The following is a 140,853-nucleotide window of genomic DNA, read 5'->3' on the forward strand; positions in this document are numbered from 1 at the left end:
TAAGTGAAATTACACAGTATTTGTGTTTCTCTGTTTGACTTACTTAACATAAACCCTCCAGGTCCATTCCTGTTGTTGCAAATGGCAAGATTTCATTCTTTCTTTATGGCTGAGTTATATTCCAGTGTGTGTGTGTGTGTGTGTGTGTGTGTGTGTGTGTGTGTGTGTGTGTGTGTATAAGCCTTAGCAGACTAATACAGCTGGGCTTTCCCATGCATCTGCAGGCAGCTGGTGGATTGGCCAGGCCAGCTGATTGTGATGGCTTCTGCTGAAGTGTCTGAAAGAACTGGGGTCTCTCTCACTGTGTTCTCACCCTCCAGCAGGCTAGCCAAGTTTGTTCACATGGCATTTGCAAGTTTCTCAGAGAGTAAGAATGAAGCTATAAGGTCTTTTGAAATGGAGACTTAGAACTGGCACACTATCACTCTTGCTGTATTCTACTGAGCAAAATAAGTTCCAGGGCCAGCACAGATTCAACAGTTAGGAAATGGACTCCACTTCTTGGTGGAAGGAGGTACAGGGTCTCGTGGACATTTTTGCCATTTACCACAATAGCCATTTGACATTATGGCACAAAAGCTTTCCCACAGATCAGAAGTGTAGGCCAACATTATGCTCCAATATCAATTCTGGAAACCTCTTGAACAGAACTTTCCATCAAGATTATATTGAGGCCAATATCCAAAAAAATAAGGACTAGGTTGTTAAACATCATAGATGTTTTTAAGTACATTCTATCCCCATAAACCAAGTTCGTTTCAAGTAAATGCTAACATACAAGACTGGATCCCTGATTTAAAAAAAAAAAAGAAAATTAATTCTCTATCCAACAGGCTGGTTATTAGATCTTAATTTTTATAGATAGAATTAAGCAATTAAAGGGATTATAGGAAGTCATTACCTGCTGAAACCTGCCTTTCCCCAGTTTAGGTTTTTGAAAGCAGAGTTCATCTGCTTTGTTTTATAACTCAATGGCCTATCTGGACTCTTTAGTATTACCTTTGTAAGTGTCTTCCATTGATTGATAATTATTTAATGCATTTACTTATGAAATAAATAACGGCAAGGGCCTTATTACTTGCAAGGTCCCAGTAACACATCAGTGAACAAAGTAGACTTGATCTTTGCTCTTGTAGAACTTTAGTAAAGTAGAAGAAGACATTAAGTAAATAAAAGAACACATACAAACATAATTAAGATTGTAAAATTTCATATAAATATACATAAAGTGTGTAATAAAGGATTACTTATTCAATAAATATGTATTGAGTGGCTTATTATGAGCCAGTTAATGTGCTAGACAACGGAAATACCAATGTGAAAGAGTCAGAGACACCTCTTTTTTTTAATGGAGCTCACTTTCAGCCCCAAAGACCAATAAGTTAATTAATTACAAATAAAGACGTAACAATAATTTGTGATAAACGTTACGGGAAAACAAACAAACAAAGAAAGGGACAAAAGTGAGGCCATCTTTAGAGGCTGTGAGCTGATAAGATTTCCATAGAGAAGGTGATATTTCAGCTGAGATCTGAAGATGAAAGAAGTTGTCATTTTAGGAAGAGGTAGAAAATTTCCAGTCAGAGGAAACAGGAAGTGCAAAGTCTTGAGGGTGAATGATCACGACCGGATGGAGAAGGAACCTTAATGGAAATCCAATGACCAGAGCTGTTGGGGGCTGGGGGTGGGTGGGTGGCAGGAGCCAGGTCATAGGGCTTTCGTGGGACAGCGAGAGAAGTGGGGATTTTATTCTAATGAAGTGGGAAGCCCCTGAAGGATTTTAAGCAGAGAGTGATCTGACCTATTCTAAGAGTCTGCTGCTGTGTGGAGAATGGATTGAAAGGATTAGAATTAAGAGTAGTGAGACCAGTGACGCAGCTGCTACAGTAGTCTAGGTCAAGGATGATGGCAGCCCAGACCGGGGCCATGGAAGGGAGGAATAGAGGAGCAAGTGGCATTTTAACAGGAGTGAGGTAGAGCAGGAGGGTCAAGAAGGCTTCCCTAAGTAAGGTTAATGGAAGGTGAGACCCACGGCTGGAAGGTAAGGAGACGCCTTCATTCACACAGTGAAAGCAGGATTAAATTAAGACCTAAAGAAGACTTAAATTCTGAAAAGACTATTGTTTTCCTCTTCCCCAAGACACATGTAATAGCGATGTAATTTAAAAGTGAAACAGGACTAAACCACAAAATAGATGGAAGCAAGTTCCACCAGATTCACAGTTTTTCCACCACGACTAGGTTAGTGTTTTCACTTTTGAAATTTCGAATATTGAATAATTTCAAGATAGTTTTGCTGATCTAGATCTGCTGAGCTTTTTTGTTTAATCTAGCCTTTAACAAAGGCCCTGAGAAGGGAAAGTGTTTGGAGTGTTTTTGACTGAAAGTAGACTGCCTCCTATTGATGGATCTGCAGACCATGCAGTGACCTGCAAGCTAAACTGGGGACTGGAACTTCAGAACAAAGAAGGAGAAGGTGACACACCTTGGGGTCCTGCCCGGGGGGCGGACAGCGGGATGGAGGTGACCTTGGAGCAGCACTTGAAGGACACAGTGAAGAATCCATCCATTGTTGGAGTCCTGTGCACAGGTTCACAAGGACTCGATCTGGGCTGCTGCAGAACCCTGTCAGCTGAGCATGCTGGGGCGATATTTGTTCTAGCCCAGCAAGCAGCTAGGCTGACCTTGGCCCCCACTGATATTCCTATGGTGTGTCTAGAATCAGGGAACATTATCATGATCTAGAAATGCGATGGCATTACAACGGCGGTGCACAAAACGGCCTCTTGACATTTCGTATCCGTTCCCCAGCAGCCTGTCACAGGGACTCAATCATACCTTGTGTTAATTATCTTATAGAACTGTGAGAGTTCCAGTAGTTAGGCCAGTCATGGAATGTGCATTGGACACTTTTCCATTAATTTTAGAGTAAGCTGCTTTTGGACATTCTATGGATTGACTTATCAAAATACTAGTTAAGAAAATAGCTTTCTTTTTTTTTTTTTTTTTTGGTCCAATGAGCTGGAGATCACAGATTCTTGGCTCTTATCCCACACGGCTACCAATAAGCCATGTATGACTTGGTTATGTCTCTTCATTTCTCCAACCAATGCATGAGAGTTTGGAAATTTCTTTCTAAATCGAAAACCCTCTCTTTGTTCTTTTCTTTTTAACATCTTTATTGGAGTATAATTGCTTTACAATGGTGTATTAGTTTCTGCTTTATAACAAAGTGAATCAGCTATACATATACATATATCCCCATATCTCTTCCCTCTTGCGTCTCCCTCCCTCCCACCCTCCCTATCCCACCCCTCCAGGTGGTCACAAAGCACCGAGCTGATCTCCCTGTGCTACGTGGCTGCTTCCCACTAGCTATCGATTTGGTAGTGTATATACGTTTGGTAGTGTATATATGTCCATGCCACTCTCTCACTTTGTCACAGCTTACCCTTCCCCCTCCCTGTGTCCTCAAGTCCATTCTCTAGTAGGTCTGTGTCTTTATTCCGTCCTGCCCCTAGGTTCTTCAGGACCTTTTTTTTTTTTTTTTTTTGGTTCCATATATATGTGTTAGCGTACGGTATTAGCATGTTTTGAAGGTATAGGTCGCTTTGTAGAGAGACTTTTGTTATGTTTAATAAATCTGGTTAGAAGGCGGGAAAAAGATCAAAGAAGGCTATTAGAGAGCAAGAGAGGAGCAGGGAAGTTCCGACTGGACCTGACTGCACTGACTCCAGGGAGAAATGGGTGTGGCTAGATTACAGGTGCTGACGGCAGTGGTGGAAAAGTTTTCTGTCAGTCAAAAGTCAGGTCAGATGATTCCGGAGGCCAGTTCTGATCAGAAAATGAATACCTTAGCTACTCTACTATTTTTTAAAATACACTTATTTGTATACCATTTCTCTATTTTGAGTGGAGAAAAGCAGAGTTGAGAGTTACTTTAGCTGGTGTGAATAAAATGTCAGAGGCAATGTATCGGTCTAGTGACTTCTTCAAAAGAATTGAAAAATGTCATCATTTTTATATTTGGAAATTCACTCTCATTTTGTTCTGTTTTGATCTATATGGTTTGCCTTAAAGATAATACTGTAGCTACCCTGGCCTGTATGTCTTGCAGTGGCTTTTAACCAAACCCATTAAAATTCTGACCTGTAATAATTCACTTTTGACTGTACCAACTTATTTTTTCTTTCTACATTTTTATTTTCCTTGACTCTCCTATTAGGCGATAAGCTCCTTTTCAATGTTTGAATTATCCAATCCTTTGGTCCACAGGTTTCAGAAACTTGAAGCGAGGAACCCATTCATCTTTGTATCTTGAGCAGAAAGACAGTGCATGAAACAAAACAGTTGCCCAGTCTGCTTGTGGAATGGAATCTGGACAGCCCTGCCCTCAGGGAGATTGTGGGTGACCTGCGGAGTCAGCTGCATCAAAAATGACACAGTGCTGTTGTAAGTGGAACAGGGGAAGCATGTCATGATACAGAAGTAGAAGAGGGAAAGAGAGTAAGATGAGTTATGCATGAAAGTGTCAGGGAGAGCATGAAAGGGGAGGGGATTCTAGGGGAGCAGCAGGGCAAGGACACCCAGGTGGAGGAAACACCGTGCAAAGCAGAAGCAAGAAATATTCAGAGATTATAAAGTTCCACAATTCTTAAATGGGCTAAAATGTGCTGAAGGTAACACATATAGAAGGAGACAAAGTCTAGAGATAAGCAGGAGTAAACACATCCAAGGCTTTGTAGGTCATGTTATGGAGTTGGGACCTTGTTTGGCAGGCTGTGAGGCAGGGGGCAGGGAAAGGTTTTAGTGTGGATAAGCTGAGTCTCAGTAATATGAGATTGCTAAGTCTCACAGCAATAGGATCAGACTTGCATTCTGCAAAGAGCACTCCGGCTGTGTCATTGGAGTGAGTTCAAGTGCACCGGGGGATTGACTTGGTAAAAGGTGCTGCGACAATGACGCAGATGGGAGTGAACTAGAACCTTCAGTAAAGCAGACACCATGGAAATGAAGAGGCCAGGTCAATTCAAGAGATGTATAAGATGATGCAAGACTTGATGACTAGATATGAGGATCTGGGGAGAGGGAGGTAACAGATTCATGGCTTAAGAGACAGGTAAATGATGGTGCTACCTACCAAGGTAGGGAATACAGGACTGTTTGTGGGGGAATGGGGCAAGTTGATAGTAAAGGGGACAAATCAATCCTTTGGGTCATTTTGAGTGTGGGGTAACTGCGGACCTTTAGAGTAGAGGACACTGCACCTCAGTGTCCTTGCATAACTGCCCAGGCAAAGGCAGTTTTTCACAAATATTTTAAATAAAATTCATGCCTTTGTTATCCCTGTATAGCACCCTCTATATTGCATTGTTATTCACTTCACTTTTTAGAAAATCTGCATTTTCTCCTGTGCTTTCCATCCCCATTAATGGTGACATATTCTCCCCACTTAGCCAAGCTCATCACCTCAGAGTCGATCTCAATTCTTCTGTCTTTCTTACTAGTCACATCCAACATGCCACTCAGAATGTTCCTAATCACTCCCCTCCTCTCCTCTTTCTGGTCACTGTTTGGTCCAGCATACCTGTCCACTGCCATATACACCTATATCCCCAGCCCTCCCCAGTCAGTTTCTTTCTCCAGACTCTGGCAGTGATTTTCTAATTGCTATTTCTGCCTCTAAGATTTGCCCTGGAAAATTACTCATTACACACTATTGCCAGAGCAACCTTTCTGTAACCAAGTCTACTCATATCACTTTGTTACTTAGAAACATCAATGGCTCCTCAATCCCTAAATGGTTATGTACAAATACCTTGTTATCTCATAATTGGCCCAAACTTATTTTCTAGACATAGCAAATTATTCCTCACTTCACAAATGATACCTAAATTGACTTTAAACATTGTGAGTCAAAGGCACTCTGATATATTAGTTTTATGACTCTGTATTATTTCAGGTAGGTGTTGGACAGGTGAAAGAGGGACTCTGTCTCACTCCACCACCACTGACACAGACACACACACACACACACACACGCGCGTGCACACACACACACTGTTAGATTCAGTTCCAAAATTAATTCACCAAGGATACTGTTATGGGTTGAATTATATTACACTGAAAATGGATGTTTGAAATCTTAACCCCTGGTACCTAGGAATGTGACCCTATGTGGAAACTGGTCTTTGCAGATGGGATCAAGTTAAGATGAGGCCATTAGGGTGGGCTCTAATCCAATATAACTGATGTCCGTATGAAAAGGGGAAATTTGGACAACAGTCGCAAAGGGAGAGTGCTACATGATGATGGAGGTCCTGTAGCTACAAGACGAGGAATGCCAAGGATTGATGACCACCAAAGAAGGATTCTCCCCTTCCAGTTTCAGAGCGAGCATGGGACTGCCAACATCTTGGTGTTAGACTTCTAGTCTCCAAAACTGTGGGACGATATATTTCTGTTGTTTGTGGGACCTGGTTTGTGGTAGTTTTTGAAGGCAGCCCTGGGGAGCTAATACAGATTCGAGATTTCACAGGATGCAGAGTGGCCACAAAGCCTAGCTTCTCCCAGCCTCTAGCATTTCTGGTGGGCACAGCTGCTCTGGCGGCACTGTCCCTGCATGGCAGAGGTGCCTTGGATCTGGAAAAAGTGCCACCACTGCACTTTTATGTGTAAACTTACAGCACCATCCCTGAAGAATTTACAAACTCTGGCCTTCTGTTCAAGAGAATGTTTACAAACGTGGCATTCTACTGGTTCTTGATCCAGATTCAACGTTGACAAAGCCACAACTTCATCCAAGGGGAGAAATGACAGTGAGTGTCAGGAATCTCTTAATCATATCTTTGCCTCTAGCTCCCTGGAAAGCCCATTTCCGTGCAGACTCACTTTTTGATAAAAACTGTAAAATGTTACCTAGGCTTATACTCAGAAAGCTACTCCTATTTGTCTTTTTTCAGCATTGTGATTTACTGTATCAAAGGCTTTTATATCTTATTTTTCTTTGTAGGTGGTGTAGGGAGTGATTTTTGAGCAAAAGCAATGAAATCCTGACCTTACCTCAATAAGGACCTTGTGGCATTTTACTTGACCAACTTTATCAATTTTGTTCTATTTCATTCGTTTCCAGGATACGCTATGCTTTTTTTTACATCTCCTGGCTTTTGCATGTGTCATTTTCCTCACCTAGAACATATGCCTGATTCGTTTCCAACTAAAGAATGCCATCACTTCGCTAATTATGATAATCAACACTGTCCTGGGTACTACACAGACATGATCCCATTCGTATTCACAACCTTGTGATTTAGACTGAGAGAGGTTAGAGTGACAAGGAGGTGGCATTGGAACCTGTCTCTTTCAGATCACAGAATCAATGTTCCTGTTTCTTAACCTCTTGCCAAGCCAGAAATCTTCCTTAACTTTCCTAGCCAAATATTCACTTTCTCCTCCAAGTTCCTGGAGAGTTTTGTACTTACTTTTATTGTGATAAGTCACAATAATTTACATTTTAATTACTTATTTGGGTTTGTAGCCCCAGTTGGTTGAATTCCACAAGACAAGAAATGGCTTTTTGCCCACCTGCTTTAATCATGGCTCATAACAGATGCCCTCCAAATATTTGCCGAATGGATTAGAGCATGCTGAATAAATGCACGCATGGATTATAAGGCCACAGCATCTTCTATTTGGCTGTGAATTTCTAGAAGACAGAGACCTTGCCTTTGTAAATTTTGAATCCCCAAAGTTGAATAAAAGTCTGTTGGCAGAATGAATGATTTAGTCAATGAATGATTTGGCTGAATGAATGATTATAGGTGACTAGAAGCCCAGCATGTGGCAGTTTTCCCTCCGTGCTTTATAAGATTCAGGAGCAGGACTTCCCTGGTGGTGCAGTGGTTAAGAATCCGCCTGTCAATTCAGGGGACACGGGTTCGTGCCCCGGTCCGGGAAGATCCCACATGCCACGGAGCAACTAAGCCCCTGTGCCACAACTACTGAGCCTGCACTCTAGAGCCTGCGAGCACAACTACTGAGCCCGTGCGCCACAACTACTGAAGCCCGCATGCCTAGAAGCACGTGCTCCACAACAAGAGAAGCCACCACAACCAAGAGTAGCCCTTGCTTGCCGCAACTAGAGAAAGCCCACGCACAGCAATGAAGACCCAAAACAGCCAAAAATAAATAAATATATAAAAATTAAAGATTTAGGAGCAAGTGATGTAAGATCATACAAAAAGGCAAAAATTTGTCTAATCTCTGTTAATCTCAGATTGAATGCAGCTAATCCAGCTTCATGATGGGGACTATAATCTGATTTTAAGATCAAGAAAATGAAAGTACTAAAAATGAGGAACAGTTTCATTATTTCATTCATTTATTCATTCATTCACTTACTCACTTACACTTGGGAATTGAAAAAGCACCCGAGAGCTGAGTAATTCACATCCTTCTTTGGAAGCCTGAGCTTGGGAAGCCAATTGGGCTGAATCCCAAAGACAGCCACTGTGGTAAGATGCCTTTGGGACCATCCATGACATATAAAGGAGTATGGGGCTTATAAATTAGAACAGTGGTTCTCAAAGTGTGGCCTGGCAACCCATGGGAGTCCCCAAGAGCTTTTCAGGGAGTTACAGATCAGAATCATTAGGACAATACTGAGCTCTTATCTGCCTTTTTAATTCCCATTCAGTGGACTTTCCCAGGCACTACATGGTATGTGGTATAACACCAGACTGAATGTAGAGGTCAGTATGCAAATCTAGCTATCTTCTATTAAGTCAAACATTAAAAAGATTTGCAAAACCATAAGACAATGCTTCTCTTCACTGTGTTTTGGAAACAGCTGTTTCTCATAAAATGATGTCATTTATGTTAATATTTAATGATGTATACCAGTTATTTTAAGATAAATACTTACAAACATTTTCTCAGTTTTACTTTTGAACATGATGAATGTTGATAGCTATAACCCACATAAACAAAAGTATGTTGGGGTCCTTTAAGACTGTAAAACTCATCTGAGACCAAAAATGTGAGAACCACTGGCTTAGACAAACGCGGGCTCATAAGAAGTTTCAGACCTACTGCCCTCTCAGGAAGCATTGCCTAGAGTGTGCTTCCTTCTAGCTGGTGTGTAGGTGGAGTGTGAAGGCAGAAGGTGAATCATTTACAAGGATCTGGACACCCACCCCCTTCACAACTTCATTCCTCTGAACCTACTCTCTCCACAAGGGCAATGTTATTTCTGCTTCATCAGGGATCTGCAACTGGAACCAGATATTTACTCTCTGGTCTGAGGCCAAACTCTGACGTCCATTCTCCCTACTGCAAGTCCCTCAAAGCCATCTTCTTCCAGCACCAGGGAGCCTCAACTCCTACAGAAAATCTGTTCAAGGGCGAGTCATTACAATCAGCTCCTGGAGAGTGGGCTAATTATGTACTTTCTGAAATGTTCTCTCAATAAAGGAGCCATTCAGTGATGGGGCAAAATAAAATAACTCTTAATCACAGTTGCAGAATTTCTAATAAAAATCTATAATTAAAAAAGAAATTGATCCTCAAGCATTGTTACTTTTATTAAATTGCCGGAAAACAAAGTCGTGTTCACCTCTGGTCTTACAGGAAGGAGCCTAGCAACATGTATACATCCACTCAAGAAATAATGATGGACCACCCATTCTGTGTTAGGGATACTGGGAATGTTTGCAAATACCTGGCTGAGAAGATACTGTGTATCCTATGGCCAGCCCCTGATAAATAGTTACGGAACCTTGGCCTTTATAAAATGAAATAGAGATCAGAACAAACGTAGGAACCTGTTTTAAATGGACCACACCGACAATTAAATTGGTGGTTTACTCCCAATTCGGGTCTCCAAAGGGAAGCTGGACATGTAAATTGCCAAGTCGGTAACAAAGAATAGCATGGTCAGAGAAAAGGAGAGGGTCACGTAGCTTAGGTTAATCTGTGGTGATCCCGATTGGCCAGATCATGAAATAAACAGTAACAGCTGACAGTATGCTAAGACAGAAGACTACGTAGTCTTGTTTTACCGGCTTCTTCATGCAACATGCCGGCTTGATACAGGCCTGGAGACGATTTATTATTTGCTTTCCTTGAGCAGCTGATTCTGCCTGGCATTATGGCATCCAATAAGCTCACTTAGCGGCACACTGTTTACACACACTGAGCAAAATCTGAAAAACAACTTGACCCTCTGAAGTACTGAAACTAAACAGGGATCTCAGTTACGCTTCTTTCAGGGAAGTGTTATTGCTGGCTGATTAAAAGAAACCTTCTGTGTCTGGAGGACTTTCTGAGAGGAAGCAGCAGTTACAGACAGTCTGGGTTTGGGAAATAGGACAACTTTATATCTCCACTGAGGTCCTAATGGCTTTAGTTCCTCTTGAATGGTTACATGGAAAGATAAATATAGTTCAAGCCAGGTTTTTGCTGTTTAAATGACAGGGTGAGCAAATAATAGCCCATATCCACATGGCACAATACTCTAAAAGAGCCAAATGAAAAACAATAACACTCAAGTTGTCTTTATCTATCTTTCATTACTTTGGAAGTTGTCACTATGTCTAATACAATTAACGTATTATATCTTTTTTTTTTTGCGGTATGCGGGCCTCTCACTGTTGTGGCCTCTCCCGTTGCGGAGCACAGGCTCCAGACGCGCAGGCTCAACGACCATGGCTCATGGGCCCAGCCGCTCCGCGGCATGTGGGATCCTCCCGGACCGGGGCACGAACCCGTGTCCCCTGCATCGGCAGGCGGACTCTCAACCACTGCGCCACCAGGGAAGTCCCAATTAACGTATTAATGACAACGACATAAACAACAAATGGAACAAACCAATAACAAAACTCAGCTACTATTAAGAAACAGTTTATGATATCCCAGTGTAACTGAAAGTGCAGTCTGGCTGCTTGTTACTCAAAAGCCAATAGAGAGGCAAGGTTGGTGGAAAGGAAAGTTTGCTTTATTTTGGATGCTGGCAGCCAGGGAGGGGGGAGGGTGGACGCCTGTCCAAAGGCCAACTCCCCACTTCCTACAACCAGTGGGCAAGAGCTTTTATAGACGGAGGGAGGGGGCTACATGCAGAAACAGTACAGTTGGCTCTGACAGTCATCTTGAAATTGGTCACTGGTGGTCTGACCAGCATCATCTTGATTGCTTCAGGTACGGTTAATCTTCAGGTAGGTTTGTTTCCATTTCTTTGAGGCCAGTTCTCGTAATTGTGGCAGCTTATGTCATGGCTACAGCCTGCTCATGTAGTTAACTTCTTCCACCTGGTGCGGGCTTCAGTATCTTTAAGACAGCTCACAGGACATGGCTCAGAATATTACCTGTATCCCTTAAGGAGGAACTAAAGGTCCTTGACTATGTTTAATGACTAAACTATTATTATTTGGTCTCCTTTGACCGTTTTCCTTTGTTTCTCTACTATTTCACTTCTCTGATTAAACTTATTCTTTGGCTAAAGTTTTTCCACAGACAAAAGGCAGGCTGAGGACATGGGGTGCATAGACCACAGGGTCCTGCTCCATTTCACTAGATATTACTAGGTAGGCATGGGTGTTCTTTTTAAGTTTATAGCAAGGGCTGCCATTTATAGAGCTGTTGCTATTTCCATTTGTTGGGCATTTGGCAACTGAACGTCAAAACAGCCAACACATCTCTAGTTACTGTACCCAAGGTTGTCCTGTGAGATGGAATTATTTCCCAGCATTCCAGAACAATGTTGTCTTCTGGCTGGAAGTTATACTTGAGTGGGGATTTAACGTCCTTCTTTTATTAATGGACTTCTACTGAATGATTACCTCGAAGAAGAACTCATCTGGGCTGCATAGGAGTTTACAGTTTAATCCTAAAACAGGTACATAAACATAGGATTATAAAACTGTTTGATAAAAGCTGTGGCACAGGCAAAGCCTCAGTCAGATCCTAGCATTAGGGAAACAGGCTTAGGGGCAGACCCAGGGCTGTGTGAATGTCCACAGCACAAGCACACACAAAGGTAAGTGTATTTGCTTCTCCTGCTATCTCTCCCCTCACATTCAGCTCCAGTATTGCATACAGGAAAGTGTCGTGGTCTCTCAGCTTCTAATCCTTAAAATCACCTTCTTCTTCCACAAAACTTTTCCATCAGGTTACAAGCGTGTCCCAGCCCTTGAACCTCCAAACCAGTTGAGACGCTATGGAGCTCTTAGCATTACTGGAGTGGCCAGCAGAAGGAGGCAAGGCTGCCCTCGGGGGTCTTTCCACTCTAAGTGTGATTCGTGGACCAGCAGCAGTGGTGTCACCTGGGAGCTTATGAAAAATGCAATGCAGCATCTCAGCCTCCTCCCAGATCTACCGAGTCAGAACCTGCATTTGAACAAGCTCCTCGGGTGATCAGATGCACTGGTCTAGGGATGCCTAGGAGGCCAGTGTATTCCTTCAATATGGACACCTCCCAAGGCAAGCTACATAATTCAGCCTGACGTGCTGGAAAGCCACATTTGAGACTTTATAGTAAGCGCAGTGGGAAGGCCTTGGAGGTAGAAATGTTTGGGGATTTTTATAGGCCCTATGCACTCTGACTTTTGGAGGCTCCACTTCCACAGCATATTAAGCAAATATATTGGCATCACGAAAATGCAGACATATTTTTTTTTTAAAAATAAAAAAATTTAATAATTTTTAAAGTTGTGTTTTTATATGGCTAAATTATTCCTTTTGTTTTCTGCTTTAAAATTGATAATATATATGCATATACTCACACGTACACTTGAATTGCTAGTTAGCATAATGTCATCCTTTGTAGATATTTAACTCAACACTTTGTATTTTTCTCTTTTGTAGCACGGGGGGCAATGATTTCTTTCCAGGTCCCATATAATTCCACAGGTCCTTGCTAACATATGGCTCTAAGCACTGTGGCTATATGCCTATTAGATTAATGGGCTTTGAGCAGAGAAGTGGCAAAGTCTGCTTTATGGTCTAAAAAGATCACTTGGACAACAGAGAGGGAATGGGCTAGGGCTTGGTGTGGGAACAGGAGTAGCCGCTGAGGAACGATGAGGTGACTCTCTCGGCAGCTCAGGCAAGAGAAGATGTTGATGGTGGTGACAGAGGGAATCTCCTGAATATTAGAGAGATGCGTGTGGCAGAATTTTCAGGACCTTGGGACACATTTCTTATGGGGAGTGAGGGAAAGGAGGAGACAGGGATGACTCTCTAAATTCCAAACTAAGAAATCTAACTGGAAAACAGCTTATTCGTATAAGAGACACTGAAGGAGTCATTAGTTCTTGGGGACAAGTTGTTCCTTTACTTTTGGACATGTTGATATCGAGTGACTTGTATCTTGGTCCCTGAGTGGAAATATCACAAAGGTAGCTGAACAATCTGCTCTGGATCATGGAAGAGAAGTGCCACGTGGAAATGTTGATTCGGGAGTCACCAGCACGCAAATAGGGAGGGAAACGAGGTGTTCTCTATGCTTCTCTGTCTTTACTGCAGAACTGAAAGGGGGCGCTACTTTTAAGAGGTCGGTCACTGACAAAGAGGAAAGACAACCTTGCTTAGGGGAGCAAGGACTTTCAACATTTACGGTTAGAGACAGAGTCATTGGCAAAGGGAGACTGGGAAGGCAAGTCTACTGTTGTGAAGAAGGAAAGAAACTTGGGAGAATACATGGTCACTGAGGCCACTCCTGTGAGAAGTACCTGCATTCAATGCTGCTGAGAGGTCAACTAAGACACACGTATTTCTAAGGAAACTAGAAATTGGTGACCTCTGGGAAAGTATCTTCGGTAGGGTGGTGGGAAGCCAGATTACTGAGTGCAGTAGGCAAAAGGACACCTCCCCCAAAGTACACGCCCTAATCTCTAGAACCTGTGAAGATATTACACTTGCAAAAAAGGACTCTGCAGATGTGATTAAGGTAGGGACCTTGAGATGACGAGATTATCCTGGATTATCTGGGTGGGCCGAATGTAATGACAAGGGTCCTTATAAGTGAAAGAGGGAGCCAGGAAGGTCAGAGTCAGAGAGAGCTTTGAAGATGCTAACATGCCAGCCTTGATGATGGAGGGGACCACGAGCCAAGGAACATAAACTTCCAGAAGCCACAAGAGGCCACAGGCAACAGATTCTCTTCCACGGCCTCCAGAAGGAACACGGCCCTGACGACACCTTGATTTTAGCCCAGTGAGACCCATTTCAGAGTTCTGACCTCAAGAACTGTAAGGAAATAAGTGTGTGTTGTTGCTTGGTTTAAGCCACTAAGTTTGTGGTAATTTGTTACAGCAGCATTAAGAAACTGATACACTGAAGGTCAAAGGAAAAACAGAGGAAATGAAGACAGTGAGTGTGGATGCTGGGAAACTTGAGGAGGAGCTGTATAAGATATAACAACAGAAGGAGCCTTTGCTTAAGGTGGGAGAAACTTATAAGCCATAAGCTGAGAGAGACTTAAATTCCTAATGTATATAAATTAGCATATATATATATACACTAATGGAAAGATATCAGTAAGAACAGGAAGATGAAAGATTCAGAAGTAGAATCACGAGGTTGAGGAACAAGGAGGGGCAGGGAGGGATAAAGAGCACAGGTGGGAGCACAGACGGGATGAAGGATACATCATCCCAAGAGGAAGTGAGGGAGGAAAGGACACATCCTGGTGCAGATGGGTTTCTAAATCTGATGTGGGAATACTGAGGTAGCGCCTAACTAATGAGTTATACTTATTCTCTCTGTGCCTCAGTTTCCTTATTTCAAATAATAATAATAAGTAATAATGATAATAATAGTATCTCATAGGGTCTTCATGAGGATTAACTGCCTTAGCACATGTCAAGTGCAGTGCTCATATGCATTGTATGGGTTCCACACCTGTTACTTATTATTATTATATTCGTTTTTCTAGGGCTGATGTAACAAAGCACCACAAACCGGGTAGCTTAACAACCACCCAGGAGCTTTACTGTCTCCCAGTTCTGGAGGCTGGAAATTTGAAACCAAGGTGTTGGCAGGGTTCGTTCCTCCTGAGGACTGTGAGGGAAGGGTCTGTTCCAGGCTTCTGTCTTTGGTTTGTAGATGGCCATCTCCCTGGGTCACTTTACATCATCTTCCCTGTATGTGTGTCTGTCTCTGTGTCCAAATTTCCCCTTTTTATAAAGACATCAGTCGTATTACATTAGGGCCCACACTGTAGACCTCATCTTAATTAACCACATCTACAATGACCCTATTTCCAAATAAGGTCATGTTCTGAGGTACTGGGAGTTAGGACTTCAACATACGAATTTGGAGCGGGGGGTGCGGGGCGCACGATTCATTTCATGACAATTATTATTACTCTTTTCTGTGCGAAGAGTCAGTGAGGCTACCTGCCATGAGTAAGAGTGGTGAGAAGAAGGTTTAAAGAAAGAGGAAAAAGTTGGCCATTTTTATTATAATAGAAAGAGCTGACCAAGTAAATTTAGCAGGATTGCTAGGGAGTCTTTAGCAACCAGAAGTGGTTGGTATCAAGAATTTACAGTGGCCAAAAACCCTAACTTTTTATTAGTGCCTCCAGGGCCCTGTGCAATCTGACTCCAAGCTTTGCCCCACTGACTTATCCTGCATCACACTCCTCCAAGCTCACATGTTCCAGCCACCATGGCCTTCTTCCTGCCCCTGCACCTCACCAAGCTCCTTCTGGCCTCCTGGCCTTTGCTCTTCCCTCTGCTCTGCATGCACTTCCCCTGGAGCATCCTATGGTAGGTTTTATCTCATCACTTAGGCTTCACTCAAATGCTCCCTCTTCAGGGAGGTCTCCTCTGACCACCTCTTGGAAGTCGTCTTCCAAATCCAACCTATGTTCTGTTTTATGGTCTTTATAACACTTGTCAATATTGGAAAATATGTCTCTTAATTCTTTTTTTCTATTCTATCTCTCCTTCTCCAGAGTTTTTTTCTTTTTGCCTTATTCTTTCCTTTGTTCAAATATTCTACTCCCATTCCCCTTCTCCCACAGAAGCAAACATTCCAATGTGCTAATTTTATATCTTTTTATTTGTATGTGTTTTTGCAAATTATTTTGTGCATATCTTTGATCTATGCAAAGAGTATCGTGTTATATATATATACATATCTCAATTTCTTTCATTTTTCTATTAGATACTATATATTTAAGGTATATCATTTTTCCTTGTGAATATCAAATCTGTTGTTTTAAGTACTGTATAATATTCTACGGCATATCTCCATGAACAATTTACATATCCATTCTCTTGGAGATGGATACCTAAGTACCTTCCCTAACCACAATAACACAAAAGAAGCTTCAATAAATGTCCTTGTACGTGTCCCCATAGGGACCTGTGTGAGAATTTTTCTGGGCTATATAGTATACTCAGAAGCAGAATTGCAAGTCAGCTGTACTTAAGCTTAATTTGAGTAAAGATGGCTCTCCAGAATGGCTTGACCAGTCTAATATACTACCATTGACCCAGAACTTCAGTTCCATGAGGACAGGGCTTATACTTACCTTGTTCCACTAGCACTCACTGTCCAAGTATAAGAAAACGAAGATTAAAAAAGAAAAAAAAAAGAAAAAGAAGGTGAGAAGTGGGATTCCTCCAGGATGGGGGCTTCATCTGGCTGTTGCAGAATACATCGTTGGGGAGAAATACCAAGAGTGTGACATAATGGACTGCACACTAAACTGAGTAAGAAGCAGCGTAAAGACAGGGAGGAAGAAAACAGAGGGTCAAAGAACTAGAGGTCACTTTAAGGTCAAACACACATGAAGAGAAAATAACTGAGCAAATAAGCTTGAAGGAAGGAAAGTTGTGGTCACAGAGTATAAGGGCTTATCTTAGCCTGGGTTCTCTAGGAAACAGAGCCTGAGGCAAAGCTCACATGCTAATTCTTAATGGGGGGGTGTTATCCTAAGGAAACAGGAGTGAGGGAGAAAGAGAAAATGATGGAGAGGAGAGAAAGCAGATTCAAGGTGAGGCATTACCAATCTGTCACAGCTTCTCTAGAAAATAAAGCTGGTTGCTGAGTCATGCCTGATTAGCCAGAAGTACAGAACCATTGCATCTCTGAACAGCTCCTGGATGGGCAGGAAGGGTGAGCAATTACCTGCTGGCTTCTTCCTTGCTGTTGTCTCTCAATGGTCAGAGTCAGCTCCACAGCACATTAATTCCACTATATCTCTAGGGTGAGTTTTGGGCCCCTCCAGGCAGCAGCTAGGGAAGCCAGAACGTCTGTGGGTCCAGCCAGGTCAGACCTGGGAGCTGGAACCACTGAGGCTCCCTCTCCGGTGGGTGTTATGGAGGCCATGCTGGTCTGGTCCTGACTCCAGAGGAGGCTGAGGTCGGTGACAGGATTCACCGGGGCTTTACAACCCCGGGAAAGGCATGAGCCCCTGCTGAGACGACTGTGTCTAAGAAGAAAAGCAAAGGGCTAAAGCCTTGGGGGCAGGCAGGGCCAAGATGTTCTGGGGTGCACAAGCCTCCATGATTTTCGAGAAGATTCCAGGTCTAACTGTGGCAGTGAATGCCTGAAGCTGAGTGGACACGAAGATTATTGGATACGAGGTCTAAGGAGTTGAGAGGCCAAAGTGCTGGATGGATGGTCCACATGGATTTTGAAATAGTACAGGATATGGGATGCCAAACACTGTGAGCCTAGTGCATAGTTAGTGCACATTGGCTACACCCATAACTAGAAAAAAAAAATCACTATTTAGGAACGTCAGTGCACTAGGGACTAAAACTCAGTATGTGCAGGTAGAAACAGAACATAAAATGTATTTGTATATTGGTCTTTTGTAGTAAAATTTACTATTAACTGCTTGCTAATTGGGCAGATTATTAATTTCTAAATTGTGTCATTATTCCAAACAATTGTCTTTATTCCAGAAGGAAAATCAAGAACACATTTCAAATTCTTTCTACAGAATTTCAGAAACTTAAATACAATTCTTCTAGGTAGTAAGTCATAACTCTCTCTATCCCTAGGATTTGGACCTTCAGTGGGTGCTGTGAGAGACACAGGGGAGATGAATCAGATGTGAACCATGCCCTCCAGGTATTTACGGTCAAGTAGAGGAGATAAGCAATGTAGATAGATAACAATAATACAAAGTAGAATGTGATAAATACCACCAGAAGGGCTGAGATAAAGTGCAGCTCTGAAAAAAGGAAGTAACACTGAGAAGTGATAATTGAAGCTATGAGGAGAGGGGGGTGGTGGGTGGGGGGAGAGAGAGAGAGAGAGAGAGAGAGAGGGAGGAAAGGAAGGGAGGGAGGAAAGGAGGAAGGAAGGGGCTAAGGACAGAATCCTGGGAAAATTTAGAACGAGTAGGAGTGGGGTAGAGGAGGAAGGTCTTTCAAGGAGAACGTGGGCAAGAGACTGGTCAATTTAAAATGGGAGGCACTTGTAGGCTCCGGCTGCTGCCTGGAAGGGCCAGGAGACTACCCTAATGCGCTGTGAGTTAATGCGCACAGGGCTCACCCTTCTCCCCATCAGGGATCAGCAGGGAGGGATTTGGCAAATGAGAAGCCATTGTCCCCTTGGAGACACAAAAGTGGGATGGAGAACTCAGCACTAGGCCCAGAAGATTGTGTGATGTGTGTAATGGGCTCCCATAGGTTTCTTTCTCAAGTCTCTAGTATCCTGGCAAATAGTTTTTGTGCTTTTTGTTTGTTTTTTAAGAAAACAGAGACAGTAGATTAAAGAGTGGAATTGGGGGGGGGGTTGTTTTTCGCATTATGAAAAGACTTCAGCTATGTATGTTCTGAAGATATAAGAGTTAAAACAACAACGTCCCTGATCTGATGTCCAGTAAAAGATGGAGACAAGCTGACGAGCCTTTGAGACTTGGGGCAGCACGCTCCTGTGGGGTCACAGAACCACCACTCTGCAGAATCAGGGAGACTTCATGGAAGGAATAAATGGTTCTGAAGTGAAGAAAGGGATGGTGGGCTGCAGGGAGGTTAGACAGCAGGAACACGGTGGTGGAATCAATTGGTCCTGTTTCATAAGCATATTGAGGATGCCGGCCCCTGGACAGCAGGAATGCCAACAGCAAATGGTAGTATTTCTCCTGGGTTAAGGTTTGGCAAAGCTGAAGTGAAAGAAGGGCACAGTGACCTAAGGTTCTGGCTTTAGAAATTGAAATGGCTTCTCACGAGGTCAGTCTGGTGAGATAAATAAGCATGCAGACAAATGAAAGAAGACAAGAGAGAAGGGAGCAGAACCAGAGAGACAGGGAGAAAAAACTGGGAACCAGGATGGTGGATGTGCCCCTCTCGTGTCCTTAGAAGAGCTTCTTCTGGTGACACAACAGAGAGAGCTCAGCTTGCACCCCGGGGTGCTCTGAGCTGGGCTCAAACGTTGTGAGCACAAAGGCTGATCTAATGGGGCAGCCAAGTGCAAAGGCAACTACAGAGTCTTCTGTGAGGGCATTTATCCCCAAAGAATAGTATTCCATGTAGATGAACGTGAACCAGAACTCAGTTAGGCAGGGCCTTGGGAGTCTGAGCTCAGGGAAAGCAACCTGTTCCCAGCTTAGTCCCTCAGATGCATGTCCATGTGAGAAAGAAAGTACGAGAAACAGATTTCTCTAAAACACCAAGGCTGCTTAAGGGTTTCTTAACACAAAGATGGGCATTTTACTCTCCACATCTCCACAAGCCATCTCTGAGCTTTGACACCATGAGAGCGCTAGCGCTCTGGTGACAGTGCTTGGTGGGGACCATGACACCCAGTGGAGCAGAGGTACACCCAGTACTAGAGGATTTATTCATGAACACGGGTCCTGCACTACCAGTGGGCCCAGAGAAACCTTGCAGAGGGGGCCTGGAGGCGGCGCTCTGTTCCTCAGTCAGTGGCCGGGAAAGGCCAGTGAATTCTGGCTTCTCACCATCTCCGTAGAGGCAGAAGCCAAGATTTTAGGCTCTGGAATTAGATTGATTGGCTCTGTGACTTATAAGCTCTGTAAACTGGATCACGTTATTTAACCCTTTGAGCTTGCTTCCTCAGGTACACTTACCTTTATGGGTCGACGTAGTAAATGAGGAATTTCATGTACACCTTTAACAGGTGGCGCGGTCAGACCACACACGCGACTCCCTCTGCCTGAAGGTGCGTCCTCCTTACTTCTTGCTGTTACTCATCTTAAGTTTAAATGTCATTTATTTCAGAGGCGTCATCCCTGAGCTCCTGTAGCAGACTCTGGATTGGCTACCCAGCATCCACTGCCGCCTTCTCCTTTTTTGTTTAAGTATAGACTCCTCAAAGAATGCAATCCTGAAAAATTCAAGGGCAAATCCTGAAGAGCCTTGACCAATTACGGTAATCCTCAACTCCCCGCCTCCGCGGCCCTCCTTCCCAGCATTTAGACATGCGTGGGTATGTGACTTAGTTTGGACTGATGACGGGTGAGAAGTCTGCTAGAAGCTTCTGAGAAAGATTTCCCCACTCTGGAAAAAGGACATACTCTGCTACCATGGGGCATTGTCAGGATTGTCTGTCCTATAGGGAGCTGCTCTGCCTTCCTGGGACCGTGGGTGGGGCAGACCCAGTACTATGCTGGCATGCTGGAGATGGCAGGGGGAATAACGGAACTGGCCCTGGGCCTTCCCTGACAGCACTGAGCTGCTCAATTCACTAGATAGAGCCTCTTGACCTTGGGACTTCTTGCCATATGCAACAATAAATTTCCTTATCATTGAAGACATTTTAAATTGGGTTACTTATTAATTGTAGCCTCCCTCATCTAAATTATGACACCATCATTTTTGCTCTCATATCATATTTTCCTTCATAGCATTTATCACATATATAGTTACTTTTGTGTTTAGTTGATTGATGTCTGTTTCCCCCAACGGATTCTAAAGTGCCGAGATCACATGTTGACTTTGTTCACCATTAAATTCCCAGATTTTAGCACCGGGCCTAAGGCATAGAAGCTCCTCAAGCACATTTGTGGGAAGAATGAATAAAGAGCTCAAACATGGTCCCTTTTCTTCTCCTCTTTCTCACCCTCCTCCTTGTTCTCTATAACTCTGCCCTGTTGACAGAGCACAGGATCCCTAGGAAGGAACCTAAGTTCTCCCTCAAACTCTGACTCTGGGCAGCAGCCTGCACTACATCCGTGCCTTTCGAGTTTTACCTCAAGGAACAGTAAGAAAATACATATTACACGGTTGACCCAGTACACACACATTTACCTATTTAACCGAAGAGAAAGGTTTATAGAGCATATTTACTTGTACTATGTGTAAATGTCTCTGACATTTTTATCCTATTCTATTTCATTAAAAAAATGCAAGTTCTGGCCCAATACATCAATTTTTGGACCCATTAATTAGTTACCCACAGCACCACCCCCATGTACTAAATTAAATGTAAGGACTTTGAAAATCTCTGATTTTCTCTTTTTTTTGTTGCTTAACTGTCCATAAGGCCATTGACTTAAATGTACATTATTACAGTGACTTAACAATGACTTAATTATTTTCCCTTTTCCTGTGGAATTCTTCTCCATCCCCATCTCCTCTAGTTGGGCTATTTCGAAGGCCTGCGTAAAACGGAAAGACTCTCTCATGTGTTCATGAAAAAGTACTTTGTACTTTTGCCGATGTTTTTCCAGTTAGCACACACACACAAAAACCAGGACTACATTTTCCCTTCTTTGAAATTTAATGGCCCTATTCAACATATTTTACGTGGGCCTAACTTCTATGTAAGTTTATATATGTACTAGTGCAGACCGGCGTTACATGAGTCCCACTGCCACCCTGTGGTTTAAAACCCAAGGGAGCTGGGTTCTAACATTCTCTAGAGGCACAGTGAATAGACCCTCACTGTAGTTCCCATTCCTCCGCACAGAAACTGCCCTTGTCTTCCGAGGATTTACCAGTGAAATTCCTCTGGAGGCAGGAGAAAAGGGGACAAGCCACACGGAGATCTCACAACTCCAGGGCACAGCAAATAATGCGGTGGGGTATATATATATTTAGAAAACCATAATGCGAGCCTCAGGAAAAAACATATAATCAGAAGGCGACGGGGAGAGGATTACCAGCTTGGGTGATCAAGAAAGCTCCCTGCCAGAGGACCTACAGATTCCGAAGGTCCCTTGAAACTCGGTTCAAACCACTGCCCCCAGCATCATGTGAACTGGCAAACTCGATGCAAGTTATGGCTCCAGAGTCCGGGAAGAGCGCGTCGCCAAGCTACTCCAGGGTCACATGTCTTCTAGAAGGGGACCGGTGTGACAGAGGAGAGCACGTCCGGGGTACGTGCGCCTGTTTGCGCTCTGGGAGTGAAGGCGAGGTGGGAGAGAGCCTGCAGTGAAAACGGACCTGGGGGCGGGGGCGGGGGGAGAGAAGGAGGGGAAGGAAAAGACGAACACCTCCCTGAACTTTCCTCTAGCCTCGTCCCACACACTTGAAATAGAAACAATAACATGAAAAAAAAAATGCTTACAACCACGACGCTATCTCCCTACTTAAGTTGTCTCACTCTGGGCGATGCTGTTGCCGCTAGCGTGTCTCGGGAGTAAAGGCTGGGGCCGGTGTGGGTGCGCGGGCGGGTGACCCCACCTTTAGGGAAGCCGGCTCCCAGTTCTTCCACGCCATCGCCCCGACTGACCCCCGCCCCCTCCCTTTCGTCCTCGCCTCTCCTCCCTCCTTCCCCCCTCCCTCCCTGCCTCTCTCCCTCTCTCCCAGCGCGTCTCCTCTGCACCGGCCCCCGCGGAGAAGCCAGGCGGCAGCACCGGAGTCGCCGCAGCCTCTGCGCGCAACGCCCTCGCCCGTGCCCCCCGGTCCCACGTAGCCCGAGCGGCGGCGCCGGCAGCCCCGGGCCCGCGCTACGCGCCCCGCGCCCGGCCTGGCTAAACTGACCTGCGCCCGGCTGGGGCGCCGTGGGAGGCTGGGGAGGGAGGGAGGCGAGAAAGCGGACACGGACACGCAGGGGCGGCGGTGCCGAGGGGACGAGCTGCGCACCTGGAAAGTTACCGGCTGTCTGGTGAGGCTCGCGGGCTGGGGGCTCGGGCACCGAGGGGCGCCGGGGGTCCGCAGCCGGGGTCCGCGCGGGTGTCGGCTGGGCGTGCAGTGCGTGCGGTGCGCCTCCGTTCCACACCCAGCCGCTCTCGTGCCTGTGCTGCTGGCGTGTGGACGTGTGCACGCGGTGCGTTCGCTCGGGGTGGCAGCCAGCAGGGAGCTCCGGGAGGCAGGGGGAGGCTACTGGATTTCCAGAAGCTCGGCTCGGGGCGGGAGGGGCGAGCTCAGCCCGGGTGGGGAGACGTCAGGTTCTCGTTCCTTTAGCCCCGGCGGCCGGGGAGACTGCTGCTCCGGGCTAGGGACTTGGCAGTGCTCTCAGGGCGTGCGCTCCCGGCTTCGCTTCGCCGAGCTACGGGGAGCTGCTAGGAGACGAGGACTTGGGCGAGGACTTGTAAACTTGTGTGGGTGTCCTGTGTCACTCTCGGCACCGTGAGGCGCTTTCACATTTCTCGCTCTGTTTTTCTTGGTGAAGAAGCAAGAGTAAACAAACAAACAAAAACCAATCCGTCACTTAGGGGATGAGAGAAAAAGCAAGGGGTTCAAGTTTGAGAAGAACTAGGGTACGGATGCATAGCAGTTGAGACCCTGCAAAGGTACAACGCAGGCAGAATGAACAGGTAGAAAGGATGAAGCTCTGGTCTTCATCTCGTCGCTGCAGTTCCCAGGGGCTTCTCTATAAAGGAAGAGAGCAACAGACACCTGCCTGCGCTCCCCACCCCGAACAGTGCCTTAGAAATTGTTGTCTCTTTTCTTTGCAAGTTTCCATTTAACTCTTGGAGAAGACGATTACCTACATAACACACAGTAGGTGTTGCCAGTACTACTGTTCAGTTTTACACAGGAGGATAGGCGCTAATATGGTGGAGAATTATCTTTGGAGAATTAGAGGCCATCGTCTCCATTGGAACATTGTGTAACTAAGAATAAATGACATAAAAAGATGGTACATAGAGATCTTTCTCTTTTACCTGAAATGTTCCATTTCAGTCCTCTGAAATCCTTACAAGTGAGGGCTAATTCACCTCACAGTGAAGGCGTATGTTGCCTGGATGCTGCCCAAGTCTTTTGAGCCCATATTGTCTTGCTTCCTCTAGGCTATTTTCCTATCAATTATCCCCTCTTCTCCTATGTTTTCATTTTCTCTATATTCACTGATTCATTATTTGGGGCTTACAAATACTCTCAAGTTTTCACTATTCTAAAAATCCACTGCATGAACCATGGTACCATGTTGAAGTCTCCGCTCTCAGTGTCAGCTCTTCTCACCGTCCTTTGTAATCCGGTTTCTATCCCAACTCTTCTGTGAAAGGCTAAATTCAGTATATTTCCCTCATGTGCTTTGATATGTCTCTGGGATGTGAACTGCAGCTTGCTCACCTCTTGAAAATCTTATCTTTATGGTTTCCAATGTACTTCTAGATCTCTTATTGTACAACTGTTCCTTCACTGCTTTTATTTGCATCTCCTCCCCCTCTTCTCCTATAAATAATATCCACAGGTACCATCTAAATGTACATACGTAACCATAGAGGCATTCCTTTCTTTTTTTCCCTCAGTGATCTCATCTACTAGTGGGACTTCAGTTCTTACCTATGAAGTGTTCACTTGCCTTGACCTTTCTTCTTTGCTGCCATGTGTTAGACATTTCCACCTTGATGACTCATAGGCACCTCAAACTCAACAAATATAAATCCAGATTCATGACTTTTTCCATAAAGCTTGCTTATTCTCTTGACTGTGGTCAGTGTCACAGTGCCTAACCCAACGATGGTGCTCTATTCATTTTTAATGAATGAATGAGTTCATAGTACTGCCTTCCTTCCTCCCCGCCTGCCAAGATCAAAACATTGGAATCTTTTTTGACTCCCCTTTTGTGTGCACCCACTTAATTACCACATTTAGAGATTCTGCCTCTGCAGTATTACTCCCACCATCTTGTCTTATACAGTTAATCCCTCCACATCCTTTCTCTAACACGATAGCTTCTTCTATAGAAACGATAGTTTTTCTCTCAAACTTCATATAGACCTAAACACTTTTCTTCTCTTCATTACCAATCTAATGGGCACTTTTATCTACTTCTTCAGCTTCAACCTTTACTTATGATTGCTAGGTATTTTCAGCTCCCCCTTTTTGATTTTCTAGTCCCTTGTTTCTTACTGCCTACTGAACTTCTTGACCTTAAACTTTCCACAGTTTCCTCAAACTGTCCAAAATTAAACTCACTGTCATATCCCTCAAACCTGCTCCTCAGTTTGGTTAATGACATCTTCTCTTACCCAGTTGCCACAGTAGAAACTTCCAGATCTTTATCTTTCTTCTTAACATCACTCAAATTCCATCAGCTACCATCTCTGGACCTACACCTATATAATTACATTTCTGTGTGTTTGCCTCCTTATCTGCTACTATGGCACCCCAAAATAGCTGAATGGAATGCCACTACATTTGGCAGTGAACATATGGGATATGTGGCATTTATAAGACTCACTGTAAACATTCTGCGGGGTGTGTGTGTTAGGGCGCTGTTACAAGGAGATAGCCTCGGGAGTAGCTGAAACTTTGGTACAATAAAAGCTCATATGACTGCCTGACAAGAGAGAATTACTCCACAAATTAAAATGCCATAGACAGAGAAAACAAGCAGTAGATTCAAAACTGAGCCCGAGGTCAACAGTCACAAGGTCAGATGGACAGACGCTTTCAATTGTAGAATCAATATGAAATTGAGCTGTTTCTCACAAGGACAACTCTTTGTGGTTGCTTCAGGGAGGAGCAGCAGGGGTTTATATACTCAATGATGGTTAATTATTTTCTAAAAGACATTTGGTGAGACAAAGTTAAGAGTAACACCAGATGCATCGGTTTCATATGTACTTAGAAAACTATCTTGAGAAGGCTGTGTCATTCATTTGACTTCAAGCTAACCTGCCCATATCATGAAAAAGAATCTATTCTACTTTTCATGATTTATTGAAGGGAAGGAAATTGCAGAGTTGCCTGTAGCCATAGCTTTTGCCAGATGCCTTATGATATTGTTTTTTTCTTTTGGCTACCATGGAAATGGTTCATTTTTTCTTGAGTTCAAGATATTAGAATAGGGTTGGGACGCTTTCTGATGTTAACCCTGTTCTCATCCTCTCTTACTCTTACTGGGATTGGTGCAGTAGCCTCTTATTTTGTCTTTCTTCCTCTAAGCTCTTTTCACTCCATTCCATATTTATTGCCAAAAAAAGTTGTTTTTTTTTCCAAAGGACAGATCTGACCATATAACTTGAAAACAACTTGACCTACACTAAAATCCAGATACCGTAAATGGCAAATGAAATTTTTCAGTATCTCATTCTATTATCTTACTTTTTTAGCTTCACTTCTCATCACTCTCCTTCACCCATCATACATTTCAGCCTGTTCCTTAAATATGGCATCAGCTTTCTTGTGTTCGCTCCTAGTACATGTTTTGTTTTGTTTTTAATTAATAGAATTTCTTTTTTCGAGCAGTTTTAGGTTTACAGAAAAATAAGGTGAAAACTATGGAGAGGTTCCATAGTCTCCCCTTCCCTTCCCTATTCTTAACATCTTGCATCAATGTGATACATTGATGGGCCAATATGGAAAAATTATTAACTGAAGTCCATAGCTTACATTAGAGATCACTTTTTTTGTTGTTCAGTTCTATGGGCTTGGACAAATATATAATGACATGTATCCACCATAACAGTATCATACAACATAGCTTCACTGCCCCCAAATTCCCCTGTACTCCACCTATTCATTCCTTTCTCCCTCTCCCCAATCTCCTGGAAACCACTAACCTTTTTACTGTCTCCAAGTTTTGTTTTTTCCAGAATGTCATATAGTTGGAATCACAAAGGATGTAGGTTTTACAGATTGGCTTCTTTCACTTTGCAATATACGTTTAAAGTCCCTCCATGTCTTTTCAGGGCTTGATAGTTATTGCTTCTCATCACCAAATAATATTCCATTGCCTGGATGTGTCACAGTTTGTTTATCCAGCCGTCCACTGAAGGATGTCTTAGTTGCTTCCAAGTTTTGGCAATTATGAGTAAAACTGCTGTAAACCTCTGTGTGGGCCTGTGTTTTCATATCAGTTGGATAAATACCAAGGAGCATGGTATCTCATTGTTTTAATTTGAGATTCTCTAATGACATAGGATATTAAGCATCATTTCATATCCTTGTATGTCATGTGTGTATCTTTTCGGTGAGGTGCTTGTTTAGATCTTTTGCCCATTTTGCAGCTGGATTGTTCTTTTTCTTGTTGTTGAATATTAAAGAGTTCCTTGTATATTTTGGATAGTAGTCCTTTATTAGATATGTGTTTTGCAAATTCTTTCTTCCAGTCTGTGTCTTCTTGTTTCATTTTCTTAACAGTGCCTTTTACAGAGCAGAAGTTTTTAGTTTTACTGAAGTCCGACTTATCGATTTTTCCCTTCATGGATTGTGCTTTCAGTGTTTTATCTCAAAAGTCATCACCAAACTCAAGATCACTTCCATTTTTTCCTGTATTGTCTACTAGCAGTTTTATAGTTTGTGTTTTACATTTAGGACCTTGATTCATTTTGAACTAATTTTTGTGAAAGATGTAAAGTCTGTTTCTAGATTCTTTTTTTTGCATATGGATTCCCAGTTGTTCCAATACAATTTGTTCAAAAGGCTATCTTTTCCCCATTGAATTGTATTTGCTCCTTTGTAAAAGAACAGTTGACTAAATTTTTGTGGGTCTCTTTTTGGTCTCTCTATTCTGTACCATTGATCTATTTGTCTATTCTTTCACCAGTACCACGTTTTCTTGATTGTTGAAGCTTTATGGTAAGTCTTGAAGTCTGGTAGTATCAGCACTCTAACTTTGTTTTCCTATAATGTCCTGTTACTTTAGTACATATTTTTTGATCAATAAGTTTTTCCACTAAAATGAGTTGTTTTATTGGCTAAATAATGTTAACAGTAATAACAATAATATTTAATATATATTGAACACATACTATACGTCAAGCCCTGTGCTAAATGCTTATCATGGTTTATCTCATTTAACCCTTTAACAATTCTAAATTATATGCAACATTATTTTATCTATCTGTCAATCTATCTATGTGTCTATCCACCTCTTCTGTTATTCACATTCACGCCCAATGTCAAGGCCTAGGGCTTATAAATACTAAGTGAAAGTGCTTGGATTGGGACTCTGGCTCTATAACATTAGCCAGCACTATACCATCTCCTGTATTTATAGATATATATATATCAGAATCCAGACGGGTAGAGAGAAAAATAGATACTATCTAGATCAGAGCCAAGATTTTGGTTTCAAACTACTTTAGAGCTGGAGGAAAAACAGACAACAAAGGCTAATTCCTCCCACATTGGCTGCCAGGCGTTAGTCTGCCTGCAAGAGCGTCCACAGTCAGTTTTGCTTTTCCTGTGTCTTTTCTAGTTACCTCTTGTATATGACATTTCCTAAATTGTGATTAAATTAATGTAACTTTATACAATTTTCCTCTCTTTTGCTAGATGCCACTGCTCATTGTATTCCTCGCTCCTGTCCCTGGCTGCAGAAGACTATCCCCTTCAAAGTGAACCATGTTTTTTGTTGCCTTTGAAGATAATTAGGTGGGCCCTTTTGGTTTAAGGATTTCAGTGTAATATGTGTAAATAGATAGAGGCTACATGAGGGAATGACAAAGGAGGAGTCCTTGCAGTCCTGGAACCTGGGCTGCGTTGCTTATGAAACTTTCTGGTCTTTATCTATTGGTGGGGCTTCGCTTAACTGGGAGGGTTTCCCAGGTTGTTAGTCCCAGAATGACTTTTTGTCTTAATGAAGACAGAGTTAAGGATACCCCTGTCCCCTGCCCCCAATAATTTTCATCTTTAAAGACCTCTTGTCCGGAAGACATCCAGTCTACTAGACTTCTTCCCCACCCAGTAATGATGCCCTTTGGGCATTTCCTCATACCAAGTCATTTAGTGCCTTGTTAGTCACACACTATAAACGCTACTTGGTGTGTACTACATGCCTGACAATGCACAGGATACCTTACAAACATGATCTTCATAATAAATCTATGAGATGGGCATAATTATATCCACTTTCTAGATTAGAAAACCGAGGATTCTAAGTAATTTATAGAAGGTAACACAGCTGGGAAAAGGCAGATTGTTTTTCTACCCTGGCTGGCTTGACTCCATTGCTTATGTCAAATCCTGATCTTCGTCTCCATGCTCATTTCTTATTACTTCACTATACTTTGAAAACAAACAAACAAACTCATAGAAAAAGAGGTCAGATTTGTGGTTACCAGAGGTGGTGGTGGTAGGGGGGATTGGATACAGGCAGCCAAAAGGTACAGATGTCCAGTTATAAGATAAATATTAGGGATGTCAAGTATAGTATGATACATATAATTAACACTGCTGTGTGTTATATACGAAAGCTGTTAAGAGAGTAAATCCTGAGCTCTCATCACAAGGAACAATTTTTTTTCTATTTCTTAAATTTTGTATCTATATGAGATGATGAACGTTCACTAAACTTATGGTAATCGTTTCATGATGTGTATACATCAAATTATTTTGCTGTACACCTTAAACTTATACAGTGCTATATGTCAATTATATTTCAATAAAACTGGAAGGAAAAATATCCTGACCTTTATCTCCAAGCTCATTTCTTATTACTTTGCATGCTGTTCTCTGATTACAAGAATGATTCTAAGAACCTATAGTTGCTAGATTGATGGAACAAAATCCTGTGGTTCAGTTGTGACTGGCAATACATATTTGAGAAATAGCTTGTCTCTCTTAGTGACTGATGCAGACAGGAAACAGAGGGAGTCTAATTAGGTTTTATGAAGCCAGACACTCGAAGCCTTGGCTTGAGGGACACCAGAATTGAAAGGGGTGAACTAAGTAAGAAATCAGACTTAGTATTGAGTCATTCAGTAGTCCTTACATATCTTAAATTAGTGACTTGAAAGATGGGTTAGTTAGTCTCATTTCATCCCTCTTTAGAATTCTAAATAGCTCGAAAGATGTATTCAGCTTCCAAACTGACTTCATTAAAGCCAGAGAATAGCTGTTGTTTTGGGAGAATTTAACCACCTCTGCCTAATTGTGTTTCAGGTTTGTAAAATTATTGGATTGGTACAGAATGTTTTGACTACCATACATAGAGCAAAAATGATTCTAAGCCTTTTCATATTTAGAATGCTAGAACTCTTCTCTGTGTCGAATTTGACTGCAAATTCATGGAGCTATGCCCCTGGTATAGTACGTGACACTTAGTTTAGTCTTAGTAAACAATTGTTCTATGAATAAAGAATGAGTTGTTAGTTTAATATTAGATTTTAAAATGTTTGTGCTTACTTTTGTTCTTTATAAGGCAATTTCTTTTCTTCCACCCATTCCCCTCCCTCTATCCTGCCTTGGATTAGGAATGCTTGTCCATGAACCAAAAAAGCACATCTAGGAGATGTCTCATTGCTGCATGTTAAAACTTGTGCGCACATGAATTTAAGATCCCATTGGGGGTACCCTTCTCATGCCTGTCATTCAGAATCTCATTCAAGTTTATTCTCAGGTCCCAATCTAACATCTTCTGAATTGCTTATTCAGGTTGCCACAGTGTCCTGGGCCACTTCTTTGAATTCTAGTCTCCTTAACCTTTTTATATATTCCTAATATATAAGAATAGTAAATGCTGCCGAGTCAACAGAAACTTAAAGGTTAAACCTGCCACATCTCTGCAACATATTACGGCAGTTCCCTGGAGGCTAATGTTTATTAACGACTACTTTGAACCTGAATTCTATGAAGAATGTCTGGGTATTGCAAGATTACTTTTATAAGTGCATTTATTTTCTGTTTCTACCATCCATCTTAGGTGACTTGCATTGACTATTTGGTTGCATCAGTTTGAAACTTAGAGGCTGTTTATGTCTCTGTCTTGGTTGTAAAGGTTCATGATGATTCCGGTAGAGCTAGTGAAATCAGTCTAAGCTTTTATTTGTCTCAGAGTTTGAAATTTGGGAAGAGAGAGAGGGCCAAGAATGTGTGAGATTTATAACTTCAAACTTCCATCTATCTCTTATTAGATAATAAGTGGTCATTCAAACTTAGTTTACAAGTTTCTTGGGTTATGGCTGTCAAAAATTACACGTGCAAAGGTGTGAAATTTAAGTAGCTAGCTTAAAAAGGCTTAAACCTTATGATAATTAATCAAAACGGTATTTTCCAAACTTCAGCCTTTCAAGTTCTTTTGGATTTTGCTCGTATGTGCTTATTAACTGCAGATGGTTTCTTCTCTATTTTCACTGAATTGACTCAGTAAATCTAACTATCTTACTGAACCTCAAAATTTTGTGGTGCCAATTATTTATATTTCTAATGAATGTTAAAATAAATACATAGCTATAGAACTAAAAAACATTTTTAAAAAAATAAATTTTATTTATTTATTTATTTATTTTTGGCTGCGTGGGGTCTTTGTTGCTGCGTGCGGCTTTCTCTAGTTGCAGCGAGCAGGGGCCACTCTTCATTGCGGTGCGCGGGCTTCTCATTGCGGCGGCTTCTCTTGTTGCGGAGCACCGGCTTTAGGCGCGTGGGCTTCAGTAGTTGTGGCTCGCGGGCTCTAGAGCACAGGCTCAGTAGCTGTGGCGCACAGGCTTAGTTGCTCCGCAGCATGTGGGATCGTCCTGGACCAGGGCTCGAACCCGTGTCCCCTGCATTGGCAAGCAGATTCTTTTTTTTTTTTTCTTGCGGTACGCGGGCCTCTCACTGTTGTGGCCTCTCCCATTGCGGAGCACAGGCTCCGGACGCTCAGGCTCAGCAGCCATGGCTCACGGGCCCAGCCACTCCGTGGCATGTGGGATCTTCCCGGACCGGGGCACGAACCCGTGTCCCCTGCATCGTCAGGCGGACTCTCAACCACTGTGCCACCAGGGAAGCCCTGGCAGGCAGATTCTTAACCACTGCACCAGGGAAATCCCTAAAAAACATTTTTGAATCAACTAAAATCATGCCTCATATTCCCCAGGCTGCCTGTTACATCCTGAGACTCACTGGATTAGTAACTACTTTGGGGCCTACACTGAGGATATTCTTTACAGGAAAATAATAGAGTATTGTACCATAGGTTGTCATTTTTTGGACAATCTTGGCTTTAGGATATAAAGTAAAGGATGTAGAAGGACCCCCATGCCTCTGTTTTACCTTCTGGTAACTGCCATCCAGAAGTTTGCAACAGCGAGCGTTGTCAGAAAAGCCAAACTTAATAGGCACACACGGCTGGAGAAAAGTGCTAATACAGCAACACCAACTGTGCCTCCTCCGCCCGAAGTGCAGATGTGTTATTTTCTAAACCAGGGGGAGGTTTCTTAGTGTAGCCACTCAGGGAGCTGTGAGAGTTGTGACATTAACAAGCCTCTGCTGCGGTAGCTGCAGCTGCTCGTTGGTGTTTTATCTTTGCCATGCTGACATCCGAATCGCAGTTGTGTTGTGATGCTTTTGACAGCTGTCCGGAGAGAACGACCAAAGAGAAGAGCAGGTAACGCAGGCCGTTTGTGCAAAATGCTTTTTAGGTGGGATGCTTGGGCCAGCAAAGGGATGGGGAAGAACGAAACCAAGTGCCAGCTCCTCCTCATTGAGGGACAAAGGGAATCAATCCGTTGCTTTTCTTCTGGAAGCATGGGGGAATTTATTGTTTACCCAACAGCGATGAGCGCTGTGTTTCTCTTTATGAAACAGAGCGGATCGAGAGGGGTGGCGGTGGCGGTTGGGAAGTGAAACTCCGCTAGGGAATCCCCAATTCTCTGCCCTCTCTCAGGTCCTTGAGCAAAATGGGAAATGGTTCCGTGAAACCCAAACATTCCAAGAATCCAGATGGCCACTCCGGGAATCTCACTACCAGTGCCCTCCGGAGCAAGGTGACAGAGCTGGAGAGAGAGCTGAGGAGGAAGGATGCCGAGATCCAGGAGCGGGAGTACCATTTGAAGGAGCTACGGGAGCAGCTGTCCAAGCAGACTGTGGCCATTGCAGAGCTCACGGAGGAGCTCCAGAACAAGTGCATCCAGCTGAACAAGCTTCAGGATGTGGTACACGTGCAGGGAGGAAGCCCGCGTCAGGCGTCTCCGGATAAAGTGCCTCTTGAGGTCCACCGCAAGACCTCGGGATTGGTCTCCCTCCATAGCAGGAGGGGAGCGAAGGCTGGTGTGTCTGCTGAGCCCACCACCCGAACCTATGACCGCAACAAACCCCCTGAATTTTCCTTTGAGAAAGCGAGAGTCAGAAAGGACTCCAGGTAAGTTCCCACCCGCTTTTGGACTCAGGTGGCCTTAAATATTATGAAACATTAGAACGCTATTTATTGAGTCTCCTCAATGGAGAAGCGCATATTAACCCTTTCAGATTTTGGGATAGAGGGGCTTCTGAAAGGGTTTTGTTTTGCAACAGGGTCTCCCTTTAAGTACAACTTCTCTTTAAAGCAGGACTCCTGCTTTACCTGGACTTTGATTTGTGATTTGCATAACTGAGGAACCGAGTTTACAAAAGTCATTTCTGTTATCTTGAAAACCCTAGGGGAGTGCAGAGGTGGTTGTAGGGAGTCTGCCCATCTCTCTTCCAAAGAAGTAGACTTAATGGGTGTACACAAATCACGCTGAATTATGAATATGTATAGCAAAAGCCGCTTCTTAGCACTTAGTCTGCAAGTGTCATGAAAAAGGGATAAGCTGATGCCTCTGAGGGGGGTGCATTCATTCGTTCATCCCACAGTTTTAGTTAAGCACTGCCTTCTCCCAGCCACTGTGTTAGATGCTAAGTATATATCAGTGAATAAATAGACACAGAGCATTTCCTGTGGGAAGATAGTATACACGGAAACAAGTAAACATTGTGTAATTATTAATTAAGATAAATGATATGATGAAACTGACAGTAGAGTGGGTGGTGTCTGGGATTAAGGGGGAGAGAAGGTCAAGGAGGGGACAGAATTGGGATTGTCATGGAGACCTGGTTGAGGAGGTGACCTTTAACTGAGACCCAAAGGAGAAAAAGGAGGATAGACCAGGTAGAAAGGGCACTTACTTCAGGCAGAGGGAACAATTAAAAGCTAGAATTAATTTTAAAAATAAGGATTTTTAAAAGAACATGTACATATTTCCCACAGTATTCTTGTGTGTGTGTGTGTGTGTGTGTATGGGTACATTTCTTTTCTGGCTCAAGTTTGAATTTCCTAACCAGGAAAGATCGATTAGAAACATTATGAGTTAGAGTCTCTTTTCTGCAGTATTTTTAAATGAGTAAATATTTATTAGTTGAAATTAGATCTTTTGCCTTGATAATGTCTTGACTGAGCCTGGGTCCTTCTTGCAAAATCCAAGATTTGTGAAATTAAAACAACTTTAATTTATTCACACACATAAATAATATAAATCAAGATAAAACATCTGACTTAAACAAATAAATGATTAATTTTGGTAGCAGGATTATAAAGGGAAGTTTAATTCATCAATTTGTTGACAGTGCTTGGCACATAGTGAATGAGCAATAAATGTTTGTTAAGGAAACAAGTCATGCCGGATTATAAACGTATAATACTCTGTGGCTGAAAGAATCTGATTGACGTTAGAGTTCAGAAGACTTTTTTTAAGCCAAGAGTTTATTTATTAGTTGGCTTAGAAAGGTCTTCTGTATTCCCATTGCAAAAATAATAATTATTTATTTTTAATGGTGTGAATTCAGAAATTATAAATGTTGCTTACAAACTTACGCTTGTTTTTCAAAAATTGAACATCATAGTGTTCTCTTTTGATGTATAAGAGATATATGCACATATAATAATTGTATTATGCATTCTCTCTATATACGTACTATACACATACATATGTTATACATACTATATGTGTATACATAAGACAATATATTATTTACCCACAAAAATTCTTTCAATAACAATGTGCTTATATATCTAGGAGAAGTGCGAGAGAATTTAATAGTAATTCATCTTCTTTGACCTTCTTCCTACATATTCCACCAGATTTCTCCTCTTGAATGAAGATTATTTTCAATTATTTTTTCCAAAGACTTATGCCCGTCTTGAGGCAAAACACTATTCTCCTGGTGTTAGGTAACAGAACAATCCAAGATAAGTACATTCTACTGTATTTTTTATTAGCTCTATTATAACGAGGTAAAGGAAATCAATAGCTAAGCACAGTTAGTTTTTGGGCCAAACCATCTGTCTGTAGTGAGTGGGACACAGGAGAGGAAAGACATTACAGCCCTTAGAAGGATGGATGAATAAGGATGAGCAATGATTCCCCTCATCCATCATAAAGGCAGGCCCAGTGGGTACAAGTTTGTGTTGGGGATACGATGAAGAAATGGGATAACTGATTCCTTAATGATTAAATCCTAAAGAGACCAAATTAGATTATTTATGCCTTCATAATCCCTTTATGCTTTCATAGAGCCTTTTAGTTCTAAATTGAAAAATTAATTAGAATATGGGAACCACTCTTTTGTCATTGACTGGTTTATATCTTATTTCCCCTTGCAGACATTTGTACCTGAATTTTCCCTGCAATTTCCCTTACAAAATGTCTTTCCCCTTAAGTCTGGAATAAGTGGCTAAACGCAGATAGCTAACATCAATTCAGAGATTTAAAAATGTCCAGTTCTTTGAAAGTGCTCAATATTACAATTCATTTTCCATTTTCAAATAGTTCCAGTTTTAGAGAAAGTCTATAAGTAAAGTTTGGATAATTTATCCAAATATAAATTTTATACAGTCTTTATACAGTCTATCAAAAATTTTGGAAGAAAAAACTTTCTGGAAGTTAGAACATTAGAAAAGATGAGAGCACCATTCACTGATAAAAGGATAATGGACAGTGTCCATTGGATTGGCTACTTTTCCAAGCAGTTCCTGTTAGATAGATATTAGAGAATTTAAGGTAACAGTCAAAATGGAGCCTTCATTTAGTTTTAGGTTCTCATGATTTACTTGTTGAACTTTATAAAGTTTCCTGGCTGACTTTATGAATAAATTTGTTTTTACTAATACGTGTCAACTACATTTTGGATCAGGGTCCCCCTCCACACTGGATCAGAAAGTCATTGAATGGTTTTTTAGTCTTTTTGTCAAACAGTATGTCTCTGATGAGTACTTACCAATGAGAAAGAAAGTGGGGGGAGATTCCAGCCCTCCTGCAATCAACAGCGTGGGGGAGATATGAAGTACTGAGATAAACCAGAGAATAACATTTGGGGGGATGATAGATTTCGAATTTGAGGATTCAGATTCGGTAATTCATGAGAGACTCCCAAGCCCATGCCACCGCAGTCTGTGAGTTTGCTGAGGCCCCTGTGCTCAAATGTATTGTAAATGGCAAGTGAACCTCAGCAACTGCCAGGAAGCCCACTCATGCCATCTTTGTTGTCTTGTACCCAGCAAGTGTACTTGTAAGGTAGGAAGGGGGAGCTTAAATAGTATAGTTGCACCTCCCTGCTTTATTTGGAGGAACTTGTATGCTCTAATGGCATTGGAGAACTCTTTTAATTTGTCTCTTGCAAAATTCAAGGGGCTACTTTTTAAGATCAGGTTCTAGAATAACTCAGTGCTGTTCAAGAGAATTTTCTGCAATGATGGAAATATTCTATAATCTGTGTTGTCTGGTATGGTAGCCAACAGCAGAATGTAGCTGTTGAGCACTGGAAATGTGACTAGTGCCACTGAGGAATTGAATTTTTAATTTCAAGTTATTTTAAAATTAAATAGCCACATGTGTCTAATGGCCACTGTATTGGATACTGCAGTTCTAGATTATGTGGTTTTGACTGTAACCGCTATCTTTTGAGGTGGGAATTGTGACTGTAGTGAAGTTTGAGAGAACTTACAGACAAAATAAGACCTGTGTTCGGTATTAGGACAATGTCACAGAAAATGAAAATGAGCCTGTCAGATTGAGGTGGGCGCAATGTGGAATCCCTCTTCAGCTGAATGGAACCTGCAGTCTATCATAGCCTTTTGTAGGGACTTGGCTTTGTGCCCACTGACCATTTTAGATCTTCAGAAGCATACAACCATGTGGGCATGTAGCCCGTTTTATTATAGGTACTCAGCCTTTCTGAAGTATCATAAATCATGATTAGTCAGAGCATTCCAGGATATCAAATACTCTGATCCCTGATTTAATCTATTATAGTAACGATCAGAAGACTTTACGCCTGGAAGAACCTTAGAGATTGTTTCACGCTTCTCCCCTATTGGAGGAGTGAGGAAGCAGGTGCAGGGGAGTTGCAGAATAGGCCATGGTAAGTGGCAGAGCTAAGATTAGAACCCAAGATTGACTTTGAAACCAGTTCTTTCCCTCTACAATCCCAAAAACAGTTGCGCAAAGACTGGATTTGCCTCTGGGTAGGTGTCAAGCCAAAAGACACTACCCAACCAAAGAGCAGGAGAGGGAAGGATTTATTACCTGCAGCAAGTAAAGAGAACACCGAAGATATTTCCCAAAGTAGTATGTCCCTGAACAGCAAAATTGGGAAAGTTTTAAGCTAAGGGTACATGCATATTTATGAAGGGGCTTGGGCATTGTATGCATATTCATGGAGGAGAATTCAGTGTAGAAGTGGGGCAAAGACTGACAGAGTCCTGGCTCTCGTTGACTGAAATCAATAAAGGTCAGCATGATCATTCCTTAGGTTCCAGTTAGTCGGGTGGTTGAGTGCTTGAGGGAGTTTTGGATCCTGCAGAATAGCTCAAGAATATGCTTCAGACTGATCTTTATCTTTGAAATAGAACTGGGAGTCTTTACAACTGACTTATTGTCTCCAATATGGTTATTTTCTGGCCTGATCAAGAGCAAGCATTGTGGCCAGACTTAGATCACAAAATGGCTTAGGCCTAAAATGGCTTCTCTTATGTCAAGAAAGATATGTCTGGTTCTCTTCCTCTGGGGGTCCCCCACCCTATCTACCTATACCAGTGTTCTTAACCCACAAAGATCAAAGGGCTCAAGTCAGGTTAGTTTGGGCACCAGTCTGCTTTATTTTGATACACTGTATTGGTTGGTAGGAAGAACAATGCTGCTTCCCCACTTCTTCCAAGCAGAGTTGAGCAGAGCTTACCCATTTCATTAATATTCACTAAGTGCTACACCCTCAGAGCTCAGGCCTGTGTGAAAAGGACACAGAAAATGGATTTGATCCATCTGATGGTACAGACTGATATATATGGAGGGGCACGAATGGGTTCTGAAACAAGTACAGAGCTTCTCAGGGCCGAGAACTGAATATCAGTGGCAAAGGTGGGTGAGAAAGAGCTCAGATCGCATTTCTGTCCATGTCTGACCTGCCTTGAGCACCAAGACAACCATGCCTGCAGAGGTCAGACCTTTTACTGAAATTAAATTTTCTGTTGATGTAGACATTGTTTAACAAACTTCAGCACCAGCAGAACAAAATTATGAGCTTGTGCAGAATGTCTGGTGGAACACAGGCAAATTAATCAGAGACATCTGGCAAGTCGCTGGTATGACTTCCTTTCACGGAGAACGCTTTAATTATCATCTGAAAGTATTGTTCTTCTTTGAAAAGGAGGAGGTAAAACAAAGACTTGCCATCAGACTTCAGATGTTGACTCTAGTTTTAGGAAGGACAATGAGTCTCATTTGTCACTCCCACCCAGACTAGGAGCAGAACAGGTAAAAGTGGAAAATGCTAGTGAGTAACGCATTTAAACAAGATGTGGAAAAACAGCCCGGAAGAAAGAGTATGTTTGTTATTATTTGTTCTTCCTTTCGAAAGCAGTGCCGAGCATTTGAATGTGCGTTACAGAAATACAACTCTTTTACTGAGCAGAAGTGTTTTCATGGAATGATAATGATAATAGTAATAACAACGTTTATACATCGCTAATGATATGCCAGGCACCACTCTGAGTGCTTCACAAATATTGGATTATTTAATCCTCACAACAAACGCATGAAATAGATATTATTATCACCATCATAATAGATGTGATTATGTATCATTTTATATATGAAGAAACTGAGGCTTACAGAATTAAATAACTTGCCTAAGGTTACGCAGCTTTTAATATTGGAACTGGGATTCAAAACCAAGAAATCTGCCATCTAAAGTCTGTTCTAAATAAGGACTGACTGTCTAGCACAGGGAACTGTATTCATTATCTTGTAATAACCTATAATGGAAAATAATCTGAAAAAGAATACATATATATAACTGAATCACTTTGCTGTATACCTGAAACTAACACAATGTTTAAACCAAGTATATGTCAGTAAAAAGTCTGTTGTAACAACTGCAATGTCCCACTATACCAAAATGAAAATTAGAGGAGGATTCTTCATATTTTAGTTGGGAAGCCTCATAAAAAATTAAATAAATAATTAGAAATAGATACGTTTCTAATTTTTTTTTCATATGGTTACAAACAGCTCCCTGCTGTTGCTGTTAGGATGTTTGAAATCAGAATGTTTTATAGTAATAACGTGCATTTAGACATCCAGATCAGAGCTGGCTACTCAGGGATGGGGTGAGAAAACCAAGCGTTTGGGCAATTGCTAGACGTCTGTTGTTTTCTGTGTATTATCTCATGGAGACTTGCCTGGTGAGGTAGGTGTTACTTTAACCTTGGACCAAAGGTGAAACGAAAGCTCAGAGGCGTTCAACAGCTTGCTCAAGGTCCTCTGCTGAACCAGGTTTCCAGTGTGAGTCTGCCTGATGTGAGAAGTGTGTTCTCTACCGTTGTGTGCACGACTCTTAGAGCCAGAGCAGCCTGCAAAGTGAATGGCTCCCCCTTGGGGTTGGTGAGGGGTGTAGAGGGGATAGGCAGTGCTGTTAAACTTCAGAAAAAGGAGAGGTTAGGAGCACGGAGGAATTGAAGAACCTGCCTAGAATTCATTGGCAGCTGCCTTGACACCTCAGAGAAGTGAGATAGATTTTGGCAGATTTTCCAGAGTCTTGGCACCCAGCGCCCGGGACTTCCTGCCCCTGCCTTTTCTTCTTTCTCTCTAGAAGCCAAAGGGCCTGGGCTCTCCTCACTCTGCACCCCACCTAAGCCCTCTCTCAACCTCTCAAATTACCCTCTGCTTGGTTTATAGCCGCCCTCTGTTCCTTCTCACTTTATCCTCACATCTTCCAGTCTGTCAGTTGCTAGGTGTTAGGAAAAATGTGTAATTAAGCCTCAGGAAACACTCAGGACTCAAGGACTAATCGTTGTGAAAATCAAAAATCGAAGTGCTGACTTGGAACCACCTTTCCCTTGCCTGGTGGTCGGCGTTCCTGAGTTACAGCATGTTCTGTGATGTGTTTATACTACTGCACAATAACCACAGCCATTTTTGACCCCATAGGCTTGGCTAGAAACATTCCCTTTATGCCTTCAGATGAACACATTCAGTTCAACAAATGTTTATCGAATATTGAATTCTTTAGTTTTGTTTTCTTTCCTTTCTTTTCTGTAGTTCTTTCTGCCTCCTCTCCCCCATTTCTTTCACTTATATGTTTATTTTGTTTGCTCCTAATTTTCCTCCTCTCTCAGCATCAGACTAGTCAAGGGCCATCAGTACCAATTTCTAGTACCTAGTATAGGCCAGACACTGAGTTATCTCATTTATTTTCATAACAAACCTACCGGGTGAATATTATTGTATGAGGCTTACCAAGAGTAAGTAACTAGCCCATGGTGGTCCTCAGTAGTGCCTAAAGCTGGGCAACCTCACCTAGATCCCGAGACAGCTACCACTTAACTGGAACAACTCTGAAACCTACACTTATTATATTTTGCCTGCTCTCTTACTACTTTATGGGATATTTATAGCAGTTTGTGGATCTGCTTGCCTCTAAGTAAGTTACTCCAGGTGAATATAGCAGGGCTGGCTTTGAACAGCTGTCCTGAGAACTTGGGCAGAGCCTCCAGCTCTTCTTACTTATGGCTTTTAAGTGTCCCCTGAAATGGGTTACTCTTTCCTGACCCATTTTTTCCCTCACACACATTTCATGCCATTCTGGACACTGCCCATTTCCTTGCTAGATTCCCAGGAAACAGTGTAGTAGAAATAGTATGGCTGAGAAGACAGTGACCTTTTCTCCTTGCTTGTCCATTCAGAGGGAAGCATCATCACTGACCTCTGCCAGTGCAGTCAGTTTCCAGGGAGCCTCCCCTTTCTTTGCAAAGCCTGAGCAGCTCAGCTCATCACCTGACTTTTTCTGGGGTTTAAACTGCTTCTCAAGAAGGGGGAAAAAAATCTAAAGCCAAGGAAAAGCTTTTCAGTTTTTAGACTCTGGAAGTACCTTCTGTGTGAAAGATATATTTGTTGTAATGATCCTTTAACTAAACCTGATTTCGTTCTTTAAAATCTCATTTTAAAATAATTTGCTCTCCTCCATGCAGACTTTCCTTAGACACATTGGTGAGTTGTAGATTTTTCAGTGCAGTCTTGTTTGACAGGTTTTTGGTTTTGTTTTTGAGATCTATGGCCAAGAATCCCTAATTTCCTTTGAATCGTTCCAGGAGTGTTTGTTTGTCATGACAAATTAATTTGAATTAGTAAATTTTAAGCATCAACTTTCGTAGTCTTTTTGGGGTTTACAAATCAAGCTCTGAGAAATATGAAGGAAAGAAAGATCTGTAGCTTCCAGTCTCTTCTCTCCAGGTAAGGTGAGAAAAAGGGAGGTAAAAAGGGATAGCCCTTGGAACCAGAAACTCAGGGAAGCCCAGGTGTGTTTGTTTTCTATTGTTGGATAACAAGTTACCACAAACTTAGCAGCTTGAAACAATGCATATTTGTTATCTCGGCATTTCTGTGGGTCAGGAGTATGGGTGAGGCTATTTAGGTCATCTGCTCAGGGTTTCAGCAGGTTGCAGTCAAGGTGTCAACCGGCTGTGTTCCTTTCTAGAGCTTTCTAGTGGAAGAGGTCCTCCTCTAATCTCAAGTGATTGTTGGCAGAATTCAGTTCCTTGTGGTGGTAGGACTGAGGTCCCCATTTTCTTGCTGGTTGTCAGCCAGGGGCTGCTGTCAGCTCCTAGAAGTCTGCCCAGAGTTCCCTGTCATATGTCCCCCTCATATGACAGGGGCCCTCTCACAACATGGCTGCTTACTGCTTCAGGGCCAGCTGGAGAATCTCTTTAGTGTTGACTAAGATGAAGTCTTATATAACATACGCTGGGTGACCCTCCCATCACAGTTGCTATATTGTGTTGTCAAGGAGCAAGTCCCAGGTTCCATCTCCACTCAGGGGGAGGGGATTATATAAGAGCCTGACACCAGGTGGGTAGAGACAGTGGGGCCATCTTAGACTTCTGCACACCATACCGGCCCCTTTGCATCTCTGGTATGAGATTCTCTGACTAAGAATCTGGCCATGCTAGATATGTAAAGCCATATATAAAAAGCCCAGAGTCTTGTACATGCATATTCATAGCATATTCACAAGATGCAAACACTCACTGATGGATGAAAGGGTAAATAAAATGCAGTATATACATACAATGAGATACTATTCAGACTTAAAAAGGAGGGAAAGCCCTTCCTTTTTCATGCTACAATATGAATGAATCTTGATGACTTTATACTAAGTGAAATAAGTCAGACTCAAATTATTCCACTTTATATTAGGTACCTAGAGCAATCAAATTTCTAGACACATCAAGTAGAATGGAAGTTTCCAGGGGCTGGGAGGAGCAGGGAATGGGGAATTATTGTTTAATGGGTACAGAGTTTTAGTTTGGGAAGATTAGAAAAGTTCTGGAGATGGGTGGTGGCGATAGGTGCAAAATAATGGGAATATACTTAATGCCACTGAGCTGTGCACTTAACAGTAGTTAAGATGGTACAGTTTGTGTTGTGCATTTTACCACAATTGAAAAATAAAGTCCTGGGGCTGAGTTGACAGCATACCTCTAAGTGCCAGGCTGTTTCAAGTTCCATACAGGATGCTGGAAGGAGGTAGAGTGATGATTTTCTCTTTTCTTATTTTTTTTTTTCTCTTATTGGTTATCTTGTAAAGGAGAATAAGATACAGCAAAGTCATGTGACAAACGAACATCAATTGATTATTGTTAATTAATCAGCCATTAATTACTTAATAGTAATTAATTGATTGCTTGTTGAGCCTTCAATGGAGGCTTGTTCCCAGTGCTGTGGGAAAATAGAGGGAATGAACAACTTCAAACTCCCTTGTGTTTTCTTGTTTACAGCTGTAATTCTTAAGCTTAAGTGCACATTGTAATCACCAGGGAAGTATTAAAAAATATTGATGTCCTGGTACGACTCCGAGGGAGTCTGATTAAATTGGTTTGAGGTAAAGGCCCTGGGTATCAGGATTTACAGAAGGTCCCTTGATGATTCTAATGTGCAGTGACAATTGAGAACCATTTTTTTTATAGGAACAGGCTTCCCTGCAGCTGACTCTAGAAATATGCAGTTTGACTCTCTAAGAGTAATGCTCATTACAGGCATCTAAGAGAACTATTTACCATTTCTACCTAATTACCATGCAGCGCAACGATGATTATGCATATCACTGAGTGTGTCAGAGTAACTTCCTTATATGTTTTGGTTTTCAACATTTCATTATTAAGCTCTGTTCTTTGATGCTCCCGGAAATTGGATCATCTGCACACATTTAAGAAAGGGAGAGAGAAATGTTTGCTGTAAGCATGAAGTAACAGTAAACATGATTCAATTACAACTGTACTTAATTATGTGGGCAATAGGGTAAGAGAGTTGACAGGACAAAGTCATGCTCATTTTCTGATTATTCATGGAATGACCTCATCTTTTCATGCTGGTTTCTCAAATTATAAACGTGTGCGTTTATTAGCTATTTTTTTCTTGCTGGTTTATTACTCAAGAAATTTGGGGGAAAAGTAAATAGATGTTTATCGTGCTTATTTTCTGTGCCTGTTTAGTGGATGATGGACATTTCCCACCTCCACTCTTGTCTCTGTACCCAGGATTTTTAAACTAGGAGAAAGAACTTGAATGTCCTTTAGTATTAATTTTGTTGAGTCCCTATTTTGTGCCAGGTGCAATTCTGATTTTAGGTAAGAGGATGAAGAAAGTGTTGTCACCCTTGAAGATCTCAGTCTCTTTGGGGAAATTAAAATGTATTGCAGTCTTGTGTGATTGATATTCTAAGAGATGGGTGTACAGAGGACGGAGGGAGCATCCTGTGCTTGGTGGGATCAGGGACACCTCCATAGATGAGCCGACGTTGAGCTGGGTTTTGAGGAGATATGGATGGCTGGGAGACCAAGCGGCCTGACACATTTGGGGACCTGCAAGCAGTTCAGTGGGCCTGGGGTACCCCGAGCACAGGGAGGCTGGCCAGGCGGGGGACCTGGATTGTCAGGAGTTTTACTCACATTGTGAAGGAGTCTCCCTTAATAAATAGTGGCAGTTCACAAGTATAGAGTTTTTAGAACTATTTTAACTTGAAGATTTTAAAGTTGCTAGTAATTTGCTGACATATAATAGTACAGCTGTTCCTTCTGTAATATATTTTATGTGCCAGGCCATGTTCTTAGTGCTCAGTATTGTTAACCAACTTAATTCTCATAGAAATCCTGTGACCTGTGGACTGTGTTTATTGTCATTTTATAGCTGAGAAAACTTGAGATTAAGTGACTTGCCCAGAGTTCCACCGTTCGTAAGTGGCAGAATTAGGAATCAGACCCTGGCATTCCAGCTTTAGATCTTGGGCCCTCGACAAATATGCCTTCTAATATACTTCCTATTTGTATATATAATTAAGTTATGATATGCCACACAAGTAAAGTTGCCTCGGCCTTTGTGCTCACAAGAAATTCTTGACAGATAAGAAAGTAGGTGGAGGCCCCTGGTCCCTACTTGGCACTGAACCTTGTGCAAAGAAGTTTGCAAGACACATGCTTTGTCTGACCTGACAAAAAACAGTGAGAACACAGGCTTCTAGTAAACAGTTCCAGAGAAGGAAGATTGAGGGCCCAGCTTAACAAGAACCGTCAGTGGACTTTGACAAATTAAACTTCCTGAAGCAACTGAGAGGACAGGAATTTATTGCTTCAAAGAATATTGATTATGTAAGTAGGGGGTGTAAAAGGATTATGGCACACTGCCACTGATGTACATACATTCGAGATCCAACCCTATTGGAGGAACTTTGAACTAAGCAGAGAGTCTTGGCAGTGCCTCTTTCTTTCTTCGTGGTTTCTAGAACTTTTCATACCCTTCCCCACAAAAAGCATACCATAACCACTACTATTGCCAACTACTACTATCACTGCCATTTATTAGGCATATATTAGCACCTTATCTGAGTTAATGTGCATAGTATCCTTATGATGCAGGTATGATTACTCAGCTCTATTCACAAAGAAGAAATCTGAGGTTCAGAAAGGTTAAGATCACACAGCTAGGAAGTGGCAGAGCTGGGATTTGAACCTAGGATCTTCTGCCTCCAAAGCTATGTACACATTTTATTTATTAAATGAATTTTTTATTGACGTGAACAAATCATAAAGTGAACACGCCCATGTAACCACCAAACAGATCAGGAAATCAGAAGCCCCTTCTGCTCCCTTCCAATCCCTATCCCTTATCTACTTCTAAGGTAGCCACTATTTGCACTAGTATTATCATAGATTACTATGCCCATTTTTGAACTTTATGTTAGTGGAATTATAGAGTATGGACTCTACAGACTCTGGCTCCTTTAGTTTATATAGTGAGAGTCATTTATGATATCGTGTGTAGCGATGGTTCATGAATTATCGTTGCTCTATAGTGTTTGTTGTGACTATGCTACAACTTATCAGTTCTACTGTTGATGGACATTTGGTTGATTCTGGTGTTTAGCAATTTTGAATAATGCTGCCATGAATATTTTTGCACTTTTGATTTATATATCATTTATGATAGGTATATAACTAGGAATGGAATGGCTGGGTGGTACATTTTGTCTAAGTTCACGTTTTTGTTTTATAAATTTATTTGTTTTTTACTTATTTATTTTTGGCTGCATGGGGTCTTCGTTGCTGAGCACGGGCTTTCTCTAGTTGAGGCGAGTGGGGGCTACTCTTTGTTGCGGTGAGCGGGCTTCTCATTGCGGTGGCTTCTCTTGTTGTGGAGCACGGCCTCTATGCACGTGGGCCTCAGTAGTTGCGGCACGTGACCTCAGTAGTTGTGGCTCGTGGGCTCTAGAGCACAGTCTCAATAGTTGGGGCACATGGGCTTAGTTGCTCCACGGCATGTGGGATCTTCCCAGACCAGGAATTGAACCCATGTCCCCTGCATTGGCAGGCGGATTCCCAACCACTGTGCCACCAGGGAAGTCCCTAAGTTCACATTTAATATAGATTGCCAAATAGTTTTCCAAAATGGCTGGACAAATATATACCCCCCACCAACAGTGTATGAGTATTGCTACTCTCCATCCTCACCAGCATTTAGCACTGTCAGTCTTTTTCATTTTAGCCATTCTGGTGGGTATGTTTATGTTGTGGTATCTCATGGTGGTTTTGACTTTCTTTTCCTTGATAATTAACAGGGGGAACACTTTTTAATTTATGTGTTTTCCATTGATGTCTGCTTTCCCTCTGTAGCTCTGTAGTACAACCGTTGTCATAAGTCAAGTATCTATATATGTTTAGGTGGGTTTTAGTTCTTTCTATTCAGGTCCAAAGGTCTTTTTTGTGCCTCCTTGTGCCAAGAGTATAGTCTCTCAATTATTTTGATTAATAATAATTTTTTTTTTGGCCATGCCGTGCAGCTTGTGGGATCTTAGTTCCCCAACCAGGGATTGAACCCAGGCTCTCGGCAGTGAAAGCGCAGAGTCCTAACCACTGGACCGCCGGGGAATTCCCAATAATAATCTTGATATCCATTACCTTAAGTCTTCTAGTTTTGTTATTGTTCTTCAATGTTGTGATGGCTATTCTTGGGCCTTCTTATGATTGTAAGAATTTTAGAATTAGCTTGTCAATTTTCATAAAAAATTTTTTAGAATGTCGATTGAGATTTCATTGAACCTGATCAATTTGAATAGAATTGACATCATTAAAAAACTGTCTTCTCATTCATGACTCTGCTATATGCCTCCATTTATTTAGCTATTCTTTCATTTCTCTTAATATTTTGTAATATTGTTTGTAGAGGTTTTACACATTTTTGTTATATATAATCTTATATAGTTGATATTTTTGATCTTTTTAAAATGATGTCATTTAAAAATTAGCATTTTCACTTTGATACTGAGATATAGAAATACGATTGAGTTTGTTTACTGACCTTGAATCCAGTGAGATTATTGAAATCACCTATTAATTTTGATGGTTTTACCCTGTCCATTCTTTTGAGTTTTCAATTTACATAACCATGTCTTTTGGAAAGAATGACAATTTTATTTCTTCTTTTACTGTGTTTATATCTTTGATATATTTTTTCCCTTTTGTTTCTTTTTTTCTCAATTTATTAAGTTTGCTCAGACTTTTTATTCAGGGTGGAATTGAAGTGTCCCATTTCTGATATCTGGAGGAAAGCTTTCAATATTTCACATGTGATATGATACTTTCTGTTTTTGTTTTGTTTTATAGATTTTTTTATCAGATTAAGGAAATTCCCTTCTATTTCTAATTTACTAAGTGTTTTTTTTAAAATTTAAAACTCATATACAGGTGTTTAATTTTATCAAATACTTTTTCCTCATACAATAAGATTTTGCTATGTATTTTTCTCCCTTATTCTTTTCATGTGGTTAATTACATTAATTTTCAATCTGGTCTAGACTTGTTTGTTTTTGACTTTTGTACCTATCTTCATTAGGAATATTAACCTTTAGTTTGTCTTTGTTGTAATATGGGTTTTTGTTATTAGGCTATTCTGACACTCTAAAATAGGTTGGGAAAAATTTCTTTTTTCTATTTTCTGGAAAAGATTATGTAAAATTAATAATTTTTATCCTTGGGCTTCCCTGGTGGCACAGTGGTTGAGAGTCCGCCTGCTGATGCAGGGGACATGGGTTCATGCCCCATTCCGGGAGGATCCCACATGCCGCAGAGCGGCTGGGCCCGTGAGCCATGGCCGCTGAGCCTGCGTGTCCGGAGCCTGTGCTCTGCAACGGGAGAGGCCACAGCAGTGAGAGGCCCACGTACCTCAAGGAGAAAAGAAAAAATAATAATAATTTTTATCCTTAAATGTCTGGAAAACTTAATGGTAATGTCACCTGGGTCTAGAATTTTCTTTGTGGGATAGTTTTTATTTCTTTATTGCTAATCCAATTTTCTATTTTTTTCTTATATAAGATTTGATATGCATATTTTTCTAGGAAATTTTCATTTAATCTAAATTTTTAAAATAGTTATTCATACTGTCCACTCATTTTTCCTATCTGTAATATCTATAGTGATATCCCTTTTCTCATTTCCAACACTGTTAATTATCCTTTCTCCTCAACCCCCCATTTGCCATGAATTTTTTGGTTCTATTTGACTCTTCAAATAACCTATTTAGGGCTCTCTTGATCTTCTTCATTGCACTTTTTTCTTTCTGTGTTATCTGTTTCTATTTTGTTATTTCCTTTTCCCTTTTTTGAGCTCAATTGCTTTTCTTTTTCTAGCTCTTTGAGATAGACACTTAGTTATTCATTTTTAATCTGTTTTCTTTTGTGATGTATCTATTTAATACTGTAAGTTTTCCTCTTAGTATTGATTTAACTGCATCCCACAAGTTTTGATAATCACATTTTTATCATTTATTTCAAAATATTATCTGACTTCCCTATGATTTAATCTTCCTTTGATCAATGAGCTGTTCAGAAATATATTACTCAGTTCTCAAACATTTGAGGATTTTCTGATTATTTTTGTTACTGATTTTGTTATTGATTTCTAGCTTAAATTTTTAGCTTCTATTGTTTGCAAAGAATATACTCTGTATTATGCAATCCTGTGAAATTTGTTAGGCTTGATTTACAGTCCCCATAAGGTCAGTTTTCGTGACGGTTCCACGTGTACTTGAAAAGAATGTGTATTCTGAATTGGTTGAATACAACCTTTAAAATAGCTATTAGGTTAAGAGATTAAGTAAAGTTTGATAATCAAGAGTTTAGATCTTCTATCTTCTAACTAATTTTTGTCTGCTTATTCTATTATTTCTTAGAGAGATATTTTAAATCTCTCAAAGTGATTGTGGATTTGTCTATTTCTTCTTTTAATTTTGTCAGTTGTTTTTTTGTCAAGTTGATGGTATCTAACTAGATGGATACACATTTAGAATATATGTATTTTCCTGAACATATCAATATAAAATATTCCTCTTCATTTCTAGAAATAACGTCTTTCTTTAAAGCCTACTTTCCTGTATCAAGGAAAATTTTCTTTATACAGGCATACCTTGTTTTGTTGTGCTTCACTTTACTGCACTTTTTTTTTTTTTTTTGTGGTACGCGGCCCTCTCACTGTTGTGGCCTCTCCCGTTGCGGAGCACAGGCTCCGGACGCGTAGGCTCAGCGGCCGTGGCTCACGGGCCCAGCCGCTCCGTGGCATGTGGGATCTTCCCGGACTGGGGCACGAACCCGTGTCCCCTGCATCGGCAGGCGGACTCTCAACCGCTGCGCCACCAGGGAAGCCCTACTGCACTTTAAGATATTGCATTTTTTACAAATTGAAGGTTTGTGGCAACCCTATGTCCAGCAGATCTATAGGCACCCCATTTTTCTGACAGCATTTGCTCACTTCATGTCTTTGTGTCATGTTTTTGTAATTCTCACAATATTTTAAACATTTTCCATTTTTACTGTATTTGTTATGGTGATCTGTGATCAGTGATCTTTGATGTTACTACTATGACTTGCTGAAGACTCAGATGATGGTTAGCATTTTTTAGCAAAAAAGTATTTTTTAATTAAGGAGTGTACATTGCGTTTTAGACATAATGCTATTTCACACTTAATAGTCTACAGTATAGTGTAAACATAACTTTTATATGCATCTGAGAAACCAAAAACTTTGTGTGACTCACTTTATTATAATATTTGCTGTATTGTTGGGATCTGGAACTGAACCCAAAATATCTCTGAGGTATGCCTGTAATTGGTGTTTACATAGTATATCTTTTTCTGCCTTTTTACTTTGAACTTTTCTATATCATTATCTTTAAGGCATACCTCCTATAAGCAACATATACTTGGTATTTTCTTTTTTATTTATTTATTTTATCAGTCTGACAATCTGGTCTTTTAATTGGGGTATTTATTACATTTATATTTAATGTAAATACAAAATATTTGGGTTTAACATTAACATCTTACTATTTGTTTCTTATTTGTTTCATTTCTTTGGTTTCTTTTTCTCTATTTTCTTTCCATTTTCTTGAATTAATTAAGTACATACTATTATTCCATTTTCTCTTCTAGTTAAACATTCTATGTCTAATCTTGTAGGGGTTACCCTAAATTGTAACATGCATCCTTAACTTGTTCAATTTCCAATATAGATTAGTGCTTTTACATTATGTTAACTAACTCCATTTACTGACCATGCAATTTTGGCTGTTTGTTTTCATACATTTTGTTTATCACATATTTCAAACTGTACAAGGTATTATTATTACACTTTTATAAAGATGAGCTTCCTTTAGTCACCCAGATATTTACTTTTCCCATTCTTTCTTTCTTCTAACATCTACTAGTTTCCATCCAGGATCATTTTCCTTCTCTGTTAAGTCTGTTGCCAACGGAATAACATTTTGAAAATATATTCATTTTGCTCTCATTTTTGAAGGCTGTTTTCACTGGGTAAAGATATTGGAATAGGCACTCTGAAGCACTTTGAAGATATTCCACTGCCTTCTGGTTTCCATTATTTCTGTTGAAGAGTAAGTCAGTCCTGTTGTTGGTTGTTTGAAGGTAATATGTCTGTTTTCTCCAGCTGCTTCATAGATTTTTCTTTTTGTATTTCAATAATTTGACTATGATGGGACTAAATAATTTTTAATGTATATATTTTGTTTGGAGTTTATTGTCTATGGCTTGATACATTTTCATTGATTTAAGAAAATTCTTGAATATGTTACCTTCATGTATTGTTTCAGGCCAATTCTTTCCCTTTCTTTGGTGGTCCAGATTACATATATGCTCAACTTCTCTATCATGCCATATGTGTCTCCTGTGTTTTGTTTTGTTTTTGTTTTTATTGTTCTATTTTCTGTCCTAGATTTTCTCCAGTCTTCTATCTGGATATATTCTACCTGCCCATATTCAGTTTGTAATCATTTTCAGCTGTGTCTTATCAGATTTTAAACCCATCTATTGAGGTCCAAGCTTCAGATATTGTATGGTTCAATTCTAGAATATCTACTTGATTTTTAAAGAGGTTCATGTTCTCTGTTGACATTTTCTATTTTATCCTTGATTTTCTTAAACCTATTATAGTTGTACTAAAGTTTGTGCTTGATACGTACAATTTTTTTAATCTACTGTGGGTCTGTTTCTATTGTTTTTTTTCCTCTTGGTCTTCAGTCATTTGATCTTTTCTCCTGGTATGCCTGGTAGTTTTTGATATCATGCCAGATACTCTTTATGGAAAAATTATAGAGAAAATTTGAGTCCTAGATTTTGTGAACATCCTACAGAAAATATTCACCTTTGCTTCTCACAGGCAGTTAAGCAGGGGCAAATAATTTTAGCCAAAATAGGAATAGTTTCAAAGTTGGTTTGGGACTCTTTTTGCCTGTTTTTTGTTAGTCTTTACTTCTAGTTTACAGCCCTTTAGATGTCCCATCTGAAATTCTGAGTGTTTACCAGGATCCTCTTTCATGGTGTGTCTTGAACACTGACCTGTGTCTTCCCAATCCTTTGAGACTGCCAAAACTCTGCTTCATGCTGCCTACAAATCAATAAATGCCTTGAAGGAAAAAGCAGAGGTGAATGTCAAATCATGTTCTCTTGTTGATCATCATTCATCAAGCTGTTACTAAGTTGATAGGCCTCCAATGCCATCAAACAGATTTGTAAATATATATTTTAATCAACTTTTATACTTGTTTTGTGTAAGCAGGGAGAGTTGTGCTTATAGTAGCTGACCTATATCATAGTTATAGGAGAAGTTGCAAACTTCATACTCTTAATCACTGCTGTATGCGGCTTTGTAAACAGAAAATTCCAGACAACACCCACTCCTCTAAGTATTTATGATTTAGTTTGGAGAAAACCTCATAGAGAGAACTCTTTTCTTTCTTTATTTTTTAAAATATATTTATTTATTTATTTATTTGGCTGAGTTGGGTCTTCATTGCTGCACACGGGCTTTTCTCTAGTTGTGGCGAGTGTTGTTGTGGTGTGTGGGCTTCTCATTGTCATGGCTTCTCTTGTTGCAGAGAGACTCTAGGCATGCAGGCTTCAGTAGTTGTGGCACGTGGGCTCAGTAGTTGTGGCTCATGGGCTCAGTAGTTGTGGCTCGTGGGCTCTAGAGTGCAGACTCAGTAGTTGTGGTGCATGAGCTTAGTTGTTCCACGGCATGTGGGATCTTCCCAGACCATGGCTCAAACCCGTGTCCCCTGCACTGGCAGGTGGATTCTTAACCACCATGCCACCAGGGAAGTACCAAGCACTCTTTTCTAATAGAATATTACAATGTGTTTATGGACTAAACTAAATTAAGAGGATCTGGGAACTCTTTGAGGCTATGGGCCATGCTTTACTAATTTTTAAGTCTTAAGTATTTGCTAGATAGATTTGGTGAGTTGGATGGACATGAAAACGAGTACTCTAGGAGTTTAGGGTAGAACAGAAGGATTGTGTGAGCTACAGTATCCAGGTAGGGTTGAGTAGGTCATAAGGGGTTTCTTGGTAGATGTCTAATGTTTGGGTAGGTTGAGGGGAAAAGAAGCTAAATTCAAGGAGAAAACATGTGCCAAGCCTGAAGGTAAAGCTGGCAAGCATAGGAGACAATGCGGAGACCAGTCTATCTGTAACAAAGGATTTGTGTTAAGGAGTAAGTGCTAGATGGATAGAGTGGAGGCATATGGTGGGAAATGGGGAATCCAGATTGTGGGAAGTTGATTGTCTTCCATGGCAAAAGGGTTTTCATAATACTTCCATGGAATGTTAATAGAAGTTAAGCCAAAAAAAAGAAATAAATAAAGAAGACACTGAGGTTTGGGAAACATTAGTTTAAACAGATTTGTTTACTGCAAGATTTCTTTGAACCGTTAAGCTGTGCATGCTGAATTTCCAAAATTGTTTAAACTCTGCAAACTTTTGATTATAAAGGAACAGTGATTCTTGGAACATATTTTGGGAAATTGGGATATGTGGGCATTGAGGAAACTCTTGCTGGAATGTTACACTCGCATGAAAGACTCGTGAAATCTGGAACTTTTATGATATTGTTCACGGTTCTACCCTTGAGAAGAATATCTTGCAAAAGTATTTTTTCGGTATATCTTAATTGAATGAATTGTTGGTTTTAGTGGATGAAGGAAGAATGAGATCAGGGTGAAGTCAAGATGAATTTACCAATGTGAATCTGATAGTGTGGTATAGGATGGACTGCAGGGGGAAGAGACTAGAAGCTGAAAAACCAAAAAGGAAGCTGTTAAAATTATCCAGACCTAAGATTTTTTTCTTGGATGTGGTGACCCTTGAAAATAGAAACTAAAATGGATAACAGTGATACTTTGCAAAGAGAATTGACAAGACATAGTGATAGATTAGATGAAGGAGGAAGGAAGTTCTCAAGGAACACAGAGAGTTCAGATGGCTCTGAGGTTGATGGAGTAGGGAAGAAGGAATTTCTGTACAAGACTTTGCTCTGTTTCCTTCATGAAGCCTAATGATTTGATAGATAGGATCATAAAGTATCTAATTCCATGAACTTTTACCTTGTGTTTGAGAACTTTCTTTTTTTTTTTTTAATTTAGCCACGCCACCTGGCTTAGTTCCCCAACCAGAGGTCGAACCCAGACCCCAACAGTGAAAGCGCTGAGTTCTGAGTCCTAACCACTGGACCACCAGGGAATTCCCTTGAACACTTTCTGTGTAGAAAAGATCACAAGTTTTTAAACAGCAAAGCTATGTATGGGAGAGTTTGAATGAAAATTACAGGAAAATACCCATATTTTAAAAGAATCACACCGAATTTGAGTGAAAGCAAATATATTGTGCAAAGATTCTGACTTAGGCAACTTTTCTTCCAGCTCGTAATTCTATGATATCTACACATAAAGTATGCTAATTAGAACGTTAGAAATTTAAGATGATGCAGATTAGGCAATTATTTTGAGCTACTTCTTTTCCAAAAGAAACTGGAGTGTTCTAGGATTACCAACAAGTGGGCTTCTGATTTGGGGAGTTAATAGGCTGGGAGGTTGGAAATGTAGGTTCTGTCTAGTCTAGACGTACTAAGAGTCAAAACACAGGCAAACCTGAACTATCACCATCACCCGCTATGTCTGATCAAACCTTATGAGTCCCAAGGGAGCTGACTTCTCCACCTCAGAAGGAGCAACAGATGGAATGGAAGCAGCACAGACTTCAGACTCACAGACTTAGATTTAAATCCTAGCGGAGGATAAGTTGCTTCTTAGCTTTTACTCTACTTATCTATAAAGTCGGAATAGTCATCTCACAGGATAGTAGTGAGGATTAAATAAGATATAAAAGGACTAGCACCGTAGGAATTAGGCACGCGTGTATACATCAGTGAATGAATACTGTGTTATAGTCCCTTAGATACACCTTCTACCTACCAACCAGACCTGCTTCCCATCTAAAAACCATATGTCCATTAGTATTGCATCTAGGGACCTTGAAGGATGCTACCTTTGTGATGATGACAATTAGGAGTGATGATAAAATTGGTTTAATAATGATTTTACTAGAAAAAAATATTCAAAACTGTTTTCAAAGGATTTCCAAGTAAAGTATGGTAGTTCTAAGGGCCAGATGTTGGTGGGGCTAGAAAAATAATTTTTCCTTGCTGGGAAAGTTGTAAATACATAGGTAGTAATATCAAGAATAAAAATGAAGTGACTCTAAACAGCAAATCATGGTTTTCACTAATTGTAACTAACATCTTCTTTCCATTATACCAGTGAGAAGAAGCTCATTACAGATGCCCTTAATAAAAATCAATTTCTGAAGAGACTGGATCCTCAGCAGATCAAAGACATGGTGGAATGCATGTATGGGAGAAACTACCAGCAAGGGAGTTACATTATTAAGCAAGGAGAACCAGGAAACCATATCTTTGTACTGGCAGGTGGGCTTCACAGATTTTTCCAGTCACCATGTAATAAATATTTGCCTATAGTTTAATGATTTTTTGCAAACATTTACAAAAATGCAAAATTGGTTGCTCTATTTGTAGAAAACATAACAGATTGAGCTCATGGAATAGTAACCTTGTTGATCATGTTGCTAATACTCAATATTTACAGAATGCTTTCTCTATGTCCAGCATCCTACTGAGAACTTAATAGAAAGATCTCATTTCAACTCACCGACTCTGTTAGGCAAGTGCTACTATCTTCATGTTACTATGTGGACTGTGTCACAGAGAGGTTAAGTAACTTACCCAAGGCCACACAGCCCATTAGTGGTGGAGGTAGAATGCAAATTTAAACAATCTGATTAGAGAGTCCATACTTTTAATCACAGTGCCACTCACTCAACATATACAAGAAGGTGTTTCAGAGTATTCAAAACACTGCTGCTTGTGTTGACCTTTTTCCCTTGTTGTACCATGGAAAAGAAAATAATTATTTTTGTGACTTTGTAAAATATTTTCGTTATATACCAATGATTTCAAAAGACAATTCAGGTACATTTAACCAACAGATAAGTCAAATGGAATGCCTTAAGGTTAAAGCTGGTGTTTTTAGAACCATTTAAATGGCTTCCTCCATACATGATCCCTTGAACATGCTTCCATGCTGGGTAGATTATAATGGTTAGATAGGAAAAGGATTTATTTCTCAAATGCTTATCAAACACATAAATCTTATACTGGAATTCAACAATTTTTTTTTAGATATAGAAGCAAGAAATCATCTGAACAAGGCTTACGGTTATTGAATGCCCTGTCAAATTCTGAATTGCCCCCAATTTTTGAGTTTTAGGGAAAAACGTTAACTGGCTTGCTCAGAGGTAGTGGTAACCTGGGATGTGCTGTGGCCTTTTATTTTGCACTGTAGGTCCTGACGATCTAAGCAATGCTTTATAAACTTTATAATTTTTTTTCTTTTTTTTTTTTTGTGGTACACGGGCCTCTCACTGTTGTGGCCTCTCCCGTTGCGGAGCACAGGCTCCGGACGCACAGGCTCAGCGGCCATGGCTCACGGGCCTAGCGGCTCCGCGGCATGTGGGATCCTCCCAGACCAGGGCACGAACCCACGTCCCCTGCATCGGCAGGCGGACTCTCAACCACTGTGCCACCAGGGAAGCCCATAAACTTTATAATTTTTTATTGATGGCCAACTATGGTCAAAGCCCAGTGCTGAGTTCTGAGAGAGACACAGGTGAGTAAGACAAATCCTTGTATAGCAAGGAGGGGTAAAAAGAATCACAGAAACTAAGAAACAAATTTAAGCAATGCTTAACTTTGTTTCCTTGAGACCTTAGGTGTGGAGCAGAAGTTGCCTATCCAAACAAATTAATACACATCTATTGACAGCGTATAAAAGATTGTTTTCTCTATTTTGATTCATTAAACATGGCAGTTGCATAATTATTAGTGTATTATTTGCCACATACGTCTTTGTAGACGGCCTTAAAACTATAGTCATACCCAAGTAATTATTCTCCCCAAGAAGTGAATTACAGTCTTAATTTAGCCAGCCTTCAAGTTTTAGGGACAGGTGACCCAGAGCAATTTCCCCCTCTTTCAACTTTTCTCTTGGCTCTTTCACTTCTACTTTAGCAACACTAGAACATTCTGGCAAGAGAAGATAGGGCATTAAGTCAACCAATATTTAGGAAACCTGCAAGGAAGGATGAGAAACTCATGTCAGCTCATCTTGTTCTTTGCCAGCAACTCTGATGAAAGGCTTGGGGAGAGAAGGGTTTGAACAGAAGTCAGTATCAATATAGTTATGGAAGTCAGGGCTATAGCACACATGGAAATGAAAATTGGATGCTTTCTTATTTGAATTATGATGTTATCTAAGAATTGAATTGTGTGATTTAATTGATCGAGCAAATTAGTTTGTTAATTCAAAATCTCTCCTTTATAAAATAGAGCAAGAATAGCAAATAGTAAAAGCATATTTAGCTTAAACTTTTGGTATTCCATATAATTGTTCAGTGCTGCTCAAGTCCCATGTGCCATAACGAATTAGAAAAAAACTTGAAATGCATAAAGTTCCATGGTACTAACTCAATAGTGAAGCTAAGTAGTTTTGATGGAATAGAATTTAGTTATAATGAGAAATTATTAAATTGCATAGCTAATATATAAGATTTGGAGCCAAAACAGAATTTATTTCTTACTAGAATATAAGTTCTAACAGGATAAATATCTTTTCTGTTTTGTCTACCCTGTCTTTCTTTCACCTGGGCTAGTTCCTGGCACAGCATAGGTATTCATATCAGATGCACTGAATGAGTGGTTGGATGGAGATGACCCAGAGCTACTTAGTGGTGAATTAGGAGAAGGAAAGACCAGTTCTTCAAGGGAAAGAGAAATAACCCCACCATTTTCTTCCTCTAAGAATATAGGTCTTTTTTGCAAAGCTTTTGATTAGCTAAGCTTTTATTTGCATTTGTTTGAAGGGAAAAGAGAAGAGAATTGCCAGGGCAGAAGCATGGTGAGGAAGTTGCCTCTCCCTTCCCCCAAACTCTGCTTAGCCAAAGATTGCTGTCAAGCACTCTTCTTTTTCTTTTTTATGAATTTAATTTTTAGAGCAGTTTTAGGTTTACAGCAAAATTGATAGGGTGGAACAGAGATTTCCCATATACCCCTGCCTCCCCACATCCACAGCCTCTCCTGTTATCAGCATCACTCACCAACAAGCTACAGTTTTTTTGTTTTTGTTTTTGTTTTTTGCGGTACGTGGGCCTCTCACTGCTGTGGCCTCTCCCGTTGCGGAGCACAGGCTCCGGACGCGCAGGCTCAGCGGCCATGGCTCACGGGCGCAGCCGCTTCGCGGCATGTGGGATCTTCCCGGACCGGGGCACGAACCCGTGTCCCCTGCATCGACAGGCGGACTCTCAACCACTGCGCCACCAGGGGAGCCCTGTGGCTTGTCTTTTAATTCTCTTCTTAATGACTTCATTTATTAATGCATTTCAATGAATGAGGGGTTAGGCAACAAGCAAGGCATGGTGAAGTAACGTACCCAAGGTCACATGGCCAAAGACTAGTCAGAGCCAGGCGGCCTGACTCCAGGGCCAGCATACTTCTCAGTTATGACAAGTTAGTCCTTCCGCCAGTGTGAACACCTGTGCTGTGTTTTCAAGACGTACAGTGATTGTTGTGTTCCTTGTGCAAGAGAAGTAGTTTCATGTGCTACATTTTTCATGGGGTAGAATGAATTTTAAACGAACCACTTGCCATCCACTGCTTCAGGAAAGAGCTTTGTAACAATCACAATAATAATAATATGGGATTTCGTTTGTTTGTTTTTGTTTTTTGTGGGTTTTTTTTGGCTGCACTGCACAGCACGCGGGATGTTAGTTCCCCGACCAGGGATAGAACCTGTGCCCGCCTGCAGTGGAAGTGCAGAATCTTAGTCACTGGACCGCTAGGGAATTCCCAATAGCTAACACTTACATGGCATCTACTATGTGCTAGCCATGATCTGTGATCTTACCTGTAGTAACTTATTTACTTCTCACAACTATATGAAGTAAATATTGTTAATATTATCCCCATTGTTGATGAGGAACCCAGGCAGAGTGGGTAAGTCTTCAGGCTAATCAGCTAATAGAGAGTGGGCTTCAGTCTGCATTCTTAACCACTTTATTATAATGAGAATCATAATATATCTTACCTGTATGCTTTGTATACCTTCTGATTGTTTTTTTTTTAACTTATGGAATCCAGGTGGATTTTGATTACTTGTGTTTTCTTACATTCTACTTGATAGAGGGTCGACTAGAGGTGTTCCAAGGGGAGAAATGGCTATCATCCATTCCTATATGGACAACGTTTGGGGAACTAGCCATTTTATACAACTGTACAAGAACTGCCTCTGTGAAAGGTAACAGGAGATGAAATGCTGTATTTTTAAAATTGTTACACAACGTTAAAGATAACCTAAGACACTGTTGCATCCTGAGTCTTTTTGTCTCCCATTGTGCCCCATATGCTCTTATTAATAGAAAGGCTATGCTTATAAAAGGATTTATATTGAAGCCCTTGTCTAAATGATTCAAGCTTAAAAAGATCTTTCCGTCAGATACCTGTATATAAAATATGAGTATGGATTTAAACAGAATTGATTCCAGTATTTGCTATCGTTGCCACTTCAATTTTGTATTATGTAGACATTTGCCTTTGGCTCATCCAGCATGTTTGCTTTCTATTCTCCATAAGGTTCTGACCATATTACAAACCAGAAAATTTAATTAAACCAATAAATGTGTATAAATATCAAAAAGGACATGAATTAATTAATGAGAGTTTTCATGAGTGACTTTTGGGATTAGTTCAGTTGCTTCTCCTTAGGGTTCTTGTTTTTATCGACTTTATTCATGGTAATATCAGGTTTTCTTCTGAATTACTTAGATGTGGTGTTTCTCAGAGTTTGGGACGAGGTTATGTGTGTCAGCATTGTTGCAGTATTTGATAAAAATGCGGATTCTGAGGCTCCACTCCAAATAATCTCTGACAATGGGGCCCAGGGATCTCTATTTTTAACAAGAATGTCACAATAATTCTAATTCACTCTAAAGTTTAGTAAACCAGAGATTTTGATTTTGATCTCTTCTGTAGGCTCTCATCACTCCTTTAAAAAATATCTTACTACCATAATTTCATACAGATTTTTTAGAGCTGCTACTTCTGTTCTTCTTCCTTTTTAGATTTTATTCTTGATTTTAATGTCTTTCCTATGAAAACGTTGTCCCAAAAACTGTCTTGCATAATTTCTTTGAAAATGATTTTATATATTTTATGTAAAAGTAACCATAGAGATTCTTAAAATATATTGGCTCCCGTTAGCAACAGTGTCTAAACAACATAAAAAGACATAAAAACAGACTCACACGCAGAGATCTTTAACTCTCAGTTCTCTGCTTGTGAATTCTTCACTCTCTGGATTAGCTACAGGCTGGCTGGCTTTCTTTTGTATCACAGCACAAATCTAAAATACCTCCTGATGATGTAGTGTGTAATTAGGGATTGCAAACTAATTTTAATATCATCCTAGGCAAAACATAATTAGAATGGAAATCTTTTGCTGCTCACTTTCAAATCATCATTTATTTCAAAGCCAAAAATGATTTTATAAAATTACACTCTTTACATCACTACTTCCTTCCATTTGCATGCTTAAATAATGCATTGTCCAAGAAATATCATTTTATGAGAGTACATGAAAAATTTATTGATTAACATGTTGGAATGTTTTCTTAATCTAAGAGCTAAACAATATTTTATTATTTTCTTGATTTTCTAAAGCTATTACCAATGTTAAAACATGGGCACTAGATCGAGAGGTATTCCAGAATATAATGAGAAGGACAGCTCAAGCCAGAGATGAACAGTACAGAAACTTCCTCAGAAGGTAAGAATAACACGTTGGTGGCAGAAAGAGCAGAAGGTGGTGTAGCCATATTGTGGATGTGTTGGTTTTATCAGAGTAATTATTTTACTACAATCTTTCTTATTTAAACATTTTCCATATGATTAAGCCAAAGGAACAAAAGAATTCTCTTGCAGTAAATGACACTATATATATGAAGAATTATGTTTCATTCCCATTAGCCTTGTTCACTGATTTATTTCTCTTGCTAATTTTGCCCTTGTGTTGATGGAGTCATTGCACATAGTATAGAATAATGTGCATAAAATCCTAAAATATTCACTTGGGTTGCTCAGTTGACTTTGAAAGATGTCCTATAATTTGGAAGTAGATAACAAAAGATAATAATGCTTTGCTTAGAATAATATTAAAATAAATGATTTTACTATCCTTACTTGCTTTACCTGAGACATTTTTTCTCATTGGCATAGCCACGCCATCTTCCAAATTACTATTATTTGCAGCAAATTAACTTGCCAAAAATGTTATTATGCTTGCTATCACGACATGGATCCTTGGAACATACACATTTTTCAACTGTTCTGAACCCCCAACAACTTGGACACATCAAATTACAGAGAAACAAGTACCTATGTAACTGAAAAGGTCAGCTACACATTAAAAACCTTGTTTTTGGAAAGTATAAGTTCCTTATTTAAACTATTTCTGTGTCTTTTGTGGGAGATTTGACAGTCTCTGAAACTGCAATACATACTGTAATGAAATGTAACCTTTGATAAGTGGTAATAACAATAAAATATCCTGTGGTTTCCAAAAATAAATTCCAAGTTCTTTTTAAGTATAGTGACTTTATCTTGCATAACTAGCCGGCAAAGTCAATGATTTTAGGGCCCTGCTGTGCCTAGCATATAGTGAGGACTCAGTGAATATTGAATGAAGGCATTGTTAATCAGTAGAACATTGCAGGCATTGAGGTTTTTCTTAGGGACGCTTGCTGATTTACTTTCCCGGAAACAATAATGACTCCTGGAAGAGAGCTGCAGTAATGACAAGAAGGTGCCTTACCTATACGACAATCAGTGCCTTAGCCATCATGTTGTGGGGTCTACCTGAGTATAGGTAATCTCAAAATCCAGCAACTGAGCAATGCAGGTCAGTATTTAAAGCTAATAAACTGCACTTACGCAAGGGCCAAAAAAGGATACATAAATAAACCGGTGCCCATGGGTTGCATCATGTCTGAGATAAAACCTGAGCCACTAGGTTTTCCCTTGGAGTCTAGTGCGTTCTGCCTTAGTGGAGGGAGCTCAGAGAATTTACTAGTACAGGTTCCTTCCCTCCTTTTCTTCTTTTTGGTATCTCATTCATGCATTCATTCATGCATTATTGCCAGGGGTAAACATTGTGGATTCAGTGGTGAACAAGATAAACCTGATCTCTGCCTTCATAGAGGAGAGACAGACAAAAGATTTTTTCTCATATCAATTTCCTCAACAATCCCCAAAGGTGATAGGCTTACAGGAGAGAATTTTCACTAACGCTACAGCGCCCAGTTTGGACCCGAAGTAGAACTTTCATGACGGGCATGTGTTACTCAATTAAACCAAAGGAACAAAAAGTATTCCCTTTTCTTCTATATGCCACTATATAGAAAAAAGTTCTGGTTAACCCTTTTACCTTTTCATCCATAAGGAGACACATTAGAGAAATACATTTCTCTTTGTTTCATAATATACAGTAAGCTCTTTTCCATTTACATCTTTTTATTATGAAGTATCTGACATGTATCAAATGATACATAGTACATATGTAAGTTTTAATAACATAATAACAAAGTGAGCACCATCAAGCTACGGGCCCAGCCTAAGTAGAAAGTTAGCAATGTTGTTGGCATTCTCATTTGCTCCCCTATGTCATTTTCTAGCCTTCCTTGGGGTACCTCCTCTCCTTGGAGTAGTCTGTATTCTGAAGTTTGGTAATCGTAACCTTGCTATTCTTTATTATTCTGCCTGTAGCTTGGTTTAACCTTTTTTTTTTTTTTTTTTTTTTTTGCGGCACGCGGGCCTCTCACTGCTGTGGCCTCTCCTGTTGCGGAGCACAGGCTCCGGACGCGCAGGCCCAGCGGCCATGGCTCACGGGCCCAGCCGCTCCGCGGCACGTGGGATCTTCCCGGACCGGGGCACGAACCCGTGTCCCCTGCATCGGCAGGCGGACTCTCAACCACTGCGCCACCAGGGAAGCCCCGGTTTAGCCTATTTTTGAACTTTACAAAATTGGTGTTATTTTTGCAAGTCAATTTTTTCACTCAGTACATTTTTTAAGGTTCATCTACTTGGTTAGTGCAGTCATTTCTCCTGTTGTAGAGTTCTGTTATCTGACTCGACCACAGTTCATATATCTGCTCTCCCATTGGGCATGTTCCAGTGTTTTGCAATTACAAATGATTCAGATGCAGACATTCTTAGACCCAGCTCCTGGCTACATGCCTCCTGGTCCTTGTGTTCAAGAATGAGTCTAGAGCTCTCTTTTCAAAACTCAGATCCAATCATGTATTTATGGAGGAGCATCATTTTTTCCTTAGGAGTGTCAAATATTAGATGGTAAGAAAGAAGTATCTATCTTATAGAAATTATATCAACAGTCCTGAGTGAAAATGGGTAAAGTAGAAATTTCTTTAAAAGAACAATTTAATCATACTGATGGGTTAATCATACTGAGTGGAATTTTTTTTTTTGCGGTACGCGGGCCTCTCACTGCTGTGGCCTCTCCCGTTGCGGAGCACAGGCTCCGGACGCGCAGGCTCGGCGGCCATGGCTCACAGGCCCAGCCGCTCCACGGCATGTGGGATCCTCCCGAACTGGGGCACGAGCCCGTGTCCCCTGCATCGTCAGGCGGACTCTCAACCACTGTGCCACCAGGGAAGCCCCTGAGTGGAATTAAAAAATTTTTTTTCAAACAATTTCAGTATTCTGTCATTCTCTGTATATTATTATTATCTGTAATAATGTTCCCATTACATGCCTCTGACTACCATTAATTTTAAAAGACAGTACAATATGACTAATAATCAAGATCATTTCCGTGTTAATTCCTACATTCCCCCCTGGATTCAGTCTTTACTTAATTACAAGGATTTAGATGAAAATCTGATTGTCCTCTGGAAGCAGAGGTCCTCATCCATGCTAATAAAAGAGATATTGAGATGTGGAACACATTTCTGGATGTGATTCACTTCGTAAGCCAACAACAAATGTAATTTTTTTTTCTCCAAAGAAACAAAATTTGATTTTTTTCCTTTCATGGGGTCTTACTATTTTTATTTATTTACCTGTGATAAATATCTGCTGTTATGTGTGATTATATAATTTCAATGTATCTGAAATTCAGTTATTTATGTGTGATACATTTGGAGGTTTACTTTGGATAAATTAAAGTGCATTATATTTTTTAAATGCATGCATGAATGTATGTAGAGGTGTATATTTATAGTTTAATTCATGATGATAATTAAATAAAGGTTTCTTTTTAATTTTGCAGCGTATCCTTGCTGAAGAATTTACCTGAAGATAAGTTAACCAAGATCATAGACTGCTTGGAAGTGGTAAGAAATTTTAAAGTAAAAACTATATTTCATTAAAAGATTATATGATCTAGTCATTATTAGCACTGTAAATGATTAAAAAGGAAAAGATGGTGATCACCAGTCCACAGAGACCAGGAGCCTTTTTCTATTGTGAAAACTCACACTGAATTAAGGGGCTGGGGTGGGGTTCGGGGACTCTTCTGAAATATATGAAAGAAAATTGGATTTGCATGTGTAAAGTGACATTTGATTTACATATTTTAATCTTTTTAGTATAGTTTATAAAACTAATCTGCCTCACTCAAGAGGCATTTGATTTTCTGCAATTAACATCACAATCCCTTACAGAGTTTTCGTAGTATGAATGAGTCAGTGAAGCGTAATTAGGTAATGGAGTAGAGAAAGGGTATATTGGGACTTTCGTGAACAGGCTTCTGAATCAAGCTATGAAACATTCCATACTTGAAAACTCTAGGCTATGAAGACTTTAAAGAAAAAAAAAACAAAAAAAACCCCCTGTACTTAAGAAGCACTTTACCTATTTTAACATCTAGGGAAAAATGGCGTATTGGAACGTGTTCAAAAATTCATATTAGGCATCACGCCGATAGGTGGTTCTTGTCCAAGACTAGTCAAGTCTTTTTGTGAATAATGCTTTTATGATATGTACCTTGGATTCTAATAATTTTCATTATATGAAAACCTCTTCAGAGATTAATATTCAAAGTAAATAACCTCTGTCTAACTTTTTTTTGGTGTGCGTCGGTCAATTTCATTGAAACCAAATGGCTTTTCGGGAATTTAAAGGAGGTAAGGAATAGTAAAGGAGTCAGATGTAGACTTTAAGATTTTATAAAGCTATTCTCGGTGGGAGACAAAAAATACCCTGCAAGACTGATTGTTGACAGATTCATGCCTCTGTCAATCTCAATATACAATGTAAACTAATACCTGTTGAGAAGGGAGCACCAACCATTGTATCCTTAAGTGTAAGTGACACCAGTAATGTTTCCATTTACAATTCATGGAACCCATCCAGCAGTTTATCAAGGACAGGCCATGATGACACAGTGCCTGGCCTTGTGTCCCCAGAGCATTCAGATATGAAGTCATTTTCAAGAGGACTGCTTGCCCTGCATCTCTTGGGATTTTCTCAGTGTAACATAACACAATCACAGATGTTACAAATTAATAATTCATCCTAATTTCTGAGTGTTTTTTTTTAAAGCTGGAGAGGCCCTATATTTTTTTGTTAACCGAGGAAATCTGTTTTTAATATAACACTAATAGAGTAGATTCACCAGAGGGGAATTCCATGCTGAAAGAAAATGTTAAAATTTAGTATCATTAAAAATAAATGGTAAATTACACATATTTATAGTAGCCACAGGCAATAGCTACAGAATATACAGATGGAGGCTCCAACCTAGTATTAATTAACACACAGTTCGAATTTGAAAGTCTCATCTTTTAAAACACCCTAGAAGGCTTTATTATATATTAGCACTTGCAGACAGCAGCGTGGTTTATAAAGGGCTCTTTATTCATACCTGGCAAACAAATGTGTCTCTGTAATGTGTGAGAATTCACAAATTCGAAAGTGATTAACAAGGGAGTAATGGGATCTATTTAGCGCTAAGAAAAGCACATAATTTACCAGCATAGCTTGGACTAATGACCCATCAACTGGGTCCTGACCACAGCCAATCACTAATGCATTGGAGTTATGACAGAGCACCTGCTGAGTTCCAGGGCCAGCTGTCCCACAAACTGGCTCCATAATCTTTGAGAAAAACAGGCTGAATCTGGCATGCTATTTAGGAGTTGATTTTGGGTGGTTTTAAGTTTTTGTGCAGGGGGCGGGGAGGGAGTATCAGAATTTCCCATCACCAAGCAGTTGTTCTGATGTGTTTGTTAAGACTTTAGTTTGTTGAAGTCCTAGACCACATGGCCTGAATGTGCAGTGTTCCAATAGCATTTCTTGCTTTAGCATAAATCACCCAAAGTATTCAGTTCTGGAGGCAGACATTGCCTTTAAACCTCTTCTCGTGGTCTAATGGGAAAAAGAGGGTGGGAAAAGTAGCAACACATTCACTGGTGTGCTTTAAGAGTTAACTAATGAACACCCTGAAGCACGACACAGATTCCAAATGCAGTGTGACTATTAATGATAATGAAAATGACAATGTGACTTCTGTACCTGGCAGTTGGGTAGTACGGAAGACGAGAGTGGGAAGAGTTTCTGTTCCTACTCTCGGTGAGAGATCCGGGAAGCCTGGGATTTGACTGTGTGGTGGATCGAAAAGTTACGGAACTCTTTGTTACAGAGATTTCGTATTTGACCCAGTGACCCTCTGCACTGCCACTCTGACGTGGCATCTTCCATGAAACTGGAGCTCTAGTGGGAGTGGGACTGGGGTGGGGAATGTGAAATGTCCTTGTCCTTGATCAGATCACCAGTGATGCTGCTTAAAAGGCAGATTTCCAGGTACTACCTCACACTTACTGAATCAGGAACTCTGGGGTAGGGACCCAGAAATCCACATTTTAACAACACGATTCTTTTTTTTTTTTTTTTTTTTTTTTTGTGGTACGCGGGCCTCTCACTGCTGTGGCCTCTCCCATTGCGGAGCACAGGCACCGGACGCGCAGGCCCAGCAGCCATGGCTCACGGGCCCAGCCGCTCCGCGGCATGCGGGATCTTCCCGGACTGGGGCACGAACCCGTGTCCCCTGCATCGGCAGGCGGACTCTCAACCACTGCGCCACCCGGGAAGCCCAACAACACGATTCTTAAAGTTTAAAGTTATGAATTGAATACATATATTTAGGGTTTGCCATAGTCTGCCTCTTTAGTCACAAGTTTTCCATTTTTCATCATTTTTTTGAAAGTCTAGTCTTCCTTTCTTATAGTTCCTGCTAACACTTGCATAAGCCAGAGGGTTTTTCCCATTTTAATGGTTACATCTAGAACCATAAGAAAGTTGAGATAATCGTGGATTTTGCAGCTAGGTGTCCTAGAAAGTTAGCTAGTCCAAAGTCTGGAGATTAAGGTTTATGGTCAAGCCTCTGTCCCTCGCAGCTGTCAGTTAATTGTAGTGGGCATCAGGGTCACCTCATCTATAAAATAAGGGGGTGCTGGGTCACATCTGTACGGGCTGTCTCAGTGTTTCAGTTACAAAATTCTATACAGTTGGCTCACCCAAATGGAGGAATTTCTGCTGATTTTCATTTTGTAGGCTCCAGTTCCTTGGAAATAAGCAATCAGACGCTAAAATTATGCTGGAATGGTTGATAGGGTCCACCTAATCCAGGTGTGTTTGCTTTAAAATTTCTAAGGTGTTTTAACTACTCTACTTGGACAAACAAAAATAGCTGGTAGCAAACCCCAATAAATGTATACAGTTTTTTAAATAATCAACTTAGGGACATGGTCACATGATGCAGGGTTTGTGTGTGTGTGTGTGTGTGTGTGTGTGTGTGTGATCATACATCTGACTGTGTATCATCAATTCTTCTTTGTGATGAAGATTTCTAGGTGCACACTAAGGAAACTAAGGAAATCATAGGCTTGCTTGTCTTTGTCCTCTATCACCTTCGATTTTAATTCTGGTTTCATATATTCTATTTACAGGCACTCAGGCTCTATCTATCATTTTGCTAGCTATCACAGAAGGAGCATTTTCTTTACATGAAAAACTCTTTCCATCTTTAGCAGTTTCTGATGTATGGTTTTCTTCTTCTTCTTTTTTTTCCAGTGTATGGTTTACCTTTAACCTCTATCTCTCAGTCTGCCCTGGAATTGATTTCCTAAGTTTCCTTTTGGCCATATACTAAGTACCTACTCTCAGTGTTTCTAGATATCTTCTTTTAAATCATTTTTTTCAGACTGTGGGACACAACTCATTAGTAGGTCATAAAATCAATTTAGAGGAACACTTTAAAAATATATCAGGGTAGTAAGCATAAGTATTGTTCAGATATGTTTCAGATTTATACAAATGTGTGTGTGCATGCTCACATGTGTGTATGTGGGTGTATATGTAAAATATGTTTCTTACTGTAGGTCAGGGTAAAAACTGCTTGAAAACCATCACCTCACAGGGTAGGGTCTATGGCTTCTTGGTCCTCTAAGGGACCCCTTTGCAATGTAACCACAGGACAATAAACCACACTGTTTGAAGTTCTCTTTTTGGTCTTGGTGACCACCCTGGCTAGACTGGCTGCACTCCCCAGTTGACAAACACTGGCTAGTGTGGCATCGTAGCCAGTACTTACCACTATATATTTTTGGTCTGATCTACATCCACAGCCTTTTCTGATCTATGAAGTTACTGTCAACACACTGGGAGGTATTATTTATCTTCCTCCCATGGTTTTGGGTGACAAAGACTCATCTCTGGGAAAAATACCACTAGGAAGCTTGCCCCTTAAGAAACAACAAAGCGCTTTCTCAGTGTTCCATTTCCAGCTTCTGCCTTTTGGCTTATCCGACTGACAGAAATTAAAGCTGCACATCTGCACAGACCAGAGGCTGTATAATAACTGAAGAACAGCCTATAAGCAGTTCAAAAATTCTCCAGATTCCTTCTGCTCTGTCTGGGTAATAGGGACTGAGATTGAGATAGGAACAGGAGAGCCTGAGACCGCCTGAAACAGGAACGTCCACCGTGACACTAGCAGTTCTAGTAAAGAGAATTGAACATTAACTATATCATGAAGACCCCTGCACTGCAGTGTCATGGTCACTCACTTAACCTTTGCGGGTCACAGTCATCTGAATGGTAAGATCACACTTGAATCGAGTGAAGGTTTGTGATAGAGCCATAATGAGAAAAAATAGAGAGTTGGAGTAAGCAGCTTGTGACGTAAAAACTCAAAATATTATTTTCCGGGTAGAACAGAAGCATGTTTCTTGCTCACATAACAGTCCAGGGAGGATGGTCCTAGGTGGCTATGCAGAATCCTTCAGGAACCCAAGCTGATGGCTACTCCGCCATCTTCCACATGGTCCCTCTCCCAGGATTTCTCTGGGACATGCCGTTACAAATGGGGCACAAGTATGAAGGCGTGTGTCTGGAATGGTTCATGGGCCTGGCATGGAAGTGGCATACGTTGCTTCTACTCAGACCCTTTTAGCTGGACGTTAACCACATGGCCACAGCTAACAGCAGGGAGGCTGGGGAATGCAGTTTACCTGTGGAAGACATTGATGACCAGCTCACAGACTCTTTGGCAGGAATTAACAGTCGCCAGGTGACTATCTCACTTAGTCCTCACACATCCTTAAGTGTGGTAGGTCATACCGCCTTAATTTTACAGAATAGGAAACTGAGGTCCAGAAGATTTAAGTAACATCTAAGCAAACTGTTCTTAGCCTCCCCCTTAACATGGCAATCATTAATTGAGTATTTACTCCATTTCAGGTGCTTTTAATGCATGAAAAATTGTCTTTAATTGACTTATGGTGGTAGGCAAAAATGGACCCCCTCCAAAGTATCCACATCCTAAACCCTGGAATGCATAAATACGTTATGTTACATGGCAAAAGGAACTTTGCAGATGTAATTAAGGTTTGGGACCTTAAAATAAGGGAGATTATCTTGGACTATCTAGGTGGGTCAAGTATTATTACACGGGCCCTTAAAAGCAGAGAATTTTCTCTGGCTGGAATCAGAGAGATGCAGCAGAAGTGGAAGTCAGAGAGATTCCAAGTGCATGAAGAATTTCATGTGCACTTACTGGTTCTGAAATATCGGGGGCTCTGTGCAAGGACAGGAGAGAAGTCTCTGGGAGCTAAGGGGGCAGCCCCCAGCTCACAGCCATCAGGGAAATGGGACCTTATCCTACAACCGCAAGGAGCTGAATTCTGCCAAACAACCTGATTACGCTTGAAAGCAGTCTTTTCCCCGGAGCCTCCAGAAAGGAACACAGCCCTACTGACACCTTGACTTCAGCCTCAAGAGACCCTGAACGGAGAAATTCAGGTGAACCACACCGTGCCTGGGCTCTCTGTGCCACGGAAACTCAGATAATAAATGGGGGTAGTTTCAAGCCACTAAGTGTGTGTGGTTATTTGTTACAGCAGCAATAGAAAACGAATGTGCTTATCTTCTCTCAGTCTTTGAGTATAAATGTTCTTATTTGAATTTTCTGGATTGATGAAAGTGAAATTCAAAGCAGAACTGAGATTTGAATCTAGATTTCTGTGGCTTCAAAGTGCCTTTTCCCCTGAGATATTCTGCTTCCTTCCATGAGATGTTGAATGCCTTGTAAAATGTACATAGTGCTATGTAAATAAAAGGTAAGTTTACTAGTATTAGGAGTAATGTTTATCCATTAATGTAAATATGTTTTAAGAGTAAATGACCAAAAAAGATACTGAACTATAGCAGACGCAAAAGTAGTTTGTTTGGATTTTATCTTCAAGTCTAAAATAAAAATAAGAGAGAGCTATTGTGTTGTTCTTTTTGCCTTTTACGAAAATTAAACAAGCCCATTTTTGTTTGTATAAATAATTAAGAGATCCATTTTCGTTCTATGACTTCGTGGCAATATCAGATTAAAGCAAAGTAGGGATGGGAAGTTTAATCCATCTTTTATTTTCTAAGACTCTGAAGTACTTTTTTGATCTGGCAGGTGGAAGAATTACTTTCCCCCGACAAGAATTCTCTGACTACACTCACCTATATGAGGGAAACAAAGAAATAAGTGACAATTTAGGATTTCATGAGGTTAAACTTTGTTGAAAAACAGGATTTACGTGTAAAAATTCTAATGTCAACCTTTCATGATGATAAATCTTTGGAAAGAATCCATATGAAAGAGCTCCTTACTGTGTATGTAGAATTTTCCCAACCTTTGCTCCGAAAGAAATTAGGAATTGAGGCTGATATGCCTCATATCCATTGAGGATAATATTTTCAATTTATTAGATAATATTTGTCCTCTTTCTAAACTCTAGCGCCAGTTTCAGACTGTTGCAGATCACTGAACCGTTTGTATTTAGATTATTTGGGTGAAGCCCACCTGCGGATTGGTGATAATTGCCTTGCTCTCATTTCTTTGTGTCTTCAGTGTTCATGCTTGAAATTCAGTGTTCCAGGTGAATTTTTTTTTTCCATGAAAGATAAACATAAATGCAGATAAACAAGCAAAGTCTCCTTACTTTTTCATGGTTTAAGACTACAATATTTAAGAAGATTACAATTACAATAAGCAAAAAAATAGAAACAGGTGTGGAATGCTCATTTCTAAGACACCAGGAGTTCTATTTCATTTGTGTCATCTGAACGTCTCCGCGGCATCTAACTTTTTCTTTTTCTCTCATCCCCATAGGAATACTATGACAAAGGAGATTACATTATTAGAGAGGGCGAGGAAGGAAGTACCTTTTTCATTTTAGCAAAAGGAAAGGTAACTATTAGTTAAAGCTTATTTAAAGTAAATCAAAGAATCGTATCAAATCTGTTGGCCATAAATGCAGCAGTGTTCTGCATTGCAGCCTAAGTCCTCTGTCTGCAGTGAGCAGTTAAAGGACCTTCTGCTCAGAAGAGTCCTGGGGAAGCAGCGGGGGGCAGTCTGAGCACTGGCTTTGGGCCCACAGGAGACTTGTCTTGGGTTCCAGCTGATTTAGTAATTTCTTAGTGACCTTAGTCAGGTCACTTGGCTTTCTTTGGATGTCGTTTCATTGTGTATAAAATGACTGGATTATTTCTAATAATCCAATGAGTGTGTGATTCTCAGCCCAGGGGTCTAAGATCAAGGGCTGGAACATTTCCCCAACCCACTGCTAAGACAAACAACAGGTGGAAGAGAATGAACTAGACAATTGAGGACAGAATGATCAGGCATCAAGCTGTAGAACAATATGGCTCAGAACTTCAATTCGTACACAGTTGCTCAAGTTGATTTAGATGCTGATGAAAATTTTACGCTAATATAGACAACAAATCTTTTTTTTAACTAGATGTTGAGTGGATAACATGTTGCCGGTTATTCCCAGCTTGACTCTTTACAATGTTCCTCAGAGACAAAAAGCATTTGTGGAATATTGATGGAAAGGATAAAATCTTGAGCACCTGTGTCTATAAACTGTCAGATTTTCACACATGCTGTTTCTTCCATGGAAGAGTTTATCATCAGAGAATCAGACACTGCCCTTTGTAAACTGGTTTTGTGGTTGAACTTTGAACTGGGCCCCAGTGACGGAAAAAAAATTTTTAACATAATAGTTTCAGAAACTCTTTAACACTCAGAACCACTTTTTATCATTTCTACTCAACCTGGACCTCATACTTTGAAAGAATCCTGGTTAATAAACAAACTGCATTTATCATTTAAAAATTTTTAAATTTATTGTGATTTCCATAAGTGCTAACCAGAATTTCTAATCAGAATGATGCAGTCCTTCTTACCATGTTGAACTGGAATAATTCTAGCCACAAAAAGGAATATTGAAGTTTTTGTTTGGCTCTGCTATGGGGGTTCTTGAACCTACCTGGGCTGTGGATCGCATTGGGACTGTCATGAAAGCTGTGGACCCTCCTCTATATCCACATTTTGCATTCAGTTTTAGAGGGTACACAGGAATCAACAAGTCAGTCATGGACATGAGATTTAGAACTCTTGATACTCAGTCTTATTCGTGATTGATTTGTCAACTCCATTTGGCTTTTTGAAAAAATAAAGTTCCCACAGGACCATTATTATTTGCTTTGAGCATCCTTAGGAAAGAATAACTGGATTCATGTAAAAAATTATAACTTTGAGTCGTGAGGTTTGGATGGAGAAGCTTCCTCTTATAAAAGGTGGATTGTGTTCAATCACAGGATTTTCTAGTCCATCCAAATGAGGTGACTATAGTTAGATTGTCATAACTACTGCAAAATTAAAGCAAAGGCTTTGATTTTTCCTTATTGAGTCAAGTTTATACAGAACAGGAGGGTCTGGTTGAATGGATATGTGTTCAGATTTTCCTTATTTTCTTCTCTCTCTCTCTCTTCTTAAATTATTTGACATCATTTAGGTAAAAGTCACCCAGAGTACTGAGGGCCATGATCAACCACAACTGATAAAAACTCTGCAGAAAGGAGAATATTTTGGAGAAAAAGCTCTTATCAGGTGAATCCATGAATTTATATTCCATACTTAAATAATTCTTTGGTTGTTTTGCATGTGCACCTACCCACTGAGAGTTGTCAAACTGAGCTACCAAATTAATGGCAGCCATTATCCAGGAAATAAACAAATTTTTAAACGAATTCTAAAAAATTCATTGTTAAGCAGGAAATAAGTCTACTAATTTTGCACGGGAAATAATTTAGAAAGTCTTGTCTACTAGTGAAAATAAAATTGGTCTTCTCTTAGAATTTTTAGTTTAAAAGAGAAAGAAATTAAAGGCATGAAATTTTAAATTTTCCCATAAGAATGAGTTTTTATATTTTCAAGGTTTGAAATATTGTCCTGTTTTACCCTTTAAGAAATGATCAAATAATAACTTTACGTATTTTTTGTGTCTTTAAATCATTATGTCAAAGGTAATATTTTCTTAAGAATTTTTATTGGCTCATTTTGCAAGCTTTAGAAACAACTCAAAATAGTGTATTTGACATTTCTACCTGAACCTTAGGCCTTTTGAGATATGAGTTTATTTACTGTTGATCTAAGTTATGGAAGAAACATTTGTAAAGATTAATCAAATTGCTCAGGAGACACTGTGTGCTTCCTGGAACTCAGAAAACAACTTCAAGTCTAAAGAAAACTTTTCTTAAATATAAATAACTTTATAAAAATTCAAGTTAGAATTTTGAGCAACACACTCTTTTTTGGAGTTACATATGTTTTTAAATGAATACTTGAAATTAATTAAGAAAGAATTTAAAATTTATGTTATTACTAAATGCTTTTTATTTCATATTTATGCTTATAAAAATGAGTAGTGTGCTCATTTTTCTTCCTTTTTAATTTTTGTCTGTGAAGCCCTAGTTCTGCTGATTTACATGTCAGGATTACATTAAGTACAGAGCAAAGAAAAAGTGTTCATATATTACCTGAAGGCAAATTTGATTCTTTAAAAATCATAAAGCTCTTATTTTTTGAAGAAAATTAAACTACTTAATCCTAGTAAGTTATGGCTATTTTGTAAACAATTTAAAAATTGAATTTAAAGACAAGTTGAATTTTTATTTCCCATTTTCTAGCTGGTAATGAACTTGTTTCAATAACAGGGAAATTGTCCTCTTTTGTTTGCTTATTTGTGACAATATGAATTTGTTCATGTAATGCAATCATGTAATACCATTATTCAAGACTTCAATGTATTTGTTCTTAACATTAACACATTATTTTTCTCATACCTTCAAGCAAAACTATTAAAGTTTGAAAGTGCAGAGAAATTATTTATAAATGCACTACAGACTCAAGATAGCTCTGGAAAGGAAATATGCTGTCTGGTTATGCTGGATCTGAAATAATTTGTGCTCTATGTTGCAACCAGCCAATTACAGTGTTTTCCCATGAGAAACATGGGGATTTATATTTAATAAAGACACAACTCCCCAAAGCATTTAAAATGTAAAGCTAAAATCAATGAGGAGGAGAGTTGGATACAAATATTTTTACATTTTTGTGCATTTTTATGCTATCACTTTTTAGGGCCACTGACTGTGGCTCAGTGTTCCTCATATTCTGTGTATTTTCCATGTATTTCCATTAAATAGTCCCAGGAGTTCTTTCAGCATTTTATGTGCAAAAATAAATCCGTGGCACTTACACAGTTATTATGAAAGAAACAGTGTGTATTTGTAAACATCTAATACTTGTGCACTGTTTGCAGAGAATATTCCTAGTCAAAATCATGACCCTGTCAAGTGAAAGGATGCCATACCTCTTTTTTTTTGAACTAACAAAGCAAATAGTTTACCCATATCCAAGATCATATCATATAGATATCTACACACATGCAAGTTGAGTGTAAACTACCCAGCTCCCAACTCAAAAGCATATCAAACTGAAAGGTTTCACCAGTGTCTTCTAGCAAGGATCCTGTAAACTTGGGAGGGACTGTGGGTTATGTCAGAAGGTTTTTGGATGCCAGCTATGTGGATGGGGGACCTCTGTGGAATGAGAGATGGGCTGCCAGGGTTTTCCCTGTCCCATCGCTAAAGGAAGATGAAAGAACTATACTCTTTGTGATGCTGTTTTTGATGAAGTTGCTTAGAGCCGTCTTAATATGACTGCTGTTCCAAGTTACCTTAAATAAATCTCAGAGCACTGAGTACCATATGGATGTACCTTCCTTTCAGGGTCTTTAGTTTGTAACTAATAGAGGGAGACAACTAACATAAACAAAGGTCTCTAAAGAAATACTTTACCTGGTGCTTGATCCATTGGTATTCATTAGGTAATTAAATTTACCATCATTAGATCATATGCTATAATTCATTGTATCTAAGGGGATTATTGTGAGATGCACTATTATATTATGTACCCCTGAGAAAGAAAGACAGTGCTGTTAATTACACTGTGACTCATCGTCAATTGTAAGGCATGCTCTGATTTCAGAGATTTTAATGGAAAACGTACATCTTAGACTATGAAATGAAAGATTTTAGTATTTCTTTAATTCACTGGGTGACATGACACTAAAAACACTTTCTTTAGGTTTTATTCCTGACTGGTTTGTTAGAAGTTACTTACTTCAATGTTTCTCTTATAAATTTCTTTGATCGGTTCATTTCACTTTTGGCTGCTTATTAATTAGCAATTCCTGTTTGATCAGAGTAGGGCTATCTTATCTGGGCTGACACAGAGCGCAGAATGAAATTCCACGCACAGTTGCACTCACTGATTCCTTCACATTCTTAGTGCATTTAGCTTCTTCTCCTCTGTATTCCTTGTGTGCGTGCCCTTTATTAGGACACATTTCAAATCCTTTCTTGGGGGGAGGGGTAGAGTATAAAATTATGACTTTTTAAGAAAAGCGTAATCTTTGGAAGGTTTAAGTGACGGTGTTTCATACCAGTAGCAGATTTCCCTGATAAAAATGGATGTGTAAGTTCTCACCAGAAGGCTGACGTTCCTGTTTCTATCTGCAGTGAAGACGTCAGATCAGCTAACGTTATTGCTGAAGAAGATGATGTCGCATGCCTGGTTATGGACCGTGAGTGAGTATATGATGTTGTCGGAGGATGCAGGCTACTGCCACCTTTGAAGACTTGGCCTTCTGTTACTACAGGGGCCCATCTGTCTTCCCTTTCATCAGCACTTGGAAACGCTGGCCAATCCTCAGCTGCGAGTACATTCGATTAAAATTCATGGGAAGGAACTGGGCCTTCTGATCTGAATCTGCCTGCGGCAGTGGCAGATGCTGGCAGGCTAAATATTTTGTGTGCAGAGTTTGTACATAAATATCAACAAGAGACTGGTTTAAATTCTGCATCTTACAGAGAAATAAGCTTATTAGTACTCTCATGGATTTTTTCCCCATACAAGGTAGTGAACAATTTCATGATTTATTGCTAAAATGCTCTAAGCCGTCAAAAACCTCTCTCTCTCAAAATATAAAATGCTCATTAGCTAGATGTATTCCCAGAGAAGTTTTAGTTTAATGCTTGTAGTAATTTGCAGAAGATGTGTGTCAATATTAATCTCTAAATGTCTGAGGTTATTTCTCAGAATATTTCATTTTGTGTCCTTAACTCACTTCAAATCAAATTTGAATCTGACTCCTTGGATCTCTCATGAATCAGTTGAATATTTATTGACTATCTAGATATAAAAAAGGAAATTCAAATATACCAAAACTAGGCCATTGTCTGACAAAAGCCATGTATAGTCAAAAGAAATAGGGCATACTCATATGAAATATTAACAAAAAAAATGACAATAGGTATCACAAGAGTATGTAGATGATTGCTAATTGAATACGACATTTATTGAACATAGAATCATAGAGATTTAGAGCTGGAAAGAACTTTGGAATATTTTACAAAATCTTTTTATTATGGAAAATTTCAAACATATTAAAAAATAGGATGATATTATGGACCCCATCATGCAAGCTCAAGAATTATCAATTAAAGCCTTTTCTGTACCACTTTGCCATCCTCTCCCTGCCTTCTACACACTATTTTCAAGCAAATTCCAAACATAAAATTATTTCATCTATGAATTTTAGTAGCATCTCTAAAAGCTAAGTATTATTTATAATACATGACCACAATAACATAACATGCCTAAAAAGTTACCAATTCCTTCTTTCTTTATTATTTTTTAATTGAGGTATAATTGACACATAACATTATATTAGTGTCAGGTGTACAACATAATGATCCAATATATGGATACATTGCAAAATGGTCACTACAATAAGTCTAGTTAGCATCCATCACCACACATAGGACAATAATTCTTAGTATCACTTTGAGTTACTTTAATCTTTCCCTTACAGATTAAAAAAAAGTAAGTCCAGGTCAGTTAAAGAATTGCCCCCGGGCTTCCCTGGTGGTGCAGTGGTTGAGAGTCCGCCTGCCGATGCAGGGGACACGGGTTCGTGCCCCGGGCCGGGAAGATCCCACATGCCGCGGAGCGGCTGGGCCCGTGAGCCATGGCTGCTGAGCCTGCGCGTCCGGAACCGAGAGGCCATGACAGCGAGAGGCCCGCGTACCGCAAAAAAAAAAAAAAAAAAAAAAGAATTGCCCCAACAGTGTCATCTGTGATGGAACAGGGGCTTCTGCCCAGGTCTTCCAGTGCCTTTCAGCAGTCTTTCCACCATGCCATTTGATTCCCATAGCATGTGTTCAGAAGGGAAGCAATCCCAATACTGTGAAGTGGGAAAAGTTTTACTTTATTGTTTAAGTGTGGAAATGGGGCTTAAAATTCACAGGAGTTTTCTAGGCAAAGAGGAAGTGTGGAAATCCCTCCAGGTGAAGTAAACCTTAAAAACAAAGGCATAGGGCTAGGAAGTGCAAATCATGTTCAGATGAAGGTAATCTTTGGTGGCAGCTCTCAAATGGAAAATATATCGATATGGTATTGCCCTGACAATGCATTGTTTTGTATATGAGTTCCTTAAAAATATATGCATGCGCTAAATAGCACTAGCGGTGTGGTAAAATCTTATAAATTGCTCCAAAATGCAAGGACTAAAAACAGGATAGAAAGGAAGAACTCCTCCCCCTTTTCTTTATTATAATCACATAACCAAATATTTATACAATATCTCATGGATTCATAATCCATGTAAAGCATGAAATGGTTTTTATAGAGTTTATAAATTATTTGGAAGTTTATAATTTTAAAACGCTTAATTTACATGTGCCTAGTTGAGATTCTTATAACATAGAGAGTACTGTCCTGTTAGACACAATGAGACCTTAAAAGTTACATGAATTTATTCTGTGCATAAGAGAAACTGAATATCAGGTATGACTGGGTTGACCTACCTCCTGGATTTCCTGGGACAGTTCTGGTTATTCCAACATGTTTATGATTGGCACTCCCCTTCACTCTGGAAAGCATTCAGTTTGAATGATAAATTATATGATCATCGTAGCTATCACTTATAAAGCTAGATTAAGATCCCGTAATAATTCTCCCATAGTACCCTTACATCATTGTTCACACTTTATTTGATTGCTTTATTTAACATCTGTCTTCCCACTCTTCTGTTTCTTCATGAGGACAGAAACATTTACTTTGTTCGCTGCTGTTGCTGTGCCAGCATTTGACATAGTCCTTGGCATAACAGGAAGCGATCCAGATGTTGGCTGAATAAAGCACACCATCCTTGCAATGAAATATAGTGGCTGAAAGCCTATGGCTCTTTATTTCTTCTTTCCTAATTCATCATTTTAAAAATGCATACTTGAATGTTACAGCTAGAATGTTGTAGCCGTTTAAACTTTAGTTTGTGGAGAATTTCTATAGACCTGTGACACCAGTGTCACATTTAAAAAATCAAATTTCTTTACAACAATACTTCAATTAGTTTCATAGCAAGCAAGATAATGGTGACATGTAGAATAAATAAAATCAATGGGATAGGGAGGGTGGGAGGGAGACGCAAGAGGGAGGGGATACGGGGATATATGTATACCTATAGCTGATTCACTTTGTTATACAGCAGAAACTAACACAACATTGTAAAGCAATTATACTCCAATAAAGATGTTAAAAAAATAAATAAAAACAAAAAAAATAAAAGAGACCCCCCCCCCAAAAAAAAGCAAAGTACAAGAAGTATTTCCTTTTACTTGAAAATTTCGACCATTGGGAATTTGAAATTGCATGGCAATACTCTTTTGTTTCTCACTACTGTACAGTCAGCAAAGGACGGTCCACAGAGCAGGGCAGAAAAGAGTGCAGAGTAGATCTGAAGGGGGAAATGGAAAATACCCAGCACAGTGCATAAGGTATACTTAATAATGTAAGTGTATGTTGGTGGTCAGTTAAATGTGGGTAGAGGTCTTCAGGGCTAGGCAGGCAGTAAGTGGCAACAGTACACTAATGAGGTGAATTCTGGCTTATTGGTTTCAGTTTTAGGTGTTTTGAGGTAAATTTTCATTCCTTTCATTTCTTTATGTCCAGGAGCTTAAGATTTACTGAGGTGATTAAAGCATGGTTTCTAGAAGGATACTGTTTTGCAGTAGGGAAGAGAACTACCCTGAAAATCACGAATCCAGGTAGACTGTCAAGTGTGGGGTGCGGGAAGCATTGGAAGGATAATCCAGAAAATAGGTTTGTTTGGTGAGGAAGGGGATTCTTTTTTTCTCATGGGCAGTGCCCTATGTAAGAATTCCAAGAGATAAGGGACCGGGGACAGGCAGATTAGATGGGACACGTAACAAACCTGTGATCCGTGAGGGTGAGGGAGGTAACGGGAAGATGCTGGCTGAGCCTCAGACAGGGAACTACTAAGTTAAGGTAAACGATTTGGATTTAATTATGAAGGAATGTGAAATGAGTAGTATTATCTACGGACAAAGAAGAGATAAATTGTATCCTTGACTTTAAAAATAAATAGCTTAATTAATTTGGTTAAGCAAAGTTAGAAAAATCTGGAACCCATGTAACCTGTTGATTTAGTAAACAGATCATGTAGCCTATTTCCTTTTCACTGTCTTCTTTAAAAAAAAAAAAAAAAAAAAGAACAATATCGGTAAACCTGAACCACAGGGGGGAAGATTACAGAAATGGTGTCTCTTCTCATTGATAGCCTCTTTGCTTTCAGAAACTCAAAGGATCAATTATATAGCTTCCAATAACTATTCTACATGTGACAGCAATTTTAATGTAACATAAATTATTGAAAAACAATTTGCAAAGCTGTGAATAACCATACAAATAGTCTTTTATGAGCTTAAGAAGAATGACAAGTTGCAATGGTAACTCTCAGCGCTGAGCTTTTTATTTTATCTTATTTTATTCATTTAGAACATTCAACCAAACAGTCGGGACTTTTGAAGAACTCCAAAAATACCTTGAAGGGTATGTGGCAAACCTGAATCGTGATGATGAAAAAAGACATGCGAAGTAAGTGGAGGAATATTTTCCTAAGCTGGATGTGGCAGTTGATAAAGAAGGGGACTGAAGGGTGTGGTTTGCTGTGGCATAACTTTTAGTGTGTTGCCATTAGAAAATTTGGGAGAGTTCTTTTAAATTGTTCTTCCACAAAGAGGATACCATTTGCCTGGTATCCTCTACCAAGATAATAATAGTATGGCTATTATTTTAGTCAATAAATAGTTTCTTATTTTCAGTGATGGGTAGTAATGTTAGGAAGAAATTTCCTGATAGAAAACCTTGGGAAAGGGATTCTTTACATTGACTGGTGACTTAGTTCAAAAGGACATTAATTCAGAAAGGAAGGCTCTCTTGCCCATGGAAATCAAACAGGAGTACCAAGGCATAGCGTAGCCCATTCATTCTGATTCCAGGTAAGGAGCTAGGGCTAGAGTCTGGGTTATTTCAAAATATAAGGGAGCTGTTGCCCACGGTGTTGTGTGTTGGGTTCTAAATGTAGTAATACTGATGAAAATGTTTTTTTGTTTAATAGAAACAATACTTTGTAAAATTAAAATTATTTGAAAATCCTTTGCTAAAACACTTTGTAGAATGAATACTTAAGCATATATTCACCAGATAGTACCATTACAATTGAAGAGTCAAAAGTTCTAGAAGACTGACCTTTGAGTTAAATTAGAGCATTCAGTCAGGACTGCATAAGTTTGTTTTTGTTTTTTTTTCTTGCAGGGAGTACACTTGCAGTTTTTATGCCAAAGGCCTTTTGTAGTGAGAACAATTTATAAATACGTAACCCAGAACAGTAAACTCTAATTAAAAGAGAATTGAGTATTTCCCAGTAACAATACTTAGACATAAAATATGAACTGTATTTTTCATGTTTCACAAAGCAGTTATTCTGGTTCAGCCAGAGAAATCTTCAAGATCTGACAAAAATAGCAAAATATGACAAAGAGTGTGGAATCCTCCTGTATGTGCAACAAAGGAAGTGGCTCTCTTTTCTGGTTTTATTTCCTCTCACTGATTCTTTGTTTTTTAAACAGCTTTATTGAGATGTATTTCAAATACCACACAATTCACCTGTTTTTACCTCTCATTGATTCAGTTTGACTTTTGTCTATTTTTTATTGTGTGTGAGTATATCTGTTTTTTATTTGTATAGTCTATTGTTTTTCTCCCCAGATGTAACTGAATCTGACCCTATAAAAGTTGAGATAAGCTCTATGATAACTAGGGGCAGTAATTACTGGCAGAAATAAGACTGTTGTGAGGGTGGAATTTATGTGTGCCGTGACCCCTGCTTACCCAAGGGAGCGTATGTAAAGTTTCTCTTATCTCCTACAGGAGATCCATGTCTAGCTGGAAGCTGTCCAAAGCACTCTCTTTGGAGATGATTCAGCTGAAGGAGAAAGTGGCCAGATTTTCCTCATCATCCCCATTCCAGAACCTTGAGATTATCACAACACTGGGCGTTGGTGGGTTCGGAAGAGTTGAGCTTGTAAGGGGTTTACGTTTCAAGCATCTGAGAGAAGCCTTTTGACTATTTTTTGTTTTGTATTCCAGTGTATGTCGGAGGAATATATGCATTGTTATTGCTATCTAAACATTGCTTTGAACAGAAATTGAGAAAGTACACTTTTCACTCTTTATGTTGTGTAATAGCAGGTCTGTGCTAGTAACTTATAATAATATAGCTGCAATTTCAAGCCTCTTACATCACATCCTTTTGTGATTTTTTTTTTCTTGAGGGCAGTTAGTTATTGGAGAATGTACCAGTAACCATACCCAAAGGCTACAAAACATAAAATGTGTTTCCTAACAGCAAAATGTATGTATACATACGTTCACGATGCATTAACTGTATGCTAAAGCAAAGAAGAATGTGTCCAGTGAAAGTGTCATAGAAATGAAATCTTTAATATCATAGCTCCATTTCTTAAACAACTCCCCTGCCATGTCTGTATTTGGCTTTCATTATTCTATTTTTGGGTTGCCAAATTTTCTATCAAAAAAAAAAAAAGCTGAATGCAAGGAGATGTTTGAAGAGCAGCCTTCTGTAGTGCTGGTCAGGACAGCTGGGAACTTATGGCCTGATTTCGGCTGCATCTTCCATATCACCACCTCTCTGAGCTTTATAATCAGCTTCCAAAGAGTAGCAGAGCGGTGCTGTCAGATCAAGTGCTCTGAGGAAACGGTAGAATGGAGATCTGTGACCTTACTGGGTAGAGATGGCTCTGAACCCTGGGCAATTACCAAGCCCTTCTTTGCCCAGCAGATTTGTAACAATTCACTGTACATTAACCTTGGGAACTATGCTGACACTTCCATCTGATGGGTGGCCTGGGTGTGAGCAGATCTGAAATGCTGCCAGGAGACTCTGGATAGTAAACTTTACATCCAGTCAATTCTTGGGTAAGGGGGGAAGAAACAATTTCTTAATAGGCCAAAGAGTATTTGTAGTGTTTCTTCTGCCATATGGAGAGATAAGGGAGAGATCCATCTGCTGTATTTTTCATCAAAATCTTGGCAAAAGGATTGAATTAACAATGATGAGGTTTCCTTTTTATATAGTTAGATAATAATAATTGAAACAATAATTCCACCATTGATTTAAAAGTCATAGGCAGCACTAATGGCAACTGTGAGCAAAACGTGGGGTGCAACCATTTCTGCACAGTTTCATTACTTGTCAAATATAGTCTGCTAATGGAGTTTTAAAAGTCTATCTGAATGCTTATTAAATTTTAAAAATTTCCTTTTAAGGGAAAATCCTGTTTGTCCATCTAGAGCATGGTCTCCAACAGAGCTTTCTGCGCTGATGGAAATGTTCAGTATCTGTGTGTCCAGTAGGGTAGCCACTGGCTATATGTGGCTGGAGAGCTTTTGGATCACGCAACTGAGGAACTGAATTTTTAATTTTAATCAATTTAAAATTAACCTTATGTGACTAGTGGCTATTATATTGGATCGTGCAGATATGAATCTTGATTTAATATGTTTTGTTTTGAAACTCAAAGAAGTGACTATTAAGAAAAAACAGTTTTTGGCAATTCTGGCCAAAGTTTTTCATGTCACATACTCAAAACTGAAGAGATTTCTAAACGTTCAATCTTCTAACTAGAGTGTTTTTCTTGTTTCAATACAAGCATTCTAGAGCCATGTTCCAGATACGTGAACTCTTTTGGAAATTACAGTGAAAAGGAAGTGTGTACACCTGGATAAAATTCAGTTCCTGGAGGGATAAGTGGTTAAAAGCTTACATGCTATTTAAATGTGAAAGAATTCGAACTCTCATTAGTTAACATGTTTTACCTAGATATTGCGAATCTTTCCTAGTAAGTTCATTTTGAGGGCTTGTTCTCTTCTTCCCTAGGTTAAGGTAAAAAATGAGAATGTTGCTTTTGCAATGAAGTGTATAAGGAAAAAGCACATAGTTGACACGAAACAGCAGGAGCATGTCTACGCAGAAAAGAGGATCCTGGAAGAGCTGTGCTCCCCCTTCATCGTGAAGTAAGTGAGCATCTCGCTCCCAGAACTTAGCATCTTAGGCTCTCCTTTTGAGTGTTTCCATGCAAGAGGACAGAGGAGGAAGAGAAGGCCCCACTCTGAATTCTCCAGCTCAGTCACAGCGATGATACATAAAATGTTAGAAGTTTGAGATCTGAAGTCAAGAGTCCAGATTTTTTTATTCTTGGATAAATCTCAGGAAAGCGTGTGGGGTGTATGTGTGTGTTTGTATGTGTGTGTGTGAATATAAAATTATTGTGGCAATAATTTGAACTGCTTATTTAACTCAGACCCAATGCAGAATTTGGGAAGCAAGAATTCATTCAGAACCCTTCAGGGGACGTGCTGCTGTTGAATTTCGACAAGAAGTGACATCTGGATGTATTTAGGTTGTTGAGGAGCTGGTCCTAGCAGTGCCTAGGTGCCAGAAGATCCACCACCTTTACAGTTACTGCTTTCTTTAGCTATCACCAGAGTTTGCAAGAGAAATGTATTTTTCTAGGCCATGGCTCTCTTGTGAATTCATGGGTTAGTGGTGTAGGCCAGTTAAGGCATATTTTTTCCTACCTGTCTTAATGCTCCTGGAGTGTAGCTCCTGGAGTGTAGCTCCTGGGTGATGTAAAGTGCCTCTATAATGAGTAGCATCTATGCTTTTTTTTTTTTTTTTTTTTGCGGTACGTAGGCCTCTCACTGTTGTGGCCTCTCCCATTGCGGAGCACAGGCTCCGGACGCGCAGGCTCAGCGGCCATGGCTCACGGGCCCAGCCGCTCCGCGGCATGCGGGATCTTCCCGGACTGGGGCACGAATCCGTGTCCCCTGCATCGGCAGGCGGACTCTCAACCACTGCGCCACCAGGGAAGCCCCCAAAGTGTTATTGATGATGCTCTTAAGCAACTTGGAAGACGTTTTAAAACTGGGTTTCTAATAATAACTGTGCTTTTCTTTATCTTCACAGATTATATCGCACTTTCAAGGACAATAAGTATGTATACATGCTTCTGGAGGCCTGCTTAGGTGGGGAGCTATGGAGTATATTAAGAGACAGGTAATGAAAAATAATAATAAACAATAACTTTTGTCTCCTCCTGTGTCATCTAAAAGATGCTATGTTCATGATCATTTAAAGAGGCATGAAGAAAGTTATTAAGGAATGAGTCTAAGAACGTATTATCACTTGATAAAAAAGTAGTAATAGTGGTATTTTCTTAGCTAATGTTATAATCATGTAATAGGCACCCTGTAAAGCAGTTATTGTCATTCTCATATTAGGGATTAAAGAAGCCCAGGCTTAGAGTGTGAACCATCCATGTCACATGGTTAGTATGAGGCAGAGTAAGTATAAACCCAGATGTTACTGATTCCGAATCTTGAGAAGAGAGATGATGAAAGGGGTGGAGAGTGGGGAAGCCTGGATTGAAAGGCAGAGTGAAATGTCTGCAAAGATTCAGTTTTACAAAAGGGGTGATTTCCACACAATCAAAACCACAGGTATTTACTAAGCTCCACCTATGTATAAGGCTCCATAGTAGACGGTGTGGGAGTTTTCTAAACAAAGTAAACTGTTCTAACCCCTCAAAGTATAACGTTTTCCTCCAATGAGTTTAGATTTTATTTTGGGAGATAATGTAATGTGCAATTCTAAAACATTTCATTATTTAACGTGAAAACTAAATATGACAAAGAAGTTGGCAGTTTGTAACTAAATGTCCAATGAGTGTTGTGGATAGTGAGCTTGGAGAAGAGGAAAGATAGAAAAATGTGATGGTTAAGGAAGGACTTGAGCTAAACTCTAAAGACAAAATTTGGAAAGGCAGAGAGGAAGGTAAACCGCAGGAATATTAGGATAGGATTAAGTGTCTTAACTTGCTGAGTAAGAGCAGAATTTGAATAGAGGACAAGGGCAGCAGAAAAGGAGATGGGAAGGTGGCTTTGCATTAGGCTGTGGAGGTTAATGCCAGGCCAAACATTTAGACAGCATTCCCTGGCTTAGTGGTTCTCAGCCCTGGCTTCACGTCACAGTCTCATGGGTAGCTTTTACAAAGTAAAAGTGCTGGGCCCTAATGCCAAAGGCTTTGATTTGGTTCAGTTGCAATGGGTCCAGAAAATGACTTTTAACTGCCTTTCAGGCAATTCTAATGTGCATTCATGGTCAAGAATCACTGACCTAGGTAATAAGAGACTTTTGAGCATCTGAGTAGAGATTCATGTGTTGTACTAGGAACATATTGTTGGATGGATCTGAATGGGGGAAACCTGGAAGGGTTGAGGACACTTGCATGATACCTGCAGAAGCATTTGTGCCTTCCATCTTTGCTTCCATAGGCAAATCTTTTTAGAAAATATAAATCTATTTAGAGGTGGGAGTTCCTACTCTAGTGTTAGGCACTTTACCTGATCCATAAAACAGCCTTGTTAAGTCAGTAGTAAACCCATTTTACAGATACGAATCTGAGGCTCAGAACAGCAGAACAACTTGCCTAAGGACGCAGTTAGTGGAAGAAGAAGGAGTCAAAACCAGTTTCTCTCGTTCCAAAGCCACAGCCTTCTATTATACCATGCAGCAAATCACCACCACATTTTAATAATTCAGTATGTAAACCTACACACAGTGCTGACACAGGGCAACTCTAGTATCATCAAGGTGCACTAAATAGGAAAGAGTTATGACCCCGTTTCTACATGGGTTATTGTTACAAGCTATACAAACAGGAAATGAAAATGATCACTTGAGTCGTTTTTAGTCAAGCAATCAAATGGAGAAGTCTGGTTCAAGCGCTCCATTGAAATAGTTGCATTTTCCCCAGAGTTTGCCAGAGATGTCTTTGAAAAGTTTTATTTTCTTGTCTTTCCATTTTATATGTTCATATATGATTGCCAGAAACAATTGTTTGGATGTAGACACTTTAATTTTAGTGAAGTGGTTCTTGTTTGCATCAAGTATCCCCCTAAATTTCTTTATAATCAGTGGTCTAATTCATTGGCAGCATGAAGTATTTTTTAGTGCTAATGCCATACAAAACGTTTATATTGCATAAATTTACTGTATAATAATTGACGCCTAGAATCTAGAACAAGGATGTGTGTCTAGAGTATTAAGAGGGAAAATGATTTCATTGCAGAGGCAGCTTTGATGAACCCACCTCCAAGTTCTGCGTTGCTTGTGTGACAGAAGCATTCGATTACCTGCATCGACTAGGTATTATCTACAGAGACCTGAAACCAGAAAACTTAATTCTAGATGCTGAGGGCTATCTTAAATTGGTAAGACAAATTCTGCAACTTACAGTATCGTATGAGATATTTCTAAACACAAAGCTGTGTTACAGTTGCAATTCTCTTTTAATTTTGGTACATTTGTTATTGTCACTCTGGGGGATATGGGCTTTGAAATCAGCACACTTAACACAGGGAGCTGTGCTACAAGTACATTCTTTTTGGCCTAGGCATTGAAGGTTTCAACCATATTTGTGACTCCTACTAAGGATTCAAATAATAGAAAGCCTTTAAAATTGGATTTTGTTAGCATTTTTATATAATTTCAGGTAGGTTTTAATAAATTCCTGCTACATATAGGGATTAGCTATGAGGAATAAGGAAAGAAGATAGTACGGTTTCTGTCCCAAGACAGCCACTGTCTGTAGAGGGGGAAAAGATACACATATGAACGTTGGTAGTTTAAAAAAATATTTGTGATGATTCTAAGGTACAACCAGTTTTGAGAATCAGAACACAAGACTGTAGTTTCCTTGAGGACAGAGACTTTCTTTGCCATGCATCTTTGTAATGGATAGCATGCCTAACATGAATCCCCTTGCATGTCGCACAACAGAAAAAAATGCTACCAGTCATGTAAACTGCTTCTGGTGCAAAACTGTAAGAGAAATGGGCAGTCATAATAGTAGAAAGCAGGCATTTTGGATCTCAGGAGGGAACCTCATCAGGATGGGGAACCCAGGATGAATTTTCCCTGAGTCCCTTTTGTCAGGAGCTCAAGGACATTAAACCATCTCTGAACTTAACATTTACAAAGGTATTAGAAGTTTCTAATAACAGAACTTTTTTTATATGGAAATAATAATAGCTACCATTTAAAGTGTAAAGCTGTGCTAAATAAACATTTTGCAGTTAATATATTTAACAATTGATGAGATGGGTTTTATCATCCACATGTTATAGTGTTCAATTTAACCTTGGAATTAAATTCACGATGTGTAATTGCTAGGTGATTTCTCTCCATAGTGAAGGAGTAAAGTAAATCCTTTCATGTGAAATCTGGCTGACTTCCAAGAAACATTTTGATGCATTCAAGCTTTATTTTATCCATGAAAGACAGCTTTGGGAACTGGTGAGGTACTAACACAAGGCCTTAATCACTTGTCTCCTTCACAATTCCTTCATTGGCTATGCCTCTTATAACTCTTTAGAAAAACCTTTTGGAATATTCTAGAAGTAAAGCCATCATGAAGGATGTAGATTATCCATTAAATTCATTCTTTTTTTTCTATTCAATTTTTTTTTTAATTGGAGTATAGTTACTTTACAATGGTGTGTTAGTTTCTGCTGTACAATGAAGTGAATCAGCTATACATATACATATATTCCCTCCCTCTTGGACCTCCCTCCCATCCCACACCCATCCCACCCATCTAGGTCATCACAGAGCACTGAGCTGAGCTCCCTGTGCTATACAGCAGGTTCCCACTAGCTATCTGTTTTACATATGGTAGTGTATACATGTCAATGCTGATCTCCCAATTCGTCCCACCCTCCCCTTCCCCACTGTGTCCACATGTCTGTTCTCTACTTCTGCATCTGTGTTCCTGTCCTGCAAATAAGTTCATTGTACCATTTGTCTAGATTCCACATACATGCATTAAAGTATGATATTTGTTTTCTTCTTTTCATACCTATTTTTAAGAAATCAGGTAGTATATTCAGTATTTATAGGCATAGACATCCATAACCATCTCTTTTGTTAGCCATTGTTATCCATCAGCTAACTCATTTGACAACCAGCTAAATGAAGAGTAATAACTAAAGCCTTTAGAAATTAAAAAGTAAATGTTGAGTATTTCCATTTCTAGCTATATTTCAAACCAGACATATTGAAATTCTCTTACTACAAAATGTCTCAAGTACTGGAGGAAACATGAAAAGCAGTATTATATGCCTGGCTGACTTTATAAGACAGCACTGGGAGCCCCCTGAGGCCGAGAACCAAACTTGGGCAGTAGTGAAGGGTGGAACTCAAACACTGAAGCTGCTGTCTTGTGGGCACCCAGCAATCCTAGGTGGCCTAGAGGTTTTATTTTAATTGCTGTACCTTCTGGGAACAGGAGACCAAGTTTTGGACCTGGGCAGTGTGGAAAGTTGAATCAGAGAACATTGTCAAGAGCCAGGAATCATACAGATTGTACTTTCAGAGAAAAAGAAAACAGGGGAAAAATCTAATGTCTAAAGGCAGAGTACATGCAAGAAAACATGCTTTTCTCATTATTGGGCTCTTGGTAGAGGAACAAAAGAGTCTAAGAATACTTGGCCACAGGCTGGTCTTCATGGGGTTTTGGATGCCCAGTCTTCAAGGATGGAGAACCCCAAGAAAAAATTTAAATGAAAATGGATCCATGTTGGTAGCATGCCCAAGTTTCCACGAACCAATGTATATTCTCTCTGGAAGAATGTTCTCTCAACTTAGGATACAGAGAACTCGCAGAGATAAACTTCCAGGGAACGTAAGCTCACATTAAAAAATAATGTTTACACGCATGAGGAAAAAAGGTGCCAGGAGCATTATTTGGCAGGCACATAAAAGTCTCATATATTGCAGTAATCAGATACAAAATATAAAATAAATACATCTAAGCCTTTTAAAAGTAAGAGAGGGACTAACAAATGAGTAAGGAACAGAGACTCTCAAAAAGGATCTAACATGTTTAGAAAAAAAAATAACAAATAAAACTTCTATTAAGAAATTAAGAATATAATAATTGAAATTAAATATTCAATGGAAGTTTTCATTAATGGTGGAGTAGCTTGCATTGGACTAATCTCCTTGCTGAGGTTAATTATAATATATGTATAAAAATGTGTGAAAGCATTGGAGAACAACAAGAAATAGACATTCAAACCTTGAAAATAGGGAACCACACTGGGTGAAATCCATATTAATACAGCTGTTCATTTCAAAGCACTCTTTATTGTATAAGGTATGAAGAATAAACTTTAGTTAACATCATACCTGAAAGTGAAATATTGAGTATTTTCCATTTAGATTATGAACAAGATTATTTTCTTTCACTACGTTTTTTCAAAATCGTAACAGAGGTCTTAGCAAAAGAAATAGAAGACAAAAAAGCAATGAAAGGCCAAAGATTAGAAAGGAAGAAGTTACCTGTCTTTATTTGCAGACAACATGATTGTTTATGTAGAAAAGAATGAAGAATCTACCAACAAGTTCTGGAAAGAATAAGTAAACTAAGCACAATTACAGGTACAAAGTCAATATACAAATAAAAATTTAATTTTTATATGCTAGCAGTAAATATTTATAAATGAAATTAAAATGCCGTTTGTAATATCAAAACATAAAATAAATTAAATGTGTAAAAATGTGTAAGACCTCTACATTGAAAACTACAAAGTTTTATTGACAGAAAAATGACTAAATGGTAAAATACACTATGTTCATAAATCATATAACTCAGTATTTCATAAGATGTTCAGTCTTGTCCAGTTGATCTACAGATTTAAGGCCAATGCAATAAAAATTGGAGCAGCCATTTTTAGGAACTGAGATGTTTATTCTAAAATTTACACAGAAACGCAGTTTAGAAGAGTCAATAACCACTTTGAAAAAAGAAGAACAAAATTGAGGAATTTATAATATCTGATGTCAGACTCACTATAAAGCTATAGTAATCAAGGCAGTGTGATAATGGTATAAGGACAAATTACTTAATCTAACAGAATAAAGTCCAGAAATAGACATACACAGTCAACTGATTTTTAGAAAAAATGGAAGAGCTAGTCTTCTCAACAGATATTGCTGAAACAATTGGATATATACGGTCAAAAAAAGGAACATGACTCCCACCCCACACCATATAAAAAAATTAATTTGAGATGGATCATGGACCTATAAAGCACCCAGAAGTAAGCATAGAGTAATATCTTCACAACATGGGCTAGGCAGAGATTTCTTAGAACACAAGTAGTAGTAAGCTTGAAAAGTTCAGGCTACTATAACAAAAATACTATAGACTAGGTGGCTTAAACAACAATTTATTTAGTTCTAGAAGCTGGAAAGTTCAAGGTCAAGGTGCTGGCTGATCTGGTGTCTGGTCAGGGCCAACTTCCTGGCTTATAGAGAGCTGTATCCTCTTTTCTTCACATGGGAGAGAGACACAGAGAGAGAGACACACAGAGAGAGGGCTCTCTACTATCTCTTCTTATAAGGGTACGAATTCCATCATGGGGGTTTCACCCTCATGACCTAATTATCTCCCAAAGGCTTTACCTCCAAATTCCATCACACCGGGGATTAGGGTTTCAACATATAAATTTGGGGAGGGGAGATACAAACATGCAGTCCACAATTGGACTTCATCAAAATTAAAACATTCTCATCATCAGAATATACTGTTAAGAAAATGAATAGCCATGCCATAAACTAGTAGAGAATATTTGCAATATATCATTACATGACAAAGGACTTGTTTCCAGAAATATATAAAGAACTCAGTAAGAAAAGACAAACAACCCAGTTTTTAAAAATGATCAAAGATCTTGAAAAATCACTTTACAAGAGAAGACATAGGCATGATCAATAGACAATATCAATAGTTATTAGGAAACACAAATAAAAACCACAAAGATGTGACATTTCACATCCACTAGAGTGACTATAATTTAAAAGATTGACAATACCAAGTGTAGGTGAGGAAACTTTCCTAAACTTCGAGTGGGAAAGCAAAATTATAAACTGTTTGAAGAATAATTTGTCAGTTTCTCATAGAGTCAAACATACCCCTATTCTACAACAAGAAATTCCACTCCTTAGTAGAAATTCCACTCCTTGTTATTTATCCAGGAAAATTGAAATCGTGTTTTCAAAATTCTTGGACAAGAATCTTCATAACAACTTTTTCCTGAAAGCCCCCAAATCAGAAGGAGCCCAAATACCCATCATCAATTCAATTTATAAACGTATAGTAGTATATTCATCAATGGAACTCTCCTCAACAGTATAAAGCAATGAATTACTACAGGCAACAACATGAACGAAGTTTAAAAACTATGTGGAGCAAAAGGAAGACAGACACAGAAGACTATCCCTCTTTATGATTGCATCTATTGTAGAATAGATGGTAGAAATTAATGCAACGGTTGCCTCTGGGAGGAGCATTTGACTGGAAAGGGGCATGAGGGAACTTTCTGAGATAATGCAAGTGTCTGTCTCTTGACTGTATATGGTGGTTGTGGTTACGTGAGTATAATCTGCGTCAAAATTCAATGAACTGTACACCAAAAATCTGTGCATTGTATGGCTTATAAATTATACATCAACTTGAAAAATGTAATGGAAAGGTTAAATAGTGGATGATTCACAAGTGAACAGAAAAATCAGTGAATTGAAAGATAAACTAATTTACACAGAATGAAGCATATAGACACAAAAAGATGGAAAATAAAAGAAATTAGGAAACTTGGGGAATAGAGTGAGAAGTTCTTAAAATGTTCAATTGGAGTCCAAGATAAAAATATAGAGAATGAGAGAAAAGTATTTAAAGAAATAATGGCTGAGAATTTTCCAGAAGTTATAGAAAATACCAATCATCAGGTAAAGGAACCCCAACAAATCCCAACTGAGACAAATTGTGTTTATTGTAGCTTCTGTCTTTGTGTAACAAATCACTCCAAAATTTAATGGCTTAAAATAACAAGGATCGTGGACGATCTCTCACAGTTTCTGTGGGTCAGAGGTTTGGGAGTAGTTCGATTGGTTGGTTCTGACTCAGGGTCTCTCAGGAAGTCCTGTCAAGTGTCGGCTAGGGCTGCAGATCCACATTCAAGGTGACTCACCCCTCTGGCTGGCAAACTGGTGCTAGCTGTTAGTTGGAGGTCTTAATTCTTTTTCATATGAGTCTCTTTCCGGGTTGAACGTCCTCATGGCGTGGCGGCTTGGCTTCCCTCAGAATGAGTCATTCAAGAGACCGAGGAATAGCTACACTGCCTTTTAAGACTTACTCTCAGTCCCACACTGTACTCTGTACTCTGTCGGCCACACGGGGCCAGCCCTGATTTGAGAGAGGACACCTCTGAATACCAGGACAAGGGAATCATTTAGGCTCTCTTGGATGTTGGCTATTGTAGTGGTAAAAGTGCAGAACAAAAGCAAAGTCTTAAAAGCTACCAAAGAGAAAGGACAGTTTACATATAAAGGAGTAAAAATTAGGCTTTCAGTTGACATCTCAACAGCAACCATAGAAACCAGAATGCAGTGGAATAATAGCTTTAAAATTCCGAGAGAAAATAACAACAAACTTGAATTATAAATCCAGAGAAATTATCTTTCAAGAAGGTGAAATAAAGGCATTTTTAAACAAAGATAAAGAGTGTTAACCACCTACAAAAGGATGTGCTTAAGGGAGATGAAAAATCCCTGATGAAGGGTTTGAGATGCAACAGGGAGTGGTGACTATAGAAAAATGGTAAACATGTGGTTAAATCTTTCAAAATTATGGTATAAAGTAATAATTCTCACTCTACTATGTAGTATTAAAAGTGAGAAAATGCTAAATAACTGAACAACAGCAGCAGGTAGACTGAGAGTAGGTGTAATTGGAATAAAAGTGGGAGAAGATGTCAATCATTTTAAAAGAAGGCAGCAAAGGAGAACAGGAAACCTAGAAAAAAAATCAAAGAGAAAACACAAATTGAAAGTAGAAAGAAATTTAACATATGTAAACAGACTTAACTCTTCAGATAAAAGCCAAACACTGTCAAATAGATTTCAAAAATAAAAATGATGTTTACAAGAGACAGACCTAAAACATGAGGATGCAGAAAGGTTGAAATTAAAAGGATAGAAAAGAATGTGTCTGGGAAATATTCAGCAAATTGAAATGCAGGTTTCATTATGTTGGTATCAGGGAAGAAGTATTACTAAAGATAGAGAGGTAACCATATGACGATGGAAGGTTCGTTTTACCAAGATAATGTAACAATCCTGATCTTTTATTTACCGACCAAAATGCTTCAAAAATAAGAAGCAGAATTTGACAGAACTAGTAAGGAGAAATGGACAACTGTTGGAAATTTTAATACTCCTCTTGCAGAAATTGATAGAACATTCCGACCAAAAATTCACTAAAACTTTAGAAGATGAGTACAACACAATTTATAAACTTGATATAATTGGCATGTAGGATATTCCCAATATTTAGAGAATGCACATGAACAAAATTTGATCATATACTAGGTCATTAAGCAAGTTTCAGCAAATATAAAAAAAATAGGAATTGGGCTGGCAGCTGGCAGCCTAACAGTGCTGCTGCCTTTGAAGGTTCCTGAGGGGGTCCCAGTAGAAGTGAGGGCAGTAAGGATGCCTGGTCCAGCACATCAGGAATGCACGTCTGGGTGATGGACACTGGGCAGTCCAGACTTGGACATAAATGTCCTTGAGGATGAAAGACTCCTTGAAAGGATGACCTTGGTCTCATTCTTCAAATTTTCATAAGTGGTGTTTTCATCTTCCTTTATCATTTCTTGGCAATATCAGTGAGAGGTCAGACATCTAAGGACAACGATAAGGAAAGGCTTTTTTCCCCTCAGCAAAAGCCTGGAAAAAAGACCTAAGTAGGAGAAAGGTCTGCATTTTGAAAGTGTCTCTCTAGAAGCTATAGAGGTTTGCTCTTTAGTGATCATTACAGAAGATGTGTTTGTAGTGAGGGATGACGACTTGATTCTACTCTTCTTCCCCAATTCATGATCGAGAGTGCAGACTGGTTCAGTCCCACATGGAGCCCACCTGGTCTAAGCCGTCTCCATCAGGAAACATATTAGGTGGAGACGAAACATTAGCAGATACTACTAAAGGACAATGGATATTCTCACATTACCATCTCTCTTCTGCCCATCCAATAATTTCCTAATTTTTTCTTCACTTTCAAGGCCAGGGGGAGCTGATGAAGGCAGTCATGGTTATGAGTCCTCCTTCTGGTTATAATGAATGAATCTGGGGTGATATTAAGATGTAGGACAGTACTTAAAGAGTTAAAAACTGACCTTGTTCTCAACCCAAGCAGAATTTATATAGTAGCTAGCCTTCTTGGGGTTGCACAGGAGAAAACTTGGTTGTAATCCAGTAAATCTCAGCTGTCACTCATCAATAAATGTTCTATATGACTGTGCTATTAATTCATGTGAGCAATACACCTCATGTGATAACAGAACACCTCAATCTTACATTGAGTATTGTTTAAGAAAATACATTAAATGTTGATATTATTGCCTGCTTCTTTATGATCTCTGTGCCCGTCTGTACTGATAGCCCCATAATGGCAGCAACTGTGCTATGGTATTTACTGCTGGACGTTAACACACTGCTTAGCACAGAAGAATGAATGAAAGGTCAATGAGGGGACTTCCCTGGTGGTCCAGTGGATAAAACCTTGTGCCCCCAATGCAGGAGGTGCGGGTTCAATCCTTGGTCGGGGAACTAAGATCCCATATGCTGCACAGCACAGCCAAAAAATAAATAAATAAAAAATATAAAATAACTGAGTAAACAATTTGTTAAAAAAGAAAAAAGTCATTGAGGTCACTTCCTCTTCACTCCCAAAATATTTAGGAACATAAAGGTTTTGTTCAGTGACATCAAAGTATGTAAGGTAGAAATCAATAACAAAATTTAAAAAACAGGACTCCAATAAAGATGTTAAAAAAAAAAAAAAAGAACTGTACGGCTGACTTAAAAATTGCTTCAAAATTTAAAAGGCTAGATCTCATGTTAAGTGTTCTTACCATAATAAAAATTTAAAGTAAAAAAAATAAAATAAAAGAATGAAGAAATCACTAAAAATGTTTGAATTCATCTCATTGGAATTTAAAGGATATTTGAAAATAACTCAAAGGATCAATGAAGAAGAAATTTTAATGAATATCATAAAACAGAGTTGCATAGTAGAAAACACTACATATCAACACGTGGGTTGCAACTAAAATGACAGTGAGAATAATGTTTATAGCTTTTAATGTTTCAACTAGGAAATAAAGAAGGCTAAAAATTAATAAGTATTCAACTTAAGAATATGGAAAAGGGGGAAAAACAAAGAAAAGAGAAGGAAGAAACAAAGTTAAGAACATGAATTTATAAAATATAAAAGGATATGAAGTCAGGATGTTTTGAAAAACTAATGAAACTAAGAAACCGAAAATACTGATCAAAAGAAAAAGAGAAGCGGTACAGATAAATGCTATAATGAGTGAACACAACTACAGTTATAGTAGAGAGTTACATGATTAGAAAGTATTTGGGCAACTCTACTACTACATATAATATAGTATGTAGTATATTATATATATAAATGGTTGGGCTTGGGTGAGAGCTCTCTTCCTGGTTTGCAGGAGGTTCAGTATTTTATAGGAGACTCTACGCAATGCAGAAAGATACAGGTAAAATTAAAAGAAAGATTGGAACATAAACAACAAAACCTATTTTCCCATGTGATACGATTAACTCTATAGAAATCCAGAATGTAACAGCAAATTATTAGAATTTACTAGAGAGTTCAGTATGGTTGCTGGATGATAAGGTTAAATACCAGAAACATAATTGATAAATAGGAATACAACTGCCATTTACAAAAAGCATAAATATATAATCTATATATTTATATAAATATAATCTATCTAGGAATAAATCTGACAAAAATATGTGAAAGCTTTACTGAGAAACATACAAATTTATAGAAAGATATTAGAAAGACCTAAATTAGTAGGTTCATTCTCATTTCTTTTGGGCACAGAGCCAGAAAACTTACCCCAGCCTTCTTTGTGGCTAGTTGTGACCATGTGACACAGTTCTAGCTCGTGAAATGTGAGGTGACACGCTTTGTACCGCTGTCAGACCTGGTCTGATGGTGATCTGTGCAGCTAATTTCTATGCCGTCTTTCTGGCTTGTGGCCGATGAACACAGCCAATTTGAGGTTGGCAGAACCCTAAGATGGAAGGATCCCGCGTCCCTGAACCACTACTTGGAGATTTCCCTGCTGCTCAGGAAAACCCATTATGTGAGGAAGAAGTAAATTAATGGAGAGTGTAAGCTTCTGTACTTTCTTGGATATCTTTGTTGCAGTAGCTAGCATTACTCTAATTAACTCAGAAAAATGTATTAGGTTTAAAAATAGAAAGACTCAACATCCTAAAGGTATCGATACTTTGCAAAATGATCTTCAGATTTGATCCATTTCCAGTGGAATTCCAGCAGAGCTTTCCATGAAGCTTGACAAGCTGATTCTAAAGTTTATACAGACTGATCAAAGGCCAAGAATAGCCAAGACATTTATGAGGGCAAACAAGAACATGGGAGGGAACTCTCTCAGATATCAGAACTAATTATAATGCTGTAGCTCAAAATAATTGCTAATGGGAGGTTGCAAGTTAAAACCACAGTGATTTAATACTTACAGGTGGCAAAAAATAAAAGTTGATGTCACTAAAGGATGGTGAGGATGTAGAACAATAGGAACTCTACCACTGCTGTTGGTGAAGGGGTTGGTAATATAGGACCTAAGGAAAATAATTTGACAATAAGCAATGAAGTTGAACCTACCATGTCTTTGACCCAGAAATTCTACCTTCTTACACATGTCCAGTAGGCAAGATGGGAAATGATGTTAATGGAAGCTTTTTGTGTGATAACACGCTATTAGATATAAGATAAATTTCCATCAACGGCGTAAAGGACAAAAACTTTACACCATTTACAGCATGTTCTTTCACCGGTGTATGATCAGCAATGTAAGTGTACTGAAAAATGGATTAAATTCGAAAATACAATTTTAAGAGAAAAAAGGCAGTTTGCCCAAGAATAGATAAGATTTATCTAAAAATTTTTTAAATGAGAACTATATATCATATAAGGATATTAGATATGTGGGAAAATTAGAAATGAAGGCAAGCAAATTGATAAACACAAAAAGTCAGGGTAATGATGACCTCTTGGCAAGGGGTAGAAGGACAGTGTGGAAGGAGCACAGAGGGCTTCTGCATTGGTTCTGTTCTAATTATTAAACTGGTGGTGGATACTGGGGTGTTTTTATTCTCATACTTTATAACTTGCATGTATGTCACATTATTTTACATGTGTCAAGTATTTCTTAACTTGAAAAATAAAAGTAATCATTGACTCTAACCATATTCTTTTTGACAGACCGTTATTAGCTGTACTTATTAAGTGACAATTAAACTTTTCCCACTAACATGCTTTTTATGTTGCTTTTTCCCTTAAAAATCTACTTACTAATGAATTTACCTGTAATGTGAAGGTTCCTTTGGAACCTGGTTTCAGTCTCATCTTAAGTCTCCATGACCTTGCTAGACTTTAATTTTGTCTTCAACATTGAGATAAAGTCCCTAACTCATAAAGTTGTTGTGAAGATTATACATGTACATCTTATTGAAATGGATGTTAACAGTTATGTCTTCATTCAGATTCTTTCACATGAATTCTTTTACATGGTCACACATGTTGACCATCTGCTGTGCTACAGATGCTGTAGGGGGTACAAAATGGATAGGATGTAATGTCTCTCCTCCAGGAGCTAGATTTATTCACACACAACTAGACAGTGCTGCCGTAGGGGAGGTCATTGTGGAATAGAAACTGTTAAAGAACCTCATAAGAGAAAGGAATTGATCCTGTAAATTCAAGGGAGGCTTCAAGGAGGCGGCGGCCTGTGAGTTGAGCCCCCGATGATCTGATTTTTTTTGTTTGCTCTCATGTATGCAAAGCTCCCCATCATCGTTCCCACTTTCCACGAAACACTCTAAGTATTTCAGGTGAGTCACCACAGTCACCTAAAGAATGGGGTGTGTCTGTGAAGGCCTCGTCCGTACCATACCTTTGCCTCTCTCACTTGCTCTTGCCTCCCGTGGAAGCCATCCACAGTTGTCCGTTTTAGTAGATGGACCTTAGTATCACAGGGACATGAAATCCTCCTTAGTTGTTGGTGGATAGGTTAAATAGATTCACTTTACCTTTGTCTAGACTCGGGCAAAGTAAGGGCCCTAAAAATGCCACATAAATATTTTTTGGGGGGAATGTTATGTCTCCATGAATCATCTGGCTTAATTAGACTGGTCCTTTTGTATCCTTTTGTATGTGACCAAGAGAACCAGTAGCTGACAAATTTACTGACCCAGAGAGAAACTTCTGGGAAAAAGCTAATACTTACTGGATACCAGCTCCAGCAAGCCACAGTGCTAATTTTTCTTTCTGAATGAACCAATCATTGCTTCAGATATAGAAGCATCTTATGACCTTCTGGTGTGTTAAAATCTTTGGAGACAATGTTTTTAAGCTTTCAGCATAATGTATACTGTCTTTCATAATGGGAATTTACTAGAGACAAGGGAAAACCTGTGTGCAGCTTCTCCAGAGATTCTTCTTGAAAGCTCAGTTCTTCTAGGAAAAAAAATTTTTAAAGGGAAGGTGTCTATTTTCTTATCTTCTAGAATGAGCCCTTTGAAACATTAGCCAAGCCATGCATACCCCTTCTCTACCGCTGGAGGCTACCCCTCCAATGGCCTCCTAGAAAACAAATCCGAAACTCTTTCTGTGGTTTACTAGACCACTCCACAATCTGCCCTCACTTCCTGCCACTTCCCGTCACACACTAGGGCCCAGACACAGTGGCCTTCTTGCCAATCCTTGATCTTCACCTCGCATGTTCCCGAAGGTTAGGGCCTTTGTGCTAGCTCTTTATCTGTCAGAATCATCCTTGCTCAGATTTTTACAGAGCTTTCATTCTTATTTCATGCAGATTTCTGCTCCAATCTGCTCAAATGCTACCTCCTCAGAGAGACTTTTCTGATCACCCCATTTAAAGTATAATTCCTGTTGATCTCAGTACCTAACTGCTGTATGTTTCTCCATTGCATATATCACTATTTGGCAATATTACATATGCTATGATATATTTTTTAATTTTTTTATTGAAGTATAGTTGATTTACGATGTGTTACTTTCAGGTGTACAACAAAGTCATTCAGTTATATATATACATAGGTATACATGTATATATATACACACACACGCACACATATATATATATATATACATTCTTTTTCAGATTCTTTTCCCCATGGGTTATTACAAAATATCGAGTATAGTTCCCTGTGCTACACAGTAGGTCCTTGTTGGTTATATGATATTATATTTTTTATGCATGTTCTCCTCTTTCTCTTAAATGTAAGCTCTAAGAAGACTGGGGGCTTTGTCTGTACCCTGGTGCTTGGTACATAATGGTTTTCAATAAATATTCATTGAATGAACAAAGGAAAGAACTTACATTTCTATTGACTAGAAGATAAAGGGTTAAAGAAAAGATTGAGGCTTCGTGGTGGTATCCATGCTGGTACAAGACAGAGGAAGTGTGAATTTTTATAGAAAATACACAGAACTTCACATCAGAAGATCTGGGACCTTCTATATTTGGCACATGACTTTGAATAGGTCTGAGCATCAATTTCCTCCAACCAAATGGATTAGACTAAAGTTGATAAGATCAAAGGAGATAAAGGAAGTGGTAAGTTTTCATAAATCTTAAAATCTTAATATAATTATTGCCATCTCTTTGGGTCAATATGTAAATACAAAAGCAAAATCAGGTACTCAGATTAAAATTTCTTACTTTCAGAACTGGAAAAGCTCTCCTAAACATCTAATGAACTTCCAGTCATCCTTACATGGGAAACTTAAGTGCAGTTTAAAAAATGAGTTGAAGGGCTGTTACAGAACTACAAAATATAATATTTCCATACATGCATGGATGCAAATGAAATTATAAGCATTGTTTTCTTGTTTCTTAAATTTCAGTCATTATAAAATTAGCTAAGATTTTCATATTGGTTCTTTATCTGAGGAATAAGTAGGTATGCTAATTTCAGCTAGTTACAAATTTTACTTTCATAATATTCCCAGCCATCTCTTAGGTACAATCTTTGCGAGTCATTCTGTGTAGATAAAAGGAAAGAGCAAAAGCCCACTTCAAATTAGGTTGTTTAAATTCCCTTTTTTCTAATAAGGATATCCTTGCTATTATGTGATAAATACCAAAAAGCCTTAGTAAAAAGGTAAATTGCTAAGAGATTTTTAAACATATGACAAATGTTTTAAATATTAATATTTGAATAAATAAATGAGGGCTAGATTTTATAGTTCACTGATTCATATTTTTTTAGGTGAGGACCTATTTTGATGTGTTAACCTGATTTATTTAATTTTTTTAGCCAAGATTATTGCCATATTATTGAGATAGTCCACGTATAATGAATCTATTAAAATGTGCATGTTGAAGCCCAGCTATAATTTATGTGTCTGTTTACTTGGAGGTGGAGGGTGGTTTTACTAAAATAATATCTTTATGTATGGGAGATGAAAAGTACATGCTAAATCGCCCCTGTGGAAGGAAACCAACTTTGTTTTGCAGGGCAGGACTTCAGTCATATACACTGCCTCGATTTAATGAGCAGGTCTTCTGTTGCTCCAGCTTTCTTTCCTGTCTTTATTCAGTTCACAGAGTTCATTGAATAGAGTCTCAGAGAAGTGGAAGGGCCTATCCTGAAAAGACAGAAGAGGGTAGCACCCATTCATCACGCTGGGAGAGTTCCTAATCCTCTGTCAGTGCTGAGCTCAGATGTCACTTCTTTTTTTTTTTTTTTTTTTTTTTGCGGTACGCGGGCCTCTCACCGCTGTGGCCTCTCCCGTTGCGGAGCACAGGCTCCGGACGCGCAGGCCCAGCGGCCGTGGCTCACGGGCCCAGCCGCTCCGCGGCATGTGGGATCTTCCCAGACCGGGGCACGAACCCGTGTCCCCTGAATCGGCAGGCGGACTCCCAACCACTGCACCACCAGGGAAGCCCCAGATGTCACTTCTTAACGACGTCTTTCCCCACCATCTTCTCCCTAATGTTCCAGAATTCTATGTCTTTTGGCTCTTTGAGTTTATACTTTGCATAATCTTCTACTATATCCTGTCTCACATGGCAGTTTTTTAATCACATCTGTTTAAGTATTCCCAGTACTCTGAGCTTCTCCTAGTCAACACTGTATCTGTAGCACAGAGCCTGGCCTATTGTGAGTGCTGACAGTATTTTTGCAGAATAAATAAGTTAATGCAAGTGCTGCCACCCTGAGAGAGACTGAGGGTGTACAGAGTTCAGCCAAAGTTGAGATGGGATGATCCTTGCTTTTACTTTGGACTGCCAACATTTAGAGGGTGCAGACATTGTGCATAAAGGTTTTTAAAGACTGTCCAGAATTTTAAGCCCCTCTTCTTCTCAACAACGGTCCCTTTCCCAAACTCTCAATTCTGCTATCATTTTTCCTTTTATGATGAAGCTCAAAGGGCGCAAGTGTCTATCACTTCCCCCTTCTCTCTTCTTGCCAATGAATACCACTATTGATTTGCAAGTTACTTGTCTGCTTGCCCTGAACTTCACCTTGGTTGTAAGGGTCTCTCCTTGCTAAACCATCCCTCTCGTCCTCGTGGGCATAGAGGTGTGTGCATGGAATTTTCTCCAATGTAACGAGATTTACACCTGGCCCTGCAAAAGAATAAATGAGAGGGTCAGTGGAGTGTGTGTGTGTGTGTGTGTGTGTTTGTGTGTGGTGTGAAGGGGAGGGTGGAGGTGTTGAAAGAAGATTGAAGAAGTTAGAGGAAGACAAAGAAGAATGTGAGTTTTACGGTCTCTGAAAATTTCTTTGATCTTCTTTTCCAGGTTGACTTTGGATTTGCTAAGAAAATAGGATCTGGACAGAAAACATGGACGTTCTGTGGAACTCCCGAGTACGTAGCTCCTGAAGTCATTCTCAACAAAGGACATGACTTCAGTGTGGATTTTTGGTCCCTGGGAATTCTAGTGTATGAGCTCCTCACGGGCAAGTAAGTACCTTGTGTTTTGTCTCTTCTTTAGAGAAGTGCAAAAATAACTTACTACTGATAAAAAATATATGATTTAAGAATTTAACATTTTGGAAGTGTTTTTGATTAAGCATGATGCCTTTTCCTCTTCACATTATGTCATATATAACATGCTTTCTAGCTTGTAACATGGTGAAAAGATTCAGGAAGTTGCAGGAAAGGAGTACAAAATTGCTATGGTTTACCTAGAATGGCAAGGCCTGTTATTATGGATAATATATCAAGTGTGTGAAGGTTTGGGGAATCCATCATAAAAATGAGAAAGGAAATTGAAGTTGTGGGCTGTTATTATTTCCTCATATTTTTTTTTTTGTAGTTGAGAAAATAGCAATCATAATTCCATTAAATCCATTGATCAATTAAATTTAGCCGTGTTCTTCCATTTTCCCAATAAATCATTAACCAGAAATGCTGAAAGAAGGCAACATTGCTGGATTTAAATTTTAATCCCCTTGTCAACTGCTTTCTAGAGGTGCTAATGAACAGAGACAAGACACAGCAGGAGTTTTACAAGTTAAAATTGGATTGCCATTCCTGAAGCGATTAAAGGGCTGTATTAATGAATCCAGGATCCCAAATATTCAACCTGCCTGCACACACATACACATTTATACACACACATGTACACACACATATTACCTCACATCTGTAAAGCCCTTGACAGCTTACAAAGCACTTACATGTGTATTATCTAATTTTGTTTTCACAAGCTTGTATGGAAGTTAAAGCAGGAATTGTTTATTATCTTATGATGTATTATGATTATTTTATGATTTAAATCTTATAGATTAGAAAACTGTGTCAGAGAGCTACTTGCCTAAGATCAAGGATTTAATCTCAGGTCTTCTGACTCTAAATATGACACACTTTTCATTAAACACATGTGCCTTATACATAAGAGTTTTTTAATATAATGCATGGCTGTGTAGACAGGATCCAGATCAGGTAGTTTTCTTTCCGGTTTTCTACCTCCATTTCTCATTAACTGATCTGGTCATTCTTTTAAGCCTTTACAACCAAATATTCTCAGTCTTGATGTCAGGGAGGATTTGCATTTGAAATGGCATAAGAAATGCTGGAATGAGCCCAGTGACGGGGATTCCAGTCTCAACACCTGCGTTACAAAAGGAGAGTTTTGTAGAATCTTCTTGAACTTTTTACACTGCAGATTTCAATGTTGGGTTACCCATGGCTCCATTCTTTTTCCTTGTCCACATGAAAGATTATTTGAGGGCTTCCCTGGTGGCGCAGTGGTTGAGAGTCCGCCTGCCGATGCAGGGGACACGGGTTCATTCCCCGGTCCGGGAAGATCCCACATGCCGCGGAGCGGCTGGGCCCGTGAGCCATGGCCGCTGAGCCTGCGCATCCAGAGCCTGTGCTCCGCAACGGGAGAGAGGCCACAACAATGAGAGGCCCGTGTACCGCAAAAAAAAAAAAAAAAGATTATTTGATATCTGTAATCATTTTCAAATATTCATTCTTAAGATTTTGAAGTAAAAAAGAGAAAAATTTCCAGGTAGTCATTCAGAGATAAAGTTGATTAAGGTCTCAGGACACAAGGATTTCTATTTCAAGAGTTTGTTTCCTCATCCCTGGAAAATTTGTCAGCTGCATTTCTAAGACATTCATGATGGCTCTTGTAGGTAACTGGAGAATATGCATTTCAGTCTTCATCAGCTGGAATAAATTGTCACAAGAAGTAGGGAAATAAAGTGAGAGAATAAGGAAGGGGAAAAAAATCCTCAATAACTTGGAGTTGCTGAAGTGACCTTGAGCTGTCATGAAGAAGGTGCAAAATTGCTGTTATAAAGGCTTTCGGGGTAGGGCGTGAGAAAAGTTCATTTTAAATGCCCTAAAGTCAGGAGGTAAAACAAAAGAACTAAAAAACCAAAACAAAACAAAACACAACCTACTTGTAAATATATAAATAAGTTGAAGGAATTGTAGCAATGGTTTTTGTTTTCTACCTCATTTTCTTTTCAAGTGAAACATAGATTATTGAAAAGTTGGTGCACCAAACTTGTTTCAGGTTCATTACCAAGAGTGGGAACTCTCGGTATCCAAAGGTCTCAAGCGTGACCAAGGTACAACAGAGTCATTCATGAAAATCATCTTTAATTTTCAAAAATTAAATGACACAATAGAATAGGTATGAAAGTGTTTTTAAAAGCAGAGTCCATGCATGGACATGTTATCCAAATCCAGTGGTTAATTTCCAGTGCTTTCTTACTCGTCTTAGCAACAGTTGCCTTGAAATTCTCTCTTCGTGGTTTCTAGGACCTGCCTTTCTCTCATTTCTCTTCCCATGCTAGAGGCTCCAGCTCAGTGTCTGTTGCTGGATTCTTCTTGTCATCCTGACCTTCTTCAGTGGTCATCGGGCCACTTCAGTCCTTGACCTCTTTCCTACCCACTCACTCCTTGGGTGATAACATCAAGCCCCATGCCCCATAGATACTGTCTGATGACTCCCCGGAATCATACCTCCAGCCCTAAACTCTTCCCTGAATGTCAGACTCATAAATGCAACTGTCTGCTTAGCATCTCTACTTGGAGGTTCAAGATGCAACTCGATTCTCTTCCTCAGAACCTGCTCTGAACCTGCGCACCCACAGCCTAACCTCCACACCAGTCTTAGTAAACAGTAGCTCCGTTCCATAGGTCAAAACACTTCAGTATCCTTCTTGAATCCTTTCTTTCTCCTGCGTACCACGTTCACCCCAGTAGCAAATCCTGTTGACTTTATGCCATCGAAATAATCCAGAATCCCACCATTTCTCACCACCTTCACCACTACCGTTCGAGTTCAGGCTACCAGGCCTGCCTTCCCCCACCGCTAGTACCATCACAGTTTATTTTGAACACATTTTTAAAAAGCTTACTCTGACTTCTGTAAATTAGATCACTTGACCTGAGCGTATCCCCAAGTCCTTCCCGTAGCCCGCTAGATCGAGATGACCATGCTGCCCTCACCTCTTATACTCTCTCCTGCTTCCTCACTCCACCAGCAACACTGCCCTCCTTTCTGTTCCAAGAACGACCCATGTCCACTCCTAACTCCTGGCCTTTGTACTTGCTGTCTTGGAATCTCTTGCCTGTGTGGCTCATTCACTCCCACCTCTGCTCAACTGCCAACATATGAGAGATGCTTTTCCTATCCACTGTGTCTAAAAAAAACACACCTCCTCTCTCTCACTCTCTGTCCTCCCCTTTATTTTTGTTTTTAGTGATTATCACCACTTGACAGATTACCTCTGTGTGTATGTGTGTGTGTGTATTTTGTTAAGTGATATGAAATTATTTTCTAGCATATATCCAGATTTGCTATAAAACAACTCATGAGAGGGAGGGAGGGAGGGAAAAAAAGAAAAGAAATTTAGTTGTAAATGTGTCTCAGATGCTGGTCCTAGTGTCCTATTTTGGCTTTTCTCTAGCCCACCCTTTTCTGGGATTGACCAAATGATGACCTACAATTTGATTCTCAAAGGAATTGAAAAAATGGATTTTCCCAGAAAGATAACCAGACGACCTGAGGATTTGATTCGGAGGCTTTGCAGGTGAGAATGACTATTAAAAACCCCTTGTTCTTGGGGGAAGGTGTGAAGGCTTCTCATTTCTGCTGCCACACATTTTAAAGTTAGGTGTATATTTACTTTTTGTACTTTTCTATGTAGTTAAACTATATTTAATGAAAATCATGTTCTATTTTGCCGTCTGTGCTAGAAGTTTGAGTTTCCTTCATGTAATACACAGTACCTACTTATAGTTTAAAAGAGATGCAGATTGTTCAGGTTATCTTTGAGAATCATCTTTGTCTGTTAGAGAAAAATAGAACCACAAAACTTAGCTTAATAAAGGAGTAGTTTACAGCCTTGTTATTTTGAGAGAAAATTAGTGGCGATGATAAAGTGTTACTGTATGTCCTCTTTCAATCTTCATTTAAAAAAAAGTACTCCTATTTTAAATTACTCCAAATTTCTACTAACCACTAAAAATAATTTATTGGAGAAAAGAAGACTTCTAGAATTTTGTTTAAGCTTCATTTTGTTGCAGTTTTCTTGCACACTTGAACTTTTTAAAAAGCTTTAAAATTTAGTAAATTTAGAACATGAAACCTAGCTGTGAGTTGCCCACAGAAATTTCTGCATGCTTCTAAAATTTCAGCTCTGTTGTAAATGATTCTCTAAAGCTTTCCCTGGTTCCCTTAGCAGACTTGGTAAGGTGGCGTCATCCTGTTCTTTTAAGCATTTATTCATAGCTCATTTAAAGCACTGGGAGATACCTATATCTATATAACCATATGTATATATCTATATATTGGGATATATAGATATTGAATACATATATTCATATTCCTGACTGTAATTTGACTGTGGCTCCCCCAGAGGGGGCATGTGTTTTCCATCTCCTTTATACTCAGATGTGCCTGGTCTATGAATATTGTTGACAAAATGAATGAATGAATAAAGAAAAATTGTTAACTTTTAATGTAAAATTCACTCAAACATAGTTATTATAAATTGACTTAAAATTTTTATTTTAGGCAAAATCCAACAGAAAGACTAGGAAATCTGAAGAATGGAATCAATGACCTTAAGAAACACAGGTACATAGTTACTTCTTTGCCCAGAAAAATCTAGAAATTTATTTTTAAAGTGTGGTAATCTTGAAGCTTCTCTCAGTCTGTAAAGATCCCTACACAGATGATCAAGTTTTCCTTTTTGGTGCTTTATTTTTAATTTGTGTTTTACGAGCTGCGATGAAGTTATAAAACAAATTACAAAATCACATATTCAAGTTATAGCAACTTAGCTTTTTATCTGCTGCAATCTCCATTATTATTTTTTAATATGAACTTGGATTCTATAAAGGAATCAAGTTCTAATTTTGACGTTTCATTTACAGTTAAAGTAGTATAGCTATTGTTCTCAATATTCTAGAGAATGGGTCAGCTAAACCAACTGTTAAATAGTATTCTACTTCAGTTTTAATTAATATTATATATTTATTTAAAATATAACTTTCCTTTGACCAGCCCTCCACATTTTGAAGCTTCCTATCGTATATTACTTTTGGAGTAAAGTACATTGATTTCCACAAAACCTCAAACAGTGTTTTATCCTTATGTAATAATCTAAAAAGCACCTTTTTCAGGTCTGTGAATTTCTAAAGCTGGTCTTTAAAACCATCAATAACTTCCATAATATAAACTCTCTGATTTCGTTCCATATGTGGAAGTTCAGGCCTTGGAGTTTTTTGGTTTTTTTTTATCTATGCCTAGCTAAATCCTGCAATCCTTGAGATGTTTTGATTTTGCTTATGATTTACAGAAGTGAAACATCACCTATTGATAGTACAAAAAATAAATTTGAGAATTTCATTACTGAAAACCTTTGAGCACACTGCTGTGTTCACTTTCAGAAAGAAAAACACCTCTCAGCATTTTATTCCTCTCTGGATATTTGTACTGAAGAATTAGGGGCACATCAACACAGTGTGAAAATAAGGGGAGAGATGCTGCTGAATAGAAACACTATTCATTTTTCTGAACAGAAGTGGTGCAGCTCAAAAAAAAAAAAAAAATCCCCAAGCTGCCAGCCCTGCTCTATCTATTCATGAACTTTCTTGAAATAAAGCCATGTATTCAACATTGTAAATTCATATCGGGCTCTGCCATAAGGATATATCAGGATGGGGATGGGGAAGCAGGGAGGGAGGAGGAGATGGAGACAGACACATCTGTGGATTTTATAGACATCAAAATACGTATTTTATTGTTCTTCGTCATCTTTTGGATTGTCTTTAGTGTAAAGCTCATTATTTGTCTTAGATTCCAATTTATCTCTCTTCCTATGTGCTGTTATCACAGTTTCTTTTCTCATGATAAAATGACACATAAACACACCATTCATATTGAACAAACAAGTGTCCAGTCAGTTAAAGTCCCCCCTTCCAATGTATTTCCTCTTTTATCTCATTAAAGAAGCATCTTCATGTTTGCTCTGGGGTAGTTGGGAAATAGAAGTGATATAATTGTTAACAGGTTCCCGTTTTATCTCTTACTTCTTATTTACCTGAGGCTCATTTAAATACAGCTGTCAAATTGTGATTAGATGTACATGCAGATTCATGCTAAAGGATTTTCTCACTTCAGCATGGTAATGAAGAATTTTGAATTTCCTTCCCCATAGGGATTAATTTGCCCACTCTTCTTAACAGACAGGGTGTTCTTTGCCAAGTAGCTGAAGCATACAGCTGAAGCTGCTGTGTGTAGGGCAGAGTTCACTAATAAGATGTACCAAATTTACACAGTGCCTTCCGGTGAGCTCAGGGAGATCAAAAACATTATTTCATCTGATTTTCATAGTGCTTCTTAGCATACAAAGATGAGGCACGGGGGTCTGAAAAATAGAACTCTCTTTGCTTTCCAATAGGAGTGTTCTATAACCTTCCGTAAGTCTCCAAGGCACATATAGCTTCACTACCCAGTATATTCTTGGAATGTTTTTTAAAAAAAACATTCTTTCTAAAATTTGCCATCAGATTTTCCCACTCCTCTCTAAAGTAAAACATCTTTTTTCCTTGGAGAGCCATTTACTTCAATTTTGTATTTAACAACAATAGTTAAACGTGGCATATTTTTATATGTTTGTCCAGTCTGTGTTAAATCATCTTTCTTAAAAATAGAGCTCCTCCCTCTCCTATTTGTAAGTTAACTTATAAACTAGGTACCAGTCATGTCTCCCAACACCTCTCTGAAAAGAGGGATAATATAGTTGTAGGGTACAATTAAGTCTTTCCTGCTAGGTAGAGGAGTAATTTGTTTCAGGTCTCTTAATGTTACCTTTAATATTTCCAGTCTCTAGAATTTTACTCTCAAGAATAGCTACTACTCTTCTAAAAATGAAGAAGCAATTTATGTACAGTTGCTGCTAATATTTCTTTAGTGAATATTTTTCACACACGACTGCATGCTGGCACTTGGATTACTTAAAATGTGGTTAGTGTCAAAAAGGCCAGGTGTTAAGTGAATAACCACTCATGTTAAGTAAATATTGCCATAAGTCAAATTGTAACAAGTACTCAGCAAGAAATGCATAGGCTCTTTGATTCAGTAGAGTAACAGTAATGATTTTTATTAATATTTATGGAGTAGCATCTGGGTAGAGAGCATTGTAAAATATGTGAAAAGGAATTGTGTCAGTCATCGGTGGCAAAAGAAAAGAATCCACAGAACTGTGTGTCTAGAAATCCCTAAAAATGGAGCCTCGGTCTGTGCAAAGAAGGTGATGGGTGGATCATGGAGAGGACTTCTGTGGTTTTGCAGCAAGGACAAGGGAAGTCATACATCTAGGATTGCTGTCTGACTCTCACTCCTTGCTTAGAGACTCAACAGTGTAGACCCAAATGGCACTTTGGGTTAAGAATGGCATCTGAAATGGAATGTACTAAGAGCCCGCCCTCTCTGTTTTTAGTACTTTTTCTCTTGCTAAGCTTAGACTTGGAATGAGAAATCCAGTCAAGGAGTGACCCAAAACCAACTCCATGAGAGGGAGGAGATTGAAAAAGGTAGAAAAGGGTAACTTCGGATACGGTTGACAGACTGATGAATACGAGGGCCTCCCAAAATCTCCCAGCCTTCATTCTGATACCTCCCACCACCACCCTGACCTATCACGCCCCCACTGCGGTCATTCTTCACATAGCAGCCAGAATCGTCTTCTGAAAACATATTTAGATTGCATCACTTCCTTACAACCTTCTACTGGCTTCCCGATAAGCATAAAATCTTGACTCCTTGTTGTGTTCTACAAGACCCTATAACATCTGGCCTCTGGCTGGTTCTCAGACATAATATTTTTCTCTCGTTTCCCCTCCACTCACCACACTTCAGCTCATTCCTATCACTTTCTTCCATTCAGAAGGTCATTGCCACAAATCTTCCCACGGCTTCTCCCTTCTCTTCATTCTGGCCTCAATTCAAATATCACTTCTTCAGATAGCACCCTAGCTAAAAGCAGCACCTCCCAAGCTATCCGTATCCCAGTCATCATCCACCATTTTATTCTCTTTTATCTTCCTAGTACGTATTAGTATATGAAATTAATGTCAATGTTCGTATTGTTTTTTTTGTTTGATTACTTGTCACCTCCTGCCAAAATAAAAATATCTTGAAAGCAGGGTCTTTGTTGTTTTTGATGCCTGGGACCAAGTTGACTTTCCATAAATTTTTGTTGGCTGGCAGACCTGACCTCAGTGTCCCAATAGAAAAGATCAGTGGATTTAAGCAGTATTATTCCAGGTTCTTTATAAGATTCTGAGAGACACAGTACATTGTTTCTGTCTGAGAGGAGCAAGTCCTCCTCATTTCTGGTGTTGCATTTCCAGCTCACCAAGCCTGATACGTATCCTAAAGACCAGATCAGTCCTTCCTTTTAGATTAATAGTTTGGAAGCAATAAAGGAAAGAACTTCATCTGGCCATCAGCCTCCTCTCATTACAGATAACTGTAAAATACTTTTTATCTTGGAGCCTCTTCTATACATTTCACCAATAGCATCACCACCATGGCAGTGTGTTACTGTAAGACATGATAGTTAGAGGTCCTATGTAAGGGTGTTCTCTTGTAGAGTCATTCAGTTATTCAACAGACATTTATTGGAGTCCCTGTTTTGTGTCAAGTACTGTTGCAAGTGTTAGGGACACAGAAGGAAAGGAAACAGACAAAAACCCCTACTCTCATGGAGCTTGCATTCTAGTTGGAGAGAAAGAAAATAAAGAAAATAATTAAGTGTATAGTAGGTATATTAGAAGGCAGTAACTTATAACGAGAGAAAATAAAGTATGGAAGGAGGATGGGAAGTACATGGGGGTGGGGTTGGGGAGGGGTTGCCATGTTAGACTGGATGGCCAACGAAGGCCTCTCTAAGAAGATGACCTTCGAGAAAATACCTGATGGTGTTGAGGAGACAGACCATGTGGAAATCTGGAGAAAGGACAATTCAGCTACAGGGGCTCAAGTGCAAAGGTCTTGAAGTGGGAACATCCCATGCTTGTTGGAAGAATGTTGAGGAGACAAAGGAGCAAAGAGAGAGAGAAAGAGAAAGGTAGGGCAGTGGCAGGGTGGGGGAAGGGTGGTGGTGGAAAGGGTGATAAGGCCTGTGGGTTTTAATAAAGACATGGTAAAGACTTTGCCTTTTACACTGAGTGAAATTGGAAGCATTGGACAGTTTTGAACAAAGGCATGACGTGAACAAAGGCTGCAATGGCTGATGGCTTCAGGCAGGCAACATTTAGTGTTTACTGGAATGGCAGGCAACAGGTTTTTTTGTCCGCAGTTGATACAGTGATTAGATTACTCTTTCAAGTTTTCCTCCAAACTTAAAATGTTGGAGGAAACATTTCCTCCAAATGACTTGCATTTTAAATGATCACCCTTGCTGGGCTGTTTCCCATGGACAAAAGCAGGAGGACCCGTTAGGATGTTATTATACTAATACAGGCAAGAAATAACTGTGGCTTGGCCCATGCTGGTAGAGTAGAGGTGTTGAGTATTGGCCAGGTTCTGAATACCAACGTATTTTGAACGTAACAGACTAGATTTACATATGGAGTGAGATAGGATGTGAGAGAAAGGATAACTCCAAAGTCTTTGGTTTGAGCAACTGGAAGAGTTGAGGGAAGTTCGTTGCGGAAAATTTGGAGCTTCAATGTGGACCTGATACAGCTAGATGCCCGTTAGACATCCAGTGGGGAGATGGTGAATGGCACTTGTAGCTAGCAGCCTGTTAAGCAGTGTGTGTGTGTGTGTGTGTGGAGGGGGGCAGGGTGGTGGTGGAAATAGCAGTTGGGGAGTAATCAGTTTATACATGCTATTTAAAGCCACAAGGCTGAATGAGATTTCCTAGAAAGTGGGAGTAGTTGGAAGAAGAAGAGGTCCAAGGACTGAGCCCCAGAGCATGCCAACTTCCTATGGAAATAGCAATGGAAAATGAGAGAAAGCACCCAAGATGGTAGGAAGAAAGCCAGGACAAGGGCATGTCTCTGGCGCCAAATGAAGAAAGTGTTTTGGGAAGTGTGAGTGATGAGCTGTGCTAAGAGTAAGATGAAAACTGAGAATTGAGGGAATTCGCCGGAGTGGAGAGGGTGAAGCCTGATTGCGGTGTGCCCAGGAGAAAATGGGTAGTGTCGACTGAAGAAAAACACACAACCTAAAAGTTGCAAGTTATGTTTTATTTGGAGACCTTACTGAGGACTATAGCCCAGGAGACAACCTCTCAGCTCTGAGGAACTGCTGCAAAGAGGTTAAAGGAGGAATCAGGATGTATAAGAGTTTTTGCTTTAAAAACAAAACCATGTAGTACAACATTGGAAGATTACTGCTGAAGTGGGGAAGGGCCATATAGGGGTTGGGGAGTAAGAGGTACAAACTATTAGGTATAGAATGAGCTACGAGGATATATTGTACAACACAGGAAATATAGCCAATATTTTGTAATAACTATAAATGGAGTATAAGTTTTAAAAATTGTGCATCACTATATTGTACACCTGTAACTTACATACTGCTGTACAGCAACTATACTTCAATTTTAAAAAGAAAAAAAATTACCGCTAATCACAAATAGAAGACAGCTCAAGTCAACGATTTTACTGCTTTTCTATATATGGGAAGATGTAAGAGTTTGGGCTCCTTGAAATTACCCCTTAGATATGCATCTTAACTATCTAGGGCCAGTATTCAGTTTTCCTCCATCCTGAATCCCCCATCAGGTGGCTGCAATGGCTGACGGCTTCAGGGCAGGCAACATTTAGTGTTTACTGGAGTGGCAGGCAACAGTTTTTTTTGTTCACAGTTGATACAGTGATTAGTTTACTCTTTCAAGTTTTCCTCCAATGGGAAGAGAGAAATGGAATGAGAGTTGGAGGGGAGTTCGGGTCAAGGGAGATTGCTTTGTGGTTGGAAGAATTTAAATGTTTCCATACTGATTCGAATGCCCCAGGAGAGACGGTGTTAAAGATTCAGGAGAGAGGAGAATTTAAGGAGCATGTCTGAATAGAGAATGTCTACAAGATCAAATACACAGCAGAGGAGCTGACCTTAGTGAGAAGCAAGGGCAGTTCATTCATGGTGCAGTAGAGAAAGGGAACACACAGATGTGCCTACACAGGCAGGTTTGCTGGTGGAAAATTGTAGAAGTTCTCTTTTCTGCTCCTGGTTTCTTAGTGAAATAAGAAGTCAGGCCATCATTTGGGAGGGAAGATGGATAGGAGGTCTGAAAGTTTGAGGAGAGAGGACGAAGTATGGATTATGAGTCTAAGGGAGTGTGATGAGGGGAACAACAGGGAAACCTAGACTGACTGCTGGGCAGCATTAAAGGCCCCCCTGAGGGTAGTGGGCATGGATTTAATGTGAGAGACACACGTGTGTGGGCATGGTTGGTATTTTCCTCTGATCACTTGCAGCTATACTGTTGCAGGCAGGGAGCAGGCAACAAAATGGGTGGACAGATGACTTGACATGCTAATAGTTTATCAGATAAGTAATATTTCTCTGTACTTTTCTGATTTCTCAGGTGGTTAAATGGTTTTAATTGGGAAGGACTGAAAGCACGGAACCTTCCATCACCTTTACAAAGAGAGGTATGGTATCTACTATATTACTCTCTTGATTTTTTTCCAAGTATTTGTTTTTGTAAACAGGTTTTAGGGGTGTGTGTGTGTGTGTGTGTGTGTGTGTGTGTGTGTAGAATAGATTAAAAAAATTCTAACAGCTTTTAAATTTAAGTGAAAATGTCTTTGCAATTGTGACTATATGGTCTAAATAGTATTACGTATTCAATGGACCTTAGCTCAGCTCTTAATAATGGATTACATGTAAATCTAAATCCCAAGGTAGCCAGTGTTGGTCAGGCTGACAGATGGTTCTAAAAATATAATATGAACCTATATGTAATTTAAAATTTTCCAGTAGCTGTATTAAAAAAGGTAAAAGAAATGGGTGAAATTAATTTTAATTATCATAATACATTAAAATATTATTTCAACAGGTAACAAACACAGAATATTAATATATTAATAAAGATGTTACATTTATTTTTTTCATACTAAATTTTCAAAAATCCCAAGTGGTTTTTCCACTTTCAGCCGTCTCAGTTCCGACTAGCTATATTTCCAGTGCTCAGTCCCCATTGCTGGTTGGACAGCACAGCTCCAGAGAAAGCAGAACATCTGCTAAGTTGGGGAGGGAGGGGGATGGCTCAGGAATAATCTAGTCAACACCCTACAAATGTTATGTTGTGTTCTCTGTAAAGGAATTTTGAGGATCTTTGTCTTTCTTTGTACCTTTTTAGATTGACATCTGAATTTTTTCATTACTCGTCTAAGTCATTGTGGAAAATGTAATTTCGAGTTGTAAATATTGACATTTTACAGTAAAACATTACTCTTACTTTGCCCCTTTAAATATATCCAGTGTAATCTAAATGCCATTGAGGTGTGAAACCCATAAGCCATTTAAAAAATAGAAATATTACATGACTACTTTTTCTCTCTAAACTCCTATTTTCATGTTTCCATTAGGTTTTCTCTATAAAATTTCACCCTAATGTAAAAGATTTTTATACTGGATGGTCTTCTATTAATCATTCTTTAAGTGCCTTTCAATTTTAGTTTTTATAAAATTAAAAATTTTTGTGAGGATAAAAATTTCGCTGGCAACACAAATATTTCTTCTGGATTCAGTTATAATTACATTTTTGTAGCATGCAGTATCAAACAACATACATATATTATAAATTTTTAAATAATTATTAAACGAAAATGTTTTGAAAAGAAATTATTAATGTACTTGTGGATGAATATTATTTACTAAAAAATGGGATCAGATTCCACATCAATTCTATTTCTTTTTAAAATTATTTTTCTGTAGATGAAAGTGCTAAGAATTGTGTTCACATAAATAAGTAAATGAGAGTGGAGGATTTTATAATAGCAATGTCACTTTGAGCACCTTCTGAGTAGTCTCCTTATGCCCCCAAAAAACTCATTATGATGGATCATAAATAGTATTTTTAGTGATCTATCAGCTGATAATTCAATTAGGTACTAATGAAGATTGTTTGAAAGCAAAGAATTGGAAACCACTTGATTTGCAAAGTAATTTAATACCAGAGTCATTTCACTCTTTCAACAAGGTCACTAGTATTTTGAATTGTCCCTTTGTTTGACATTCTGGAGAATTTATATGGGTCAATTAATCCTATAAAAATTCAAGATCAGTGAGAAACTTTATTATAAAGTGGAAGAAGGATTCTGGCAATTTTTGATATTTTTAATATTTCCTTTTAAAATATTTTCCAATTTGAAAAAAACAAAAGAGACATCATTTCTGTCACCTTTTCTTTCAGAAATAACTCTTTAAGCCAGGTAGCTCCTACTGCATGTAATTCTGGGACCCGATCCATTTGTTCTAAAGGGGAGATCTCATGGGGCTGAGAGTGTGACTCAAAAATGATAACTGGTTATCTTTTCCTTATATGTACATTACAAGTGGTTGCAGTAGAAAATCAGTGTTCAGATACAGAAAGCATTCCCCATATGTTCTAGCATGCTTCATCAACGTTATCCTCACCTTTGGTTTCATCCTTTTTCTACTAGCTAAGTGGACCCACAGATCACAGCTACTTTGACAAGTATCCTCCCGAGAAGGGGGTGCCTCCTGATGAGCTGTCAGGCTGGGATAAAGACTTCTGACAGAAGAAAAGATGATTACTGCCCTACATACACAAAAGGACTATAAGGACCAACAATCCAACGCTGATTATTTCTCTTCAGAGTATTATACTATCTTTTAGAAGACCATTAGAGAAAAGAAATCCCTGCCCATGAGCTGGGGGTGGGAAATAGTAGGTGCGGAGGTGGTTCTGAATGATAATGTCTCATTTAGATGTTGTGAATTATTCGTGTGTTCTGTTCTTTGCTTTTCTCAAATGTTGAAGGCTGTTCTATTCCCCTCTTCAAAGTCAGAACCATTTTTGTCAAAGGGACATCATTTTCTCTGCAATCTGTTGCTCCGTCCCAATCATATTTGTCTCCTTTGAGTCCTAGTAAGGTTTAAAAAGTGTCTTGCCCTTGAGCAACTAAGTCATTCAAATAGAAGGAAGAACAAGGGTGAATTTTGGAAGATTTCCCCCGTTCTCAGCAATCCCACGTAAGCATTATGTCATCTTGAAGTCATGGCTTGCGGTAAACTTGGTAGTCAACAGAAGTTCTTGATTTTCACCTGTGTTCAACCTAGAAATATATTGATAGGCTTCTGAACCTAGTCTGGGGAAAGGCAAATTTGAGTATTAGTCATTGGTACCACTTTCTAACACAGATGAGTTAATGAATCCAGCCAGGTAATTATATTCTATTGGGGAACTTAGAAACAATAAACAAAGCAAAAAATATTTTTATTCTCCTGTGACCAGCTGTGATACCTCAGAGACTTTTCAAAAGTCTTGTTAAAAATGGTTATAATGTGTGGTTAATTGATGGGCCTTTGGAAAGGTTTTATCTTATATATTAAATATTTTCACAATCAAATTAGAAAACATGCAGGAACTACATTGTGAAGGCTTTTCCTTCCCATTACATATGGAGGAGAAAAAATTCTAAAAGGTATAAATGCTGACTCTTTGAAACTCTGAGATATTTTGGCCAGTTCTGTGATTGTTGCTATTAATAAACCAAGAGTATAGAAATAACCACAGTTAATTTTTAATGGAAATCCCATTGGCAAATATTGATGCACGCCTAATCACTGCTGCATTAATAACTTTAAGGAGACATCTGAGTCATGGGAGTGTTTATAATTTTAGATTGTTAAGGCAGGCAAGCCACTAGAGAAGTGATGGGACGGTAAAAGGGACATCCAGCATCTGTCCCCCTCCTGGCTCCTCCCTGCAGTCTTCCAAATAACAAATAGATTTGTTTCAATAGCATTGGACACCAGTAACCTAAGAACTTTACTAGTAGAATGTTTTATGTACCGATCATGATCATTCTCCCACCCTCCTTCCCAAATGGATGGGAAACAGATTTTCTTTTTATATTTTTGATCTGGCAGAGTAAAAATAACGTCAAAGTTCCTGCATTATTCAAGCTTCTGGTTATACTTTTATATGCTAATGTTCTATAGGAAAAGCATCGCTATCCACATCCACCCATATTTTCAGCATTCAGAGAGTCATCTATCTGCTTCTGAAGTGTTAAACCAGATAAGTGAGGCCCAACCCAGGAAGGTGCATCCTTAACAAATTAAATTTCCACATTTAGAATCCTTTTGCTGAACCAAAGAATTTTTGTTTCCTGTAGTAGTATTTTTAAAGTTTATGTATTGTACATAGAAGAACCATTTTTAATAGGATCAACATAACCCGCTTAATGAATTTCTAAGATTTTTTAAAGATTTTTATTTGAATTTGGTTTGTAAGCACTGTATGTTTTTCCATGTATATATTTTTAAATTACCCACCTATAAATGTAGGGAATTTATGTATTGGGTGGATATTAGAACTGTACAGTTATACTAGCAATGATATTCTCAAAGGTGATCAATAGTTGTAATTCAAAAAAGACTTACATATATACAAATAAAAACCAACTTAGGGTACTACAAGTTTATTTTGGCTATGACTGGCCATGTCAATATATAATCTCCACATGTGATTTTATTGTGTTTACTTTGGAGTACTTTATAAAGATGGAGAAATGAGAGACTGAACCATTAATACAATCCCATTTCTATTTTGTAGCTGGGTGACTTTGGAAAACTGACTTCACTTTTTTGAGTACTAGCTTTCTCACCTGTAGAAAAAGCACAGTAAAATAATACCTACTTTAGGCGCCTGTTTTGGGGAGTAAATTGATACCTAGACAGTCCTTTGCCAATTTCAATGAAATAATCAATGCTGCATAGATGGGAGCTACTGTTACTATCTCTATTAGAATTAAAGGGGCCTTAATAACCGTTTAGTCCTGGACCTTATGTATCATTGGTATCTGTATGCACAACTGTACCAATTAAATCCAGTATCAATCTTTTCTTTTCCTTTTAAATCATGAAGTAAAGATGGTTAATCAAATTTTAATGCATGTGATGAAGAGTTAACCCTCACCAAAATGAAGTGCTTTATTAAGAGTTCACTGCTCATCTAAGTTTCTAAGTTTTAACTTTTTATAAATTAAGGATATATATGTATATGTACATATATATATTCTTAGAAAATACAGAAAATTATCCCCCTATATACAGACCCATCATATTCCTAATCATTAAGTCATTCCTGATCTGTCTTTTCTGGGTGCAAAGTTAATTTTTCATTCTTGAGCCTCTTCTCTGCAGGGCCAACTTTTCATGATGGTAGTTTCCTAATATGTTCTCTATTAAAATGTCTGGAGGGAGGAGAATGTAGTGGTGAAAAGTAAGACTTGGAGTCAAAAATTATGGGTTTGAATTCTTGCTCTGTCCAGGTTTGTGTGACATTGAATAACAAACCACATCTTTATTCACCTATAACTTAGAGATGGTACAGATAAAGCTTTGGAACACTGGGCCAGAATATTATTACTTGTAGGTCATTGATAATAATCATTTGGAAATACATCTGTTTCTTTTTGGTATAATAATAAATCCTTGTTTTTTTTATTGCCAGGTATTGTACTAGGAGCATTTGCATCCATTATCTCATACACACAAGATTCTAAAATAATTATAAACACACTGACTATTGACTGCCTTCAAAGCTAAATATTGGCCTCAAATATGCCTTTCATTCTCAATTTAGCTGTGCTGGTTTTACATAGCTTAGATCCAGTTGCTATAACAATATAACAAATTAACCCACAACTTAGTTGCTTGGAACACCATTTTATTCTTCGGGATTCTGTGGGTCAGGAATTCAGACAGCACATGGCAAAGATGGCTTGTCTCTGCACCACAGAATCTGGGGCATCAGGTGGAAAGATTCAAAGACTGGGGTGACTCAACGCCTGGGAGCTAGAATCACCTGAAGCCTTGTTCACTCATGTATCTGGAGCCTGGGCTGGGACAACTCAAGGACTAGGACTGCTGTTCAGTGTGCCCACACGTGTTCTCAACATGGTTTGAATTCCTCACATTATGGCATCGTTAAAGTAGTCAGACTCCTTTCATGGTGGCTTGAGACTTCAAGAGCAAGTATTTCAGCCAACAGGGAGAAGCTGCACTAAACTTATTAACCAGCCTTGGAATCACATCACTTCGCTTCTGCCATACTCTGTGGGTAGAAGCACAAGCCCACCCAGATTTGTGGGGAGGGAACATAGGCTCCATTTCTTAATGAAGAGAGTTTCAAAGAATTTGCAAGCAAGTTTTAAAACTGCCACACTTTCTGTCCACAGACTACTTACATTATTGCCATATGCAAAATAAATTCATTCCGTCTCAAGAGTCTCCCTAAAAATATCATCTCATTACATCAGACTCAGGGTCAAGGTCCGGGATCTTGTCATCTAAGTTCAATTCAGGTGTGGATAAAGACTCCTCGGGTGTAATTCCTTGGATACATTCTTTTAGGTCAGAAAGCCTGTAAACTTAGTTAACAAGTCATCTGTCACCACACTCACAACACTGAATGGCGAGACGACCGGTGTATAACCACAACAGATTCTTGCATTCTGAGAGGGAGAAGATGAGAGGCACAAAGCAGCACCGGTCCATAGAATTCTGAAATTTGGTGTGATTCGTGTTACCATTTCACTGCTCACGGCTCAGTCCTACTCCCTGTGAGTTGTTCTCTTCAGCTCTTGGCCCCACCATGTAGGATCTGGGTTCTGCCTCTGAGTTAGCCTTTTCGTTTGTTTGTTTTTTCTATAAGATACGGCTGGTATTTGCAACTGAGTAGACTTCTTAGCCTGTTTCCTGCCTGTAAATGTTAGGTGGTAGAGATGCCTTTTTAAAATTTGTCTCTCTCTCCATTGCAAGCTGATACATTTCTTTTAAAAACTTTGTGAATTTCCAATGTATAAGTTCATGATCCACTCCATTAGGCAAAAGCTACACTCACAAATCTTTTCTGTGAAGATGCTGTGGAAATAATGATTCTTAGAAGTTCTATTTTCTTAAAAGTGAGGGTGTGTACAGCACATGCTTAAGATGCTTGGAAGGTCTTTTGCCTTTTGAAAGGCTCTGGTAGTCAGTTTCAAAGATGCCTTCCAATGATCCTTGCTTATGGTGTCCATGCCCTTTTATAATCCTCTCCTCTTGAGTGTTGACTGAATCCAGTGACTTCCTTCTAACAAATAGAATATAATAAAAGTGATGGGAAGTCACTTCTGAGATTATGTTACAAAGTGAATCTGCTTCTGTCCTGATCACCTTCTCTTGCTCTCTCATTTGCTTGCTCTGATAGAAGCCAGCTGCCATGATGTGAACTTCTCTATGGAGAGGCTCATGTGGCAAATAACTAAAGGAACCTCTAGCCAACAGCCAATGAGGAAATGAGGCCCCCAGTCCCTCAACCTGTGATGAACTGAATCCTGCCAACAACGGCAGGAGTGAGCTTGGAAGTAGATCCTCCTTCACTTGAGCCTCCAGATGAGACTGTAACCTTAGCCAATACTTGGTCAAAGCCCAGTGAGAATCCATGAGCCAGAGGAGCTAGATAAACAACTCCCAGATTCCTGACCTGCAGAGACTGTAAGATAAGAAATGCGTGTTGAATTAAAGTACTAGGTTGGGAAGGAAAGACGGACATGAAGTAAGGGAAACAAGAACAAAATGGACACAAGAGAACAAACTGGCAAGCCAGAACCCAAGAAGACAAACTTTTGAATCTGTGTCTTTCATGGTTGCCAACCTTGGCCATATGGGTGGCTTGCAGGATAAGCTGACACCTTTTACGTGTACCTGGCTCGGGATGTGCAGATGCCAAAGGAGCAATCTGGCTGGAGCTAAAGGAACCACAAGCCTGAATGCTGCCCTTCACCACCAAGGTGAGGCAGCAAATCAACAAAAATGTGCATGAGCTCCAACTGTGCTTGGTCTTGTGCCGACGTCTGGAGTATAAATATGGCTGCTATTCACTTTGGCATTTCAGGTCTTATGCAGATTTCTCTTGTGGCAAGGCCAAACTCAGAACCACACAGAGAAGGAAAATCTGGGAACATATTTCTGGCTTAGCTGAATTGACACAGTACCAAGTCACTCAATTTCAAACCTATATATGTCATTATTTTTATGTAGTTTACTTAGAAATTTTAACTAATGAGATTTGCTTTCTGTCTTTCTACCCACTTTCACTTATCAAAGTGCACCTAGAGCACAGGCCACATTACTCAACTGAAACCAGCAATATCAATTTATCTCAGGTGATTTACAGGCAAGCTCTAAATTGAGTTAGAGCTCGAGCATTTTCAGTTTTGGAAAGTACAAAACCAAGATATTTTTGTTTATTTAATTGTTTGTTATAAATTTAAAATGGTGTAATAAAAAGTAACATGAAATTTGTTTTGACAAATACAAACTTCCTCAGTGAGGAAAAACCAAGTGGGCGTGCATTGGGAAAATAAAAAGCAGAAGAAAATATGATGAGATCAAGGACGAATACCAGCAATGCATCAATCCTTGAAACCAAGTAGAGCAAATGGGGCAAGGAGAGTTAAAATATTAAGGTATGCCTAGAAATACTTAAAAATTCGATCCATGAGTCAAGGCCAAAGAAAGAAAAGAAAGGCTAGTAAAAATATTAATATATATATATTTTTTTCTTTATCAAAGGGAGTAAGTGGAATCATTCTAAGGAATAGTGAATGTGAAGAAAAATATTTAATGCATGGCTTAGTAGATTCATTCAACAATTATTCATTGAACACTGTTCCAGGCACTCTTCTAAGTGCTGAGGATACAGCAGGAGGACAAAGGTCACAGTCCTAATATATATTCATACTTATTGGATGACTAGGTGATGACCTCCAGGTGGTGTGATCATGGATATTTTCTTCTATCTCTAAGTTTTATACATTGAACTTATAATAAAGAACATTCACTTTAAAACATATACTTGCATCAGAGAGATAGGATAGATACCAGAAAAATTATTGGAAAAAAAAGAGGGACTGGGGAACATCAAGTACAGATTTCACTGTATCAAATCACTTTAAAGGCAGGTGACAGATATACCCTCTCAGGCCTCTCCAGCATTAAGCTCTTATTTACATAAATCTTTGCATCAAACTTTTACAGACTCTTTGTTCCTTACCTCTAAATTCTGACCTATTTCTACAGATCCAAATTAAGGCTTTCACTTGTTAGCAACAGGTGATTTACTTCACTGTGTGTTTTTAGCTGTTTTTGAAAAATATCTAGTTCTGCTTCTGCCAGATCTCCTATGCCTTGTTCCCCCATCTTCTCTATCATCCCCAGGCAGAGTGTCTTCTGACACCAAATTCTCTCCACTACATGCATATGCATAAATTCATTAACTAGCTAATTAACCAACTGATTGATTGATTCCCTCCACAAATACTTGTGTGACTACTCTGTACCAGACCTGGCGTTTAGCAGTGAACAACAATAAAGACCCCTTCCATCGTGAAACATATGTTCTAATTCCAAGAGGATGACAGGAAATTGTTAAACAAATGGAGGGCATTAAAAAATTTAACTCAACATAAAATCTGGATGTGCATAGATAAAATATAACTTAAAAAATTATGATGTTTATCTCATCTCCTTTGGGCTTCCACCTACTGGTTAGAGGGAGAGACATGAAAAGTCTCATCTAGTTTAAAGTTAATCCAATGAAGTAATTTAAACCGTCCTTTTAGGGCAGTGGTTCTCAAGTTTTGGTGGATATCAACTTTTGATGGGAACTAATACAAGTATAAAGGCCTGGGCCCCACTCCACTTCAAGGAGCCTGGGTCACTGTGGGCTTTTTAAGCTCCCCAGGAGGTTCTGATAAACCACAGAGTTTGAGAACCATTGCTCTACAAAAGGTTCAGCCTCTCTTAGACAAAATTTCTCAGATTCTCCTTTAGAGAGAATCTAATTACGTCCCTGAGCAAGATGGAGGATGAGTCAAAGCTCTAAGGCCAGATATCTACTTGGTTGCTGTGTGTTTGACTGATGTTCATGGCAGAAGTTTATGGCTGGAGAAGCTCATCACTTGTCCTCTCTGGGCTGAGACAGGGCCCAACCCCCCCTCAATGACTCAGCTTCCCCGTGGTTACTACTGGCACTAAAGACCTTTGGGGATTGACTGTGGTCCCTTCCAGCTCTAGCTGAGACCTGCTCACTGCAAAGCCACCTACTCCCTACTAAGGTGATGCCCTCTGATGAGCGACCTAGCAGACCTTCAGAATTATACGTCCTGTTTTTACAATGCAGAAGCCAAGGGGACTTAGGATGAAATAGCTCAGAGTCTCGTACTGCAGGCTACGCTGTGTCCCCAAAGTTACTATGCTGACGTTTATTCTAGAGCAGCCTGTCATGAGCCCCAAACATGGGAAGGAGCGCCTTCCTCTCCTCCCTCTTTCCTTCCACAGTTCCCTGAGGCTAGAAAAGGGCAGGCTTCCTCCTCTTTCTCTTCTGTCTGGACTTTCCTTACATACATAAAATTCTCTGGTCTCTTCCACAAAGCCTGATCCTTTATAAGCTAAAGGACATAGAGGAATTTAGATAATCCTTTCTCAGAACCAAAGCTTGGCTTTTGAATTCCAAAAGCATAATGTCACCTAAGACTTTCTCAGCTCTACCCTACTGGAACTAATCCCAATCAGCAGGTGGATGGTTCTAGAAAAGAACCAAGATGTATTCTCAGGAAGCCAAAAACAAGATCACATTAGTAATTCAAAAGTAGAATTATTCCCTCTTTGCAAAAATAAATTAGAAATTTTCATCACAGCAATAAACTCTATTAATACAATTAAGTAGGTTAATATGACAGAGTGAGGCTGAAGAGAGGTGAGAATGGCTTTGAATAAGTGGTAAGGAAATGCTTTCCTGAGTAAGTGACATTTGAGATGAGATTTGAATGGTACAAAGGAAACAACCTTGAGACTGTCTAGGAAAAAGTGTTCCAGGCAAAGAAATTAAATGCAAAAGCTGTTGGGGGTATTAATGAATTTGGCATGTTGGAGAAACAGAAGTCTTGTAAGTTTCCAGAATAGTGACAGCTCAGAAAGGTAGGCAGGGCCAGAGTAGGAGAACCTCACGGACCACAGGCAAGTGTTTGTTTTTTATCCCAAGAGAAATGTGAAGCCTTTTTTTTTTTTTTTTTCCTGTAGAGCATGAGAATGACTTGCGCTGATCTATGTTTTCAAAAGATCACTCTGGTGACTGTGCTATCTTCATAGCACATAGCATAGATGGGGGAGTAAAGGAAGCAAGCAGATCAGTTAGCAGGCAGTTGAAGTGTTTAATTCAGAGGAAAACTAATGGGAACTGGTTCAGACTAGAACGTCAAATGGGTCACATACAAGGAGTGATACTGAGGTTGTGTTTTGGAAAGAGGTGACAGGTGAAAGGACTGGATGCAAAGAATGAGATAACAAGAAGAAGCAACAAGAATGATTCTTGGGATTTTCAACATTCTAGGTGAGTAAATAGATGTATACCGGTATATCTATATGTGTGTATATACGTATATGTAAGTATGTGTATATGTATATGTAATTTTTAAAAAAATATTCTTTCTTCTTCTAAGAACCGCTTGTGGTCTCAGTTATTTTTCAAGCAGTGTTGCCAGATATTGGTGATTACATTGTTCAAGTTAAAAATAAAAAATAAGGAAAGAGATTAACATCTTAAGCACTTATGTGACAGGCAGTGTGCTAAGTCCATTACAAATTTTATCTCAGTTGAACTTTATGCCTCAACTTTATGAAGTAATAGTTTCTACTACTTAATAGACGAGGATATTTTACTCTGGAGGGAAAAGAAACTTACACACTTCAAACATGTATTCAACCAACATTTTTAAAGAAACTTCTGTGTGCATTTTATTCATAGTTGAAGGTCAGTATGGATAAATAACAGTATTCCCATTACTATGACCATTTACTAGGGGAAAAAAAAGGTCTTAAATCCTACTCATTGTGTGGTATATTTTCTGGGTGCAAAACTGGTTAAAATGAAAGACCTTGCCTTTCATGTACTAATTTAAACCAGACATAACAGTAGTGCTCAAAAATACTATCAAGCATATGCTGTTCCAGGGTGTCAGTCAAAATATGTATATTATATACAAGTAATGTTGTAGTGGTTTTAGATGGCGGAGTGTTTCAGCTTTTTATCCCTCTTCATGCTAACTTCAATTTCTACTATCTTTTTAGTTTTTCTTGGAACGAAGCAGAGTTGGGCTTCCAGCTGCTCTAACAATCCTCTTCACTTCTTGGATTCATCACTTCTTTCTTTTGTAGGAGTCTACATTCCTCTCTTCTATGGAATAGATCCAATCCACAGACTCCAATGCAGCTTTCTTAGTTCTCCTTGGTTAGTTTTCTAATTTTTTTCCAACTCAAGCTCAATTCTGGTTATTCCTAGCAGGGTTGTCCCATCAAATTTATCTTCTAGCTTTCACATAAGACTTTATTTATTTATTTTTTTTGCTTCTATGACTTGCATTCATGATACGCAAGTATGAAAATAAGGAACAAGATTATTTTTAGTGGGAAGAAGTATATATTCAAACGATTCTTGGCTACTCAGGGAAGTCACCTATAGAATCATGCTATGAATCAATTTATCCTTTACTCCAACTTCTCTCTAAATGGAAAAGGCAACCTAAAGATATACGGAAACACATCAGAAATCCATGCCAGCCAAGTGTAAAAATATAGACTAATAGGAATGATAAGCAATACCATTTTGGTTCAGAATAATGTGTTGCTATCAAGAGAAGAAATGTACTTTCTTGTAACCCAGGAGATTGCCAAAATTTTTGGAGTGTGTAGCCTCCCAAGGAAATGTCTTTAGGCATGGAGTAAAGTTCTAATATGCTTGCTAAATATTAGGTCATACCACCTTATTCACACCTTCCTCTTCCACTTGCCAGGTTTTATTCATCTTTTAATTTTTCTTACTACCTGAATTAAAGCTCACTGCTACTTCTACTCTTTAGTCAGACTCTGGACATTTATTTATTGTATTAGTTTTTGTACTGGTTGCTGAACGTATCTAAAACACAATTCCTCTTCTTTCATCCCCCAAATCCTGCTCTTCTTCCCACATCTCTCAAGAGAGGGTCAAAGAGCTGTCAGACGTGGCCTCCGTGGCCTATACAGGCCAACTCTCCTATATAAAGATACAACTATCAATTCAACACTTTGGACTTAATCCTCTATTCAGGACTCTGGTATTCACTTTCTCTTCATTCCTCACAACTGCTCTCTATCAAATCAAATCTTCGCCACTTTTCTCAATTCCTTTGGCCCCTCACTCCTTACAAATGGCTCCACTTCCTACTTTATTTTTTACTATTATCTGTGTAACTGTAACTCCAATTTCCTACCTCTAGACCAGACCTTACAGCTGAGCTTCAGGCCAACAGGACTCTGATCATATCCCCTAAATTTTCTAGCTATCACAAACTCAGTTCAAAACATAACTCCTCATTCTACATCTCTCATCTCTGTTCAGCCTTGTTAAATCTCATCTCTTGCTGAGATTATTTGAACTCTTTAGGATTGTTCTCCTTTCTTCCACTCTACATCTGAGTAACCATTTGTACTTCTGTTAGAGTATTTTTTTCCAAGGCACAAATTTAATGACAGAAAATTACTTTGTCTAAATTCATTTTTCTTAAAAACACTACATCCAAATGAAAATTGTTATATATTAAATTAAATTTGAGATAAAGGATCTTTAGATTTATCAAAGATGTACTTATTGTGTTCAAAAGTAGATCGGGGGGCTTCCCTGGTGGCACAGTGGTTGAGAGTCCGCCTGCCGATGCAGGGGACGCGGGTTCGTGCCCCAGTCTGGGAAGATCCCACATGCCACGGAGCGGCTGGGCCCATGAGCCGTGGCCGCTGGGCCTGCGCGTCCGGAGCCTGTGCTCTGCGACGGGAGAGGCCGCAACGGGAGAGGCCACAACAGCGAGAGGCCCGCGTACCGCAAAAAAAAAAGAAAAGAAAAAAATAAATAAATTACAAATGTAGATAAAAGGATAATTTCCAAGAGCATGTAAATCACTAAAAATCAACTCATGTAGAGTTATAACATCTGAATAGATCGAAATGAAATAACTCCCTACACCCACAAAGAAATCAGCCCAGATCCTTTACTAGCGTTCAGACCATTCTTTTGATACTTAAACTTTCTGCACAAAGAAAGAAAAGTACTTCCAAATTCATTCTCTTAGCTAGTAAAACCATGATATCCAATTCTATCAATACTATATAACAACAACAAAAAAAGTGCACCAATCCTATTTATAAAAATAGTTGCAAAGTCTTAAAAACATCAGCAAATCAAATCCAAAACTATATCACAATATTCATTCACTGTAACCAGGTAGAGTTTAACTCTTAACTATTTGGAAATGCATTAATGGAATTTATAAGATAAATAGATTAAGGAAAATATATTTAATCATACTGATAAATCATTTTATAAAGGTAAAATTTAAGATCCAATTTGGAAAAATCTCTTTGTAAGAGAAGCTATATATATTTCTAATGAACTTGACAAAATGTTTCTGAAGTTGATCTGGAATAGTATATGAAAAAGAATAGTCAAAAACTTTAAAAACAAGAACATGATACCTATCATATATTTGTGAAGAAATTTACAACTTCCCAATCATTGTCATCTGAATTATTAAATTTGATTGATTTGAGATGCCGATAGCACACGTACTGCTGCCCTCCCTGTTCAAGCCACCATTATCTTTTACATAGATTATTGAAATAGTCACATTGCTGGTCTCACAGCTTCTACTTCTGCCCCCATTTTATTAATTCCCAATATGGCAGCCCAAGCGATCCAGTCAAATATAAGCCAGACAATATCACTTCTCTCTGCAAAACCCCATGATGACTTCTCATCACATTCAGAGGAAGAACCCAAATCACTCATTTCCTATAGTCTAACTCACTCCACCTCCATCTCTGCAATCTCCCTGACTTCCAGCCCCACTTCTTTCTCCCACTCACTCCACTCCAGTCACACCAGCCTTCTTGCTCTTCCTCAAACATGGCAGTTCCACTCCCACCTCACGCTCTTTGCACTGGCTCCTCCCTCTGCCGGCAATGTCTTTCCCCCCCACATTTGCCTTCTTTGATTTTGACTCAAATCTCACCTTCCAGTGTGCTTTTTCTTGATGACCCTACTTAGCATTGCAAATGCCTTGCTATTGTTTATCCCTATTCCTCTTGTTACTTTATTCCACAGCACTTACCATTTTCTAATATAATCTACATTTAATATATTTACCTATGTATTTTGCTGATTTTCTGTTTTCCTCCAGTAGAATATAAACTTGAAGGCAGAGTGCTCTACCTGGTGTCTAGAATAGTGCTTGGCATATGTAGGCATTTCTTGGATGAATGAATGAATGAATGAATGAATTGTGGGTGAGGTAACTGAGCCCAGAAGATTTATGTAACTTCACTGGTGTCAGCGAAACTATTAGTGCCTCAGTCTTCTGATTCCCTAATCCAATATATTTTTCCAGTATACTCTTTTACCACTATGATATTCATATATTGAATTAAATTTGAATTTGTTTGGTTGTCTGTTACCTTTAAATACTTCCCAATGGATAGGGTTTGTTTTCATTCACAAAAATCTCAGAATTTAAAGCATGGCTTGAATCTGTTGATTTCACAAATATTTTCTTTTTAGAATTTAACTGCTTTTTTAAAAAAAAAACAAAGCTATAACCTAACACAGATCCTAAAATGTTCAGATTAGTATGTTAAATAAAAGAGCATATTAGACAGAGTTGTACAAATATGCCAAATTATATTTTTATGAATGCAATGAGATGTTGATACATTATCCAGAAATGCCAACATTTATAGTAAATTCAGCGGATGTCATCTTTAAATTTTTGTGGACATTATCCAACATTCTGACCTTCACATCAAGCTGCAAGACCTAATCCATCCTCATACATTTTTGCTTCAGAATGTTAGTGTTTGTCAGAGAACTAGGAAGAGAGAAAATAGACATGAGATTACTTTTCTGCCTGAACGGTATATTGTACATTAAGAGAAAACCTACAGAGATAGGAAATAATATATATTATATATATATATATATCTTTTTAAAATAATATATATATTTTAAAGTATCAAAAATATACCAGGGAGTTTTGTTTTAACCCGAAATCTTCCTCTGTCTTGTAAGTCATATTTATGGTGCTCTATTACTGTCTGGTTAAAAGGTTGATTATTTTCCCAAGCCTCTTTTAAATGTCTCAATCATTCTCAAGGTAAGTAATGTGAATGTTGATGAAGGGGCCGCTCTGTCACATTTGTTACCCAGCTTGAGCTGTTTAGAGGGGAACAATATTAGACATACTAGTATAAACCTGTAAGGAGTTATTTTCTCTATTTCTAAATGAGGACTAAGTTAACTGATGGTAAGCCTCCTAGGGAAGCTGGGGCAATTCGTTTTCATACAAATGAAGTGGAATGATTTTGAATTTTAAAAAGCGCGAGTGCTCAGGGTTAGAACTGCCACTTGGGGTTTTGTTTGCCCTACTTTCAGCCATGTCTGATTTGTGTTTATATTTGATAGGCCAGGGAAATGCAGGTGGCTTTTAAAAACTCTGCAAATTTAAGCAGTATTCAAAGCTTAGAAAAGGATGGCAATTGCAAAATTTGCCATGTCCTCTCTGAAAACTGATCAAACAATAATGTGACAAAAGGCACTCCTAAGTATCATTTTCTGAAAAAGTTGTAATTGAACATGTGCTCAAGAGGAATTCCATTCCAGATCATGTGGCATTTAATCCTTTAGATTCAATGAGGAGGTGAAACTATTTCTTGATTTTTTTTTTTCTTATTTCAGTGCAGCAATATTATCTCACAAGGCAAATCTAATAACTCAGAATGCTTTGGGAGCAGAAATATTTGACCGAGGACAGATATCTGCCTGAGGGATGCACAAAATACTCTTTCTCTTTAAAAACAATAAAAAAGAAAGGAGAGAGAAGGAGGAGGAGAGGGAGAGGAAGTGGGAGTCTAGGAACATTTAAATGCAAACTCGAAATTCTGCTGAAGAGCCTCACAAAAGGATAATTAATTCACAACAAAGAGAAAGACAAAACACTTTGATCTCCGGACTTATCTAGAATTGTCCCCTTCGGAAGCAAGGGCTGTCACAGAGCCTTCTGCACTGTGGCAGGTCACCTTCTGGGTGACCATGGAAGCTGGGATGCCCTTCAACATGCAGTGTTGTCTCGTTCAGACTAATAACTGGACTCCATCTAGTGGTCATAATAACAAACCGGGATCTAGCTGCTTCCAGAAAGAGACTTTACACCAAAGCAAATCAGTCCTCATCTTGAGATTTGACTTGCTGCTGTTGTCCGAGGGGGCTGTCATGACCGAATAAAACAACGGCAACACACAAAGCACAAAGCCTTAGGCCTCTGTGTCAGACATTCTGCTACCCTCCTTTTGCAGGTAGGAGACCGTGTGGCTGAGGCCCTGTTGGCCGTGCAGCGCTTTTCCTCCCTCTGATGGTTTGTGTGACGTATTTTATTATTATGTGAAACATGGGAGGTTGGTGAAGCATCAGGAGCATCATTTCTGCTATGTGACTTCAGGCAGATCCTGGGGCTAAACCTCTGTGGGACAGATTCTGCAAGTCTAGGGTGACAGCGTGAGATGCACAGCTTTTCTCCACTCGTCTGTTTAGTACCAGCCAGATCCTCTGCTGAGTACTCTGTGGGACTGAAAAATTTTAAAGTTCGAGAAAGAAATAAGTGTTTAAAGTAAATATTGAAATACATTCTAGAAAGTACTAAATTCCATAGCAGAAGGCCACAAGAGAGTTCCATGTAGATGTCTGAGGGTTAGATAATTACTCATAGGTGTAGGAATGAGGAGGTGCCATAGAATATTAAACTGTATCTGTGTCTGTGACTGTCCTTGGCTATATCCTTGTCCATATCTGTTCTCTGTGTGTGTATACATATGTAAATATATACACATATAAATATATACACACATACCTCACAGTCGATTTTTTTTTTTTTTTTTTTTTTTTTGCAATACACGGGCCTCTCACTGTTGTGGCCTCTCCCGTTGCGGAGCACAGGCTCCGGACGCGCAGGCTCAGCGGGCCCAGCCGCTCCGCGGCGTGTGGGATCTTCCCGGACCGGGGCACGAACCCGCGTCCCCTGCATCGGCAGGCGGACTCTCAACCACTGCGCCACCAGGGAAGCCCTCACAGTCGATTTTAAAAATTCACAATCAGCCAAAGACAGATGACCACTCAGGGAAAACATTTGGAACATGAACAACATAAAAATTTTATATCATTCATGTATGAAGAATTTTTACCAATGAATAGCAATAAAAAAAAAACCTCCTTAGAGAAAAGAGGAGCAAAGTACATAAACAGGTCATTCTCAGAAGAGAACTACAGACAGTCAAAAATCCATTAAAAATGCATTTAAGCTTACCAAGCAAATAGATAAATTAAATCAACTTTTAAGTAGTGAAATTAGTTTTAATTACTATTTAATTATGCAGTTAACTAAAGTTAACTGTTAATAACAATCTTTTATTATCTTTTATTATAAGACTTTGTGCTTTCAATCAAGATGGAAAAGATTCCACTTTTAGTATATCTAAAAGAAACAACTGGATGGACAGCTACACAGAAATGTATTTCTAATAACCTTCGTTGTAGCATTTTGTATAATAGCAAAGGAAATAGAAAAGAACCAGCAACAAGCAACCAACCCTAAATATTTCGCTATTTAGGGATGGTTAAATAATTGGGTTAGAGCCACATATTAAACTGTTATACTATAATGAAAATTTTTATAGATCTACATTTATAGCATAAAATATTTATAATACATTAAGGACATCTAGCTTACAAAAGAATATATGTATGTCACAATTTTATTAAAATAGTGAATTGTCTATGCACATGAATTACCATGGAAAAATATCCAGCAAGATATAAATTAAAACACTACTAGTAGTTGTCGTTTGGTGGTGAAATTACAGACAATTTTCACTTTCTTTTTATACCTTTCTCTGTTGTTTGTATTTCTCACAAGTATGATAAATTACTTCTATTATCAGATAGATTAAGCAACTTTTATTGAAGATGGGAATAAAGCCTGAGCAACTGGGGCAGATTTCCACAAAAATCTCTAACTACGCCTTCCACAGTGTTTCCTAATCTCAATGTATAATTTCCTGTTTCAGTTTATTGCACTACAGAGCTAAATAAAGGAACTAACAAGAGAGATGTATCTTTCACAGACCATAAAAGTTCCATTTCACTGGTAAAAAAATTCTCTCTTCTCATATCCCTTAGGCACGATATTAAGGCTCCATATGGGAGGAGGTAAAAAGGAAACTTGCAAAGACAGAAAGACGGTCTCTGCAGGAGGCAGGGTAACAAAGAGCTTGCATGGTCAGGACACATCCCTTCCGCCCGCAGTCATCACCCCACGCGGTGGTGTGTGTGCTGTGGTCAGAATCAGGTGTCAGAGCTGAAGAAATGGCCAGTGAGAGATGAGCGTAGACAAGGGGGTGGTGGGGATGACTGAGGATGCAGGCCTTTCCTGGGCTCACTGGTGACCACAGTGGTGACCATCCTGTCTCTATACTTATGGGCCAGGTCCGGATTGTCTCCCACCTAAGCTTCTCTGAGGACAGTCTTCCTCTTTAGTCCTTAATATTGCTGTCAAACTTACTCCATCGGCTGCTACAATGAGCCCAACAGCACTTGTGTTTAAATCCTGGCATTACCATTTAATATCTCTGTGATGCTTGGACAAGTAACTGAACTCTCCAAAATTTTAGTTTTCTCATCTGGAGAGCAGGGGTAATACCACTGCATCTAATTCTTGTGATGGGTTAGGTGGCGATAGCTGCAAGAACTATGATTGCACATAGTCAGTGTTCCAGAAATGAAAATTAAGCCATTCACTGTGTATTAAAACGAAACAAATATTAACCTCCATTAGACATAAGGTGGGCAACCATATAATTTATGAGAGTAAAAGGAGGTGCTTAATTAAGCCAACGCAAGATGCAATTTGGGAACTGACCTGGGCAAATTAAGATGGATGATCATTCTGGTTATAAGGTTCTTAATTTGATTCCCTCGAACTGTACAGCATTCACAATGGCTGGTGTTTTATTATCAGCACCGAATCTGCATGGTTTCCTTATGGGACGTGGGTTGGGAGGATCCAATGGTGCCCTGAGTCCACGTCTATGGTGCACGGATGCCGCATTCCTATCATTTGCTTGCACGTCAGTGTTCCCGTGATGTATTATGTGACTTTTCATCCCTGGTGCCTAGCATATTGTACATGCTCAATAAATGTTTATTGAATTTATGACCAGATGCCCTGGAACAATTAGTCTCAGATGCCAGGAAATGGCTTCTGCATTTTCTGGGTGGTTCTTGGCTGTAAGCCCAGCTTTCTAGCAGTTGGATAATTGTACTGTGATGGCCAGCCTGAGGCAGCAACAATCATCTCTACTGCCTGTCAGGTCAAGAATAGAGGTTGCTGACTGCTGCTCTCCATATGATGTGCTAGGAATTTTTGAGGGGGTAGGACACCACCTGGTCTTCTTGGCATCCTGGCATGTCCTTCTGCTTTGCCGGCTGAATCACCTGCCCACTGGACTGTGGGCACTTTGAGAGCAAGCACCAAGATAATCTTGTCTAAGCTTGTATTCCCAACTTTGACAGAGTGCCTGGCACAATGCTCACTAAATAACTGGGGAATAGATAAATAAATATGGTAATAATGAAATAATTACAAAGTAAGAGAATCAAAAACTAAAAGGTGGAAAGAGTACCGTAACTTGCCATATACATTTAGAAAATATTATCTTTGAGTCTCACTTTTACTATTTATAGAATTGGAGTAATCGTATCTCATAGAATGGCATCCTCTTTGTCAGTTGTCATAAGTTGGAAACACTATTAATAGAGCAAGTCTGTCAGTCGTAATGGCTATGCTGTTAGCTTTGCATTCAGATTCAATCAGAGTTCAAATGGAATCTATCTACCTTTTCTTAACTGTAAGGTCTTTAACATTTACTTACCTTTTCCAAGTCTTGGGTTCTGCTGTTGTAAAGATTAAACTAGACGTTACGAAAAGAAATTAGTATTGTCCATTGCTTAAAAAATGAAAGATACTATGAATATTATTATTCATACTGAGGATCTTAGAATTTTATGACTTTTGTTTCTATCATCTACGTAACACCTGTAAAATAAAAGAGTATTCTTAGCATTCTTATTCACACTTAGAAAGTCAGGAAGATTTATTAGGTTTAGGTTATTGGGAATTGAGAATGAATTGATAGATACAATGCATAGAAACCCATAATAACTACAAGTTATATTGTATTTTAGGGTGCACAAAGTATTCCACAATAAAAAGATTCACAACGCTGGAATAAACTATGGGCTGTTGATAGGTTTCCATGAATTACTGTGGATTGCAGTTATTCTTCTCCATATTATTTGGGAATTCCCATGAACACTAAAAGCCACGTGTAACTCATTTACCTGGCTGATTTAAGTGGCGTCTGTTAGTTTCCGAACGTTTCCACTCTCTTTCCTAGCCAGAAAATCAGAATGCAGGTGCATCAGAGAGACGGGAGAGAGTTTAATGTAGATTTGTTGAGTGGGGGAGAGTAGTTGGAAAAACACTTTTTGTAACTGTATGTGTGTGGGTGTGTATGTGTGCATAAACACACTCTGTCTACACACCACAAAAGAAAAAGAATAATGGCAGGGGAAGAGCTCTTCCTGCATGAAATGAGAGAGACTATGATAAAGAGAAGCATAACAGATTTGTTCTGAGCCATGGAAGAATTTCATAGCAAGTTCTTTCCTCTCCAGTCTTTCTAAAACTCTCATTTAAATCTACTCAGCTTTGTAAGTAAATAAGTATACTAATTTATGGATTTCTCAATCAGAATTTATGAACACTTCTCAACCTTAACACTTTATCTATCCACGTTATTATATTATCATCTTGATTACCTATCATTGCTCAGCTTCCACTTCAAAAATCTTACTTCAGTTATGAACTTTTTCTCTAAACTGACTTGTAAGCAAGAATGAAAAAATTCAGTGCTCATCTTCATTTATCCATTCATCTCTGTAGATGGGATGCTGAGGAAAAAATCCTAGAGCTACCCACACATTTTGAAAACATAACTAAGATATATTTTACACACATGATCCCATTCTTAGTCCAGAAACATTAACACTTGCAGTCAGTTGACACAGCCTTGTGTACCCTGGAAAGTTAAAAACAATTTTTAAAAAGGGTTTTAGAGGGACATAAGTCCTTCAGAAAACAGAAAGCAAGTATATTCTCTCTGGGTTATAGAGACTGAAGATTTCCCCTCTGGGCAAAGACCCAACATCACACGGAAAAGAAACTGGCAAGTCTGAAACTGACTGCTTTTGTCTAGTTTATACCCACAACTTTCTATTTTAGTCTGGAAAATGGCTACCCTTAGGACATAATTATTTTTAAATATTTATTACTTATTTTAATAGCAATCAATCTGTCTCAAAGGAAGGAGGACAGACAAGAAATTTGGAGAACCATTTCACCTTTTTATAAGATGTAAATATATAATTTTAACAATACTGTGATTTTTTTGTGGGGAGTAGTGTAAGGCCGGAAAGAGTAGCACAGCTGGGTTTGGTAATTAACATCTGTATCATAAATAGCAGGTGAGTGAAAACTGGATCCAGTGCCAGGAGAAATGACCTGAGGCAGATTTTAGGTTAGAGGGTGATTAACATAGAATCTTAAATAAGTACGGGTTATAAACTACACATTGTAATAGTTTTTTTTTTTTTTTTAATGTTAGTTAGCCAGGAGGGCCCTGCATCTTTTACCACGTTTCAGAGCCTGCATATTGGCCGAGGATCTCTGTCTTTGATAGTGCACCTTGTCCAAATGAGAGACATAAAACAGATAACATTTTTCTGAAGAGTCAAAGTGAAACTACTTCCTGTTTATCCCTTAGATTAGCGCTATCCAAGAGAACTTTCTGTGATGATGAAAATGTTCTATATCTGTGCTGTTCAATAAAGTAGCCACTAGTCACATGTGACTATTGGGCACTTGAAATGTGGTTTGTTGGATTGAGGAACTGAATTTTTAATTTTATTCAGTTTTAATTAACTTGAAGTTAAACAGCCCCGTATGGCTAGTGACCACCGTATTTGTGCAGCCTTAGATTCAAGCTCTCCTAACTCTTTGGTCCACTGAGGGAATTTTTCTGAATGGTTTAGTATCAGATGCTAGACCTTTAAAACCTGGGCCAAAACTAAAATTTAAGTTTCCTATCATTCAAACTACTGAAGAGCCTCTTATTTAGGGTCCCTCCACTTTCGGCCACTACTATTTATATGGATTAATGAATACATTACTACTTAAGACTGCTTGTCATTGGTCATGTAACACTCTTCAAATTCCCAGTGGTTCAAAACAGACATTTTTATTTTCTTTTTTTGAGTAAGAGGCTTTATAAGCAAAATAATTATTTTTCATCAGTCATAAATGTCTAGGACTTGATGCTGTCATTTTCCCAGAAATACAATAACTGTAAAACAAAATCCTTTCAATCAGTAAATATTGAATGTGTAGATTCAATCATTCCATTTTGCACTTATTTGTTTCTGTGTATCCTAATTCAGGTTTGTAGACCATCATCTATATGTGCCTGGTAACAATTCTTGGGGCTATTGAACCTTCTCACAAATTCAGATTTTATTCCAGAAAGCTGCAAGTGGCCTAAGAAAGAATAATAACACAGTCCAATATTCTTTAAGCTTTTTAAAAATATAAATAAAATACAGCATTTTAATTTAAATCAATATACTCATGTTTGGGTGATTTCTCCCTTGTTCTCAAACCATGGGGTCATTTTCTTCCATGTCTAATAGGTAGTTCAAAGCAGAATGTAGTAGAGGAGTCTGCCTTCTGCAAGACGGAAATATCTCATCCCAATGATGAGTTCTAGACCTTAATTCTGTAACTAGTTGGAGTGGGATAGAATTTAAAACAACTCCTATACATAATAGTTTGCATCTGCTAATCCCAAACTTCTAATACAGAATGGATAAACAACAAAGTCCTACTGCGTAGCCCAAGGAACTATACTCCATATCCTGGGGTAAGCCATAATGGAAAAGAATATAACAAAGAATGTATATGTATGTATAACTGAATCACTTTGCTGTACAGCAGAAATTGACACAACATTGTAAATCAACTATACTTTAATAAAAACAAAAACAAAAAATCAAACCGACAAACAAAAAGCAACTCCTATACGACTCTGCTAGCAGAAAGGGAACTACTGATGACTTTAGCAACTTCAAAGTGCTCTCAGCCCAATCTATGAAATCTTAAACTTCGTAATATTTGTTGTTGTCCCTTGGAAGTGTTACAAAGTGAGCTTCAGATCAAAGGAAGTAGAAAGCACAGCTCCAAAGGGCTCAGTTATCTCCTGATGCATGTTCACTTGCCAGGCAGGCTAGCCACCTCTGCATTGTAAACTCCTCCAAACACTACCAACAGCTCCAAGTTTCCCAACTCATGTTATTGACACCAGAGTGTGGGCTCCAGTTTCCATATAGCGTTTGTCTATGTGACTGTTTCGACTGCCAAAATTTTGATATTGTGTCATTAATTTCTCCCATTTCTAACAAATAAGATGACTTAATGAAATTACATAGGCTGGACCCAATTTTAAAAGTCCATGCACGTTCATATGTATGTATGTCAGTGTTTATAGTGATGGAAAATCTCCAGAAAGCAGAGCTGAAGTCCTATAAACACCAAAATGTTTCTCTTAAGTAAGTCCATTTTGGAAAAAGCTCTGTCACATGGTTCTTGCACATAACTGCCTCACCTCTGAACTGCTGCATTCACATCTGCTGAGCCCCCATGAGGTGGGGCTTGGTTTTGACTGGAACCTGATGGCAGTTTGCCTGTGTTTTGAGCCTGAAAATGCAGTTGGCTACCATTTTGAGTCAAGGGGTTGGAATATAACCATACCTCCCTCCCTGCTTCAGGGACACTGCAGTGGAGCTAGCATCTGTGTGTGTGTGTGTGTGTGTGTGTGTGTGTGAGAGAGAGAGAGAGAGAGAGAGAGAGAGAGAGCAAAAGATACTGGGCAAGGGCTGGGATGAAAGGAATGGGGGGGGGGGGGAAAAACACCTGCTATTCTCCAATTCAACTTTCTGTGGGACTGGATTTCTTATTGCCCTCACAGCAGTGTTTCAATGCCCCAGATGGAAATGAGGACAAAATGAAAACCAAGTTGTCACAAACTAAAATCGACACCCTTAAGGGTGGGGGGAGGAGTATGCTTCATATTCTCACCTTGTGAATTATCAGCAGTCTCCAATTGTCTCACAGGATAGACGTCTCTCTCCCTACAAGGCTAGAGCTCAAATACCCAGACAACCTTGGCCTTGAGGCAAATCAAAGATGGGTTTTCTTTTCACATCCTCTGATGGGCCTGGAAAAAATCGGTATAGGGGCTTCCCTGGTGGCGCAGTGGTTGAGAGTCCGCCTGCCGATGTAGGGGACACGGGTTCGTGCCCCGGTCCGGGAGGATCCCACATGCCGCGGAGCGGCTGGGCCCGTGAGCCATGGCCACTGAGCCTGCGCGTCTGGAGCCTGTGCTCCGCAACGGGAGAGGCCACAACCGTGAGAGGCCCGCGTACCGCAAAATCGGCATAATAAACAGGGTAGGGGAATTCTTTTTCTTTCTTTATTTTTTGGCTGCCTTGGGTCTTTGTTGCTGCACATGGCTTTCTCTAGTTGCGGCGTCTACTCTTCATTGCGGTGCGCGGGCTTTTCATCGCGGTGACTTCTCTTGCTGCGGATCATGGGCTCTAGGCATGTGGGCTTCAGTAGTTGCAGCACGCGGGCTCAGTAGTTGTGGTGCACAGACTTAGTTGCTCCGCGGAATGTGCGATCTTCCCGGACCAGGGCTCGAACCCG

At 39.2% G+C, this 140,853-nt stretch overlaps 1 protein-coding gene across 2 annotated transcripts; it reads left to right on the forward strand.

Moving 5' to 3' along the window:
• Positions 1 to 22,908: 22,908 nt before the first annotated feature.
• On the forward strand, positions 22,909 to 117,657 carry PRKG2 (protein kinase cGMP-dependent 2). Of its 2 annotated transcripts, XM_029235505.1 has the most exons (19): positions 22,909 to 23,031; positions 32,908 to 33,381; positions 55,184 to 55,350; positions 59,177 to 59,290; positions 60,712 to 60,817; positions 64,334 to 64,397; positions 71,717 to 71,794; positions 73,407 to 73,501; positions 76,477 to 76,545; positions 80,816 to 80,914; positions 82,250 to 82,316; positions 84,279 to 84,415; positions 85,368 to 85,457; positions 87,532 to 87,673; positions 103,418 to 103,581; positions 107,052 to 107,174; positions 108,161 to 108,223; positions 115,194 to 115,260; positions 117,277 to 117,657. In XM_029235505.1, the coding sequence occupies exons 2-19, from the start codon at positions 32,921 to 32,923 to the stop codon at positions 117,370 to 117,372; spliced, it is 2,202 nt and encodes a 733-aa protein (XP_029091338.1). In that variant the 5' UTR covers positions 22,909 to 23,031; positions 32,908 to 32,920; the 3' UTR covers positions 117,373 to 117,657. The 2 variants fall into 2 exon arrangements, with proteins under 2 accessions (XP_029091338.1, XP_029091337.1); XM_029235504.1 differs by lacking the exon at positions 22,909 to 23,031 and having other exon boundaries at positions 32,913 to 33,381; positions 82,250 to 82,403; positions 117,277 to 117,483.
• The last annotated feature ends 23,196 nt before the right edge of the window (positions 117,658 to 140,853 follow it).

This window comes from Monodon monoceros, unplaced genomic scaffold (assembly GCF_005190385.1).
Source record: "Monodon monoceros isolate NGI ecotype Baffin Bay Population unplaced genomic scaffold, NGI_Narwhal_1 Super_Scaffold_20, whole genome shotgun sequence".
Lineage (NCBI taxonomy): Eukaryota > Metazoa > Chordata > Mammalia > Artiodactyla > Monodontidae > Monodon > Monodon monoceros.

Excerpts from the sequence above, each read along its gene's own strand:
- PRKG2 (XM_029235504.1), top strand. The coding sequence starts at position 32,921 with ATGGGAAATGGTTCCGTGAAACCCAAACATTCCAAGAATCCAGATGGC. Across the intron at positions 82,404-84,278 it reads GGTTCGGAAGAGTTGAGCTT|GTTAAGGTAAAAAATGAGAA; the intron begins GTAAGGGGTTTA and ends CTTCTTCCCTAG. Across the intron at positions 85,458-87,531 it reads TGGAGTATATTAAGAGACAG|AGGCAGCTTTGATGAACCCA; the intron begins GTAATGAAAAAT and ends ATTTCATTGCAG.